The 117,876-nt window shown below is 32.4% G+C and overlaps 8 protein-coding genes and 2 long non-coding RNA genes across 12 annotated transcripts; 6 read left to right on the forward strand and 4 right to left on the reverse strand.

Annotated features, from left to right (window-relative positions):
• Positions 1–16,285: 16,285 nt before the first annotated feature.
• On the reverse strand, positions 16,286–20,127 carry LOC108344705 (biotin carboxyl carrier protein of acetyl-CoA carboxylase, chloroplastic). Its single transcript, XM_017583167.2, has 7 exons — positions 19,681–20,127; positions 18,657–18,689; positions 18,344–18,513; positions 17,923–18,232; positions 17,706–17,777; positions 16,686–16,751; positions 16,286–16,588 (listed from the first exon to the last, which is right to left on the reverse strand). The coding sequence occupies exons 1-7, from the start codon at positions 19,837–19,839 to the stop codon at positions 16,565–16,567; spliced, it is 834 nt and encodes a 277-aa protein (XP_017438656.1). The 5' UTR covers positions 19,840–20,127; the 3' UTR covers positions 16,286–16,564.
• A 16,234-nt stretch (positions 20,128–36,361) lies between these two features.
• On the forward strand, positions 36,362–47,966 carry LOC108345539 (alpha-1,4 glucan phosphorylase L isozyme, chloroplastic/amyloplastic-like). 2 transcript variants are annotated; one of them, XM_017584128.2, is made up of 15 exons: positions 36,362–36,796; positions 38,528–38,766; positions 38,850–38,951; positions 39,330–39,506; positions 39,632–39,907; positions 40,679–40,950; positions 41,072–41,189; positions 41,269–41,703; positions 42,102–42,254; positions 42,884–43,012; positions 43,512–43,748; positions 44,917–44,993; positions 46,288–46,474; positions 46,729–46,929; positions 47,624–47,966. In XM_017584128.2, exons 1-15 carry the CDS (start codon positions 36,556–36,558, stop codon positions 47,738–47,740), a joined length of 2,961 nt encoding a protein of 986 aa, XP_017439617.2. In that variant the 5' UTR covers positions 36,362–36,555; the 3' UTR covers positions 47,741–47,966. The 2 variants fall into 2 exon arrangements, with proteins under 2 accessions (XP_017439617.2, XP_017439618.2); XM_017584129.2 differs by having other exon boundaries at positions 36,398–36,796; positions 38,531–38,766.
• A 738-nt stretch (positions 47,967–48,704) lies between these two features.
• LOC128193488 (uncharacterized) lies at positions 48,705–51,975 on the forward strand. The gene is made up of 3 exons (XR_008244748.1): positions 48,705–48,772; positions 50,424–50,625; positions 51,687–51,975. It is a non-coding gene; the product is annotated as an uncharacterized LOC128193488 (long non-coding RNA).
• Positions 51,976–54,497: 2,522 nt separating this feature from the next.
• On the forward strand, positions 54,498–56,400 carry LOC108345344 (protein PNS1). The gene is made up of 3 exons (XM_017583941.2): positions 54,498–54,700; positions 54,852–55,967; positions 56,104–56,400. The coding sequence occupies exons 1-3, from the start codon at positions 54,638–54,640 to the stop codon at positions 56,236–56,238; spliced, it is 1,314 nt and encodes a 437-aa protein (XP_017439430.1). The 5' UTR covers positions 54,498–54,637; the 3' UTR covers positions 56,239–56,400.
• A 6,878-nt stretch (positions 56,401–63,278) lies between these two features.
• LOC108332627 (uncharacterized) lies at positions 63,279–63,673 on the reverse strand. The gene is made up of 3 exons (XR_008244690.1): positions 63,607–63,673; positions 63,453–63,518; positions 63,279–63,362 (listed from the first exon to the last, which is right to left on the reverse strand). It is a non-coding gene; the product is annotated as an uncharacterized LOC108332627 (long non-coding RNA).
• Positions 63,674–73,811: 10,138 nt separating this feature from the next.
• On the reverse strand, positions 73,812–76,666 carry LOC108345931 (UDP-glucose 6-dehydrogenase 1). 2 transcript variants are annotated; one of them, XM_017584788.2, is made up of 2 exons: positions 76,462–76,666; positions 73,812–75,505 (listed from the first exon to the last, which is right to left on the reverse strand). In XM_017584788.2, exon 2 carries the CDS (start codon positions 75,485–75,487, stop codon positions 74,045–74,047), a length of 1,443 nt encoding a protein of 480 aa, XP_017440277.1. In that variant the 5' UTR covers positions 75,488–75,505; positions 76,462–76,666; the 3' UTR covers positions 73,812–74,044. The 2 variants fall into 2 exon arrangements, with proteins under 2 accessions (XP_017440277.1, XP_017440278.1); XM_017584789.2 differs by lacking the exon at positions 76,462–76,666 and adding an exon at positions 76,304–76,449.
• A 7,011-nt stretch (positions 76,667–83,677) lies between these two features.
• On the forward strand, positions 83,678–86,902 carry LOC108344971 (microtubule-destabilizing protein 60). The gene is made up of 8 exons (XM_017583516.2): positions 83,678–84,674; positions 84,996–85,029; positions 85,128–85,223; positions 85,341–85,460; positions 85,876–85,974; positions 86,201–86,260; positions 86,369–86,463; positions 86,597–86,902. The coding sequence occupies exons 1-8, from the start codon at positions 83,815–83,817 to the stop codon at positions 86,718–86,720; spliced, it is 1,488 nt and encodes a 495-aa protein (XP_017439005.1). The 5' UTR covers positions 83,678–83,814; the 3' UTR covers positions 86,721–86,902.
• A 12,848-nt stretch (positions 86,903–99,750) lies between these two features.
• On the forward strand, positions 99,751–102,943 carry LOC108345018 (microtubule-destabilizing protein 60). The gene is made up of 8 exons (XM_017583573.2): positions 99,751–100,753; positions 101,084–101,126; positions 101,222–101,317; positions 101,414–101,533; positions 101,796–101,894; positions 102,104–102,163; positions 102,277–102,371; positions 102,470–102,943. The coding sequence occupies exons 1-8, from the start codon at positions 99,918–99,920 to the stop codon at positions 102,591–102,593; spliced, it is 1,473 nt and encodes a 490-aa protein (XP_017439062.1). The 5' UTR covers positions 99,751–99,917; the 3' UTR covers positions 102,594–102,943.
• Positions 102,944–103,781: 838 nt separating this feature from the next.
• Positions 103,782–105,816, reverse strand: LOC108345885 (40S ribosomal protein S19-1). The gene is made up of 4 exons (XM_017584723.2): positions 105,655–105,816; positions 104,747–104,837; positions 104,490–104,673; positions 103,782–104,088 (listed from the first exon to the last, which is right to left on the reverse strand). The coding sequence occupies exons 1-4, from the start codon at positions 105,736–105,738 to the stop codon at positions 104,016–104,018; spliced, it is 432 nt and encodes a 143-aa protein (XP_017440212.1). The 5' UTR covers positions 105,739–105,816; the 3' UTR covers positions 103,782–104,015.
• Positions 105,817–111,249: 5,433 nt separating this feature from the next.
• On the forward strand, positions 111,250–115,265 carry LOC108345884 (biotin carboxyl carrier protein of acetyl-CoA carboxylase, chloroplastic). The gene is made up of 7 exons (XM_017584722.2): positions 111,250–111,850; positions 112,634–112,666; positions 112,813–112,982; positions 113,243–113,552; positions 113,694–113,765; positions 114,740–114,805; positions 114,904–115,265. The coding sequence occupies exons 1-7, from the start codon at positions 111,692–111,694 to the stop codon at positions 114,925–114,927; spliced, it is 834 nt and encodes a 277-aa protein (XP_017440211.1). The 5' UTR covers positions 111,250–111,691; the 3' UTR covers positions 114,928–115,265.
• Positions 115,266–117,876: the final 2,611 nt, after the last annotated feature.

Below are 117,876 nucleotides of genomic sequence, written 5' to 3' on the forward strand. Positions count from 1 at the left end.
CAGATTTAAGCCTTATAGATGAAAAAAATATAATATTAAGAATAGTGATCTCATCTACTGAAAAAATTAATTACATATGTTTTACTTTGAAAGCAATCGTAATTAAAGATATTTCCAAATCATATTTTTTAAGATGTATCTACAAACGAATAATTCCAAACGGTCCCTTTGAACTTTGTACTTGTTTTGAAAGGTAAGTATTGAATCTTTTATATATATATATATATATATATATATATATATATATATATATATATATATATATATATATATATATATATATATGTATGTATATATATTGTCTCCATTTCAAATCTATTGTTAAGAAGCAATTGAAAGTATAAATACTAGTTCATTTAGTCTAACTTTCTTATTTAATATGGGAAGCAAAGGTGGTTTGGTTTTGTTTAAGTGATTTTTAAGTAAGTTGGAAGTTTCATATTTTTGGTAAAGATCAAATTTAGTCATTGGAAAAGAATATATGTTAGGAATAATTAATGAGGGTTGAATTTTATAAAACATAAGCAGTTTTGAAATAATAAAAAAATGAAAACATCAATAATTTGAAAGAGAGGTGATATTAGAGAAGATTTATAGAAAACATTGTATTATTGATTAGAAATTGTCCAATTGAAAAATCCCACATGCCAACAGTTTGAGACAACATCAAAATTTCAAAAAAGGTTAAAAAAAATACTGATTAATATTAGTACTAGGAGAAAAAAATTCTCTATTAATTGCTAAGGAATTGAAAAAAAAATGAAGCTGTCAAGGACCCTCCATTTGACTCAACAGTTTAAGCTATAAAATGATTAAGTGTTTGTGGTGGGAAAAAAATGCAGAATATTTTCTATTATCATAAGATGAACCAAAAGTGTGGAATGCACAAAATATGTAATCATTTCCATGCTAATTTTTTAAACAAGTTCAAGTCTATTTTTTTCAATCATTAATATGTGAAAAAATGTTTGAATTAACTTATTCTTAAATTTATTTTATTTTGCAGTGAAATTTTTTTTTCTGCTAAATTACTAAGCATTCAGAAAGAAGAACAGAATATTTCATCTTGTGAACTAGTTTTACTGGGGCCACTGTGCTGATGCAACTCTGCAATGAAACATGTTTTGAGGACCACCTTAGAGAATATGTTCCCTCCATTAGAGTCAAGTAATGTTGTGGGACACAAATGGTGATGAGAGGATTCATTGAAAATCTCAACTTGCTTAAAACTAGAGCAAGCTCTTTAACTCCACTTTTCCTTAAAATAATTAGACCAAGTTTTTTCTAGTATGTGGTGTAAAATTGGCAATTTTTTTAGTTCTTTAAGAAATTTGTTGGTCTTGTGGTTTGTAAACTCAAAGTTTATAAAAAATCTTGTTTGCATAGATTTATTGTTCATCATGGTTTGAATCTCTTTCTTAATTGTACTATTGATGTGATATATCCAATAGACTTATATTATTTATAAGAGTTGATAAGTGAAAAACAATTTAACTATACTCTTCTCTTTTAATACCTTAAAATGTTTTTTTCAACACTAGAGCATTTGCCATAGATCAATTCTCAAAAATATTACACTTAACACTAAACTTAATTAGTAATATAAATAAGTAAAGTAACATTGTGTTTTATACTCTTTAAATCAATTCAGTCTTTATGGTTTATACTTTGTCTAACCCTTTAGTTTCAACAATTCCATCAACAGAAATGAAGCAGAGAACAGAAACTTTTCCTTTTGTTCCAAAATCTACCCATTTACTTAATTTTTCTGTCATCATTTTTGACATAAATGCGTTTGTCAGGCACAAATTTGATTCTTGTTTTTTGAGTTGTCCTCTGAACAGCTGATTGAAACTAATGCATGGTTTTTGTTCACAGTAGCATGTCTTGTTTGGTCTTACTGCAATGATCAAGAGTTTCACAGACCATATAGTCATATCCTCTCATCATACTCTTAGGTAATTGGTCATTACCACTTCTGGTACTAAAACACCAAGATATAGCAGAAATATGTCTTAGTTTCAAACACCATAACAATCAAATATAACATATGCAATTGAAGCAAGCTGATTAAACACTCATTTACTTATTAAGGTCTTTCATAAACAATTCATCTTAAAGATATAACACCAACAAGAGTTCAATTCACATAAAAAAATCACCACCACATTCAATCAAAAACTATGTTGAAAGAATATACAAACAAGAAATCTCTACATTTGACTTTTATTCATTAATAACTGCAAATAAAAAACTTAGGATGACTGTCAATTAACTTTTGCATGGTCGTAGTTACCTTCAATTATTATTACTTCTATGTTAAGCCTTTCATAGATCTCACCTAATGGATATATAACGGTTGATGCTAGAATTTCTTATGTATATTTTATTATATTAAAGAAAGCTTTTGAAGTTGATACCTTTGAGTGTGACCAATGTAAAAAAGAGTATGAATATGAAAACTAGACACAAACGAACATGAAGTAACCTATGGTAATAGAACAATAGGGAGTCCTAGTTGTTCAGCAGTTTCTATGGCAAAAGTGATGGAACAATCAGAAAAAGTTGAAAACTCTAAAGGGAAGATCCACATTATCAGAAAAACTTGACATCGGGAAATATTGTGAGAATGACTACGAATTTGATATCATAATCCAAAACACTAGGTTTGTGAATCTTTGTTACTAATATATTTTTCAACTTAGAATTAGCATTCACACTTGTACTACTTAGGAACCTAGCAGGTAGCTAGGAGACTATGAAGTCCTAATACTTTAAAAATGTAAGTATCATTGTTGTAACTATATCAAAAATGAAAAACTATGGTTTTTTTTTCCTCGATGATAATACCATTAGTATTAGATGATAATTTATCAATGCTCTTTATTGTAAGTTTTTTAATAGAGTTACTATACTTGCTGGATTGGTAAGGAAAGTGCACGACATTGCTGCTGGAATGCACTGCTACACTGGCGCTGCTGCAATTGGCATTTTTTGCCTCTCTGCTTGAAGAATGAATTCAACACCCCAGTTTGGGCACCTCTCTACTATTTTCTTTTATTCCAAAAATACTCTACATCTTTCTATTATTTTCTTTTATTACAAAAATACCCTACACCTCCCCCACTATCCTCAACAATCTTTCTCTTTTCTCTCTCTGCATTAATGGAGCATTCAAATAGCTTAAATTTAAACTTGTGATATATTACAAAATATAAAATTCAGAGGAAACTTCAATATTAGTGTTTCTACCACTTCCATTTTATAAACTTAAAAGTTAGAAACAAATACAAAATAATAAACATAATAATATTAATAGTAAATAATATATTATTATTATTATTATATACTAACTTTATAATGACGAAAGAACTAAATAAATTCCAAATCTTTAACAAAAAAATTTTCTTTTATATTTTAAGTATTTTATAATATTTTTATATTATTTATCTAATAAATTAAATACTTTATTCAAGTTATTTGAGTCAAACATGTCGGTAAGTTAAAACATAATATAATGTTAAAAATTATAGATATTAAATGAAAAAAAAAAACACACACATATATATAAACATTTTTCTAGAAATTTAGAACAAAATTTTACCATTTATTAAGTAATTTGAAGAAAAAAAAATATATTTAACAGTGAAAATAAGATTGAAACAAACTTATTTAAGGAAAAGTGTAAATAAAATTTTGCAATATATCACAAGTTTAAATCTGAGCCATGTGAATGCTTCATTAATGTGAAGAGAGAAAGAGAAATATTGTTGAATATAGTGGGGAGGTGTAGGGTATTTTTGAAATAAAAGAAAATAGTGACGAGGTGTAGAGTATTTTTGGAATAAAATAAAATAGTGGAGAGGTGTAGGAGCACTTGGGGTGGTGGAGGGAGCAACACCCATGAATTGGGCTGGCTGTTACGCTAAATTGGGCTACTGGTGAAATTACCTGGACTAGGGCAGCACTTTAGTGAAACGGTGAGTTTTGAGCACCTGTAGTTTTTTGGGGTCAATGCTCGACACTCATTTGGGAGAAAAGAATTCCCTCGAGCACTTTCATTTGGAAAAAACCCAAAGTTAGGGCAGAGCGAGAGCTGAAGAGAGGAGCACGTCACTAACTTGACAGGCGAGCAAAGGGAGCTGACCAGAGCTAACTGGCACGTGACCGGAAGGGGAAGCTCGAATCAATGAAGAGGTTGATCGGAGGGCTTAAACAAAAGGATGAACAATGGCTGCTGGATCAAGAAGAAGAGTAGTGAGCAAGTTTTCCCCTTTTTCCTCTTTCGTTTTCTTTGTTTTTCTGACCCTATATAAAGGGGCTCTTATCTTGTAAAAACATATTACACTTTTCATATACACTTTCAGTTTACAGTTCTCCATTCTGTAGTTTAGGGTTTTATTCATTTTTTTTAGAGTAGAGATACTGTTCTTGATTCTGGATTTCGCTGATGAGATTCACGGAACCGTGACAATCCGTGAGCTCCTCATTCGGTGATTTCTGGTATAGTGTTTGTAATTTTCCTTTTTCATATTAATAAAATTCGATTTCGTGTTTTCCTTTTATTCTTGTTTGTTGTGTTGAGATTGTTTTGTGATTCTTATATTTGCATTGTTATGTTTTGAGAAAATGATTTGGATTCTGTATCTCTACATTCTATAATTCCTTTTGGAATTAAATGACTCTGTATTGAGCATTCTTTATTGAGATGTCTTCTCGAGTCAGAGATGAGTTCAATGTATAAAGACTCATTCGGTTTTGTGTTTCTATTGTTTTTCTTTTATTATTTCTGTTTGTGTGTTTTGATTTGAGGAAAATTGAGTTGAACTCGGAAATCTACACATTTTAAATTCCTTTTTGGAATTATACGACTCCGAGGTGGGCGTAAAGGCTCGAGATGTCTTCTCGAGACAGATAGGAGTTCAACCAATGAAAAAATATTTTAATTCATGTTGTTTTAGTTGCTGTTAATTAGTGTTAGTTAAGAATAGGTTCAATTGTGTTTCATTTGTTGATTTGGCTAAAAATCATTAAAATTGAATTGAATCTATTTTGTTTTGGGAAATCAATTGATTGTTATTCATTTTAAGTTCTATATTAGAACTTGAGACCCCGAGGTGGGCAATTTATGAACAAGATGTCTTTCTGTATAATAATAAATCAATTGATACGCCATTTCAAGCAAATTTAGTTCAGCTTTGTGACTTTTATCCAACAACTTTGTTCTGATTAGTAGTTTAGGTTGTGTTATGTTCGTAATGATTAGAGTTAGTTCTGATTCATGAGTTTCTCACTTGATTCTTTGCTTTTAATCATTAGTTCTAGGTGTTTCTTATTGACTTTTCTTTACTGTACATTTTACAATTCTATCTGCAACATTTAATTTCTTTACTATACATATTCATTTGACTTTTAGGATTTGTTTAGCTTTTAAATTTCAAATTTGAGTTGCTTGTTTCCCGTTCTGATTTTAGATCATTTTAATTGCATTTAATTTTCATATTACTTTAAGTTTTTGTTGCAGTTTTAGATAGTTATAGTAATTAGGTTTTATTTCTATTTTGAGTAGTTTAGACTGTTATTTCCTTTTCTTTTATTGCATTTCAATTTCTCTATTCTTTTAACTAGATTTTATTTTAGACTAGTTCCAATTCTTTTATTTTGTTTAGTTTTATTCATTTTAATGTCCCCACCTCCGTAGTAGTTAATAAGTAAATAATTAGTAAATAAACACAAGACCTTAACCATACACTTTAATTTTAATTAGCTGATTCCTGAGATTGATATTCTGGTTGCCCTATGCTACATTAGTGGGGACCAGATTTGTTCTGCCTTAGGCGACTAAAAGGCAGTTTAACACATTGTCTACACCAACAATCATATATTCCACCATAAAATGTATATCCACATATGGAATTAAACCATCCCAAGTGCATACATGTCTCAAAATAGAGGCCATCACATGTCAATAGGCCATCACGTCATCTTTGTATTCTCAAAACAGTTAACAACACAACCACCACTAGAGTAATACTAATACTTCCTACACTTCGTGTGAGCGCTTTGTTGACTACGCCTCCACCTCACTTTACAAGCATCAATCGAAGCACCTAAACCGTGTTGCCACCATGCAACACCCTACTACTGCGCAAGCCACACAAAAGCTAGTAGTAGATCGCACATCGTAATTGTCGGAAATCTTCAAGCTCCACCTCATTGAAGAAGATCACCTTTCCACTACAAATAAAACAATAGATGCGAGATTCATAGGAGTAGATCTGAAACCACGGAACACCTCAATTGTGACTCACATATAGACCACATCTCTATCTCGTCGAACTTCCATGAACCAGGCTTAGATTCACTGCTCTCAAAGACCCATCATTTTCCATGGGAAAGTGATTATGCCATGAGGATACTCAATGATCTTACACAAAAGATCAACATCTCCCAAAATGAGAGAGATAGTCTTATTATTGGAATCTGAATCAAACTTTCGTGATGTTTCTTCACCTGGACCAATTTTCTTCACATGCCCAAATTTTCCACATTTCCAACATACCACTTTCTTTTTGTGGTTCTTGTTTCCATGTGTTCCACTTCTAACAGTTGTTATTGAGTTTGTTGACATGCTTTCATCACTTTTCTCATCCTCTTTTCTTTAGAAGATTTAAGTAGCAACTTCATCAAAACTCAGAGTTTCCTTCCCATGGTAGGCTTGATAAGCTCATAGGAAGGCGAAAGAGACTGAATGAGTCTTAGTGCAATATCTTCTTCTTTAATCTTGACTCCAATCACCTTTAACTCAGAGACAATCTCATTAATATTATAAAGATCAAAGGCTTTATGTCAGGACCCTTAATTTCTAGAGAAAGTGGAAGCCAGGTGGAGGGGTGAAAATGTAGAAATTTAGAAAGTGGAAGACAAGTGTGAGTAGTAGAGTGGACCGATCGATTTTTGACGGTAGTATATAAAGGAAAATTTTAAAATCTGGTGTCACTCTCTGCATGCAACTCATTTTTCTAAAATTTTGAAACCTTTTTTTCTCCTCCTTCTCTCTAACTTCTCTCTTAATTATCCTCCTTTTCTCTACAAATTCTCACGTTCTTCTCCATCTGATCATCAATCAGATTTTATCTGAAGCTTTCCGGGTGGCAAGAGTTCTCTTTTCAATGATCAAGTGGTGGTTTGAGCTGGTAGGTCTTTCTTATTCTGAGAAAGTCTAGTTTCTGGCACATGCAAGCCAAGTTTTGTTTGCATGTGTTTATCTTCTTCTTCTTTTAAAATTCTGAACACATTTATGGTCTTGTGGTTGGTCTGTTTTTCCTTAACCAGTGAATCTTAGGTTTTGAGACTTTTGGGTAGTGAGCAAGTTCTTCACTGTGAGCGTTGCGTTCTATTACGAGGTAAGGGAAGCTATTTAATTTAATTGTTTGAGTGATGTTTCTGTGTTTGTGTGAAATTGAATGATTTGATGATTTGGTTATGTTGTATGAAATGTTGTGTTTATGAGTTGGTGATCCTGAATAATTCTGCAGAATTATGCAGAAAAGTTAAGTGTTCGGTCTTGACCACTCGGTCATGGTCAGTCAATAATTTATTACTAGAGTTAGATTTTTTTCTAAGTCTTACCCGTATATGGCCGCTCGATTTTAGGTGAGTGATTGGCATCCTAGTGGTTTATGATTCTGTAATAATGACCAGTCTTATCGGGTTGGGTAGTCTTTTGTTAGTGATTGTTCTTATATTAGTGTTACATCTCATACTTGTATTAGTCTTACATGCATTAGGTTATAATTGGATAGTAGTTCCTGTACATAGTTTGGTCATATTGTTGTAACGCTCGATTTCTTAAAAGTGTTAGATTTTATAAATAGTATTTAGAATCAACCTTAAGTGTTCGGATCAAACTGTTAGAGGTCGTCTTAGGTTATAGCGCTCGGTTTCGTGTTAGTATTTTAATTAGTTTTAGTATTCGGCCATTTCCTCAACCTTACCTAGTATGGACTGTTCGGTCCTATTCTTTAGATAGTGAAATACCGTTCAGTCTTACACTAAGAGTTCAGTTTGATTTATAAGTATTTAGTCTAAGTTTAACTGTTCGGTTTTCTTCTATGAATGAATATTTGATATTTTCACTATGTGATTCTGATTATTTGAGATAATAGTATTGATATAATGTGTATGGGGAATTTTATGGATATTCCAATAAGGTATATGTTTCATGTAATGTGGAAGAGAATTCCAAGAAGGTTTCTTAGTGTAATGGGTATTGATGTGGTAAAGTATGAATACGGACAGTGAAATTCACGGAGTTTATCCTAATATTCTAATGATTACCAATTCTCAAGTAGAGATGGGTAATGCATTGTGTGAGAATGGCAGGAGGTCCTAGCCCATAGGTTCTTGGGTGAGTTATAACAGACTAACCTTGGGTGGCAGCTGATGGTTTTCCAGTTACTACACCATCCAGGTGCAAGAACAGCCTCAAGTTACGTATTCATACGATCCGGATGGTCGAGTCAGATGTAAGGTCTATACATGAGTATTACGATCAGTCTTAACTATATAAACGTTTAATTTATATATGTTTACTTGTGCTTGGTTTTAATCTGATGTAGCAATCGGTTTTGCATTGTTTGAACTTGTAGAAACTGTATGTATGAATAGTAAATTAAATTACATTAGCTTACCCTTATTTTTTGTTTGTCCATGTTTCCGTTCGGTTTTTCTCTTGTGATGATCACCTTTTGGGTGTGAGCAGAAAGAGAGGAGTGTACGTTGGAGCAGGAGTTGGACGGCGAGAATCCTGCTGTTTAGTTTATGACCGTTCGCTCACATTAGTGTTTATAGTTTTGGGTGAACCGTTCGGTCACCGCTATAACCCTGTATTGACTAATCGGTTATGTTCTTAGTTTTGTAATAGTACAGGTAGTGTTTTGTAAAGTTTTAAATTTTACGGTTATTTTGTAATAACTATAAGGTTAACTTTATTTTCCAGCAACTGTTTTATCATATTATTAAATGATGACACCTGTATATAGTTTTATGCTATATTTTTGGGATGTTACATTTTCGTGTTTTGAGATGTCATTTGCTTGATATAAGTGTTCGAGTCTCTCCCAAAGTTTCTTTGTCGTCGACATCTTCTGTTGCAAGAAAATTCTTAGCAAAACACAGGCAGATTGCCCTGGTAGCTCTCAAATCTAGCTCCTCCCAATTCTCTTTTTCCTTGTCAAAAGTTCTTCCTTTTAACACATTGTGTAATCCAGATTATATCTGTATATCTTTACTTAAGTTTGCAATAAGCCAAACTTGATCATTCCATCAAATTTCTCTGTCACATTTGATAGCACTTGCAAATGTCATTGCAACTCTAGTGACCAAGGATGATTCTTCAACAACTAAGAATTATCTTTTTGATATTAGACTAAGCTAAAACCACAAAGCATACTAAGAATATTCTCTCGAAACAAAGGAATTAATCTTTTCTAATGTGAAATATCAAACTAAGCTACAACTATAAAGCATAATAAGAAAAATCCTACCAAACCATAAGCTTTGATACCACTTGTTGAGAGAAACACACATTTTCTCCCAAAAATCACCTAGAGAAATTAAAACACACTAGTACAAAAACAATGCATAACGTCACGCGTTTAATGTCCAACCACTAAATAACCAACCTTAAAAATGAGCAGTGACATTTTTGTAAATAAATGCAATTATTAAACGTCGTTTAAAATTTAAATTCGACGTCAAAAGGTTAGTGAATTCAATAAAATTTTGAGCGGGAGATTGAAAATTCAGTCACTTTATCTTAGCGCGATACCTTCTTCTCTTCTAACGAAGTTTGACGAGCATCACATGTAATCTTTTTTTCATTTGATATAAATGCATGTTAATTAATTATTTTATGTATGATTTTAGTTTGTTTTAACCGATTATTTTCGTGCTCTTGTCCTTCATAGGTGCATTCTGCTTTCTCTCTCACTGTGACGAAATTTTATTCCAACGAACCCACCTTTTGAAGGTTTAGTTTTCGTTTTGAAGAACTTATTTGTTGAACTTGTTTGTTGTTCTTTTTGTTGAACTTGTTTGTTGTTGTTTAGTTGAACTTGTTTGTTGTTAGTTATTATTGTTTGTTGTTGGTTATTATTGTTTGTTGTTAATACTACACTACACAGTCATAGTTCATGCTTTATAAAATACCAAACACTGAAATTTGTTGTTTTTTTGCTTTTCAAGTCTCGTAGAGTTGTAAAAAAGGATCGAAATTAATTAAAAAAAAATTGATTAATGTCGAATAGACAAAATTTGACGTTAAGTTAATGTCGTATATTAACAAAATTTGATGCTAATTTAACGTCAAATTTTTTAAATTCGATGTAAATTTAACGTCTCCTAATACGACGTCGTTCGCGAATTCGGCGTTAAAAGCCCAAAATATTCGACATTGTACGCGATTTTTGTACTAGTAACAACACAAGCATATAACATGGAAAACTCCAAATCCACAAATCCAAACCGTCATTAGCACTGTGTGAAAATTCTTAAACCCTATCCCTTATATTTCAAATACACTCACTCTCGAGAACAAGAATTTAAGCTAAATATCCCAATATCCAACTACAAAAGTATAAGAAAGTCAACCACTAACTCAAAGTGTCTCAAACTTGGGTGTGTCTAAACCCATGAACCTAAGTCCAATATATAACCTTCATCACTCATTCTATTTCATCTCTTAAATGATGCTTGACTTCCAAGATGTATTTTCATCAACCCAATAAAATTTAAATCAGTATTAGATGAAAAAAAAATATCAGAATCATGAATCCGTAAAAGTGTTTGCCTTAGCTTATTTTTCTCAACTTGTTTCAGAAAATTTCTTTTCCAAAAAACAAAATAAGTTTATTTAAATGCATACTCTCTCTTCATTCTTCATTCATATTGTAGCATCCAAAATAAGTTTATTGAGGCCACTGTGATGATAGTGCAACTAAGGAATGAAACATGTTGTGAGGACCACCCTGAGGAATATGTTTCTCCCATGAGAATGAAGGAACACTGTGGGCCACAAAGGCTGATGATGATTCATTAAAAATCTCAACTTGCTTAAAACTAGAGAAAGCTCTTGCAGTCCACTTTCCCTTAAAAAATAACTAGACCAAGTATCAGTATTTCTTTTATCCGTAAGAATCTGTAAGAATTATATACTTGTCAGGGTTGATAACAACTCATATTCTGTGCTCAACTAATCATTAATAGTAAAAATTCATAGTACTTGAATTAATATAGAGTATAAAGTCAAGAAAAAACAAACATAAAGCCTAAATTTATCAGCTTTTAGTTCTCCATTCAAAAAACCAGAAACCAAAAACACAAGTAAATGAAACTGTAACAAGTCATGTCTGCTTCAATTGACTACATAGGTTTATTAGTATCTTAATTTTATTTCTTTAAAAATGTTGTTGGTCAACGGTATTCTTTTTCAGAGATACTCCGAGTGTAACACTTAAAAAAATTAAACTAAAGTATACCACTTTAACACAACTTTAACTTAAAATCATTCCACATGTCATTTTAATATAATTTTTTCACAAAGAAATCATGATAAGATGAGTCGACTTACCCATATTTTTTATTTTTTTTAAAAAAAACTATCATTTTAGTAAATTTTAAAGAAAAATTACACTAATTTTTTAAAAAACCCGAGAAAAAGTTGCCACACGTGGGATACCAAGAGGTGGCAAAGGTAACTAGGTGTACCTTTTTCTTTATTTTTTTAGCGGTTGAAAGAGGACAAAGCACACAAGTCAACCCGCTTTATCTTGGAGACGAACTAAGCTAAAAAATTTCATATTTATGTATTAGTGAAATCAGTTGATGAGTTGGACGAGTTAGACTGCCTCATCAATATGTTGATTAAAAGAAATTTAGCGTTTTATCATGCACTTATAAGAGTTTCATTCTCATTATCCACTTTTTATTAAAATGATTATTATGTCTCGGATAAAAACATTTAATAGATTTTAAAATCTTTTAAGTTTTTATCGAATATCGAAATTCAATAAAAATTTAATTAAATTTCAAATACGATGAAGTCTTAATTAAATTTTAAAATTTAATAAAGTCTCAATTGAATTTTTGAAATTTATCTCGTCTTTTGAATTTCAAAATCTAATTAGATACTTATTAAATTTTAAAATTTGATAAAGATTTTTAAAATTTATTAAAAAATGCTAAGATTATTAAGAAAGATAAAAAAATTTAAAAAAATAAAAGAAATTATTAAAGTTAATTATGAAATTTGTAAAAAAATTGAAGGTGCATAATGAAACTTGGAGATGCAAAATAAAATGTCCAAGAAATTAGGAAAAAAAAAGTACTGCTATATATCCAACAAAAGTCCAACACAGTTAAAAAAGAAAAATAGGAAGAGTATCCCACAAGTTTTCGCTTTCCTTTACAGCTCTGATTCTCTGTCTTTTCTTCTATCTCAATTAAAATCTCTCAATTCACAACTGTAGGGTTTTAGATTTTATTCGGATACGATTTAGTGATTGTGTTTGGTATGCATATTCACTATACCATTTTATATATTTAGAAACATTTTCTTACATACATTTGCTAAAAATGTAACTATAGAAAAATTTTAGATATTACAGTAACATTTTTAATAACAAATGTTACTATAGACAAAAATATATATAACCTACGTTGTAACATTTCTTAAACGAATGTCCTTATTAATAAAATTGAACATATATATATATATATTAAAAAATTTAAATTATTCAATTGGTCCTATTTCGTAACAAAATTGTATATATATCTTTGTATTTTTATTTGTTTTAATTTGTTTTTTAATTTAGAAAAATTGATGCAATCAATCTCGTTAAATTGGTATTAGAAGATGGTGAAGTGAACATGTATAACGGATACATGTATAACGGATACATGATATTTGATTTTGAAATAAGTTCAACAGACGTATCAGTATGTATTTTTCGATGTGTGGATTAATTTTCCTCTTTTGTTGAAGTCCTAAATCATTGGACGATCTTCATGTAGGTTCCTCTTCTTCTTTCACATTCTTGATCTTGATTCTTCATCTTCTTCAACATTCTTTATCTTGGTTCTTTTGTTTTTCAATGTTCTTCATTTTGGCTCTTCTTTTTGTTCGACGTTCTTTATCTTAATTCTTTTTCACCGTTCTAGTTGGAGTAGATTAGGTATATCGTTGTGTCATTCATGTTTATCTTCCACATGTAACGAGTGGCAGATGCAAAACCTTAGTCTCTTATCGTGTTGGTATTGAGGAATTTGGGTGTACCACCCATTTGCTATTGTGGAAAAGAAATCAATTTTGTAAACTACAAAAACTACTAAAAATAAAGGAAAACAATTTTGGGGTTGTCCTACGTACAAGGTAAAATACATGGAAGCTATGTTATTTATGTTATTGCTTTTGAAAAGAAGTCATTGTTGGAAGCTATGTTATTTTTGGTATTACTAAATCGTTAGCGTTGTTGTTGTTTTTTCCAGACTATAAGTGAAGATGTTGGTTGCAATTACCATAGATGATGCACTTAAGTTGAGATTAAGGAAAGGGGTACCATTGTGAAGTGCGAAGGAAGGGATGACACTTTTGTGAAGAGTGAAGAAAAGGATGGTGATAGGAAAATGATATGTAAATTGGAGAAATATGTTAAGATTCTTCAAAAATGGATTAAGGTATTCATAAGGGTGGTTTATATTCTTTTGTATCATGAACATAATTGTGTTTTCAATGTTGATAACAAATCCATGATGTGTTGTAATAATATTATTGATTGTACTTAGTTAACTTAAATTGATATTAGTTAAGATGTAAAATTGTCATTGTGTAATGTTGGTGTGTTGTTTAATGTAACTTAAGATGTAATGTTTAGAATGTAAAATTTTCATTGTGTAATGTTGGTGTGTTGTTTAATGTAATGTTTTTCAATCAATTGAACAATTTCATAAGTTTGAAACAACTTGTGATCTTAGTGGCATTGGTATTGTGTAATGTTGGTGTGTTGTTTAATGTAATAGTTTTCTATTAATTGAAAAATTGCAAAAGTTTGAAAGAGTTTGTGATGTTGGTGGCACAACTCCAAAAATAATGAAAATGCTATAATCAAAAAATAAATATTGATAAATTGAGAAGTAATAATATGGATCAACACTTGATAAGTACACAACAAAAAGGTTCATAGAACTTTTATAAAAGTGCATGAAAAAAGTTGGTATAAGGTTCACATAACTTTTACAAAAGCACATAATAAAACATGCAACTTCAAAACATGTCATGGTTTGGAAATGTGTGTCGTCCTAGCATTAAGCTTAACCCTCATGTGATACTTCATTAAATTATGTTGATGTTGTTGGTAACAAAACTAGTTGGAACAATTAGTAGGTTGGTGTGATTGGTTGCTGGAATGATTTGATAACTTGTGTTGCTTTTGTTGATGGCACAACCGGTAGGGATAATTAAGAATTTTGGTGTGGTTTCTGGGAATGCACAACACCTTCATATTGAGGAGTTTATTAAGTTGCTTTGGGGCAAAAACTTCTATTGTGTCCAATTTCCCTACAAATGCGACATCTTTTGCATAACCCTGCTTTTGTTAGTCGTATTTCATCATTTCTTATCTTCCATTATTCTAATCTTCTTTTCTTCTTAGATCTTCATAGTAATATTCTTTTACCTCGAGAAAACATATCAGGATATGTAGTAATCTCTCATATGTTTTGGATGTTGATAAGATATATAATTGATGTGTATATTTCTTCACATTGAACTTCCTAAACAAACTAGAGATAAAATATTCTCCATCTATATTTAGAAACTTCATTGCAGTCAGATAATGACAACATGTTATATAGAAAGTTGTGAAGAGTTAAGAATATTTTAGGAGTGTCTTATAAGAATTTCTCAATAAACGTTGATTATGTTATAGATATGAAACGAGGTTTGTTTGTAATCATTAGATGGATTCAATCTAACTATTAAGATATCTTGGGTGCTTCAGTTTTTTACACTCCTCGATGTCTATAAATATTTGATTGTATTAGAACTACTTCATTGTGTATCTATTTTAGAATTGTTTGTTCTTAAGTGTGTTGAGGGAGTTCTCTATGCTTTTCTATAAGTAAATGATGTTTTTTCTTTTAAAATAATGATATTAAATTCAAAGGAATTTTTTAGATTCAAGAATGTGAGTGATAAATGTGTCTTATTTTTATAATGGCAATAAATTTAAGTTTCTTTTTATTGAACCTCTTTGAGAGACTAAATAGTTGAGGTGATTGATAATCAAGGAAGATTTGGAGACATTATTAGTCCTAGATTAGTTTTCTCAATAACTTCGTACCTAAAAACTTCTCAATACCTAAAAACTTCCCAATATCTATTTCGTGCTTTGTTGTCAAGGTGATTTAGATGTTTATGTTTCCACTTTAAAATAGGATAGAAGTTTTTCTGATTTAGACTTCCACAATTTTTTTTTTCTTTTATTTTAAATATAATGGCTTTCATTAACTCTAGAGTAAGATTATAGTACAATAACCCTCACACTCGAGTAAGTAGAAGCCACCATTATAATGATAGTTGAAACTTTCTTGATTTACGAGGATGTACAGAAAAAAGAATAACAAACTGTGATTTTCAAAATCGGAGGCACGAGAAAATTGATTTCGAAATTAAAAAATCATGTCTTTCTAAGAACATAACTAAAACAAACTTTTTATTTGTTTGCAATGAGCTTCATAACTCACTCTTAAAAGCTGCACGTGCTTTTAGAGAACCAAAAGATACTCATCAATACTTCTTTTGAAATGTCATTTAAAATATCCACTTTCTTGCAAGATAGGATTAAACATATCAACATTGATAATACTCTCTGATTAATCTCGTCCAAACAAAAGGATTTGGTAAAAATCAAACCTGTCGATAATTCTAAAGTTGACATCTTTTGGTGGATTCTAATGAGAAAAGGTGATTGTGATCAGTGTTCTGTTTGTGGGTTTTGACTGCAAAAAGAAAATTAGTTTTCTTTTTGTAGTTTTAAAGTTCTGATTTTGGTGGGAAGGACGAACCCTGTGTGAACTCAGCCGTTTCTTAATAAAAAAGGGTGTAAGAAGAATGAGCCTTGTTTTGAATATAAAGTATCTGTGTGACCATAGAAAGATCTATAGCAAATTACTTTTAACACAAAAATCCATCCAGCAGGTTTATACAGCATGAAAGAGGGTCCCATAAAAAACAGAAGAAAGAAAACATTAATAATAATACGACAAATGTCAAAACTGCAAAGAACTAAATGTCCAATAATGTTCATTCTGATATGCTGGAGCTTTATGTCCAAAATATCTCAACAGATTAAGAGAAGAGGTGGGGGCTTAAGCAGGCAAGGATTTCTCAAATGAGAAATTATCACTCATAAAATTTCTGAACAGAAAATCGAAGTCATTCAATACCATGCCATCCAACGAGGGAGATTTCACTTCATCTTCGAAGAATGTTCCCTTCTGGTACTCATGGAACTATTATAAAAAGAGGCTGCATGAAACACAAAGTATGAGTTAAAGGAATGAAGCATGTAGATTCTAGACAAACATGCACGTGTACACATACACAAGAGGTAGAGAGAGAATACCGTTTCTAAACTGACTGGCTTGCCATCCTCAATCAATATCTCAGCTATTGTTCCTGACTGATCAGCCTGTCAACAAGTAATGAAGATAACCAATATATTAGAGGATCTGGTTTCAGGCTACTAGAAACTGTTTCTCAAGGAGAATCGTTACATTACAGTGGAAAATTGTGAATCCAATAGGCTCTTAGAGGGTCATGTTTCTTCCATGTTAAGAAGATTTTCATAATAAAACACTCGGAATGACTCTCCTTTTCATTTATTTCCTAAAACCAATTACTCACCATACTTTGCAATGTTCACCACCACCACATAGTTTACTTATACCATAATCCCTTCATACCACTCCTATTGCAATCCATGTACTTAGGGAGTGTATTACTTTAGAATTTTAAACGTTTTAAAAGACTCTCTTTTGATAAAAAGGGATTTAAATTCTCTCCTGATTACTGCAGCAAGAGAGTCTTGTTTAATAAATCCTAATACAGTTAAAATAAAAACCAACTAACCAACTAAACAAACATGCATGCCCATTCTTCTCTCATAGTTCTATTTGACTTGTATTTCAACGATAGATTAAGTAATAAGCGTAATGAGTTGTTAGAATTTATTAAATAGGACCTCTCCTGGTTAAAGTAAAGAGGAGAGTATCTTAATCCATAAAAATGTCCTACTGTATTCAACCAAGACTTTTAAAGAATATAATAATGGTATTGAATTAGGATTTCTCATATGATTAGTGTGTTAACTGTTAATGCAGCTGAAATTAATGCAGCTGAAACAGGTGGCAATACAGTAGCTAGTTTGAGCAGCACTATCAGGCCTGTGCTTATAGATTTGTTAACTGCCAGATTTTTGTAACACAGATTTCTGTATATAGTACTATATATGGAAGGATAATCTTTAGAGTGGAACAAATATACCAAGTTATATGGGAAAACATGAAGTAAACAACATAGTTAAAAGAGAAGAATAAAAAATGTAATAATATACTATACCAAATTGGAAAGGAAATATACACACCTCAATTTCATTCATCAGTTTCATAGCCTCAATAATGCAAACAACCTGACCTTTCTTCACTTTATCGCCCACCTGAAGCAACAGCAAAAATAATTGGTCTCTTCATTGATTAACTAAGTAAACATGGCAACAATTAGCTTCATAAATCATCATTTGCAAAATGACACCTCAACAGAAAATAAAGAGAATGGTACTTAAATTGTGTGTGTCAACAAACCTTGACAAATGACGGTTCACCAGGTGCTGGACTCCTGTAGAAAGTTCCTGCCATTGGACTTTTCAGCGGTGGGTGAGAAGATGAGCTTGCTTTTCCAGGGGCAGGTAAGGCAGGCACTGCTTTTGGAGGTGGGGAGCTAGTAGGAGCAGCTGCAGGTGCTGCTGGCGGCGGTGGTGGGAATGCAGCATAGTGCATCGGAGGTGGTGATGCTGGGGCCGGTGGAGGCTGCAGTGCTTCTTTCTTTCTAATCATGAGCTCACAATCTGATTGCTTAAGTTGAAGTTCCACAATATCTCTTGAATCAACAAGTCTAGCCATGGAAATGGTATTAAATTGAATCTTTGGAAACAAAGCACACCCTAACAAGAGACATGATAAATACAAAAAACAAGCGATTGCATTAAAAAAAGGGAAATCTTACTTTATAAGGTCTGAAACTTGAGAGATGAATGCAGTAATTGAAGCTTCATCTGCAACAGTGCCCCCAGAGTGTTTTCCATTAGGCACATCTTTTTCTTTTGATGACGCAACATTAGGTTCTTTGACAGTTACAGGGGCAGAATTAGAATTAGAATTTTCAACTTTAGCAGCCTACAATATACAAAGCAGGGTGGCTTATGGTAAAATTTTCTGAATCAATCAAGAACACGTTTGAACAGGAGGATAACATTTAATTCATAATAAAACTCGTGTGAACTGAAAAAAAGAAAACAAAGGACTCAGTGTAAACTGACCTTCAGAACAGAAAATTGCTTCCTGTTAGCACACTGCAAGAAACAACGAATAACAATAGAATAATTAATTAATCAATGAGAGGAAACTATTGCTGTAATTAGAAGAAATATCTATAGAATCTTCTTAATTAGAGAAAATAAGTGTATAATCTTCTAGATTATTTTTTAGTACATTGTTTTCTTATTTCTCTTTTTTAGAAGATTAGATTGCTACAAACACAGGTAAGGAGAATGTAATTGTCATTGAATGAAAATAATAAAATCATTCTCTTTTTCAAATACTATGTCTGTGAAGCTTTTGACCAATTTGTTATTTATTCAGTGAATCATACCCTATCTACAAACGGGAAGTGTTTCAATTGACAATTTATAATTTCTATAATTTTAATCATATTATGGCAAATCGGCCAACAAGCCCAATATTTGAATGCTATTTGCCCTTGTGTCTAACAAAGCCTTGTAATGTTTTTGTGTAATTGTATAGTATTGTCTTAACTTTGGCTCAGCACTAAATTCAATATGCAATTGACAAAGGTATCTTATCATCGTTATCGCTAAAATAAATCAATGGAAAAAAACACTAACAGTACTAAAATAATCAGAGAAAAAATATTTTTTGTGTGGATTACACAATGTGTCATCCTTAATTAGTTGGTAAAGGTATCCTTTCTTGATTTACAACCAAAATCAATTGAACAAAACATTAACATATTCAGAGAAGAAATTATATGTTTTTTTTGTGGATTACATAATGTGTCATCCAGAAATCATTGATATAAGTATCATTTCTCCTCTTACAACTAAGATAAAAGAATCAAGCAAAATATTTACACTATTAAAGTAACAAAGAGAATTTTTTTTTCGGATTATTATATAATGTGTCATCCTTAAAACAATAGATGCTCAAAACCTCAATCACAACAAACACAAATTCACAGACAAAATAATTCTCTTCCTCTCTGTCTCTTATAGATAGCTATAGACATAGATATATAGATAGATAGATAGAGATGAACATTCATACCTGAATCCTAGATGATGCAGATTCAGCAGGCAAAGATCTGAATGATAGAAAAGGCTTGAAGCCGAACCCACTTTGAAATGGAACAAGTTGGGATTTGAACCCAGGAGAGGGAGATGAAATAGAAGGGCACTTGGGGCATGGGACCGAGAATGAGGCCATTTCGAAACCACCCCACGAACCAAAAACCAGACTTTCCTTTTTGTATTACCAAAGGAGTGCGTGATCTGCGAAGAAGGTGAGAATGATTATGTGGGTGGATATGAGAATATAAGGTTAGAGGCGTTGAGAACAAAGACGGTGTGGGTGTGAGGAGAAATATGAGAAGACACGAAAAGGGTAAAATGGTGCAATGAGGGTTGATGGAGAATGCATAGGAGAATTCAAACACTTTCGTTTGGATCACATTTTACAAGTTCAGTTTCGATGATTACGATGCAAGTTCTATAACCATCACTTTGTCACATTTTTAACTAACTTGAAAAACCAACTTGATTATTATTAGGGTTAACTAAAATTCAAGAACATTCTAAATTTTGAATATTTATTATTGATTTTTATAAATAGAATTTTATGTATATTAAGTAATCAATTTTTTTATAATTTTAAATTGAGTTTTATTTTATTTTATTTCATCCTTTGATTACGTTAGAAGATGGTTATATATTGTCTAATTAGTTACTTTTACTTATTAAGAAATATAAGAATTTATAATTAATATCAAATGTTGTTAATGTAACATTGTGATTGAATTTAATTGTTTTATTGAAACTAAGTTGAATTATAAAATTATTATTTTATTCGATACGTTAATAAGTTGATTTTAAATTTAATTTAATTTTATACATTAACTTATAGATTCAGATTTGTATTCACATTATAGGATAAATTTATTTTATTTCTGGTTAACGTAAAATCTTTAATATAATTTCTCACATATATATTTGGATTTAATATTAAATGTCAGACCTTGAAAATTTTACCTGTCAGACCTCAAAATTTTGAATCCAAAAATCCTCCGTCAGACTCATTAAAAACACATTTAGAAACCCTCTGCGCGAACGCCAGGTATCAAGAAACGAGGATCCAAAAATCAGATAGTGGAATGCAGGTGTCAGTAGGAGAGCGGACGTTCATTTTTAAACAAAACTGATTTTTCCGAAATCCGTGTCACTCACTGCATGCACCCTTCTCCTTCCAAAAATCTGATCTTTCATTTTCTCCTTCTTCTCTCTAGCAAACTCCCCTTTCTCTCTACTGTAACTCATCTTTCTCTCCTCCGATCACATTTCAGAAACCGTAGAAGTGTTCCCGGCGTCTTAAGCTTCATTTTGAACCGATCACTTCAACGTTCTGATACTGGTAAGTTCCTCTTCCTTAATCGTTCGTTCTTGTCAACATGCAAACCAAGTTCTGGTTTCATGAGTCCTTAGTTTAATGCTGAATCCTGGCTGGTTTGTTATTTGATTTTGATTCGTAGATTAGTTGAACTGTTGGGGGTAGAAGGAAATCTTAGTTCTTTGGCAAACCAACTTCAGTCAGTAGGACGACCGTTTACACTAGAGGTAAGGGAAGCTTATTCAATTTAATTCTTATGTTTTTTACTATACTGCATGAATGTTCGTTGAATTGTATGAAGCATGACTATGTGATGATTGATTATTTGATATGTGAAAATAACTGAGTTGATGTATGAGTATGTGAAATGGGATATAGTTGTAAGTATGAAATTATGAAGTATTATGCTGAGGAATGAAATTGAATATATGTGAATACTGAATAATAAATTCCCTATGCTATTGAACGTTCGTCATTGAACGGTCCTTGACCGTTCGGTGTTTCTTATAAATTCTTTTGAGAGTGAATTCTTTCATTTGGAAAGAGTTCCAGTTGAGGACGAGCGCCTTCTTGTAATAGTACTATGTTTGAGCGTTCGGCCAAACATAGATTCACTTGCGTGTTACGTGAGAAAATGAAAACCTTGTAAACATATATTTTGCATGCTTAGTTATTCTTCAACAATGTCCCCAATGTGTTTATCCCTATGATTATAAATTGTTCCTATTTTAAATTATTGATAAGTCTCAGCTCTCACTCCCATAATGAGTAGCGTTCGGTCTTACACCGAATGCTCATAAACCTTTTTAATTTGGTTATCCTGATGAAACTGCGTTCGTCCAAACTCTGTAGAAATTCTGTTACTGTGTTCGGTTATTGACCGACACTTAGTCTTGATATATATATATATATATATATATATATATATATATATATATATATATATATATATATGAATTATTCTACGTCGATTCTTTAAAGGGTGTGGCATGTATACCTTCGTTGTCTCCAACCTATAGTCTTCCTTACCTACTGTATTCTTCAAGTGTTGATTGTAGCTCACGAGAATCAGTTCATTTAACTGATTCATGTTATAAGTAACGTTCGTTACATATTTTCATAGTTGTGTTCGATTTCTTCTTAAACTCTGAAAGTAACCCTTCAGTATTATCTTATTCTGGAATGAGAGATTTCACGGTCTCGTTCATCTCGTTCGTCCTCGTTCGGAAGAGGGCTGAACGTTCGTTATTTGACGTTCTTGGAAAGTGTGATAAAAACGATATTAAAGTGAGAAATAATGAAAGATGAAAAGTATATAAAAGGAATATAAGGTTGTGGATTTTGAACGAGCGTTCCGGGGAGGAATGACTCATGATTGAATATTGAAAGTGGTAAGGTATGACTGTGGTTATGCTAAGCTGTCGATTCATCCTGATGTTCCGTGAGTACTCGTCCTCGCGTAGAGGGGGTATGTCATGTGTGGGAACGGCAGGAGGTCCTAGTCCTTAGAGTCACTTTGGACAGATAGGGCTAACCTCGGGTGGCAGCTGTTGAGAGTATCCCAGTTACTACATCACCCGGGTGCACGAACGTCGTAGCTACACAGATGTCATACAGTCTGGACGGCCGGTCTAGTAGTAGGCCTTGCTTTAAGTGTATTGTTAATTTCATATGTGTGTTGGTGTATGAATTGTATGTTTGACAATTGAATTAAATTACATAAGCTTACCCTGTGTTTCCTTGTGTTGTCTTGTTGTACGTCCGTCTTGTCGTTGCAATGATCATCTGTGTGGATGTGAGCAGATGGAAGCGCGCTACTTGAAGAGGCGCTGGAAGAAGAAGCTTTGGAGGACGAGAACCTCGTAGATGTGGAAGTGAAGGCCGAACAGTAGGACGTTCGGTTGTAGTTAGTAGTTTAGTATGAAGTGACCGTTCGGTCACTTCCTTTTCCTTTTGTAATTTGACCGATCGGTAATAGGACTTTTGTAAGCCGTTCGGTCATGTTTTCCCTTTTATCTTGTACAGTTTATTTTGGCAAAGCTATGTAAGGTCGTTCGGCCAAAACCGTACTCTTGTTTAGTATAAAACTGAATTGGTTTATCATTAAATGTAATTAATTCTATTATATGGTTTTACTGTATTTTTGGGATGTTATATTAAATATTTATGATACTTCAATAGCAGCTTGATAGTAAGTGTTACAATAAGTTCAACAATAAATTTTACAAAAATAAGTTTTTAAATGATTGTTAAGTGACTATATTGAGTAAGTGAGAGTATGGATATATGTAATTTAAATTTTGTGTCCACGTGTTATGTCTGTGCTGGGCCACGCTATTAACATGTGGACAACAAATTTTTTTTGAAAAATTTAATTAAAAACACAAAAAAAAACTATAAATATGATATGTCTTTAATATCATTAACAAATAGAAAAAACTTAATTAAGTTAATTTTTAAAAAATTAAGATTTGATTAAAACAAAAACATAAATAGGACCTATTTGTAGCTTTTCAACTAAAATTGGAACAAAATGAGTATTATATATATATATATATATATATATATATATATATATATTCTTAATTTCTTTTCTTTTCACATACATACTTTTTTTTTCTCTCTTCTAATAGGTTGAGTTATTTTATATCTATAAAATTCATTCAAATCTCTAAAGTACTTTCCAAAAAAAAAGTAAAAAGTCCTTTATCAGATTTGAACCGATGACTTACGTCTTACCATAGTGTTACTCTATCATTGAGTTAAAAGGACCCTTTTTATTTCAATTCCTAAATAAGGAATTAGCATGACTAGTACATCTATTTGTTACTGTGTATACTTATTCTATCAATTTATATAAATTATATAAATATAATGATATAAATGGGGTGTATTATTATTTCTAGTGAGTCAAATAGTTTTTAGGTATCATATTTGATTTTTTTTTATTTTTAGTAATTTTATTTATTGTTTATTTTTTCTCATGAAAATATTTAGTTCTCTTGACTTTAATTTAATAGTGTGAACCCTTTATTTACTTGGTAATAATTTTTAAAAAAACCTATATTTATTCTATTTGACCATTATTTTTTTTTGTAAAACGTTTTGTTTTGCTCAAACAATTTAGATTATCTATAACATTTCAACTAGTTCCATATCTCAAAAATTTTCTCAAATATCCAATTTTCAATGAATTTTATATCTTATTATACCATTAATTATCATTTGTTTATACATATTTGACATTGAATATGTTCTTTTGATACTGAATATTTGATAATATTATTTTTTTTATAAAAATTAATTAATTGATGTTGAAATTGTAATAAAGTGGATATGGGCAAGGGTACGAGTAACCCATTACTTTTAAGTCAAGATCGTCTAGAGAGACTAAACTATCTAAACTCATGTTTTAAAGTTTAACATACAATACTTAACGAAATATCGCTTATTGAATGAAATGTCTAAAGGATGTATTTACTAAACACAATGTTGAATGAAATAAGCGTTTATTAATACAAACCAACGTTAAATGAAAATAGCATTTATAACGTCTTATGAAAATAGTGTTTTCCAGCATATATCGTCTAACAGGCAATGTTTAACAAACAACGTCTAAAGGAAACGTCTAAGTGTACGCTTTATAACACACTGAAGTTTAAAATCTTATATACAAACAGTGTTGAACAAATAAGCGCTTAAAGAAAATAATCATCTAGGAAAAGCTTACTAAACGATGTAATGAAACTTAAACAGTTTTATAAATAAGCGTTTAACAGTTTACATCGTCTAAATATCATATATCAAACACTTTACTTCCTAAACGATGCTCCTATCAAACAAGTTGACATGTGCCAATAAGTTTTAAACACGCAATATGGCTTAACATTTATCAACGTTTAAAATATTTAATGCATGTACGAAAAAACACATCTTTGCTTGTGTATGCCTTGTTCTTTTTATCTGTGCAGGTCATGAAAGTACAAACCCTTTACTAAAATTCCTGCATGAGAAGAATAAAGATGTTAAGATATAGGAAGAAATTATGGGAATGTTTCCTTAAAGCTCCAAGCTTTGTAGAATTGTACAAGCTACTTTTGTAAAAGCTTTGACAAAGCACAATAACTCTACAACGTAGACCTAAGCTTGACTACCTACCTAAAAAGGCTATGAAGTCTACATAGAAGTCAACTTTTAGTCTAACGAATCTCTCTCGAAGAAGGCTATATATAGATGATTGCATGAAAAGAAGACCAAGAGAATACATGCATATAAACAAGTCTATTGTTACGTTGTCTCACTATATCGTCTAACGCTTTCATCTAAAGAGAAAGTCTTTTCAAGTTTTCAAATTTCATAGGGTTGAATATATCATCTTCTTGAGAGCTATTTGAATTTGTATTTGTACTCAAAAACACCTTGATTGTCTTTATAAATTTAGAAGTGAATCAAAATACTTGTTTGTTTAGCTCAAGTGAGCTAAACGATCTAGTGAGGTTGACCAGTGTAAACCAAGAACGGTTGATAATACTTGTTGTATACTAGGAGTGCTTGATATTCGTTGATACCAAAGTGGTTGATAATACTTGTTGTATACCATGAGTGGTTGATACTCGTTCATACTAGAAGTAGTTGATAATACTTGTTGTATATTAAGAGTGGTTGATAATACTCGATTTAACTAATAGTGGTTGATAATACTCATTTAAACCAAGAGTGGTTGATACTCGTGTAATCTTTATTAAAGATTAATGGAATCCCTAAAGAGGTCTTAAGGGAGAACTAGACCTAGCTTGAATTGGAGCAAACTAGTATAAAAATCATGTGTTATTGTTCTGTTGTATAAATGTTTTCCAAAAAACGTTTTAATCACATAAGCGTCTAATATCTATTGCAGATTGTCTAACCCCTGCAAAAGTTGTTAAATGTTATTTTGCGAAAAAGTTTTAAAACACTTAAACCCTCCTCCCTTTTTAGTGTTTTCTTGTGTTTCAGTTACTCAATATGGATGAACATGAGACAAAAATTTTATATTCATTGGGTATAAGGATAGATATGTGTATGAATTTTTACTTCACGAATGAAGATGAGATAATGAAATTTATCCCTACTTCACACCATAGTCATCCTTAAGTCTGACTCAATCCTACAAAATTTGGTTTCTATAATTTATAAATACTTATATAATATAAATTTGTCTTATTTCTAATCAATATGAAATCTTCAACACAATAAGTTATATGTCACCACCTATCGTAATCAATATATTGTATTCATCGTTACCATTGATATAGATGAAAATCACAATCTTTATTATTATTTTATATTAACCACCTAAAGAGACAAGTAATTAAGACTATATAACAATATAACAATAACACTCAACTCACGTAAACATTAGATAAAATATACTTAATTAAAAAATATAAAATTTTTAAATATTCAATGAAAATAAATTTAATGTAATTTAATAGAAATTTAATTAAAATATTCAAAAAGAAACTTAAAATTTAATTAAGTTCTTTTTCATTTTACATTATTAAAAAATCTATAAATAGATGAAAATTTAATTAGTTAATGTCTCTTTGTCACGTGAATTATTTCTTTATAAGGATGAACCCTAAAAGAACAATAAAAGTAATCAAAATTTTCGATAAAAAAAATCCAATATACATTTTGTTGAATCGCGTGTTATTAGCTACTAAACATGATTATTTTCTCTTTTAAAATAATAATTTGATCATAAAATATCTTAATTATTTAGTAAAAGGGTATAATAACTAAATTAATTTAAATAAAATTAATATATAACTATGACATCTGTATTGAATAAATTAATAGAGTAAGAATGAAATTATGGGTTAGTTATAAATCTATATTCCCAATATTCTACAAAATCATTATTATTATATCTATTGTATTGTATATAAAAATAGATGTAATATTGTTATATAAACATAGCAGCTTCTAAACTTCACAGACTTTTTAAAAATCTAAAGTCTTGCTTTTTAGTAATACCTCCAACTACTCTATGAATAATAATATGGATGATCTTTGTATTTTGAGATTTTTTTAATATTTCAAACAAAATATTTCAAAAGTATATTAGAGTTAAACAGATTGATCAAGTTATGACTAAAGTTACTTAAATCAAGATTATAATGTTCACTAGGGCTGGGCACAAGTAATTAAACTATACTAAATTATAATTAACTATATTTTTAATAAACTACAAAAGAGTGAACTACTTGATATTATATATAAACTGTACTATTTAAGAGTTCAATTTTAAAAAACTGAACTTACGTCAGTTAACTAATAACTAAACTATTAATTAAATTATTTCTAGATTATAAGTGTAAGTCAGTTTTACCAGACTCTTGACTTTTCCCTTACACAGTCTTTACGACAATTTATTTTAAGTTTTGTTATTTATTTTTGTCTTTAAGATAAATTATATATTTTTAGACTATATATACAGATCATATAAAATATTATTATATGCAAATATAATTTTTACATGTAATTTATTAAAATAATTTTATATTTAACAGAATCATTTATCATAAGGCAGATAATTTGTTTATGTTTTCTCATGAAGAATTGAATAAGAATGAGACACAATTTAATTATGCTGTGAATTGTCTAAACTTAAGAATAACTAATTAATACAAAAATTAACTAAATAAAAAATCCTCAGTTAAGGTAAGATGCTAAAATTAAATCAGAAATAAAAACTTATAAGTTTAATATGAGAAAATTAAATCTAAAATTGTAATAATAGAACATCAACAGGACCATCAACAAAAAATCTTTCTAACCGTGGTGAATCGATGATTGAAAGAAAAAAGTGATAGGAAATTTTTTTACCACAAAGCACGGTGAAAGATAAACATAAAAGAAATAGTTTATGTAGTTAACTGCATTGTAACTATAAAAGTTCAGTTTTTTAAAACTGAACCACAACATGGTATAATTTAGTTATGAGTAAAAAATAGTTTAGTTTTTATAGTTTAATATAGTATAGATAATCTATAGTTCAGTGCAATTTGATTAATTATGCCCAGCCCTAATGTTCACCATGTTACTAAATTGCCTTGATTATCTTTCTACTTTGGTTTGTCATACATTTTAGAACCCAAAAGCGGTTCTCAAAGTTGACCAATGGGTAGAAAGTTATAAAGCATTTGCAAAAATTTGGAGTTTAATTTTTTTCTCATACTTTTTGCAAAGAAAATGAGTGTGTTGATATTTTTGCTAACATTGATGTAGATAGAATTGATTTCTTTTTAGTTTGACAATTTTATCTTCTAACATTATGTTTGATTTTTTTATATTTGGAAATCACCTTAAGCCTCCTTGAATTCAGATTTTATTAGTTTTTATCCTTTTATGTATAAGTTGTGACCTAATTCCTTCGTGAATTTAACAATTAATAATTTAATATAGGATTAAATATAACTTTGGTATTCAATTGTAATGCAAAATTGGAATTAGTTAATGTTTAAAACTTTAATTTTATTTTATTCTCTAATTTTAAAAAAATAATAAGGAATTTAGTCTTCTCATTCAACAGTCTTGAATTTTGTCCAATGTAATAAATAATATTTTAGTGGAGTGTATGACCTGTTGACATGTCTCTTGACACGTGTTATTCACGTGACACAAATTAATTTTATAAATTAAATTAAAATTAAACAAAAAACATACATTGTTGGCTTATATTAGTGTATATATATATATATATATATATATATATATATATATATATATATATATATATATAATCTTTTTAAAAAATTGATATTTTAATTGTTTTTTAAATTTGTATTTTTTTATATCTTTAAATTATTTAAAAATGGATGTCATGGAGAACAAGCGATCAAAAAGAAGAAGAAGAAACAAAACTATTTTCAATTTTAATTTTATTATTTTTTTATATTTTTAAGAAAAAAATGGTGTATGTGAAAACTGAAAGCTATGTGTAGTGAACGTGGGGTGCAGCGAGTAATAATAAGCAGGCCTAACAACAAACCAAACCCTTTTTAGGAATGCCTATCATGGTTTAAGGTGATTAAAATAAAACTCATATGAAGAGAATATTTTATGTGAAAGTATAACAGTTTGTATTGTTAATAAATATACATTATTTTATAAATAATATTGTTTTAAGAATTAAAAGTAGGTTTAATCATTCTCATAATCTCTATTTACGTTGAATGTTCACAAATAGGATCTCTTTTCAATTGGGTCCCTAAAAATAAAAAAAATCAGTGTAATTGGGTTTTTGTAGTTAAATTGAGTTAACGAGGTTAACTTTAATATGAGTTGTGACTATAAGGTGAAATCATTAATTGACGTAACAGATACAGGATCATCACATTAAACTGAGTTGTCACCACATTCTGTCACGTCATCATCTTTCACCTTTTTCCAAATCAGATACCCTATCAGTCTATGGCAGCCACCGAACAACGCCACCACTAGACTCCATGTCATTGCCATATAACTACCACCATCGCAAAATCATCTTCTTCCTCGAATCAACCAAAAATCGCGAGCTCTTCCCTGCTTCCATTGCATCCACCACCTCACGTCGCCATGAAAACCCTTAGAGAAACCAGATTCAACACCCAGAAAACCCAAAAACAACAACAACCTTTAATTGCTATCATCACCATCGTGAACCCCAATCTAGAAAACAAAAACTCATATACCAAAAACCCAATCGCGATGCCCTAATCATGAGTCTATCTATCATTACACAAGATCGAACCACTCGCAACAACCATGGTGAACCCTAGAGTCCAAAACTCATACCACCGTGATGCAACCGTGAGCATAAGTACCTCTGCGAGCCTCATCCATTCTCCACCGCGAGCAACTTGCATTTCATCGCGATGCACACCAACCAACAAAGCACACTAGAAAGCGAAACCATGAACCTAAATCACATTCTCTAATTCGCACATCCAAATCACGGACCCCGTGGAAACCCAAATCCCTTTGCGTTCTTCATGAACCTATAAAGAGAAAGTCCAAAAACATAAAAAAGAACCCCAAATTGCAACAACCAGAATCGCAGCGTTGTTGTCAGTGCACACCCTCGTTGTGCAAATTCCTTCGGGCCACAAGCAACCCTCGTGCAACCTTCAACCTGCAAATGAAAAACATGACCAGACCACCACTGAATCATAGTACCACCACCGCAAAGGGCTACCTGAACGTGAATTTGGTTTTCAGAAATCTCGTTCCCAAATTGGTTTTCAAGAACCCTAATTTCGTCACTCCCAAATTCAATTTTCGAAAACATATTTTTTAATTTTTTAATCTTACATATTCCACGTACCATGCTACCTCAATTAGTGAATCCAGCTCACAACGACAACTTAGCTTGTGAATCCAGCTCACAACGACAACTCAGCTTTTTTTTAATCTCGTTAACCCAATTTAACGGCAGAGGCCCAATTGTACTGATTTTTTCTTTTTAGGCACCAAATTGAGAAAAAAAAATAATAAGAAAGAGACCTATGTAAAAAAAACTCACCATAAATAGGGACTATCAGAATAATTAAAACTTAAAAGTAAAATATATTTTTCTAAATTTAACTTTATTAAATGACTAATAAGTAATTAAAATCATAAACGGATAAAACTAAAAAAATAGTATAAAAAATAATTAATAATTTAATATAAATTATTTTTTTATTAATTTATTAAATGACCAATAATTAAAAAGTATAAAAAGATAAAATTAAGAATGAAAAAAAATGGTATAGAACACATGAGTTAATATTTTAAATCTAACTTATTCTTTAATAATAAATATATTGAAAATATATTAGAATTTCTTTTAATGTTGAAAGACTATGGATGACAAAAAGACTAAGTCTGACAGGCTAGCCTAACTATGAAAGTCATGCTAGGACAATATTTTCAACCTGGGAGCCCAAATCAACCCGGATCGGCAAGCCCAATAGCCCGATAGGCCAATTTTGCAACTTAGTTGGGTCAACCGGTCAGCATAACCAAGGTTTGATACAACTCGGTTGAGGTCTTATACCACTCGACCAAAGTCTAACACAACTCAACTTAAGTCTGACACAACTCGGCCTATATTTGATACAACTTGATCGAGGTCAGACACAACTCGATCAGGGTCTAACACAGCTCGACCAAGGTTTGATACAGCTCTACCGAGGTATGACAGATCTTAGCCAAGGTCTGATAGAGCTCAGTCGAGGTTTGTATAACTCGATCAAAAGTGTGATACAGCTGGACCGAGGTTTGATACAACTCGATTAGGTTTAATACATGTTGGTTGATGTCTGATACATTTTGGCTAATATATGAAACAACCCAAACGATAGCCCGTTTCAACCTCTCAATTTTGGAATCAGCCTAGAAACTCGTCATTTGATAAAATATAATTAACTAATTTTTAAAATTTGATAAAATGTATGTTCTTTAGAGCCAATTATTAATCCATTGTTAAAATTGTTAAACGTGTAAATTAGAAAGTTTGTTATCGGTTTTTAATCCATTAAGTTATTTATCTAAGGCTTAATACCTCTTTTTGTCCCTCTTTATAAGGGAAATGTTCAAGTTCGTCCTACCTTTTTTAAAAAGTTCAATATGGTCCCAAGTTGTGAAAAAAGTGTCCAATTTAATCCTTTTTGGTCAGGGCGTTAAATATTTAACGATCCATCTGACAACGTGTGTGCAACGTGGTTGTTTAGGTTTATAACGTGGCTGCATAAGGGGTAAACTTGTGATTTTCATTAAAGTCCACATCAGGTTCATCTTCCACCTCCACCAACCGTGAATTTAGGGTTTCTTCCCTCCACTCCTCTGTCCACCACGACACTCAGAGTCATGTGCCGCCGTCTCCTTCTTCCTCCCCCTCTCCCTCTCCTCCCCACAAAACCCACCAGCTTTCCAAGCACGCCTCTCCCTCCCACTCCGATTCTGCCGGCTCCCACCTCCATTTCCACTCCAACTTCGATGATCTCTCTCCAAAATCTTATTTCCCTGGTTATTCCATAGCAAGATCAGATTAAATGATAAAGATTAGTGTTTCGTGTTTAATGGAATGGAGATAAAGCATTTTCTTTCATGGAATTGATTAAACTTGGGATTGTAGTTGGTAAATGAATCTTATCTGATATGTTAACTCTGTTTTGTTTCTGTTCTTTTTTCGATTTTGTTTCACCAGTCTTTATCCCCGTTAAAGACCTTGCCAACTACAACGATCTCTCCATTGAGGCGTGCCTCTAAGAACGTAGAACCTGATGATGTATCAATTTGTTGCCCGCAACGTATGCAGAACTGCGAGCGAGAAGTAGCACAAATGTTGAAAGAAACTGAGAAATCAGATATTGAACTCAAATCAGAGGCAAGAAGAAAATCATGTACTGTTTGTGGGTCTTGACAGAATTGGCAAGAAGAAAATCCTCACTACAAATGGTTTGCCAGAGGACCTCAGGTACCTCTCCAAGGATGTGAGAGAAGAAACCCTAAATTCAGGATTGGCGGAGGTGGAAGAAGAAGATGATGTGTCAAGCAATTTTTTTTTTAAATTCAAAATTGACACGTCACCATGCCACGTAAGAGAAAAAATGAACAGCTCATCAAGTTTAGTCCAGAGGAGCAGTTTCATTGTTAAATATTTAACGCCGTGACAAAAAATGATTAAATTGGACACTTTTTTCACAACTTGGGACCACATTGAACTTTTTAAAAAAGTAGGACGAATTTGAACATTTCCCTTATAAAGAGGGACAAAAAGAAGTATTAAGCCTTTATCTAATCGATTAAAATTGTTTGTATTGTCAAATATGTTGAAAATGTAAATCAAGAAGTTAAGCTCTCTGTTTTAATCGATTAAAACTAACAATATTGTATCTTTGCTATATATATATATATGTTTGGTTTCTTCTCCAGACATGAAAAAACATTACAATAGCATTCAATTGTTAAAGAACAACATCTTTTGAGTGTTTTTGAAAAGCAAGAACAACATCTTTTTGAGTATTTGGAAAGCAAAACATCAATAGAGGAAAATCAAGTCTAAAAGCTTTGCAAGAATGAGCGAAAAGAGCTAAGAAGCATTTTTTTTCCAGTTTTCTTTGTAGTACCTCACTATAGGTGTGTCAATTCTTTTATTTTTCTGTAATATCTAAGAAGTGTCCTTGTGTAGGCTATCTTTTAAAATAATATAATGTAAAAAAATCAAAATAAAATATATGTTTCGAAGTTTAATTTTATTAAAGAACAAATAATTATAAATCATAAAAGATAATGTTAAAAATGAATTTTTTTTATACAAAATTTATACTTCAAATATAAATATAAGTTATTTTTTAATAATTTATTAATTTGAAGTTATAAAAAGATAAAATTAAAAATAAAAAGATAGTATAAGCAAATTGGTATAAAAATAAAATAAACAGATAAAAAAGTAAACTAAATTTTATACATATATAATAACAAAAAATATAAGAATTAAAAAATAAAATAACTTTCATATGAAAATAAAATAAATATATATATAAAATAAAAAATATTAAATGACTGAAAAATTAGTTTTCAAAAAAGTTGTCAACAAAATAAAATAAATAATAAAATATTTTTCTTACTATATTTTTTTATATTATAATAGATTTATTTTCAAATAACGTAGAAAATTAGTCCCAAAATTTTCAGAAGATTATTTTTACGTCATTAACTTAAAGTCAAAATAGAATTTAAAATTAAAATGTATATTTATTTTTAAAAAATTATGACATTAATTCCGTTAACATTAATCATATGAGTAATATATATATATATATATATATATATATATATATATATATATATATATATATATATATATATATATATATATATATATAATATGTATGGAGGGCTTATATCCTTACAAATGGACGTACCAAATTGAAGTTCCATTAACTTTCTTTGACGGAGAGGCCCCATGCACGTGATGGGTGATATTATTTACAAACGGACGATCCAAGTGCCTCCAAAAATTTCAGAAAATAATAATAATAAATAATAGTGTCTACCTATCTTGTTGGTTGAAGAAAAATATCTATGCATTATCATAGTTCCTTTGAAATCCTAAAAGTTCCACCATGAAATGACTTCAAGGGTCTAACTATGAACATGCTTTTAATTCATATTAAGTATATAGGACAAGAATAATAACACTAGGAAAATTAAAAAACAATAATCTAAAAGTTGTAGCTGAATTTAAATATTAATTTATTATTATTAATTTAAGGAGTGAGATAGTAAGATATAAGTTTCATTTGGACAATTTATTTTAAAAAAACTCTCATATAAATAAACGTTTGAAATAAATTTAAAATTATTGAAAGAGTTACGTTGTTAAACACAAATAACATAATTATATTTATAATATAAATAAACATTTTACTGTCTGATATCAATAGAATTCTTGGTGGATTCTATTAAAAATATTTATTTAAGTATGGACTTCCAATATATGATAAACTAACGTGTTTATCTAACCTTAAATCTAATGTGTTTATTTAAATATTACAAAAAATTAGTTATTCTAAATATGATATACCAATTTTGTAAAAATTGTATGCAAATATTTTAAATTATATTAAATTTACACATACAGATACACAGACACAGATACACAGACAGACACACACAGGCATACAGACACACAGAGAGAAATAAACAACAAGTAATTATAGAAATAAAGCCAAACCCATACAAAAAAATAAATCTAATTTATTAGTAACTCCAATGTAACATTTATTTTGCAAAAGCTCCATCATTTATTCTTCTATAGTTGATGTTGAGATTAATTGGGCAAGTTATTGATACGGTAAATTTAACATTTCTACATAAATGATATCGAAATTAAGTCTTATGGGCTAATATAGAAAAAATATAATCAAATTATATCTTTATAAAAAGCCAAGAAAATAAGACTTAATGAAACTATGGGTTAATGTTTTAACAAATGCTGTAAAGTATTAAAAAGTTTGTTCATGAATGTTGCAAGTAAAAAAATTTAACTAATAAAACAACTTAAAAGTAGTTAAAAGTTACTCTGTTTTTAGATAAAGTAACGGGCTATGTTTGACAAAAAAACTTGTTCGAAAATTAACTAAAATTTGAAAAACCAGTTGACTGAAGATAATTAGGACAGCTGAAAATTATTAAACTAATTTATTAAATGATAAATATTTGGCAAAATTATATATCGAAATAATAAAAAATTTAAAATAACAAAAATGATATTATTTTTATATAATTATTTCATTTTTGTTTATGTAACTTTTTTTAATTCTTTTTTATCTCTTCATTTTTTAATGAATTATTTAAAATCAAATTTTAATTTCATTTTTTCATGTTATATATTCATTATGAATTTTATGTCATACCTTAAATTATTTCAAGTTAAGTTTAAAATTAAGAAAAAATAAAGCATATTTAAGAAAATTTAGTATTTTTGTTATATTAATCATTGTATCGGTTAAAAATAAATAATTAAATATAAAAGTATTCACAAAATAAAATGAATATATCATTATCAATTTCTTGAAGGATAACTATTAAAGAAAATGACAAAAATATAAGAAAGAAAACAGTATGATAATTAAAAAAATCGTAAAATATAAAAAGAAAAAGAAAATAAATCAAATAAATAAATAAATAGAATTTATTATTTAGAAAGAGTAACATAAAATTTATATGAATATATTTTATATCTTGGTGAAAATTAGGTAAAAATTGTAACAGTTTTTAATTTGATAATTCTTAACTGATATGATAAAATTATATAGGAGAAAAAAGTAATTTAAAGAAACACGTGACTGATAAGTATAAACCTATTATAAATTTCAGTGCCTCTCTTTACTTGTTCATTTTGCTCTCTCAAAAAAGCTAGGATGACAATGATAGTGAAATTATATAATTTTTGTAGTTTTACATTTAAATATTAAATGATATTTTCTATTGAAGATCAAATTAATTGTAATAGTAAATTGTGGCTGATTTAGAGTAAAATTATATTTTAAAACTAAAATTTAACATCACATAATTACCATTGAGACCAATTAACCTTTTTTACCCTTATTTTATACATAAAATATTTGTTAAGGTTGATTATTTTAATATTTAATGTTAATAAAACTGGAATATGAAATTTCGGTGAGGGACAAAGAAGGAAGGTTAAGGTGGAAAGGAAAGTAACTACGTGGAAATCCGATAGAGCGCCAACAAAGCAGTTGCAGAGGATATTCGGTGAGGTTAACGACAGAGAATAAAATAGTGTGAAGGAGTGAGAAGCTCGTGATTCGATTACTTATCGGTCATATCGTATCTCGACACGCCGTACATACAGGAACACCTCCATTTCCCTTATAGTCACACAACACCCTCACTCTCAAACTCACACTACCAAGCTCGTGAGCAAGAAAAGAAACAAACAAACCTCTCTCTCTCTGCGATTATTGATCTCCGGAGAAGAGAGACTGCGATTTGCGATTCGCAATGGCTTCCACCACAATGCGGTTCTCCGCTACTTCCACCGGTGCTGAGGCGCTTCCCCGTCGTAACTCCCTCGCCGGATTATTAACCGTCTCTGCAAGATCCTCCGCCAAATCGAGGCTTAGGTTTATTGGAAGGAGCGCCAACTTGAGCTTCATCCGGAGGCGGAGCTCTTTCTCTGTGAAGTGCGTCTCCGGAAGCGAGGCCAGGAAGACACTACACGATCCCGTGTCTCAGCAACAAGGTCTGAAGTCTTTTATTCTCTCTCTCTCTCTCTCTCTCTCTCTCTCTCTCTATATATATATATATATATATATATATATATAATATCTGTCTGTCTGATTGTTTTGGTTGTTGATTACTTTATTTGCTTTCAGTTCATTGGTTTTGCTTGGAATCGAGTTGAAAATTAGCAACGTTTAACACATTGAGGCTAATGTTAGCTCTGTGAACTTCTTGAAAGTTTAAATGAGCGTGTGGATTTGGTTGCGGTAGAGTGAGAGTTGCAGTTTAGTATTAAATTGGAGTGTTAACTGATGATAGGAAAAGTAATTTGTGATCATCCTCTAGAACGAAAGACCTTTGTGCAGCATGTCCTCTCTCTCACTATATATTTTAAACGTTTGGTATTGCAATGAGAACTACGCATCTGAATTATCAAATAGATGTTTAAGATGGTAAACCGATGGAATCTCAATAGTATACTTCAAATATATAGTTAAGATTGAAATTAATTAAAATAATCTTGACTGCTCATGTATAAGGTATAAAGTTAAGTTTTCGCTTTCCATGTTTTCACTTTGTGTTTTGTTAATAAATTTTTCTGGTAATATATATATATATATATATATATATATATATATATATATTTTGGTAAAATGTAGCTCTTGTGAAAATACTATGAAAAAAGTGGAAGAAAATAGTATTGCGAGTGTTAAGATAACGCCACTTATTTTTTTGTAATAAAGGTGAAGTGTTAAAATATTTACAACTAGTATTTCTTAAAATATTCCCAAAAATATCGGTTGTTAAAATACACTTTCTAGAAAATAAGTGGAAGTGGCTGTGTAAACTGAGAAAACTGTATTGATTTTTTAAGAGTGAGAAGAGTAAATTGTGACCATACAATCTTACAGATATAGTCAGGACTAAAAGCTATTAAAAATTCTCGTGACCACTTTAAAAAGTTTCTTCACTTTTACGTTTTAATTTTTATCATTTATGTAATATCTAAAAATGGTCAAGACTGTTCATCCTCAAATAGAAACTGCCATCTTATTTGATGTGTGTGATATAATGTGCATGCTCCTGAGGTACCTTGTTTGCATGAGTTGATATCTCAATTTTCTACAATGGATGCATTAAATTCGTTTTAATTTAACAACTGAAAAAGTGGTTTTTGGGTTTAATTTATTTCTTGTGATATGTTTTTTACGCCCCCACTCCCTTATTTGTAGGTATAATGGTTGAAAATAATCTTATTAAGCTGGCTATTATGACTGCTTTGAGTCGTTGTTCAGGAGTTTATAGATTGGGATCATTTTTTTTTTGTTGATACGGAAATACATTGTCTATTTTGGAGATGCATACCAGGGTTCCCTCACTATCCTATTGTTTTTGATGAAATGGATGAAAACAAAAGAGGAAAGAAAATTTTCAAATTTGAAATCAAGGCAAAGCTTGCATAGCTAATTCTGTTTCTAGAATTTTCTTTTGACCAAAATCTAGAAATTTTGAATTAAAGAAAAACTAATTATTTTCTTTCTGTCCATCCAAACATGTAGTTACTAAACAGTATCCAAAGCTCATTAAGATTTTGTTATATTCTCTTTTGGGGTAGGATAAGGATGGGCTCTTTGACAAACTATTCCCAGGTCTTGACTTTTTGATAAGTTACCAGCAGTTTTCTTTTGCCCAACAGCTTCATTATGACCTGATTAGTCTTATGTGTTTGATTATTTATTGTTTCTTTTAGAAGCCACTACATCTCTCAGCTCCTTGACGCCAGATGCTTCATCTATTGCCTCGAGTATTAAATACCATGCAGAGTTCACTCCATTGTTTTCTCCACATAATTTTGATCTACCACAGGCCTTTTCTGCAACTGCACAAAGTGTTCGCGATGCTCTTATTATAAACTGGAATGCCACCTATGATTACTACGAGAGGCTGAATGTTAAGCAGGCATATTACCTTTCGATGGAATTTTTGCAGGTTGGTGCTACCATAATTACTTGAATAATTTGGAACATTTCTGGCGTGTATTGTTTGTTTCCATTTGTTATTCTATCTTGCAGGGTAGAGCATTACTAAATGCAATAGGCAATCTAGAGTTAACTGGTGCTTATGCTGAGGCTTTGAGCAAGCTTGGGTATACATTAGAAAATGTGGCATACCAGGTGTGAAATTCCCTACTGTACCTCTTCTTTCCCATTTTTATTCTAAAATGTCGAGTTTTTTAGTGCTCTCTTAAAGTTACTTGTTTATATAACCAGAACTTCTTAAGTCAACATGAAATAACCTCTTTAGGTAAAGAAACTGATGCACTTTTTAAAACAAATGTTGTTCCAATAGCATATTTGCAATGGAGAAAGTCAATTGATATGGGTCTTATTCTTAATAAGTTCCTTTATCTACATTTTCCCCCGTGAAAATGAAAACTGACAAATCTTTTTATTTTACTGAGAAACTACAGCAAAAGGAGTAATTTAATCAAAATTAATATTTGATTGCAACTTACTATAGATGAGTAATTCATTTCGTTTGGCTATTGATAGGAGCCAGATGCTGCACTTGGAAATGGTGGTCTTGGGCGACTTGCTTCATGTTTCTTGGACTCTTTGGCAACCTTGAACTATCCAGCTTGGGGTTATGGATTGAGATATAAGTATGGTTTATTTAAACAACGAATAACCAAAGAGGGGCAGGAGGAAGTTGCCGAAGATTGGCTTGAGGTATGTTTCATTATTTGTTGACAAGTGATAAATGGCACGTACATAAAAATTAAAAGTATAATGTTTGTACTATGTTTTTCAGTTCTGTTAATATTTCTTTCTTTGTTTGTGACATAATCTAACAGATGGGCAGTCCCTGGGAGATTGTTAGAAATGATGTTTCATATCCTATAAAGTTCTATGGCAAGGTTGTATCTGGGTCAGATGGTAAAAATCATTGGATTGGAGGAGAAGATATAAAAGCTGTTGCACATGATGTTCCCATACCAGGATATAAAACTAAGACTACAATCAACTTGAGACTTTGGTCTACAAAAGCTGCATCAGAAGATTTTGATTTATATGCTTTTAATGCTGGAAGACACACTGAAGCATCTGAGGCTCTAGCAAATGCTGAAAAGGTTTAGATGATATAGCTAGTGTCAAGTCCTTTATAAGCAGCAAGAGATATATGAATCTATTGAAATGTATTTGGAAAAACCCAAGGTCTTCATTGACTAGAGGCAGAGTTCGCAAAAAGTATTTAAGAGAGGGACAACCCTCACCTCACGATCCAGTTAAAACTTAAGTCTCACATTGGCTGGAGACTGAAGGAATAGTTCTCACCTCACAACTCATTTGTGAAGTTGAGTTTTAATTCACATTCTAAAAAAGGAACCAATTAAATAGCGGTGTTAGAATCAGTATTGCAGAAAATAAGCATTATAAAAATCATTCCTGTACTCTCCATCCATTTGATTGTAATGTGTTTTTTTCATATTTTTTCTATGGAGTGTCTTTTATAGTGACCTATATGGGAGAATATAATTGAATATCAATTCTCTTTAGCTTTGTTTAGATTTATTCTGTTATCTGACAGTTGTCCTAAGGGTCATAGATGTCAGCTCATGCAGCTATACCTTCTGCTGTATAAGTACTACTTGTGCAGAAGTTTAGAATCCTTTTTTGTAACCATTCTAATATTCAGTAGTACAATCTTACAGTTTCTCTCTTTTTCTGTATATTTATTAACCTATGAGTTTGGACTCTTAGTCCTGTGTAAATGTTGTAGAAAATTCGAGTTACTTTTTGATAATATTTAGGCTTTCCAGTTAATTTCAATTTTGTTACAGTCTGAGTGCAAGTCAATAAAAGGACATTATATATGTTTTTTTGTTTGTTTTCAAATGCAGATATGTTATATACTCTACCCTGGGGATGAATCAATAGAGGGCAAGATCCTTCGTCTCAAGCAACAATATACTTTGTGTTCTGCTTCTCTTCAAGATATAATTGCTTGTTTTGAGAGAAGATCAGGAGCAAATGTGAATTGGGAAGAGTTCCCTGAAAAGGTTGCAGTGCAGATGAATGATACACATCCAACCTTGTGCATCCCAGAGCTGATGAGAATCTTAATAGATGTAAAGGGTTTAAGTTGGAAAGATGCTTGGAATATTACACAAAGGTATTATACATTTTTTTTTAGTTTTTGTGGGATGGATAGGTGTCTGGTAATCTTTTATCATCTGTTAATGCATGATCTGAGTTGGTTGACTGAATATCTACTATCTGCCACTGTGATCCAGGACCGTAGCATATACAAACCATACTGTTCTTCCTGAGGCATTAGAGAAATGGAGCTTGGATCTTATGCAGAAACTGCTTCCACGCCATATTGAGATAATAGAAATGATTGATGAGGAGGTAATAGTGAAATACATGCATAAACGTTTTTTTTTTCAGGGTACAGGCATTAGTTGTTGATGACATTCCTGCTTTGCAGCTGATTCGGACCATATTGGCAGAATATGGCACTGCAGATTCAGACTTGCTGGAGAATAAATTGAAGGAAATGAGAATACTAGAAAATGTTGAATTGCCTGAAGAATTTGCAGATGTACTGGTTAAGTCCAAAGAGACCACTGATATTCCTAGTGAGGAGCTGCAAAGTTCTGAACAAGTAGAAGAAGAAGAAAAGAAAGATGATGAAGAAAATAAAGATGATGATAATGATGAAGTGGAAGGAGCCATTGCTAAAAAGAAGGGAACAGATGAAAGTTCCATTGAGGATGAGAAAGAAGAGTTGCCTGTGCCGATACCAGAACCACCAAAAGTTCGTATGGCAAATCTGTGTGTTGTGGGTGGTCATGCAGTGAATGGGGTTGCAGAGATTCATAGTGAAATTGTAAAAGATGAAGTTTTCAATGCGTTTTATAAGGTAAAGTTTTCCTTGGTCTGTCAGTATGACGAACTCCATAGCTGAGTTATGTTTCTAAATCCGTATCTGCAATTTGTTAGCTTTTTCGTATTTGAAATCACCAAATAGCTCTTAACAGTCAACTCTTATCATCTATGACCAGTGGGAGGAAACAACTTAGTCTTGCCCAATGGGCATAATAGCACTATAAAAAAATATGGATATTTCCACATTTGTTCTGTTTCAAAGTGATTGCTCCATGCATACTGCTATTAAAAGCTGAAATAAACTTCTAACACTTCTAAAAATATGTATTTAATAACTGGACCTTTAATAGAACTTCATCTTTTTATGTTTTCTTAGATTATGATAAGATCTAAGAATGTGTATATAATTGACCTCTACCATATTCTTTGTAGTTGTGGCCTGAGAAATTCCAAAACAAAACAAATGGTGTGACACCAAGGAGATGGATCAAGTTTTGCAATCCGCTTCTGAGTAAAATAATAACCGAGTGGATAGGTACAGAGGATTGGGTCCTAAATACAGAGAAATTGGCCGACCTACGGAAGGTTGTTACCATTATTTGCCTTAATAATCTTATCCTAGTCTTGAATTTTTCCTTCATGGCTTTGCTTTTTCCTTTTTTTTTTAATGTTTATTTCCTTTTTATGAACGTCAAGTTTTGGCTGCACTTCTTATACTACCACAGCCTAATGCTTCTTGGAAACAAATGGTGTCAAATTTTGAAATTTTATAATTAGTTATAAAGTTATCCCCAAAGAACCATCTATAAACAAGGATTGATTGCTTCTACCTGAGCTATAAAATGTAATTTTCTTGCATTTGCTGATCTCCTTCAATTTCTTTTTTCAATGGAATAAACCATGTCTTGTAATGCACCATTCAGGATGAATTATCTGGTTTGTTGAGTTTTTAAATCTGAATTCCTATGGATTACAGGATTAGCTTTATTCTAATTAACTAAATTGTAAGTTTGGTATGCTCCTGCTTCTTGATCTTAAAGGAATCAATATGGTATTTTGTTTGCAGTTTTATGGATATTTTCTGAAATTGGTTAATTAGCATTAAGCGTTAAGTTGTGTTTCAAATGTATGTCAAAAGCATCACTTGATTCTTTAAACGTAGTTTCCAAGTTCCTGTCATTAAAGCTGATCGTACTGGTATCATTCATTACTAGTTTGTAGAGAATGAGGATCTACAACTGCAGTGGAGGGAAGCAAAGAGGAGTAACAAAGTTAAAGTTGCGGCATTTATCAGAGAAAAAACAGGGTATTTTGTCAGTCCTGATGCAATGTTTGACATCCAGGTAGATGATACCTTTTGATTGGTTATTTTCTTCTTCTTTTACTCCAGTTTTGATTGGGCTCTAAGTTTTAACTATAGAATGGAAAGTGTAAAATGTTGTAACTGTCTCTAGTTGGTCATTGGTCATTGGTCGTATTGTGATTACTGTAATTTAGTTATCAATCAAGGCAGATTATTAGAAAAATAATTATTCTGTTTTGCCTATATAGTGTACAAAGTACCATAAGTAATGTACATGAACCCTTACTTAAAATGCTCAAGTTTGCCTTGTTTGATTTATGGTCTAGGTTAACACAGGCCGAAATTTGGCCAGGCTGTAGGTCATTGATAGGCTGCATGTCCTATTCTCATTTCCCTCCCTGATAATGTTACTTTTAACATCAATTTTTGTTCTGCTGACAATTTAGTTACTTGTGAATTCAATTTCTACCCATTCCACCAGTTTTTTCCCTATATAGTTTTGCTAAACTGTTCAATGCTGGCTTATTACTTTGGTTTAGGTAAAGAGAATCCATGAATATAAGCGACAACTACTGAACATACTTGGAATTGTTTACCGATACAAGAAGATGAAAGAAATGAGTCCTGTTGAAAGGAAAGCAAATTTTGTTCCTAGAGTTTGTATATTTGGGGGGAAAGCATTTGCTACGTATGTGCAAGCCAAGAGAATTGTGAAGTTTATTACAGATGTTGGGGAAACCGTTAATCATGATCCTGAAATAGGAGATCTACTGAAGGTACCCATGAGCACAACTATTTCTTTTTCACTTGTTGTTTTATGTTTTGTCCTACAGTTCTTAGGCATATTCTTGAAAATAAAGATGTGAAGCATTATTCCTTTAACAGTACTTGGGCTTCAGGATCTTTTTTAGGTTCTATATTTGACTTTTATTAGCAATAAGCTAAGTTTATAATTTGAAATCAGTGAGCATTTTGTATCGAAAGATTTAATAGTATAATTTGGCATGAACATCCTTTAGAAATATAATTGTGCAATGCCTTACGGTAAAACATTCTACTATGCAAATATAAAAGAAAAAACCAACCTAACCTTGAAGGAAAAGGCAGAAAACACACTTTTCTTGACTATTAAATCATCAAATTTCCACCCTTGGATGCATTTCTCTTAGTGGATAATAACGGTTGGAAGTTTCATATCGAAAGGCCAATTCACAATAAGTAAGATTATTTATAATCCCCTTTATACAGTGGTGGAATTAGAGTTTCTATCACTCCCCCATTCTAATTATTTAGTCTCCATTTTCACAATTTAATCAGTTATAGATACTAAATTGTGACTATTTGGTCCTTTAATAGACTAAATTGTGAAACTGGCCAGTTATTTTTAATGGGATAGGGTCCATGGTCATCTCGCTGTTGCTGTGTACGGATATCCATATTATACTAACTTGTTTTGAATTTTGGGCTATCCAAAAATAAGAATTTTCATCTTATCAGTTTTCTAATGTGCTAAATATAAAGAAGAAATTGCTCTGTTTGTTTCATTTAATTTATAGAGATCATTTAATTTTCTCAGAGGGGAGTCATTTGAAACGAATGGTTTACCAAATTTCTTTAAAGCCTCATACTTTGTTAGTTAGTTATTATTTCCTTTCTTACTAGACAAAACTTCTAGAATTCTTTGATACTTTGTTAATTTCCTACATGTTTTCAGTATCAGAGTTTTGCAAACGGATGTTTATAGATATTGTTAATTTGTGTGTTTTATTTTTTTATTGAGATTAGTTTGTCTCTGATTACAATGTCAGTTTATTTCCTTTCTCACTAGACAAAACTTCTAGAATTCAAGCATACTTTGTTAACTTCCTACAAGTTTTCAGTATCAGATTTTTGAAAAATGGTTAAAGATATTGTTAATTTGTGTGTTTCTATGTTTTTAATCAGGTTATTTTTGTCCCTGATTACAATGTCAGTGTTGCTGAGATGCTTATTCCGGCAAGTGAATTGTCGCAACATATCAGGTAGTTATATTTCACATAAATGGTGATCTAAATGTCAACAGTTTAAACTTTGATATGAATAGCCTTGATTAGAAAATTGAGTCAATTACATCAAATCATCTAATATTCATATGTAAAACTACATATTTCTCATTAAAAAAATTTTGCTATTTATTTTTGTGCATGGAAAATTTAACATATACTTGAAAATTTGTGAAAGGTGTTTCTGTTGAGTCCTGACATATATTACATATGCAACCTAGATTTGTAGGAAATATCAAGAAAACTCTGATATCGATAGTTGATGCAAGATCCCTAATTAGGAAAGTTTATGTGAGAACACAGAAGAATAGAAATAAGGATGCGGATACAAATACAATTTTTAACTACCTAACTAGGATGTACATCATTTTCTCCTGGGTCATGTTGATATGGAGAATTGATCTCAATAAAATTTTGTATCTTTTCTGTAATCTTTTTTGGAATCCTATATCTTTTCCCAATTGCTATTTGATTCTATCAATAATGTCTATCTTGAAATATATGGCATCTTCACAATGTGAAAGCAAGATGCTGTAGAATCTCAATGTACAAAGCTTCATCCCTTGAATTACTGGTGTTTTATGGGAACGTGTCGGAGAAGTACTGGCAATTTCCTGACAGCTTTCCTATATAGATTGAGATTAGCTTCTAAAATCTCAGGCAACAAAACTAAGATTAGAGAATAATACAAAATTAAGAACCTAAACTTGTTTTAAGTTAGTGTTCTGAATAAAATTGAACCTATAAGGCTAGATTGAGTTTACAGGTTTGTATGACGAGGACGACTTGGAAAATCTTCTTGACAATCAAGAACTGATTTATTGACCTTGAAAAGTCCTTTTCCAGTATGTAAAGAAGAGGACATAGTTGTACATTAAATTGTGAATGGAAATCTGTATTTGGGACTAGGGAAACCATTTTAATTTTGGTAAAATGTTTATCCAATATGTTACAATCATTCATGAACTTGCCGCTAACAGCTTAAACATTCCGGCTGATTGGTTCTTGAAATGTAATGTAAGTCTTCATAGCCAAATGATCAACTGTATGATTGTCACCTCTCCAACTCCTCTTCATAACCAAGGTGTCATTGATCTATGCGTTATTGCTTGCAATGCAACTTTGCAAATTAATACTATGTTTGGAAATCCATTCAGTCATACTGAGCACCAATGACATGTGAGAGCGAGCTTGGCATTCAATGCGCATTGTGAAATAGGATACAGGTCAAACAGATATACACTAATCTGTGTTCCTTGTTTCTCTCGTGTAGTACTGCTGGAATGGAAGCAAGTGGAACCAGCAACATGAAATTTGCAATGAATGGCTGCATATTGATTGGAACTTTAGACGGGGCCAACGTTGAAATTAGGGAAGAGGTTGGTGCAGATAACTTCTTCCTCTTTGGTGCCGAGGCTCCTGAAATTGCTGGGCTGAGGAAAGAAAGAGCAGAGGGAAAGGTTTGTCTTAAGACCCTTGTTGTACATTTTAATTACTATGGAACATAGTTAATACCATGCTGTTTGGATCATACCCACATACAACAAGTATTCCACTGTATGTTAGTTTCAAATGCTAATAATTTGCTTAAAGAAATTCATACTAAGGTTACAGGAATTTTGAACAAAGATAGTTGTATGAGGAAATGTCGGTCTTGGGTTTCTTAAAAACTTAGATGATTGAATGTTAACCTGCTATGTTTTATTCAATTCAGTTCGTCGCGGATCCACGATTTGAAGAGGTCAAAGAATTTGTCAGAAGTGGTGTTTTTGGATCTTACAACTATGACGAATTGATTGGGTCCTTAGAGGGAAATGAAGGTTTTGGTCGAGCAGATTATTTCCTTGTGGGCAAGGACTTCCCCAGCTACATAGAATGCCAAGAGAAGGTTGATGAAGCATACAGAGACCAAAAAGTGAGTTTGAGTAGACTTTCTTCGTATTTGCTATTAAATGTTCGTTTCACCTGCTTGCCTATTGGATGTATGCACCAAGTCCTTGTTCATTGTTAGGGCATGTTTGACGAGAAAGCTAGCACAGCACACTCTTTTGAATCAACCAATTTTTGTGTTCAACTTTATATTTAATGAGTTTAGTCATGAATATGCAGTTCAGACAAATTTTAACCACTAGCACAGTTTGTTAGAAGGTGTTGGTATTTTCACTTATTTACATGTTCTATTATGCCATTTGAGAAATACAGAGAAATACAACACAGTTCTTGTCTGATTTATAATGAACAAACTCTTCTACCAATGTAGTAAGAACAGGTAACAGCAATGTACACACAAACCCAAGGTCTTTCAAGAGGACCTTTCTCTCCTAATTTCCTTTTTCAAAACAACCAAAAAACTCCCTACAATAACCTAAACATAGACTCTATATAATAGTCTGTCATACAAACACAACAGCAGGAGGTTATAACTACCTCCTTCCTTTATTTCTCCTAGTATAAACCTTGCCTCTAAACCTATCATCATGAAATGTATTTATCAATTGTATTCAGTTGGTATAGCTCTGTCGTCCATTGTTGCTCTGTTCCTTCATACATTGTGCTTGTTGCTCTCATATTATTTTTAATATTAACTTTTGTAAATGATGTGGATGCAGAAATGGACAAGAATGTCAATATTGAACACAGCAGGCTCATACAAGTTTAGCAGTGACCGTACGATTCATGAATATGCTCGAGAGATATGGAACATTCAACCAGCCCAATTGCCGTAGAAAGGTGCAGACGCACTTGGTGCCACGTAGTTATGATGATCCCTGATCAGCTTAATTCCTCGTACCAGATAATAAATAAATAAATATAATTTTGCAAACAAAGGCACTTCAAGTGCGCTTTTGATCAAAATAAGCTTGCAGTTGTTTAATATATCTGTTATGGATACTACTAGTCGTTGTAAAGCTTTACCATACCTTTGTCTTATAATAAATATTTATTTACTTATCTCCAAATTCTCTCCCTTATCTATGATTGTTTGAGCTTAATATTTATGTAAATATTATACTATTAAAAGTACCCAGCTGTATAAACTGTATGTTTATTCCTCTTCTGCCTTTGTCATCCTATCTCCTACCAGTTTAGGAGATTAGACCAAACAATCAATTCCAATTGAGGTGTTTCGAGAGACCTCACCCTCCACTGCTTATTCCATCCAACTAGGAAAAACAACATAATCCCACACAAATCAATTCCAATTGAGGTGTTTCAGAGACCTCTCCCTCCACTGCTTATTCCATCCAACTAGGAAAAACAACATAATCCCACACCTAAACAAACAGACTATTTTTAATGTCTGTTGCAGTTATACACAGAACTGTCCCAATAGACTTATAGACTTATTTTTCTTCTTCTGCTATATAAAATGCCAAACCTATCATTACCCTCCCCTTGAAGTTTCAACTTATCCTCAAAGTGAAATTGAAATGCCAAACCTATCATTACCCTTGAGGGAATTGAGGAAACTCCTTGCTGATGGCAATTGCTATTTCCCAGCTATTTTTGATGGCTGGAAGCTGTTGCCAATTGATTAAAACTTCCATTACGCCCTGATCATTTGTCCTTGTTTCCAGCAACGCTTCTAGAGAGACATCTAAAAACAGTTCTTCGGTGAGTATAGAAGGTAAGGCCTGGACAACAGTAGTGGGCTGGCCTGCACGTTTAAGGAGAGACACATGAAAAATCGGATGGATTCTTCTATGAGGAGGCAGATTCAATTTGTGTGCTATCGATCCCATTCATGCCACGATTTGGTAAGGTCCATAGAACTTAGGTCTGAGCTTCTCATTGTGCCTTCTTGCCAAGGATTTCAATCTATATGGCTGTAACTTTAGATATACCCAATCCCTTATCTGATACTCCACATCTCTCCTGTGTTTGTTAGCTTGCACCCTATTCTGATTCTGGGCTTTACACAAATTCAGTTTCAATTCCTGTAATATTACATCACATTCCTGTTAGAGTGGATTAATACTTTCCACTTTACATGGAATAGTATCACCCTTCAAAAGTAATGGAGGATCACGACCATATAACGCTTTAAAAGGATACATTTTTGTAGAAGCTGGTATTAAATTAAAATTCGGCCCATGACAACCATTGTGGCCATTTTCCGAGGATAAGTGCCTATCATACAACGTAGACAGGTCTCCAAACAGTGGTCCTGAACCAAAGCCTGGTGCCCGCTTGCCGAAATAATTCTCTCCAGAAATTACTCATGAACAGCTTGTCACGATCTGAAACTATGGTGGAAGAAAATCCATGTAGTTTCACAATGATGAATAATTGGGCTACATCTTTTGCATTAAAAGGGTGAGCCATAGAAAAGAAGTGGGCATATTTGGTGAGTCTATCTACTATAAACCAAAATAATATATTTTCCTTGTACTTTGGGTGACCTACCAATGAAATCGATGGGTATATTAGACCAAACCTGAGTAGGGATTGACAATGGTTGTAAAAGACTAGCAAGGGCTAATGTTTCTGATTTGTTGCGTTGAGATACCTCACATTGCATGACAAACTCCTTTATATCTTCCCTCATGCCCTCCCAATATACAACTCAAGCCACCTTTTTAAAACTCCGAAAATAACCATTGGGACCTCCTAGGGGAGATTCATGCAGCTCCTTGATAATGGAAGAAATACGAGAATACTTGAGCAACACCAATTTACCTTGGCAAAATAATCTTTCCTTCCTCACCTCATAACCCTCATGAGCTTTAGCATTCACCATTAAGTCTTGCCTTAAAGAAATCAGCTTAATATATTGTTGAATTTCTTTTTCCATGTCTCCCACTCATTCATTTGAAACGCAGACTGCCATAAAATCTCTTCTGGATAATGCGCCAGCCACTTGATTTTCTTTGTCAGGATTGAAACGAACCTCAAAATCATACCCAATCAAATTTGGAGGTCCATTTAAACTGTTCTTCTGTTGACATGCGCGGTTTAGTGATAAATTTAAGGCTCCTTTGGTATGTAATAATATCAAAATGATTGCCCATCAGGTAATGCTTCCATTTAGAATGCCTGGACTATAGCCATTAACTCCCTCTCATACACTAGTTTTCTTTGGGCTCTCTCTGACAAGGCTTTGCTCCAAAAAGCAAGGGGTCTACCCTCTTGTAGCAACACAACCCCAATCCCTTACTAGATGCATCAGTTTCCAGAGTAAAAGATTTAGTTAAATCTGAACTGCTAACACAGGTAATTGAGAAACAGCCCCCTTAAGGGTTTCAAATGCCTGTTGTGCCTCTCCAGACCACAAAAAAACCCTCCTTAGTTAGCAACTGTGTAATTGAGAAACTCAAATGCTTCATTTTCAAAACATTTGAGTCCTTTGGATTTAAGATTGCTTTATTTTAATTTTATTTGAGTTTAATATGTTGTATTTAATTGAAGTGTGTATTGTATGACCGTAAGACCGACGAAAGAGGAGCTGTCAACATCGAATGTTTAAACTCCCAAATTCGAACAAGACAAGGCCTTGCATGTCTAAAATTCGAACAAGACAAGGACAAAGGCCATCCGGCTGGGTAGAGGACAAACTAGCGGTTTCAGCAGCAAGATACTTATTAAGAGACACTAAGAATCAAGGTTAAGGGTAAGTATCAATTAGTGTAATGAGCTGAGATTGGATCGTGATTAGGATTTCACTAATCTTAGATTTATCTCAAAAACTATAAATAAAAGTCAAAACTAAGAGATAGATAATCCTGTTTATTGTGAATTTGAGATTTAGCTCTGACTTCGTCCGGATTAATTACTAACTTAAGCAACGAAGTGTTTTTGACAAGTATTCCCGGTCAGGAGTTTTGACGAAAGAGAACTTGAACTAAGGACGAATATTATTATCCAACTAAAGAGAAAGTGTGAAGAAGTGTCTCTGGAATTACTCGATCCTAACACCCGAAACAAATTGTATTATTTGTCTATCAATCTTTGAATGAATCGACGAGGAATGTTTATGTAATGTTTTGTATTCTTCTAGTGTTTTCTAAAATATGGGTCTTGTACAAATTTTTTTCTTATTACATGCAATGAGAGCAATTTATTTAATACAGGACCCAGATACCTTAACCACATGCAAAATTTTTTTTCTTAGTTCGTGTAAATTTTTTTTATGATCCTTGCAACGTTCAAATCTTTTTCTTTGTCTCTGTCATTGGTCTCTGCTACAAAATGCTTATCTGACACCATTTGGTATTGTTACACAAGCATTTCGTAACGCCTGATGGATATCCTAGTGTTTTTAGAGCAAAAGGACCAAAATGGAAGATCTGGATATTATAAAGATCTTAAACAAGTTTACAAATTAAAAGAAAAAACTTGTATATTTGCAGGAATGAAAAAGGAGTTTAAACCTAAATATGTTAATGTTTAGTTTATTCTTGGTCTTGTTGGTATCAAAATAATACTAAATTACTTTTAACTAAACATATGTAAAGTACATTATTGTGTTAAATTTAAGTCATTGGTTGGAGTTTAAGCAAAGCTTGATATTAGCTCATGCAAGTCAAGTTTGGCTTAACTCGGCTGAACTGGATTCATTTCAATTGTGACAATTTAAATTGTTTGAGATTTTGGGTCACTTATGATATTGATTGGGTCTAATTGGAGTTTCAGAGGTGTAGTGATTGATATTGGGTTTTGATGCAATGACAGATTACACCACAAGAATTCACAGATATCTGGGTCCTGTATTAAGGAGAACAAGAAGTCGCTAAGGAGAACAAGAATGGCAAGCAATTATCACTGCACCAGAAGTCGCTAAGGAGAACAGGCATCAGATTGTGGAGACTGAGCACTTGATGAAAACTATGTTAGAGCAAAAGAATGGGCTTGCTCGCCGGATCTTCTCTAAGGTTGTGGTCTGATCAATGTTGTGTTAAGTGTGTTTATATATTAATTAACCGTTGTGTGTAGTTTCATGGTCTCTTTTAGATTATTTACTTTTTACCTATTTAATTAAAGTATTCTAATTAAACTTCTGTTCAATAAATTTAGTTTGAAAATATTGTATCTTAGGTTGAAATTTATTACTGTACAAATAAATTAATGTAAAAATAAATTGTTGGCTTATATATTATGTGTTCACAATTTGATGTTGTGATCACTGAAGACATTAAGCTACCTGTTCTTTGATTTATTTCTTGCTTAATTACTTGATTGATTTTTTGCAATATAAGTTTGTGTTCTATAATCAGTGATTACTTATATACTAAGAATGCAGTTAACACTTTTCAATGGATGACGGTCTTTCTGGAAAACTTAATACTTTTTTGGAACTTTGGCGGTGACAGATTCCTGAATTGATACAAAATTCCTTTATTATACGCTAAAAATCTTGAATGTTTTGAATACTAAATACTAAATATTAAATAATTAAATATTATCAAGTAATAAATATTACTTAATAAATAATAATAAATTTAGAATGCATGGTAGCTTTTACAATTCTATTATTTTATACATGTTTTTGAAACTGTGTTGAACTGAAATTGCAACGGATAGTTATAACAATTATTTGTAATGGGTTAGGATTCCTAAAAATATTTTGAATAGTAAAATAGTAAATATTAAATAAGTAAAAATTATGAATTATTAACTAATAAATATTAAGAAAGATTAATAAATATTAGATTCATTGCGGATCATGATTATAAAATAGGTTATATATTAACTATGAAGATAACACGTTCTTTTCTGACTTACTTATGACAACTTTGTATAAATTAAATATATTATATTATATTATATATATATATATATATATATATATATATATATATATATGATTATAAAATAGGTTTGTGAATAGGTTATTTGGTGTTAAAAATAACACCTTTCTCTATATTGAATAACCAGGTTATTCAATATAGGAAGTGCTTGTAATTTATACCAAATTTTAATTAAAATATTTTTATATATTATAAATTCTAAATTTTAAGTTTAAAAATATTAAAATAATTTTTTAAAATTAGAAAAACAAAAAATCCAATAATCTTTACTCAAGTCTCTCATCTTTATTTCTCATTTCTCTTAATCATTTTTCTTTTATCTCTCTTACTTCAACTTTTTTTGTATACCCCAACTTGTTGGTTGTCGTTTTTCAACTAATAACAGCTCAACCATTGATTAGACAACCAACCCAACGCCTAACAGTAGCTAACAACCACGACAATATATAGTCGCGACTTGCTAGCAGCTTGCTCACTACACCCCAACAACGACCCATCATCATGATTAATGAGCACCTCACCAACCTCACGACGACGACCAATGAACCAATCCTATCATTGATAGTAAGCACAAAAGGTGTTTGTGAAAAGAATGATAATATTTTAAGGACTAAAAATTAACAACTTTTTAACAATAAACTCCACATAAAATTTTTATTGGTTCATTTTAAATATTTTTCTAAAAATATTTTAAATGCATTAATGAAAAGATGTCAATTAGACAATTGTCAAAATGTTGTCATGAAAAGTTATTAAAAAAAAGTTTTCCTGCTCATAATGCTTCTGAGACTTACACATCATATTATCACACTAGCAATAATATTTATTATTTTATTACAAACCTAAGTTATTACTGGTGAATCTCCTCTCCTCTTTTATCTCGGTCAATAAATTCAAATTAATACGTTAAAAAATTTCATTGTCAATGAACTTGGATTAATATCTCAAAAGAACACCAACTTAAGTCTTGAAAATTTCATATTGCATTTCGCAATTGAACCAAGCCAGTAAAAATAATAATTAATAAGCAAAAGGCGATTCAAGATTCTCAAATTTTCCATGAATTTATTGTTTCCCTCAATAAGTAGAAATAAATGTTATTTTGCATGCAAAAGTTGCTCAATATCTACAAAACAACTACGTCTCTGGAACAAATCAACCAGTGGATAAGAACTACCTTAAAGATATTCATGCTTATCTCACTTTTCAAGCTTCAATTTTTTTTTTCCGAAAATGCTTTATGATGCGAACAAATAGATTAAAGAAATTCTCTATCAATTTCTCTTAAAAAAAATACAATTAATCTTGTTATAAATTAAAACGTACGAAATAAAAACAAAAAATTAGAAAAAAATAGTTTTCTATTTTTAAGAATTATATTTGAGAAACTTATAAAATAATACCTATTATAATACTAACGAAAACACGTACATAAATAGGTTTTTGTTGCTCGCATTTTTATTATATTATTTTATTTTATTAAGTTAATAGTTAATAATTATAATTGGTTATTATTAATTTGCAAACGCATATTAATTTTAAATTTAATATATATATTTATTGTGTTGTTTTATTTAAATTTCATACAGTGTCTAAGAAATTTAAATTTAAGATAAAGGGAAACTGAATTTATTAATCAGAGACGAAACAAATAGAATCTGAGAAAGCAAAAGAAAATGTCAATTAAAAAAGATGTAAAAAGCAACTCTTGTTTGAAAGAAACACTAATAAATAAACTATCTGGTTGCAAGAGTTTTTTTCATTGAGAGTAATATCTGAAGAAATTTTCATCATTGGCAGCAAGAAACCGAAGGAAAATACGAAGAAAACCCTGCATGAAATGCAAAGTGCACTTAATAATAACACAAAAACACCATGACAATTTTGAAGCTTGACGTGATCACGGTCGCAGATGAAGAGAAAATTCAAGCTGTCAAGGTTTAGTTTTTCTTTCCCATATTCAATTCTGTTTCGATCTTTTGTCACCCTTTGTCAAATTTTTCTCCTTCATCAAGCTTACTTTCTTCCCAGACACATTCTCGTGTTTTCTTGACTGATTATCAACTCTGCATTTTTTTTTCTTGAGCAGTTTACAAACACAACACCGGCAAGGAAGGTCTTCAAGATTCTTTTTTACCTTCACTTGTTTCTAATTGCAGTTTTGGTTACTTCCCTCGCCATCTATGGCATGTTCTATGCCTCTCGCAGCAACTATTTCCACCCAAAAGAGTGGTACCCTCCACTCTTCATATCAATATTATGTGGTGGAGCTATTGGTTTCACATGGCAATGGATCACTGCTAGGAATCCTGCAAAAGCTATTAGAGAAGCATTTTGGCTGAGTCCCCTTCTTACATGTGCAATGGGGATTCTGTTTGTGTACATGGGATATGCAGCAAGTCTTGCAGCTGGTGTAGTTGCTTTGGTTTCTGCAGTAATTCAATCTCTGTATGGTATTTGGGTTAGTCCAAGATTCGAATACGCCAGCAGAGTGTTGTCAGTTTCAATAGCTGATCCTCCTACCCAAAGCATGAGGTTGGCATTTTCATCAATCCTCATTGGTATTCTTTATTGCAGTTTTATGGTGTGTGGAATTGGTGGAGCTAGAGCAATTGAAAGAACCGAACTAGGTGTCCTTTTCATCTTGGTGATTCTGCTGAGCCTGGGATGGACCTTGCAGTTTCTCAAGAACGTGTTACAAGTCACCATTTCAAGAGTGAAGTATATGCACTTAGCTGGTGGAGTAATCATGGACACCAAAGTGGCATTGAATGACACAGTAAAGTACCTAACTGGAAGTGTTTCCATTGGCTCCATCCTTGTACCCTTTATCTCACTCTTTAGGGGTTTTGCAAGGTCAACAAGTCTGATTGGAGGAGACAGTGGTGAATTCATGTTTTCATGTGTTAGTTGTTATATGGGGATTGCATCTCTTCTTGTGAGCAATGGGAATAGATGGGGTCTGGTGCATGTTGGAGTTTATAACAAGGGGTTTGTGCAGGCATCTTCTGACACTTGGGACATTTTCAATAGGGTTGGTTTGGAAGAACTGATAGATTTGGATCTCACTGCCTCCTTTTGTTTCCTCAGTGGAGTGGCAGGTGGAGCAATCTGTAGCCTAGTCAGTGGAATTTGGAGCATAGTAATACACAAGAACTATGCTACAGAAATATCCATTTATGCTTTCTTGATCGGTTACTTCATGGTAAGATCCAAGAACTTTCTGTTTCTCACAAGTGTAATACTCTCTTCTTTCTCAATCACTTTTACACATTCAGATTGATGAGTATAATAATATTATAGTCTTGCATCTTATCTTTGGCATGGCCTCTCTTATGCAGTTTAGGTTAGCAATGTCATGGCCACAAGCATGTGTCTCAGCTTACTATGTTGCCTACGCAGAGAATCCACAGAGCACTAAATTTGACTCCACCATCCCTGTACGCTTGGAGCAGCTTTATAGATCGCATCCGTAGATAACATTGAGCTAATAATGTTCAGATTTGATGAAATGCTGAACGAACAGTATAAACACATCAGGGTATATCAGTACATTAATCCAAGATGAATTTGCTGATCCCATATTACAACACTGGAAATGCTTTTCACAATGTACATAAAGGTTTAATTTTGATGTAGTCAATAGTGTAATTTTCCTATATGGCATTTTCTTTCATTCACATAACATAAGTTCATACAATTCTTTCCTGAATGAAATCAATAAACTATGATACTCTTTTCCAGGAAGCATATAAGTAATAATCATCTTCATTCCAAAGATAAATGAAGTCAACCTAATCAAGAATAAGTTGAGGAAGTTTAAGCAGATACTAGCCATTGTATTAATGAAAAGTTTCATTTTAGATGTTCACAAGGACACAATACAATGTTAGAAAAATTCAGCAGATATATGTACATCTAAGAGTAAGATTCTGAAAAAAAAAATAAAAAGTATTTACCAAGGCAAGAAACAAAGATGTTTACCATCATGCCCTGACTTCCTATATGAAGTCAACATTAGAAAAATTCTTGACCCAGTTGCAAATTAAATTCATAAATGTGAATATGTTGTTTCTGAATTAGGTTAAAAGTTAAAAAATAAAGATTATGGAGGAAATAAATTTGACCTAATGATAATGATAAAAGTTGGAAAGGAAGATGGAAGAGGTTGTAAGACTTCTTCCACTAATTTTAATAGTGTCATCTTTTCAAATTTTAAATAAATTATTATTCTTATTTTTATATCATGATATGTGTACTGAATAAATTACTTTTCTTATCTAATGATTTTATGCAAAAGTTATTTATATTTAATTAGAAAAATTCTTGACCCAGTTGCAAATTAAGTTCATAATATGTTGTTTCTTAATTATTTTAAAAGTTGCAGAACTATTTATAATTGCATTCTATGTTTCCATAAATTATAATGGGAGTAAACTCTATACATTGCTATTTAGTTAAGAGTAAGTTGCTCATATTATCCTAATTATTTTTTAACTCATTTTTTCTGGGAAAATATTAAAGCCAATCATCACCATTTTCCTGAAGTTAGGTTTAATTATTAAAAATATGAAAATCTTTAAGTAAATCCTTTACAGTACTTTTGGAGAAAGAGAACATAAATTAATCGAGCTTCTACAATATAAAAGTTGTGCTAGAAAATTATTCTTATAAAAAAGAGTAGTAATAGGGTGACACGCCTACGTGTCACTTACACTCATTTGACACGGTCCACGTAAGCTTTTTTCAAAAAAAAACTGCAAACTGATGGAGGGTAAAAGTGGAAAAACACCTACTAGGGTTTGTTTTTTCAGAATCGAAATCCCCATTTGAGTTTTCTTAAGAAACTCGATTTCCACCACTGTCATATGGTTCTCAGCTTCATCTTTCAGACACCTTAGTCGTTTGTTGTGAACGTTATTGAGGCGCTTCATTGGTTTATTGTGGAGGCGTGTGCTTGGTGTATCGATTTGTGTCGCGCGTTTCGTCTTCGGATTTTACGGTACAGGTTTTTGATTTTTTATTTTCTGTCTTAGGCTGTGTAGTTTTTGTCGCAATGTAATTTTTTGCTACATCGGTTTATTGATGTGGGGTTGTGGGGGACCAATCTCTGATTTTTGGGTTGATGGGAGGTGGGGTTGGTTTGTTGGTGATGTGTTCTATGTTGGAGGTGGGGTTGGGGTTGCTTTGCTGGTAACGTGTTTTATGTAGGAGCTTTATGTGTGGTGCGACAGGAAGCAGAGTAGTAAAAAGGTTGAGACTTTTGAGTTTCATTTTGACCCTAGGGTGTAGGCGTGATACGGGGTCCATTTGGTTTAAAATTGGGGAGGTGGTTTTTTACACTTTTGAGTTTGTTTTTGTCGCTATGCCGTTGACTGAGGTGGGTTTTTAAGACCCTTTATGCATGCATGAGTTGAGTAATGAACTGCAGTAAGTGGTTATGTTGTTAATCCTATGTGGTTATTTGTAAATCTGGTTTTGTACTGCCGTAGAAGTTTTTTATATTCAATGAGACAATGAGAGCCTTAGAAACAATGAGACCCTTCACAACCTGCTAAGCCAGTGAGCTTGCAGGACAACCTTTTCTTCCACTCCCAAACGAAATCAGATTGCAATATTCTCCCTGCAGTAGCTGGTTATCTTGTTAGTCGGATGTGGTTATTTGTAAATCGGTTTTTGTACATCTGTAGCAGTTTTTATATACAATATCAATGTCCACATTTTAAAGTGCAATAAGTGGTGTTATGGTTAGTTATGCATGCATTAGTTAGATACATTGTATTTTTTGGTACAGTAAGTGGTCAATGTTCAAATTTTAATATCACGATTCCACTTTATGCATGCATTAGTTTGATAAATTGTATTTAACCAATTTATTAATTTGAACATGTGACTGTCAAGTGAGATACATAGTATTATACAATCAATTTTATTTTGTTTTGTTAAATTTGCAGGATATAGTGATATGGACAAAGAAGTCAGTGAAATGGTAAGTATGATGTATATTTATTAATTTACTATTAAATATGCACATTGTTGTATTGAATTAAGTAACATATGGTTTGATTTATACTTGCAGGCCTCACTTAGAGTTAGGCATCGAGTCCAGACACAACATATAGTTCAAGTGAACGGTTGCCTATCATCCTTTCAAAAGGAACGTTTAAAGTCAACACCTTTCAAGTGGTTGGTGGATATGGTTGATGATATGGTTATTTCTAGCCCTATTCTTATAGAGTTAATCAGTAGGTGGGACGTGGTTCATAAGGCGTTTAGGATTAGGGAGAATTTAGTGCCTTTTAGAGTTGATGAAGTTTGTTTTTTTTTAGGTTTACCTAATGTTGATGAGAGTGTTAATTTAGAGAATGATGTCGGTGGCATTGTCAATGACTTGTTTAAGGATGAGGACATCACAATTTTAAGTATAATGGAAAAGATGAAGCATAAGACATTTAAATCCAAAAGAAGTGTTGACATGTTTTGCAGGTTGTATATTTTGTTAGGTTTTGGAGCATTTTATTTTCCTAGGAATAGTAATGTGATAAACAGTGTCCCTTTTAGTAAACTAGATAACATTAATGATCTAAATATATACAATTGGGGTGATGCTGTACATGGTTTGATAGTAAGTAGTTTGAATCGGGCATGCAATAAATACAATAGCAGATCTTACCACGAAGTTATACACATGGCTGGGTGTGCAACAGTTTTGCAGGTATGTTTATACATTCATTTATTTAACTGTTACAAAATAAATAATGATATTTTTTGAAAGAGATATAACTATTGTAATGAACTTTACAGTTGTGGGTTGTTGAACACATCAATTTGTATCATCTTGATGGACGATGTATTTATCCCCGATTTCTTCATTGGGTTGTTATTAAAGATAAAAGGAAAAAAATCAAATTAACTTTTCAACAAACATAGGTAATTCCATACTTTTTTATATAATGCTTACATTTGTTGTGTTATTTTGATTAATATGATTTATTAGCGTTGTTAAAATTTCTATTTTGTTTTGAAGATATTGTGGGAATGCAACTTGTCTGAAGAGCAATTACAAAATGATGAAATGAGGAATCACAAACTTATGGTGGGAAAAGTAATCCTGAGTCAAATGATGAGAACGTAGAGTTTGCTAGACTTGTGGAAGAGCAGAGAGTATTGAGGAGAAGAGTTGACAACCATGCAGAACGGCTTGATGAGTTACAAATGAAAATAAGACGTCTTGAAGAACAAGTACAGAATGAAATGCCATCTTTTAATGATGGTATGGAGGGACCATCCACAGCTGACAAAATGAATGATTTAGCTATTGTCAATTTTGTGGATGTGGGAATAGAGGGAGCTTCCAGACAGGACAACATTGATTTTAGAAGTGCTTACACCACCTGCACTTCATCACTTTGTAATGATGCTGATGTGTAAGTTATACATAACTCAATGGAACCAAAAATTCAAAAAATTATGTATAAATGTTTTTATGATTGAAATTTATGAGGAATTTGTTTTGTATATAGAGCGCTTGTGGAGGTGTCTAACAACATCTTAACCAGAGGAGACTTGCAATGCTTTCGACCTCGTGCAAAAATTGATAACATCGTAAGTTCAAATACCCGAAAGTTGTTGTGTAGAAGTACTATGTGAGGAGTATATAGAACGGTTAAGATTGAAAAATGCTACATTATTTTATTATAATGAAATATAAATGTGAAAAGGATATTCAGTGATTGGTTATGAACTTTTGGTGTAGGTTATGCTGTTTGCGACTGCGATGCTTGTGTTAAATCAATTGCATAAATCAGGAATGATCAATCGATGTTGTTTCAATCCATTTTTTGCGGTACATTAATTATTCATTGATGTTTGACCTTGGTGAAGTACGTATGTTTGAACTAATGTTACTGATGCAATTTTTGTAGACAACGATCATTGAAAGAATGAAGATTCCTAAAAAAAAGAGATAATTATTGGAAGCAATAGATTATCATAATTTCTTCCAACCTCAGAGTTGTTCATTAAATCATTTGTTAATTTCTGAATTTGTAAGTACTTCAACCTATACCTTTATCATAACATGTGTTGTTCACTATATTGTTGTTTGTGGTTGTGGTTCTGTAGTTGTTTGTGCCTACTGTGAGTGATGACCATTGGTGGTGCTATTGTGTCAATTGCCAATCAAGGGAATTTTTCATTTTAGATTCTCTTGGTCATAAGAGGCGGACCAGATATGGTATTGACAAGGCAATGGTAAGAGAAGTTGTTTTGTAGACTTGTTATTTTGATGGAAGTATTATTTTAGAGTAAAAGGTGTACAATATTAATGAATGTGTTGAATACAAATTTACAAGGTCGGTTGTTTGCAAGAGTTATTCAATATGATAGATAATGAAGCAAATTGTAAGGAGCGACAATTGAAGGTCATTAAAGAAGATTTGCCAATTCAACCAAATACGTTAGTGACCTTATCCATAACCAATGTATTAGGTTGTCTCATATGTGATCCTTCTAATATTAGTTTAATGTGTAGGTATGATTGTGGTTTGTTGGTGATGAAATATATGGAGTTATGGGACAACCAACCTAAATTTGATGGCAAAAAAATGCCCGATTACACAACGGTTGGTCTTCTTTAAGTATATGTTTGTATTGTTTTATATGGTTTTTGAAAACAGGTTATTAATTATAATATTTCACTACTGTAATATCAATGCAGGAGCAATTACAACTTATTCGACAACAAACGGTTTGTGATTGGGTATTACATGAAGGAAATATGCATAGAAGTACAGTAATGAAGAACTGTGGAATGCTATAGCAAATGAAGAAGTCATGAAGTAGGATATAACTTGTAATGATGTTGGTGGAATATGATAGAATATGAAACAATTTTTGTTATCGTTTTTTAAGTTGTTTACTATGTATAATGAAGGATCACAAATTGCATTACTTATGCACTAGTATCACCAATGTCCAATGTAGTTCCAGGAGGTGTTAAATGACCAATGTCCATTTTGTGTACATAAGCTATTAACTAAATTAGCAGAAGATGCAGTGAACAAAAGTTATTGAGCAAATAACCATATAAAACTTAACAGATAACCAGTTACTGTACGAAAAATATTTGACATTGAAATTGAAGTTGAACACTTGTATTGTTGTACATAACCTATTCAGTAAATAACCGAATAAAGTTGTCCATATATCCAGTTACTGCATCAAAGAATTAAAACTTTGATATTGAATTTAACCAGTAATATTGTTGTACAAAATAAAATTCAGAAATAACCACATAGGTCTAACAACATAACCAGTTATTGTAACCAAATCAGCGCCTATGCATGACGTGACCGAGCGCTCTGTACACGTGACGAGCGTCCAGCTGACCGAGCGTCCAGCGTTTCAGCACATCACCGTGTCGCCCAGGACGCTCGTCACATAGCGAGCGCACTCACATTTCATAGGAAGCTGACGGTCGTCGCCCCCTGCACGCACAAGAGGACGGTCGTCGCCCCCTGCACGCACAAGAGGACGCTCGTCCACAGAATATCAAATTGATGCTCGATCTGCTCGTGCAGACGCTGGACCAGATGGACGCTCATCCAGAAGGACGGTCGTCCAGAACGACGATCGTCCAGAAGTGGACGCTCGTCCAGACGCTCATCCAGAAGGACGGTCGTCCAGACGCTGGACCAGATGGACGCTCGTCCAGACGCTCATCCAGAAGGACAGTCGTCCAGAAGTGGACGCTCGTCCAGACGCTCATCCAGAAGGACGCTGGTCCAGACGCTCGTGCAGACGCTCGTGCAGACGCTGGACCAGATGGACGCTCGTCCAGACGCTCATCCAGAAGGACGGTCGTCCAGAAGGACGGTCGTCCAGAAGGACGGTCGTCCAGAAGGACGGTCGTCCAGAAGTGGACGCTCATCCAGACGCTCATCCAGAAGGACGCTGGTCCAGACGCTCGTCTAGAAGTGGACGCTCGTCCAGAAAATTGGACGTTGGTCCAGCGAGACAGCCGTGACTCAATAATTGGACCCTTGTCTTTAAAAACCAGATCTCCAGTCCAGAACCAGAGAGTTTTGACGGGGAGGAAACCAGAGGACGCTGCAGCCGTGGTGGTGTAGAAAACCAATTCAATAAATAACCACTTGTATTGTTGTAGAAAACCAATTCAATAAATAACCGAATAAAGTTGTCCATAAAGTTAAACACTTTTAATTTTCACCAAATGAACTTCATATAAAACTTACAACATAACGAACATTACATAACCACTTAATGCAACAACAAATTGTTCAACATAAGTTAAGTAGTTCACAAATTTTTCTAAATAACACATCCATGTAACCACGCACAATATTCCACTACAAACAACAACGATAAATCTGAAATACAGGCAAGGAAATTATGAAAGTTTTAAAGTTGTTGCATTTATATTGTTCTTCTTTCATCCAGTGCCTTCAGGTTTGTGAAGAGGTGGAATCAATTTCGATAGAATGTCAGCAATAGAGCGTGTTGGAGGCTTGTTGGTATCAATTGGTATTGATAGACGTACTAGGTCATCAGTTGGGCCCCCAATATCACTTCCAAAAACCTGCACAATCCGAGAGTATCATTTAAAGTCATAGAAAAGTTTACAACATATATAACAGTACAATAGAAAATTGTTCACAAAAATGTTTACCTTGACAATATTCCTCAGAGTTATGTTAAGATAGTATGTTTCACGTATTGGTGAAAAAATTGAAACCTGTAGAAATATTATTGGTGGAATCCATATTTTGATGTGGGAATATAAGGTCAATAGCTAAGTGTTTATGAAAATGAAATATACTTACATCTTGTAGGATTATCACACTTCCAACTTTTAAGTGTACACCTATTTCAGGATGATCAATGGCCTTGTGGTGAACACTTGCTTTTACAGTCCCTGTTGGATCCTGTTAAGAAAGAGGTTCATTTATCACAATAATATTTGAAGATGGTCATCAAAGTAAATATACATCAACCTACCCGAATTGTTATTTTCATGTCACCCAATCCGTTATGTTCACAAGCTTTAACAATACATCGCAACAAAGATAACTTAGAAGTTCCTCTCAATGAATCAAGGGTTGAGATATGCTCAACCTCATGTTTAATCAACAATCCTGCAAATGAAATTACTATTTCGATAATCTTCCTAAAATAGCAAATTACAAAAAATCTATCAACATCAATTCCCAATTAGGGTATTTACCGTGGATGTCAATGAATTTTTCAGCCCATAACCAAGCATTGGAAGTGAAGTCACGATCAAAACTAGCTTTAGCTATGTCACTCAAAAATTCTTGTGTTGGAATGTTTTCATTCACTTGTCGGTTAAGCATAGTTGCCTCAATGACACCAGCAGGGCCCGGGATGACAGTGTCATTAGAATTGCAACGGCGAATAAAACTATCAAGATTACTTTCATCAATATCAAGTTCTTCCCATGGCTCCATTGCTCTCGGTTGCTGTTGACACAAATAAAATTGAACAAAAAAATCAAGTTCACCAAACTAAAACGATGTATTCCCTAAATCCTATGACGTGTGCATGAGAAAAACACAATTTCAGAGGATGTATGCAGCAAAAGTAACCCTAACAATGGGGGGAAATTTCAAAATCGGGGAGACAATAACGAAGGTCGGTGTTGTTCTTCTAAAAATTATAAAATGAAGAGGATGTGGCCATAACCAAATATAATCCATAACCAAAGAATTAGTTGGGGGTGACAGAAATGAAACCTTAAAATTGGGCATACCAGGAAGCGCAGATATTGTGCGTCCGTTCCAGTGAAATGTTTCGTATTCCTACCCAACCAGAGGTTTTAATAAGAGAATTCTGCAATTACGTAAATGCCCTTATGAAACATTAAATGTGATTGCTTGTGGTAGAAGTCATGCAATCACTGTCTATTTAATGCCTCTGCCAAAACTTAATGACCCACACACTTTTTTCATTTTATGATTGAAATAAAAGGTAGAGACAATGTTGTTTCCAACACAATGAAGTTCAAACCCAACCGTAAACCCTAATATTGGTAGGAGAGGAGATGACCGAATGGAGAGAGCTCATACTCATTTATTGAAGTGCATTAATCTCAACAACCATTGCAGTTTTATTGAATAGGTAAGTTATTACAACTTTTCATTCAAAGTAAGAAACATTTACAGTTGGCCAGAAGGTTGTTCACTGCCTTTATTGTTGGGAAATTATATTTGTCATTTTCTTTGTGTTTGTGATATTGTTCTTAGTGTCATCTTTGAATTTATACCCCTTTGAATGCATAGACATGGTACAATGGTGTGTAATGTTCGGTGTGACAGAAATCATTGCATAGTGTACGTTTCAAAAGATTTAACGTTACAGTAAATGGTTGTTTCCTCATTGGTACGTGGTTATTTGTTAAACTGGTTATGGACATATAGAAAAGTACTAACTTAAATTAATGAAGACGATATTAAGTAGTCCAATAATGAACAATAAAAGGTTTACTGAATTAATGTGCTTAAACAAAGTCCATGGACATTATACATGCATATTTGGATGATAATCACATTGATGATCAACATTTAATGTGCAGTAAATGGTTATTTTGTCATTTCTATCTGGTTATTTCCTCTACTGGTTATGTACAATTATAAAATTTCATTTTCTTCAATATGAAGAACCATACTAATTAGTGCAGTGAGTAGTAATCAATTTTTTATTAATTAAATGTAGGAAAATCAGGTACATGGATCATACAAATACATCTTTGGATGATATTCAAATTGATGAACAACACGAACAAACACAAGAAGAATTAAATGAGAACAATGTTCAACCTCTCTCAATCGCTCCAACAATTGGAATGGTTTTTGAAACTGTAAATGAAGTGAAGTTATTTTATAGACAATATGCAATATCAAAGGGTTTTGGAATTCGTACAAGGAGTTCAAGGAAGAACAACAAGAACGAATTATGTTACTTCATGATGGTGTGTTCTAGGGCTGGAAAATATGTCTCCGCCATTCAAAATGAAATGACTGGACGTCCAACATGTGCTAATGACTGTTCAGCTCGAATGATTGTATCAAAAAGAGATTCTAAAACATTATATGCTTTTGAATTTCTTCATAAACATTATGAACACTTACATCAATTGTGTCAAACAATCTCCTAGTATGACAATCAACTTCATCTTTAAACAACTTAAACATCTCTCCATTAACCCTAACCCCTAAACCTAAACAAAGGTCTAACTTGGTGAATGGAATAAAGACAGACCTAACTTCAAACCCGCCCCTCCTCTCTGACCATCTACTACACAATTCTAAAAGTAGTGTCCTACTCATTTTGGCATCCACATCAATGGACAATAGCCATGCAAAAGGAGTTGTTTGTATCAATGTCTTTTGCACATCTGTTAATAATGTGTTCACATGTGCCAAGTATTTTGTCCTGCATGAATGTCGTACATAAACCTATACATCAAAGTATACAATTGAATAAGTCAGACAAAGCATTTCACCAAATTAATTTTAAAAACATAATAAATCATCATGTGTATTCAAACTTGTTTCTCCATAATGACTCTTCCAACTATCTCTATGGTTTGTACTGAATGTCCATCAAATAAACAAGTTAGACTTCAAGCCATAAAAGCTAGAAAATTAAAAATCTTGTCTGTCATTCATCAAATATCGTTTCAACCAACCAATTTATTAACGTAATTATATCAAACATTCTACAAAAACACAAGATAAAAAATAAAATAGTGGTAATAATGATTGTGTGGATAGTAGGAAAGCATTAAATACTCTCTGGAAGGGAATACATACATTTGTCATAGGGTAATACATGCAATCTTCAAGTTCACGAACATTTGTCAAATCTAACTCCTGCATCAATTGTCATACGGTAATACATGCAAAACAATTAATTTCGTAAGAGCTGATTCCACAAGGACACTAGAAACAGAAAAAATGGAGAAAGAATAATCTATATTTAAATTCATAAATTAGATGAAACTATTCTCTACATAAAATCCAAGGAGTTAAAAATAACAGTGGCCAAACACCATATACAAACCACAAACAACATAATCACGCAATATATCTAGGGGCAAAGAGGGCACAATGCACAATGCTAATACAACTGACCAAGAAAGGGCAACCTAGTAGTGATAGAAATAAAATATATGTCATGGATTCCAAAGCAAATTTATCACTGAGTAAAAAACATTGGATGCTGGTAAATAACATATACAATACAAAAATTAAAAATAAAATGGTGCCTTTTTCTAACGCAAAAAAATATTGGATGTTAGGACACCTTAAACTGATGTTCAACTCTCATGACAATATTTCCCTTTTTCTAACGCAAAAAAATATCATCAAACAGAAAAGAATGAAGGAACATAGAGGGAGCGAATGCAGCATGGACAGGGAGTTTTCGGACTATAAGAAAATGGGGAATCATTTGAATCAGTTCATGGGAAGTAGCTCCAGCAGTGGCGCGAAGAGAGTTAGAAACGTTTGCGTTGCATTTCGTGCTGCTGCTGAGCAGTTAAACCGTGCTGGGTAGGTGCCATTTTGCAACTTTTTCACTCTCTAGCTCTCCATCGCCACTACCCTTTTTCCATTTCTTCTAATCATCTCACACTTTATCCATTTATTGCAATATTCCCTTTTGCAAATAAGCAAAGCAAGCCCAAAAACACTAAGGACAGTAAATAATCCTACAGGTTTGCCCAATCCAGAATTTTATCTCTCACGACATTTCCCCCTTTAGTCTAGGGTTTCCGAAAATAAACCAAAAATATAAAGAAAGATTGACAAATTATGAGAAAAGAAGAAAGGAAGAACAAACTCATACTTTATATTCTTCAAACGGTACAAAGGGGAGAAATTAGAAAGGGGACAAACCTTCCGCGCTCCACATCGATGACGTCCGGTACGAACTTTTCCTTCGGCTTCACCTTCGCTGGTACAAACTTTTCCGATCACGTCCAGCCTCCGGTGGCAGCAATGGAGTTCTCCTTTTTTTTTCTCCCTCGATCTCTCTCGTTCTCTCGTTATCTCTCGTTCTCTCTCAATCCTAACCCTAGCTCCAACTTTCGAAATTTCAAATCCCACACACGACACTAACGCAGCAAGTGAAACGCAACGTTTCATTTACTTTTTTATGAGCCAACTCAGCACCAGCCCATAAACTGAAATGACCAAGCTATCCTTCATGATGTTGACAATTCTCGGGTCCCACCGCGTGTCAAATGAATGTAATTTGCTTTAACCGTGTCAAAGAATCATTTTTGTATAAAAAAATCTCTTGTATAACTGATATTTCTTATTTGTGCAGATCTGCTTGAAGACGTTAGATCCTATACGAAACAGAATATGTTACGTGCAAGTCATTTACTTTTTTTTTTCTCACTTGATCTAATGAAATTTAATATGCTTATTTATTTATAGTTATTCAATATAATATAATAATATATATATATATATATATATATATATATATATATAGTTGATTTGAGTTTTTCAAAACAAAAACAACTCTTATACAAAATATATAAGAAAACTATGAAACTACTCATTTCCGTCTCGTATCATCATATATCTCATTATCTATTCATATTGTGGAGTGATTATAGAACAACAAAACACAAAAGATAAATTAGTGAAAAAAAATATTTTCCTAAATTATTTTAAGTATGTCATATATATGAACTAAACATATATAAAATACAATATTTCATTCATATATTCATACAAACAATTGACACTAGACCATTCGGATATATGTCTTTGACATTGGACTTCAGTATAAGTGTGCACTTGTAGTAGTATTTATACTTTGCAGAGTCATAAAAGTAAAAGGGTTATCAACTTACTACTTACAAAGTTAGTCTCATTCGTACCTAGGACAAAATAGTTCAGTGGCTATGACCTCTTACGACTCTGACCACATAACTCGTTCTACTCCATTTGAGTGTGAATAGTTATTAGAGTCAAGATACCTTCTTAACGACCTTCCATATGTCAATGCATACACTAACAAAACCACAATCAATCCTCCTTGAATTAGTACTAACCATTCTGAGATAAATACTTACAAAATCACCCATTAAACATACCATAAGAGAACATGTCAAAATTGAATCAAGCTCTGTAATTTCCTCATCGAGGATATCTACTCGCTCAGTGAGTAGTGCCTGAAAGACCACTCGCTCAATGACCCGATAGCTCGCCTAGCGAAATAAACACTAGAATCCACAGTCATTACCAAGTTAGTGAGCTCTTTGACTTTGGCTTCATCCAACGAGTATATTCTCGTCAAGCAACCACTAAGTCAGTTGCTCTTTGACTTTGACTTCGTCCAACGAGTATATTCTTGGTTAACGACAACCAAGTCAATAACTTTCTAACTTTGACTTTGCTCAGCGAGTATATTCTCGCCCAACAAATATGCATAATTCTCCATAACATAATTATGCAGATTTATGCCATTCTAGCTCTGCCAAATAGTTCAACAACTATTATAGGTACCAAACATACCAAATTTCAAATTATACTACCTTCAATGATTCAAATAATGTCATATGTAATACTAATTAGACAACATTCCCAAATTTCATCATACAATTTAAGTAAACCAAATTACCACCCTAATTTCAATTTCACACATAAATTCTAATCACACAACTCAATCATACGAGCAAAATATCATATAAGCATACAATTAGCAATTACAAGGTATCAATCACATAAAAATGATGAAATTAGCTTCTCGTACTTGAAAGATGAATCAAATAGTTCAAGGATCCTATAACACCCTCAAACTCACAAAAAGCTCTATTTTCTTCTATGAACCACATAAACATGATCATGATATACCATTATAATGACTAATCAACAAATACTAACAAAGAAAACTCAAAAACTCTACATGCGAGCCAAAAAGGGTCACATGTAGAGAAAGAACAGATAGACCAAGAAAAGTAATAGAAAATCAATTACTCTAGTAAAGAAACTAATAAGACAAAAAAGAAGAGTTCACTACAAGGATCACTTGAGCAATATCCGATCTTTAAACAAATGAACAAAATGTGAGAAAATCTACAGAGAAAGGATAGAACCCTAGGAGAAAGGTTTCTAGAGAGAAGATATATTTGTAAGTAGCGAGACTCGTTTATAAAATTTCTATTTATATTTTAAACTTTTAATATTAAAATAATTGAATCTCATTTTTTTTAAATACACTACCAATTCTAAAATATGATTTTCTAGACTCTTACAGTTTTATAATTAAAAAATAGTTAAAGTTTCAAAAAATGGTTAAATAAAAAAAATTTAAAGAAACAATCACTTAAAAAGTAAAATTGATAAAATAATTATTTTAATTTAAAAAATTATGTTTATTTAAAGGATAAAATTGAAAAACAAATTAGAAAATAAAAGAGGTTTATAAGTGAAATATGAGCATAGTTAGAATATTTAAGAGAACCCTTATTGTCTCCATGGAGTTATTGTCTCCATGGAATCATCAATTATGTATAATAATAATGACTACAACTATTGCCACCTCTTGCTGACTAGACCCGTCAATTTGGTTTTCATTACATGATTTGGCCTTAATTCACATGGATTGGGACAAAAAAAAACTCACAAAACCAAAAAATCTCTAATAGAAAAAATCATCGAGCCAAAATATCTATAAAACCCCATGAGCTAGAGTCAACCCATGAATATATTTTTGAAAAATATTCATTTTTAATACAAAAAAACATATTAAACTATTACATAAATAAAATTACAATATATTAAATTATTATCATATTATAAAATTATAACATATTAAACATCATAGTACAGTTTATAAATAGATTTAAAATTTTATTTATTTTTATTTTTATTAATTAAATATAGTATTATTGTTTAAGTAGGTAGTTAAATATAATTTATTACCAATATACAGAAAATGTCTCAAAGTTCATGTGAACAGAATACACATACTAAATTTTTCAATCAAATACATTTTCAAAATTCAATCAATAATTCACCATACAAATCTAACTCAGAATTCGTCTATCAAACAAAATCAAGTAAAATTAGCTTTCCTTACCTTACACTACTAAATGATACATGCAAAACAGATTCCATGCATGATCATGGACCGAAGCAAAAAGGTAAAAATAAGTATAAACTTACCTACTCTAAAATAGAAATTGATTGGTTAAATTTGTAGACCTTGTCGTCGTGATCGTCTGAACACCTGATTGTCAAACAAATTACTTAAGAGCAAGAACACTTAGAAAGAAGGTAGAGAACTCTAGAAAAATAGTTTATAAAAAGATGATACGTTTTAAAATAATAAAACTCATTTATAACAAAATTATTTATAAATAACTTATATTTAATATTAAAATAACCAAATTTCACTATTTTTAAATTACTACTGTGACACCCGGGCACGGAGACGAGGGCGGGGAGTGACGCCGGTGCAAGAAGCATGGTGCAGGGGGCACAGACAAGGAGCGGCTCCTGGCAGCTTCGGGTGGAAGGGGTACATGGACGAATCGAACATACACCGGAATGAGAGGGATTTGGAGACTGTGTAGGTATGGGACTATACAGTTGAAGGATAGCTTAAAGGAATTGATTTGACTACTCATATCACCAAAATGCATTTACTTTTCGGTAGCCTGACCCATAAGAACTCCATGGTTAAGCGTGCTTAGCTTGGAGTAATTCTGGGATGGGTGACCTTCTGGGAAGTTTTCCCGGAAAGTGTGCGAGTGAGGACAAAGCACACTGGAAAGCCTGGTGGTGATCTATGGGGGCAGTCGATGGTCCCTGCGAGTTGCCGGGACGTTACAGATGGTATCAAAGCCTAGCCTCTCCCAGTACGGTGTGGTTCGAGGACGAACCAGAGCAAAAGCTGGTGGGCATGTGACACCCGGGCACGGAGACTCCTGGCAGCTTCGAGTGGAAGGGGTACATGGACGAATCAAACATACACCGGAATGAGAGGGATCTGGTTGAAGGATAGCTTAAAGGAATTGATTTGACTACTCATATCACCAAAATGCATTTACTTTTCGGTAGCCTGACCCATAAGAACTCCATGGTTAAGCGTTGGAAAGCCTGGTGGTGATCTATGGGGGCAGTCGATGGTCCCTGCGAGTTGCCGGGACGTTACAGATGGTATCAAAGCCTAGCCTCTCCCAGTACGGTGTGGTTCGAGGTGTGGTTCGAGGACGAACCAGAGCAAAAGCTGGTGGGCATGTGACACCCGGGCACGGAGACTCCTGGCAGCTTCGGGTGGAAGGGGTACATGGACGAATCGAACATACACCGGAATGAGAGGGATCTGGTTGAAGGATAGCTTAAAGGAATTGATTTGACTACTCATATCACCAAAATGCATTTACTTTTCGGTAGCCTGACCCATAAGAACTCCATGGTTAAGCGTGCTTAGCTTGGAGTAATTCTGGGATGGGTGACCTTCCCAGACCTTCTGGGAAGTTTTACAGTTCTTTGTAACTTTATTTTTAATTTTTGTTGCTTACTTTTCACAATAGTCTTAAGTGATAATTCCATCATAATCAACTTATGTTTGAGAAAAGAAACCCTTAGAAGAAATTTTCAAAATAGTCATTCTACATTATTTGATAGTTGTTCAAATCCATGGCTTTTTGTTTCCCTATTATGATTTGGCAGTTCACAATTTTTAAAAAATTGAAAATGGTACTGTTTTGTCAGTAACGTTCTTTACGAGTTCGGAGGAACTGGACCTCTAGTAATTCCGTCTGGAAGAAGTCGGCTTGAAAAGTTGATAAAATAAAATATATTAAATTAATAAAATAAAATAATATAATATAATCAAAGTGAAGCTTGAGTTTTCATACCTGAATATTGTTAATTTTATCAAAAAACATTAGGACATGATTAGATGACAATAAAAAATTTATTTCAATTAAACTAATAGGATTCTTTACTTCAAAGCTTGTTATCTATTTTTCAAGTGTGGCTAATGGTAATGGTGAGATTTTCTTTTGGTTAAATATATTTTAAATTTTTATGTAAAATTAAAATTTATTTTTTCCAAAATTTGATACAGTTTAATCTTTAGATTAAACTTAAAAGTAAATAAATATAATTCTTCTAACTCATTTATATTAAACTTTCTTACTGTAAAATGAATGAAATTTTAAATTAATATTTACGATGTTTATATGACATTCTTCTAACTTAAATAATATTAACCTGTAACACCATTTAATCACTAAAAAAATTTAACTTTGTTAGATCCATAGAATTATAACTATTTATTTTTAAAATTTGAAAACTAAAATATATTGAAATTTAGAATAAAAATAATTCTAATTTCATGTTCAAATTTACGTATTTATTATTATTTTTTCTTTTACAGGGCGTTTGGGTGAAAACCTATTATTATAATAACATTCGTTTGTAAATTTTTGTAACATCAAATATTTTTCAGAAACTCATATTACAACTCTAATTAGACAACATAATTATTCTTAAATATATTTAATTAAAAATTGTTAGAAATTGAAATATTTGAAAGTTTGGTATATATTGAAAATGAAAAGGTTCATAACATACAAGAAAAAAATCCATAAACATTAAATTTCAAGGTTAAGCAGTGTCGTGATATTTTATATAGATAATTCATACATCAAAAGTGATAAGTATTTCCAATCTATATATCTCAAAAAGAAGATCCAACTAAAATTTGTAATTTATGATTTTTTTCAATAGCTTTTTGTTTTTCTTCACCTTCATATATAAGTACTCACTTTCTTATATAAAAACTTATTTTTCATTAAGTGAAATTAATTATCCTAAAGTTACCTTTTAACACACACACAGAGATAGATATATATATATAATGAATTATTGAAATAGTATAACTTTTTGCTGCTGTGTGAAAATACAGCCTAAAAGCAACTTTCTGACATAGAAAAATGACCAAAACATTCACGAAACTGATAGTAACACCATACTAATACAATAAAAGAAAAATCATTGTAAAAATTCATAACAGTCAAACAGTAATGAATTGCAGTAGAGAGAAACACAGAACATATGGCCTCCTACTTTCCCATAATTTATACTCATTTATGGAAACTAATATATGGGAAAGTGAAAAATGGCAAAGAAAAATTGTTCGCAAAAAGGTGTATCAATAAGAAAATGAACCAAACTGAATGTGTGAATCCTTGAGATGTGTATTATTTTATGCCACAGCAGGCATGTCCTTGAGCCATGGATCCAGTGGTTTCCCAATAGAGTAGACAATGAAACCAATCTCACGTAGCTTCTCCACATCCACAACGTTCCTTCCATCAAAAACAAAAGCTGGTTTTCTCATGTTGTCGTACACTTTCTGATAATCAAGAGTCTTGAACTCATCCCACTCAGTCAGAATGCAAACACCATCTGCATCCTTTGTTGCCTCATATGCATCCCAAACCACACTCACTTTCTTCTCAGTTGTAGGACTAGTTGGCTGCAAGTGAATGGGGTGGTCCCAATCAAACTTGTTCATCCAAAGATCCCTCTGAATTTGGTCCTCAGTCACCTGCGGATCATATATGCTTAGGCGTGCCTTGTCACCAAGTAGTCCCTTGCACACATCAATTGCTGGTGTCTCCCTTGTGTCCCCAGTGTCTTTCTTGAATGCAAACCCCAGAATGGCAATCTTCTTGGTTGCAACTGTGTTGAACATTGAGGAAACCACACGGTTCACGAATCGGCTCTTCTGATAGTCATTGATCTTGATCACTTGCTTCCAGTACTCAGCCACCTCTGGCAGGCCATTGCACTCACAGATGTACACAAGGTTCAAGATATCTTTCTGGAAGCATGACCCACCAAAACCAACACTGGCATTCAGGAACTTGGGGCCAATTCTTGTGTCAGTGCCAACTGCATATGTGACTTGTGTGACATTTGCCCCAGTGGCCTCACAAAGTGCTGACATAGCATTCGCAGATGAAATTCTCTGCGCCAAGAAGGCATTAGCAGCAAGCTTGGACAGTTCAGCAGACCACAGGTTTGTGGTGAGGATTCTTTCCTCAGGAACCCAATGAGCATAAACACTTTTCAATGTCTGAATGGCCTTTTCACCTTCTGGGGTCTCCCTTCCTCCGATCAGGACCCTGTCTGGGTTGAAAAGATCTTTGATTGCAGTTCCCTCGGCAAGGAATTCTGGGTTTGACAGGATTTGGAACTTGATGCCCTTCCCATTGTGAGTCAAAATTTTCTCTATAGCCTCTGCAGTTTTCACAGGGACAGTGGATTTCTCTACCACAATTTTGTCACTCTTGGAGACATCGGCAATCATGCGAGCTGCACTCTCCCAGTATGTCAAATCTGCAGCCTTGCCTGCTCCAAGACCACGAGTTTTTGTCGGGGTGTTTACGGAGACAAACACTATGTCAGCCTCGTAGACATGTTTCTCAACATCGGTGCTAAAGAAAAGGTTCTTGCCACGACATTGCTTCACCACATCATCAAGGCCTGGCTCGTAGATAGGAAGGTGGTCACTGTTCCATGCTGCAATGCGGGACTTAGAGATATCAACAACAGCAACTTCAATGGTGGGGCACTTCAGTGCAATGACTGCCATTGTAGGACCTCCCACATATCCAGCACCAATGCAGCAAATCTTCACCATTTTTCTTCTCTAAGCAACCTAATCTTCAATGTGTCAGTATATACAAGCCAACGGACAAAACATAAATGTATTCAACAGATGCTTTTAGTGTTGTTTTTCAATTAGAATTAAAGTTTCATCTCAGTAATTTACTTAATAAAACTTTCTATTTAAAGGTCAACATAGATTACCAAAGTGAAACTCCAACTCTGATAGAAAACACCACTAATAACACTATAGAAATAACTGCATCGAAGTTTTGTTGATGAATTTGACATCAGTATATACCAATCATTTGCGGATGTATTAACACAATAGATAAATAATTTGCAATTATATCCACATTACAGGACAACGTGACAAGACACAATAGCTTGTCTTCAGAAGTTAATTCATGTTAGTGAAAAATATAACAGCATACATCAAATTTCTGTCTGAATCAAGGGCCAACAATGGCATGAAGAATATAGGAATCAACTCATTTTCTTCTGATCATACAGCAAAAAACTCAGAGAAGACACTAAAAATATCCTGATCTAACAGATTCATCCAGGAGAAGATGATTTGATGACAAACTTCCACACGACTATGGGTTGACCACTCAGAGACACATCTTAAGAAAGTACTATCAGCAGATCTTGCACTAGGTATAGAAAAATAAATGTTTGATATTTCTATTAATTCCTCAACCACTGATTACAGTAGATCCAAGGCCAAAGAGGTTCAAGACAAATTCCACGACAGCATTGAATCAAGCATAAAATTGAACAACTTAACATACAAGAAGAGAAAATGGCGAAAGATCTACACACTCACACAAATCAGAATCAAACTCACCAACCAGCAAGAACTAACCACACCCCATCACAATTGTTAACACCAAATATACACCCACAATGATTCAGCTCAAAACATGCTACAAGAGTAGAGAAAGATCTAAACTTTGAGAAAACCCTGAACTTAAATCAGGAAATGAGGTGTCAAGTAAACTTCACCTGCAGAGATGAATGAACCTCCTGAGAAGCTTATGTGGAAGAAGTGCCTACAGAGATTATATATACTGTAAACAAATCTTGGTTGGGTAGCTGTTATTACCAAAAGGGACAAGCTTTCTCTGTGAGAGTGACGTGTTTGGTGCAGAGAAGCTTTCTATGGTATTCTGGTGGGGTATCCTTCTAGAGTAAAAGCAAGGGCAATGTTGGGATATATGAGCGAATTCACAGAAGTGCTGATGAACATCTTGGCACGATTCAACCTTTTTCGTGTGTCTCAGTTTCTGCGTCAACTTCAACGACCTTGTCCATGTCACAATCACCTTCTTCATCCTATGAATATAAAATGTTAAGTCTTTCATAACTTAGTATTTAGCTGAGTTTTCTTAAGTATGTTATTAGTGCAAAATGTTATTACTAATCAAGAAAATCTGTCAAGTTATTGTCATATTTAATGAAGAAATTTTCAACCACTGTTTTATAAGAATATTCAAAACTCAGACTTTGTTTATAATTTTTAGTTTAATGTAATTCCTATTTATTGACAGTCAGTTTTTGGTTGAGTTTATGTGAATTATTAGTGAAATAAAAACTGAATACAACCAGGTAAATAGTAATCTACTGTTAGTTACTTAGAAAATACTTTTAGTATTAATTTTAAGATGATTATAAAAAAGCTTTATATTTTGTATTCCATTTTCTTTTTGTGCTAAATGATACACTTTTCTATTTAGACCAGTTCAGCTCTATTCATGGTTTTTGTGTTCTTTTTATTTTTATTTTTTTCATTTGCATCTTTCAGTGTAAACTTACATTTGTAATTTTTTATTTTTCTTCGAAAAAATAGTTTTTTTTTATCCATAGAAATTAAACAATCAACACTCAACCTGAACTAAACTCTTTAGGTACTTAGTTTTTTAAGGCAAAGAACAGTTAATTAGTTAATATAGGAATTGAAAAATACAATGTTGACCACATTCTACTGGATGCAGTAGAATTATTTACACATTGAAGTTGTTGCTTGTAATAGAATATATATATATATATATATATATATATATAATTGTCAATTTCTCTTTCTATTCTTCTAATTCCAAATTTAAATGACTATCATATTACTTTTTAAATTTGCAGCTACTATTTGACTGGTGTGTATCAAAAGCACAATAATCACAATAAAGCAAAATAAAAAATTGTAAATATTACTACACCTGTTTACATTTCAAATTTTAACATGCTAAAATTACATTGTTTAAAATAAAACTAAGATTCAATATTGTTTACTTAATTTAAAAGTGCTTTTTTCTCCATCTTTTTCAACATGAAGTTGAATTTTGTTTTTCATGTTTATGTTAACATGTTATATACAATCCAATTTCCGAGCTTTTAATTTGAAAATTTAAAGGTGTATTTTGAATGAACTCTTACTTCATTCCAAAAACTTCACTTTCTTTAAAAAGAAAATTATTATCAAAGTCAAATTCAAAATATAATCATTATCGATGAGGATTATAAGAGCAGAACTATCATGTGTACTTAGCTAGATCTAGGTTAAAATATATGGTGTGATTTTTCACACTATGCAAACTTCAAAATGAAGGATGCACTTTGCTTCAAAAGTTAGAAAATGTGAAGTGCATTTAAAGCTAGAAAGAGGAAACAACCAACCACTCAAAATGTATATATAAAATTGCTGAAAAAAGAAAAAATTAATTATGATATATATGATTTGTTTTATGCCTTAAGAAACTGTGTAAAACCTAACAAAAAAAAAAGAAAAAGCTAATTAAGAGTTTTCTCACCATGCAAAAATCTAACATCAACTATATACTGACTACATTTTACTAAGGATATTTTATTAATATATACTATCATTTCATTATAATATATACATTACTTATTGTAAGGATAAGATGAGATATAATTAAACATATTTAAACATGTTTTTACCTAAAAACTCATTGAGTATTATAGATAGAAAAAAATGTTAAAATACATATGATTTATTACTATAGAAATAAGTTTAACTTATGATAAAAGAAATTAATACTAAATTATAAAAAAAAACTATTACAAGTGTATCTAGTCTACCAAATTATATACATAATCACAGTATTTCTACAAATATAATCAATATTAATAATTAGTAGTTAAACAATACGATGAGATTAAAATTGTGAGAAAAAGAATGTGTTGTTAATACTTCTTTTATATTACTAAAGGAAATCATCGGGATACATTTAAGTTCAATTTTTTTACTATATTTATTAAAATCTATAACATAACAATGTATTAAAAAAAAGTATAATAATATAACTTTTTCTCTACATTTTTCAAGATAATCTTATTTTTAATATGTTTATAAGAAAAACAAAAAAACAACTTTTCTACCATTTAGTTTAATTTTTTTTACCCAATTTATTTTTTAAATTTAAATTTAACTATGTAACATCTCATTTTAATAGTATTAACTCTATTATAGGAATCATTATATATCCAATAAAAAAGAAACAATTAACTTAAAAAAGACATATAAGATGTTATTACAGTTATTCAAACATAACTAACACCAAAATATATATACAATATCTTATACTATTATGAATTTTATTACACTTGAAACTAAAATATAATACTAGAGTTTTACAAAAACTGATATAGATATCTATACATATACACATAAACCAGAAATCCTACTTTATGCTCCCTGTTATCACCATTTTGTACATGTTTTATAGACATATCATCTGCTAACACCATTGAGGTGATAATAGAAAACAAGAAAGCAAACAAACATACCACAAACACAAAGGGTAAGCTAATTTACCAAAGAAACATACATACAATTGCATTATGAATATTAACACTTAAACACAAGTATATAAAACAATCCTAAAGCATACAATCATCAACTTTAAACTTAACCATTCAGATACATGTATTGAGGTCAAACTCTAGCGGGTTATGCAGTTATGGTGACCTTTACTGCTGTGTAGAGTCATTGCCAATGAATTTCATCTTAACACATAAAAGATTAGTTCGTTAACGCCTTAGGCAAAGGTAAAGTTCCTAAACTAAGACCTCTTGCTCCTTTCACCACATGCATCATCCTTCTTTACTTGAGATTGAATAGTTATTAAAGCGTAAGGATTACCTCCAATACGAAATCCTTACATCAATACATGCAAAACTTAAAACCATACAAGAATTTATCTTTGAAATTCTTTTCACATCATACTTGATACATACATACATAGATATAGTCATAATATAACTCATAAGGCATTGCAAGTTTCACTCTAAACATACATAACATCCATAGAAACTAATTTAGATCAACAAATATAAAAAAAAATCACATAATAGTACATTGACGCTCAAATTGATGCTCAGCACACAAGATCTCACAAAAGAGAGCTCTCAGCACCAAAAGATAGAAAATAGCTCTAGACCTACAGTGATAACTAGCACTCAACGATGCTATGTCACCGTTCAGTGTCAGACCATTCACATTTTGGTCATTCAATGGTGAAAACTAGCATTGAGCACCATACCAAGAACCTGCAACTTCTTAAACTGTGACCTAATCAACAATGATTCCATCAACTAAAATCCATAATATAAGTCAATCACAAACCATCAAATATGCACGCACAATTCTAATCACATTAAAACTTGAAAATAATGGTATTTAATTTCTTTTACCTTTTAAAAGCTCAAACTGTTCTATGGAACCTAGAATGACTCTCTTAGCTTAAGGGACTCTATCTACTCCCTACAAACCATAAAATCATGATAAGATATATTATTAGCACTACTGATCAACATAGAATCATATAGAAGACTCGAATGACACATGTGATAGAACAATACTTACATTCATGAGAAAACACACAAACTAGAGAAAAAGATAAACTGACTTACTCTTTTGCAAAAACTGATCGGATAAACTTGAAGACATTTCCTCAATGATCACTTAGACACTCCTTAATCTTCAAATAGATGAACAAGCTTAAAGAAATGATAAAGAGTCCTTAAAGAAAAAATTTTAAAGAGATAATATTCTTCTAGATAATGAAATTCATTAATTAAAATTCTATTTATATATTTAAACTTTTAATATTAAAATAAGCAAGTCTCATTATTTAGAACATCCTATAAGTTCTAATAAGCTCTCACAGACTACACATAATGGTTACAAACATTATGAATTGTTAACTATTAATCATAGATACTAATTTCTTTCTTTTACATATTTCATTTATGATAAGCTTAAATTTCCATCTTCTTTCTCTTTCTCATGTCATTTCATTGTTATTCTTCAATTTCTTTTTCATCCATCTGTTATCATTTTTCTATTCTCAATTTGGTTCCTTTACTATTAAATTTTATTAGCTTGACTCAATATAATAAAAAGAAGCAAGTTTTCATCATAAAATTTCCCAGTTTAATATTTTTTATTTTACTATTCAAATTTAAATTTTTGCAAAATTAATTTATATATATATATATATATATATATATATATATATATATATATATATATATATACCAGCATAAACTACATCTTTGAATCTTATATTACCCATATGTCTTTAAAAAAATGGAATATTGACCTTTAGATTGAATAAATTCAATAATATTGTTACATAGTTTACTCAAATATTTGTGATGTAGCTGTGGTATTTCCCTCTAGTGTTGCTCCTACCATAACATTTGTTGGTGTATTTTTTATTGGATTCTTTCCTATTTCGCTATATGACACATATTCACCTCTATCTTAGAATAATATTCATTCTAATCAATTAAAGATCATAACACACAATCCTTTTGTGATTGTTATTATTAGAACAATTTTCTTTTACAAACACTCTCACAAACTTGAATTAGGAAAGGACTCATGCCTTTTGAATTAAATGTGGTTAGAAATTAACTTGTGTTAAACTAATTTGGAACTAAAAAAATAACAATTCATTGTAACTTTTAAGTAAACTAATGTTTGAGTGAATTTTGTTTTTAAGTAGTTCTGAAGAAAGAAAGTCTAAAATAATTCTTAATGGAATTGGAAGATGGCTGCTAATTAAAATCTAAACATAACTTAAATGCTAAATAGATTATGGGTCATCTTACCACAAAAATTAATAATTAAAAGGGTTGACATTTTTTGGATGTAATGGTGAAGGATTGTAAATTCCATTTAAAAATCAATCATATGAAAGAAATAGTTACTCACATAATTCAACCTTTTTCAACTTTGGATCTAATCGCATTCAAGAAATAAATGAGTGACTTTTTTTAGTTGTGGCATGTTTCAATAAGAGGAAATACTAGGATTTCTACATTAATCCAAGACTATATTTCACATGAACAACTTTAAACTACTAAATTACTTTCCATTATCAAAGTTTAAACTAAACCAAATCAATAAAAAAATTTATTATATAATAATTTTTTATTAGATAATTAAAAAGTCTAAATTATCACTCAACTTGAATAGTTGTATAATCTTTGAGTTTCAAATATAATTGGCATTCCCAATTTTGAATTAAAATCAATTTAAGTTTTAACTTTTTACGCAGAAACTAGGGATGTAGATTAGTGTCTTACCAACTCCGCACATATAGGATAACATTTTTAAAATTAACATTAATTTTATATTTCAGTTTTTAAAATTATTGTTGTTAAGATGAATAATTTTTTCCGGCTTATTTTTTTCTCTTTCATTGGGATGACTTATTTCTAGATAAAATTAACGAGATTTTTAATTTTTCTCACCAAATTTTTAATTTTCTTAACTAATTATGAAAACGAGTAATATTTTTTAAGAATAAGCTAAAATTCAACATGAACTACATCTTTGACTCATTTGTTGTTCTTTATCTTCATTATACTCATTTTTTATTTATTTGAATTTGCTTTCATTTTTTATTAAAAAAATATTTAAGCTCAATGACTCAATTAAATAAACTTTCTTTTTCTACCAAGTTTGTTAGTTCATAATTTCACCCTGAATATTTTAAAATTAATTTTAGTTAATTCAGAATTTCAACTCTTCAAAATCGTAGCAAACAAATATATGTATATATTTTTGTTAAAATGTTAATTAATTTTCTGAAAGTCCAGGTAATTTTTTAAACCTGCATTTACTCAATTCATATTGCATTCCTTTTTATTTTTTTTACCTGGAAATTTAAAATTAGTTTTAATTTAGTCAAATTTTCTACTCTACAGAATCAAATTAAATATACCTGCACGTATTTAATTAAAATGTTAATAACCTAAATTATGTTTTAAAAAAACCTAGTAAATATATTCAATCTATATTATTATATTAGACTCCATTTATATCAATTACTTGACATTGTTTTTACTATAAAGGGTTTATCATTAATTTTACATTTATTCGATTTGTATACTATAAAGGTTTCTTACAATTATTTATCTTTTTTTTAAAGCCGGTGTAAATTCATTTATGTCAATATTAATTATATTCCTTATTTCTTCCTTTCGGTCTCTCTTTATTAAAATCAAAGATATGAAAATAAAGAATATCTGACCAAATAAATCATATTTAAGAGTGACTCATAAAAATTACTTTAAAAAGATATTTATTTTATTCTTAAAAGAAAAAACACAACATAGGAAGAACATTATCACATGAAGAGAAAACATCCTTCAACATAAAACTCACAACAGTAATAACTCATTTCCTGAAAAAAAAAAAAAAAAAACCATTTATGTAAATTTTTACACTATTATGTAAAATACATATATGTGTTGGTGATTTCTTTTTCTTTTTTATATGTGATTTCATCTCAGATTTTATTTTTCTATTTAGTCCTCATTTTTAGTTAATTTTCAAATGACTCTTCAATTATACTTATATTTATTTTATTTTATTTTGATCCAATTAAACTCTAAACCTAATATTTAGTTTAAGGTATTATTTAGAGATAATTTGGATAATTAAAACGAAAATAAAAATATATGCCCAAAATAATAAAAAAATGTTAAAATTATGGAATTTTTTAAAATATAAAATCTTAAATTAATAAAAAAAAAAGACCAAAATCTCGTGTTGAGTAGCAAAAATAAATGTTAATAATCTTCAACCTATCAAAAAGAAGAAAAAATAAATGAAGTCTGAGCAATGAACTGAAGGTAATAACAAATACAACGGTCAAAACCCTTAACGGAAACAAAAATGTCAAATCACATACCAAAACTAGCCGTTACAATGAAAATCCTTCCTTCCTTTCTGTATTTTCTGCACTAACAATTTTCACTCTGTTTCAGTTTCTGTCACCATTTTTCTTCTTCTTTACTCTCTATTCTCAAACCCAATTTTGATTCCAAATGGAACTACCCACCAACACCACCCACCAATCAAAAACAGTCACCACACCTTCAAAGAAACCCTCAAGAAACTCAGAGAATGCGAACCCTAATGTTTCTCACCTTCGAAGCCCTCCTTCAAAGTCCCCTGCTTTGAGATCCTCCAAATCAAACACCACCAACCCAATTGTACAATCGCCGCAGAACAGGATCCGGCAGAGGAAGTTCGTGGTGGCCAAGAAGAAGGATCAAAAAGGTCTTCGAAACGACAGTGTGCTGTGCAAGTGCAAACATAAAGGTGGCGCGAAGTGCGTTTGCGTGGCGTATCAGACCCTTAGGGCTTCTCAAGAAGAGTTTTTCCTCAAAGAGAATAAGTTTTGTGATGATGTTGATGAAGATGTTGAAGAAGAAGCAAAAACAGAGTGTGAGAGTGTGAATGCAATTGAAATTGAGGGAAGGAAAAGTGAAGCAGTAGAAGATAAAGAAAAAGAAGATGAGGGATTCAATAAACGAAGGAGGGAGAGGAATAGGTTATTGGAAGAAGCGGGGAAGAGTAAGAGTGTTGCTAAAGATGGATTTGGGAAGGTTATGCATTTAGTTAAGGCCTTTGAGAAGCTTCTCACTGAACCCAAAGGTTCGGAGGAAAACAATCACAAGGAGGATGATCATCATGAAAGGAAAGATAATAAGGGCAAAATGATGAATTGGACTTTGCCTCTGTTGCAATTTGAAGAACATCATAAGACAGTTGCAGTGGCCGATGCTTCTGTTTCTGATTCTTCTTCGTTTCATTGTACTTCTGATTTGGTTTTGACGTCCGAGAACCTTGGCTTGGATCAAGGGATTTCAGTTTCTTCCTCATGGGATAATAGCGTTGCAAGGTTTGACTTTTGGCTCTACTTGATTAGATTAAGGGTAAAACTTAGATGTAGTTTCGAGGTGTCTTCTGGTGCATGGATTTGTGGTTAGCTTAGGGACAAAAGTTATCCTGTCAAAATTAGAGTTGCACTTTGTTAATCATCATCATTATAAAAATTTGCTTTAATTCTGATTGTAGAACTGCAATAAACACATTTAAGGAACTGTACCTAAGTTTTTGTCCTTAGATTAAGGTTTCAAATAACTTTTCTTCATTTGTGTCATTTGCTATTGTGATGTTTTTTGTTGATTTGTGCATTATTGTGCATTTGGTGGTGTTGCAGTGTGTCTACTGGGGATAGAAGGAGCCGGAGAAATGTAAGACTTCAGAAGCTGTTTTTATTATATGATTAAGTGAAGAATGTTAAATTGCTCACTAATTCAATTTTTGAATTTTAATGATTCGATTTTTGTAGAGTTTGGATTCATGTGGCACTTTTGGAGGGAGTAAGTGGAAGAGGAAGGAAAAGCAAAAAGTTACTAAGCAAAAACCATTTAAGCTAAGAACAGAGGTAACATTTTTGTGTTGATTGATTTGATTTATTATAATGTTTTTTTCTTTTTTGTTTTCAACTCTTTAATAACTCTGGAGTTTGGAGAGTAACATTTGTGATGCAATGATACTGTAGCAAAGGGGTAAGGTGAAAGAAGAAGAATTGATTAAGAAAGAACAAAAGATGATGGCTGAAGAAGAAAAAATGAGGATACCAATTGCACAAGGTCTTCCTTGGACAACAGATGAACCTGAGGTGAGGTGATCTTTTCATTGAAATCCTTTGTTTGGGTGGTTGTGATTCTTATTACAGTGATATTCATGTGTACTTGCTAATTGTAATGAATTAATGAGCTCAGTATCACTCTTATGATGTCACTTGCGTACAGAGCTTGTCATGTTTACTTGTTAATTGGTAGTGGAATATATAGGTTTTAATGTCATTCTTCTGGTGTCACTGTGCTAGTCATGCTTTCTTGGTAGTTGTGATGAATTAATTGGCTTGAAGTGTCACTATTTTGGTCACTTGTTACCGTGCTATATTTACTTGCCAGTTGTAATTCATTACTTAGCTTAATGTCATATTTACCTTCGATTCCTCTTATTACAATGCTTGTCATATTAATGGATTTCTGAGCTTAACGCCACTCTGTTGGTGCCATTTTTCGCAGTGCTTGTTAAAACCTATAGTTAAAGAGAGAACAAGGCCTATTGACCTAAAGCTCCATAGTGATATTCGGGCAATTGATCGTGCTGAATTTGACCAACAGGTGCCTCTTTCATCCATTTTTTTTTCTTTTACTTTATTGTTATTACTAGGTAGTTTCTTTAGGTATGTGCATTATAAAGTGTAATTTTCTGTGGTTGTAGAAGCCACTACTTCATGCATGATTTTAACTGCCAAGTTCAGTTTGAGCCACTCAACTCTTTCGTTTGAGAAAAAAATGGATGATTGTTGAAAACGCAACCAAAAATGAATCATTTGTTTGATTGTAGGTGGTAGAAAAATTTAACTTCATAGAACAACTGAAGCTGGAAAGGGAAAGACAACAGAAGGTAACACTGTCTATCATCTTTCTAAAACATGTTTTCATGATAAAAGACATGCACCAAGTTACCATGTTTTCTTCCATCATCTAAAATACTTCATTCCCATGTGTATAGATGTCAGAAGAAGAAGAAATAAAGAGGTTGAGGAAGGAACTGGTTCCAAAGGCTCAACCAATGCCTTATTTTGATAGACCTTTTGTTCCAAGGAGGTATGACAGTTAGAACATGTTTTCTGTCACTTCATTTTTTTTTTTCACTATGATTCTTTATGCTGGTAGAACATGTTTTCTGTAAAATGTGTCATTTCATTTTTTTCTCATTATGATTCTTTATGCATGAAAGGTCAATGAAGCATCCAACAATACCTAGAGAACCCAAGATTCACATACCCCAACATCAACCTAAGAAGATGAAATGCTTGTTGTCATGGAATGACATGAATCCCTGCTCCTCCTATCTCAACTAAGCTTCCAATGGCCATTTTCTCATATGAAGTGAAATAATGCTTTCATTTTCCATAATTCGTTCACTCCACAATATTCAATTTTGTACATTGGCAACTCAATATATAGTTGCAAATTCTTTTGTGCATAGTCATGATCTTTCTCTGAATTGTGCAATGAAATGAAATGTCACTATTTTTTTTTTAATTTGTTATTCATTCAATTATTGAGAACAAGAAATTCTAAAGATGGTTATTTTTCCACAAAATGCAATTTTGTATATAGTTGCAAATTCTTTTTGCTTATCGTGAAAGAAGGAATTTACTGTACAATGTTGCTTAAGATCAAGGCACTAAAAATTACTCTTTTTTTTTTCTTTTAGTTTTTTTGAACTTTATCCACGAAGTCATATGTAGCGGTTCAAAATTACTACCATTAGAAATTACAAAATATCAAGGATATTAGGTACAGTCCCCCTTTACCTTTTACATCACAACATGCTTTTATATTTTAGCATTTCCACGTAATCTCAACATTGTCCTTCTTCAATAAAAACCAAGGTAAGCCAAATAAAACTTATAAGTTTTAAATAAAAAAGAATATTCATATAATTTGATTTTCAATAATATAGTCTAGAATACAATATATCCAAAATTTATTCGATACAACATATAAAATCATTCAAAAGACTCAACCTTTGAAGCATCGATATATTGGTTAACGCTATAAGATTTTGCACCTGTCTACTCCTCTCAAGAGTTATAGTATAGACAACTTTCTCAATCCATTGAGTCAGGGAAAATTCAATATTTCTACTGAATGTGATTAACATCATCACTCTTGATAACAACTTTCTTCGATTCTCACCACTATAAATTCTTGTCTATTTAACTCAAATTACTAGTAGAATAAAAATAATCTCACCTTTGCACTTAACACCAATACACCCTGTACTACCTTGATTCATAATAAATTCATCTAAAATATCCATGTTCAAGAACAACCAGTAAAACTTCATGAAATACCACAAATATACACAGCAACACATAAAAGAGGAGTGGTGCCAAGTGATTTGGAGAAGGCGTCCAACACTTCTAAAATAAGGGCTCATTGTCAAGTGGGCGTCCATCGGTGCTCCACCCTTGCCCAGTGATGGGACCCTTGGTAGGACTCTTGGAGTTTAGTGGAACATGAGTGCCCAATTTAAGTAAAGAGCACCTAAAGCTAGGGACCTCTGGAACTCATTGTAAAAGTAGTACCAATGATGACCCTTTGCGCCCAACGACCAAATCACCGAAAGCTCTTTAACTTTGGCTCTCGAAGCCAACACCCAATGCCATCTCAAATATTCATTGTCTATGATTTTCATCAGCAATGCACAATTGACTTCAATTGGTAAATTTCTCACATCCTAAAGTTTCCAACTTTAGTTGGAAATAAAGTTTAGGCATAATACTTATTTTAGTCTTTATATTCGTCACTTTTGTTCAAAGTGATTATCGAGTTTATTCGGCCTTTAAAAATGGTCATTTTTTTTTTTGTAAAATTTATTCAATTTGGTTATTTTCGCTAACGACATCTAAATCGCTAACGACATAGAGTCTATGTAAAAAAATCGGAATGGGCTATCACGCAATAGTGTTCACAGTGGCTGACTCACATCATCATCTCACCATGCCATCACTATCTTCCCCAAATAAAAAACCATAATTTCTATATGTTGTGGTTGATTTTGATTTCTATAGGTTTTTGTGATTTAATGGAAAGTGATTTAGGAGTTTCGCTCCTTGTAGATGGTTTCGCGTCATTAATGGAGGTAATAAGTTCAGTGATGCGATTTGGGATTTTACAGGTTTTCATGGAGGAGGCACGATTTCGCGAATTAGGTTTTTGTGATTTGTATTGATGACGGTGCACGAGAAAGATGATGAAGGTTGTGCAACCTATTGCGATGGGGGATCTTTGTTTCGATTTGGGGGTTGAATGTGATTTGCGCAAGTTAAGGTTTGGTTCAAAAAGGTTCGTGATTGTTGCACCGAACTAGGATTGATGTTCGAAGGAGATTTGGGAATTGTGGGTTTTATGCAGGTTCAGTGATTCTGTGATTTTTGGGGTTAACTTTGCAGGTTCGTGAAGGTGGAGTTCTCTAGTTTGCGATGAAGAAGATCAAGATGGTGAGATGTTTATGGTAGTTCTCATGGTGCATAACGATTTGGGCTCGCGGTTTGGGACTGATTCGTTGTAGTGGAGAGTTTCTTATGTAGATTGGGTTTCCTAATTGATTCGTGGTGACATGTGCGGTTGCTAACGGCGAAACTCAGAGTGGTCTAGCGACATGGAGAAGATGGTGGCCTGAGTGTGACGCACAGCACGATGATGGAAGGAAAATTAGGATTTTTAATTTGGAAAGATGATGATGACGTGACGAGATACATGACAGTTTATTCCATTTTTCTTAAATGGACTCGTGGTTAGCAATTTAAATGTCGTTAGTGAAAATGACTAAATTGAATAAATTTAAAAAAAAAACTACTTTATCGAAAAAACTCGGATGATCACTTAAAAAAAAATGAGAAATATAAAAACCAAATCTCTAAAAATAAAACCTGAATCCAATCCTACAAAGCCTCTATTCTCACAACCCTTTTCACCATATCAGATTTTTCAACCACGCAAACACAATTCAATTCATCAAAACTTACAAGCACAGAGTTATCCACCAAATTTGCACACTATCATCTCAATTTCACTGCAAACCAAGCATATATATATATATATATATATATATATATATATATATATATATATATATATATATATATATATATATATATATATATATCAATCAAACAAATTTTGGAGATCTTCAACATAAAATTACCTCTATCGGTTGCTCTGCTCAACTGTCCCTACTTCCTATACCTTCTAAAATGCACCTAAAACAAGAGGAAAGTCTGAGAGATATGGAGGATTTTAAAAAATAATGGTTTTTACTTACAATTCTACTTATATCTCTTTAAAAAAAACTTTCGTTAATAGTTTACATTTCATAGATTTTCACAATAATGTCCTTTACGGCTTTTAAAAATATATCAATAAAATTTTTAATTTGATATTTATTTAATAACTTTTATACAACGCTAACTTCCCCACTAATAATGTATAGTTCATCTTAAAAACTCAAACTTTTCATTTTCTTTTTCTTCTTCCACTCTGCTAATTAGTTAATTAAAAAAAAATTAATTTAACAAATAATAAAATAATGATATACGTTATAAAACTTTATAATACGATATTATAAAACTTTATAATAAGATTATCCTGTTAAATCACTCATAACTAATGAACAATCACTATTAACTTGGTAACTTTTATACATAACTAACAAATATCTAAAACATAACTTTGAAAGTAATACCCACCAAAGGTATTTCAGTGATTTTTTCATTCATTTTAAGACAAAATGTTAAATGGTCCAAACGTAAATGGTAATTAATTATATTCAATGCCAACCAATAATTTACAATTGGATTTGACAATTTGTTAAATGTTTCTAATTTACTTTTGCATAATTTTCAAAATAATTTTTTTAATTTAACAAATAATAAAATAATCCTAATCAATATGATTAACATGTTAAATTCACTCATAATTAATTAACCATCAATATTAACTTGTAACTTTTTGTGATGGACTCAAAGAAATAGAAAACAGAGCGAAAAAGATGGCAGGAAGAGCATATGAGAAAGAAAAAAAAAACGCAGCCATGTAAGCTGAAATTAACATCGTTCCTACCAACTTAACGGATGAGACTTTATTTATACAATTTTTACAACTTTAGGACTCAATAGATTCAATTTTAAAATCGGATACTAAACAAAAATTCACCTCTTAACATGGGGACGGACTAAGCATTTAAGCCTTTATTAAATAAAATAACCAATATTTTAGTAGAAGATTTAAAAATTAAGTTAGTGTAATTCATATTTCAAGTTTTCAAGGTAAAATCTATCTTTTATATATATATATATATATATATATATATATATATATATATATATATATATTTTAAAATTTAATTTTGCAAAAAGTAAAATTTAAATGATAAAATAAAAATATTAAAGTGGGAAATTTTATGATGAAAAAGCACCCTTTGTTAGTGTACCATATAAACCTCCCGGTCAACACATTTTTTGCATGATCAATCGGTCAACCCTCATCAGAATGAGTATTTCCTAGGATCTTGGAGGCAACGTTGACCGATTAGGGCCCATCCCCGTAGATGATCATGTTGGAACAATCGGTACCGTTATAGAGTCGCGCAGCGGAATAGAATATTCGTAAAGCGTGTTACGATCACAAATCAAGTTTCGATGGTCCGTTTTAGAAAAACAATTTTCTTAGAGAAAATTTATCAAACAGTTGATGTGCATAAAATAATAAAGAGAGTAGGGAGTAGAAAAATTGATACACTGGATTTTTATCCTGGTTCGATTCAAAAGAATCTACGTCCAGTTGTTAATCACTATAAAAAGTGATTAACGTTTTCACTAAAATCAGTTTCACCAATTACAATAAGAGTGAATAAAAAACAGAGAGATAAAACCTTCCTTCGACGAACGAACCGGAAGATGACCACCTTGCCAACTCGAAGAGAACCGCTCCGACTATCGACACACGAAACGCGAGCTTCTCCTATTCACGAGACCAGGCAAAGCACTTGAACTAGCTTTTTAGAACTTCCTCAGACAAACTGTATTCTCAAAAAGCTCAGAGTTATATTACTAAGAGTTTTGGAACTAACTTATATAGCCAACTATTCTGAATTCGCAGAGATGAATTATAACTGCCACAGATAATCGATTATTGTTAGTGATAATCGATTATTTGAGTCCGTTACAGGGTTTTTCAAAAAGTGATAATCGATTATCCTGAGGAATAATCGATTATTCCAGAGACTTTGGCAGTTCTCATCAGAACCAGTGATAATCGATTTATTTGGAGTAATAATCGATTATTCCAGACCAACAAGGTTTTCAGAAAAGCTCAGGATAATCGATTATAGCTTCTAATAATCGATTAAATGCGTAGCAGTTCTAGAAATACGAATTTTTCTAAGTATTACATGTTTAAGGCTTTTCCTAATACATTTATAATCTACAAAGTGCTTTTAAAACAAACTATAACAATATATCTTCTTGCAGCAGCATCAAAATCATTTATCTTTAAATTTACCAATGCTCCTCATTGGTAACAGATCATTCGGTCACAAACATATTAGAATCATTGGCACAAACTCAATATGATCAACAAAATAAAGCATACTTATGGGCTATTGGGCCACTATTGGGCCAACAAGCCCACTCTGAAACCTATATATACAGAGGAGAGTTACTCCCTCCACCACCACACACGACTCCCTACACCTCCCAATTCCTATTTTACCCTTCAATATATGCGTTCACGGATGTCAGCGTTCTTGCACGAATATCAACGTCAGGACAAATGGATGCAGAAGTCTGTTTAATAGAGGGTGCACCGGGAAAATCAAAGTACATGAAGATACACCACCAATTCCATCCATTCATGAAATCCCTCATCAGAGCTTCATATGCATCCTCCGCAGCCAACATCAAAATGAAAACTTTATAAAAGAATTGTGCATACCTTGCCAGTCTCAGCTTCATTAGGAACCTTTAGCAATCAGCACTAACCTCCGACAACCACTGACAAGGGAAAAGGGTCTCCTCCTCAAATTCATGAAATCCTCCTCAATCTCCTTCTTCATCAGCATCAGAGAAAACTTCAGTGGTCGCTCCTCTTTCTCCGACGACCCTCTTAATTTCAGAGATTTTTCGGCGCCGGGGACACTCTTCGACAACGAAAACAACGTCCCGACCCCGGCCTTCCTCTCATCAATCCTGACCGTCACGGGAGCGATTGGGTTTTGGGTTTGCTTTGGTTTCTTCTTGCAGGTCTCGCGAGTCGTAGCGACGACATTAGGTTTTTAGGGTTCTGTTCTGGGTTTGATTTGGGGTTTTTGGGCTGGTTTTTCTGAGTTCAAGGTTGAAGATGAAGACGCGAGGGAGGAGATGATGGAGAAGAAGACGCTCGTGCAGCGGAGCGATTTAGGTTGGTGAAGGTTTCGCAATGGAGGTTTCTAGTGAAGAATATGATCTTGCTGCTATAGATGGTGCGACGGCGACGCAAAGTGGTTCTCGTGGTGCGGCCTGGTGCGAGTACCTCATGGAGAAGCTCTGGTGCGTTAATGGCGGAGGCGGCTCGCTGAGGACTGACGGTGAGGATGGTGGCGACACTAGGGTTTGCTGGCGTCAATGTGTGATGTGATGCATTCTTGTATATATGTCATCTATAAAAGAAAAAGAAAATAAAAGAGAAAAATAGAAAAAGAAAAAGAAAAAGAAAATATTTGAATAAGGTGACTACAAGTTGGTGTTTGGTTGTTCTAGTTTTCAGATAAAAGAGAGTATAATGATAGAACTGTAAAAATGTTGTGATTGCTCTCTTTGCGCATTCATACTACCTAGAAACGTGAATTTCCTTTCTTGCCTTGTCCTAACATCAAATAAAGCCCTTATTGTGTTTGTATGCTTTGATAATTCTTGGCTTATGAAAAGCAAAGTCAAATTGTGTGCTATCAGAGGTAGATGAGAGAAAGAAAGGAAACACTTTCTCTAGTGAGGATTGGTTCCTTTGGTTGATCAATGAAAACATCTTTGCCACGGTTGTTAATCTCTCATAAAGCATGTACATTTATTCTTGTAATATTTGCATTGTGAGCACCAAAACTAAGGATTTACAATGTTACACATATTCTCTTTGGATTGATGATGAAAGAAGAACATTCATGAATGTTATTCGATTTAATTGTGTGAACTTGCTTTCTAGTTATTTGACCATTGTTGAGTAGATGTTTTTCTTGGCCAAGTTACCTTTTGCTTGAGGACAAGCAAGGTTTTAAGTGTGGGGGAGTGATAACGGTTGATTTTACGTGTTTTTGTGTATATATTTTGTGAATAAATCAACTCCTTCATAGCTTTTACCTTGTTTTATCCTCAAGTTTAGTATGTTTTCTAGTTTTCTTGTGTTTTATTTAGTATATGCTTGTTTTTACCTCTAATATATTTATTTGAGTGTGTGAAATAAATGAATAGGAAGCAATTCTAGTGGAGGAAAATAAGCAAGAACTCAAGAGAACATGTTTTGGGACAATAAAAGATCTATTTGAAGCAAATACCCATGTTGGACGCCTTTGGAGCAAGCAGATCTGCAGAAAAAGTGAAAAAGATGTAGTGCAGAAAAATCAGGTCGGGCCCCCCTGCTTCAGGGGGCCTGAGCACCACCTGCACAGAAGCTGATTTCTGGTGTGCTCGAGCCGGGCGCCCCAGGAAGAGGGCTAGGCGCCAGTCTTCGTGCAACTCTCGCGCTGGGCGCCCCAGGAAGAGGGCTAAGCGCAAACTGTGCTGATGTGTCAAAATGGGTTATTTAAACATGGGTCCGGTGATTTTTTGAGCATTCTTCTCCTCCTACACTTCATTCTTCACTTAGAGAGATTAGGAGAGGCCCTTGGAGGATGTTTGGCGTGTTGGGAAGCTCTCCCACTCCTCCTTAGGTCTTCAAGCTTCATCAATGGTGATTTTGCCCCTTTTGAGTTGAGGAAGAAGATGGGTCAAAAATTGGAGATAGAGATGCGAAGGGGAGGCGCAAATGGAGCATGGAGCAGCTGCCAAAAACCTTGGGAAAGGTTGTGCATCCTCTCTTTGGTTCCAATTTCTTCCCTATCTCTTCAATTTTGTAGAACCCTATGTTCTCCACCATGGAGGGCTTTTCCTATTTGTTGAGATTAGTTGTAAAACATGGAATTCTTATGTATTTTGTGATGTTAATGCTATATGCTTTTCCAATTCATATTAGTATTCGATTTCTATGCTTAATGCTTGCTTTGGATTGATCACTCATGCATGAATTTTGGTTCTTAATGTATTGAGAAATATGAATTGAACCTAGAACTGAAATTGAACACCTATTGGATGGAATTGAGATGTTTGTGAATGCATGAGAATGAAATGGATGAATTCTAGTCTTAACAAATTGTAAATACTCTATGTTAAATTCCTTGCACACCAACCATTTGATGAAAATACCAAAAAGAGTTTCTTGTGTTTTTTGTACACTTTGATGTCTAATTGAGTTATGGAAGGAAGAGTTGTCATGTGTTGCATAAGTCCCTTGGGAGAGAACGATATTTATCACTTGCTACGTTGCGACCGGTGCACTTGCCGTTGGTTTTGCAGCTAACAAGTTTTTGGCGCCGTTGCCAGGGACTTGTGTTCCAACACAAGATAATTTGGGCATTTATGGCTCTTTTAGACTTTGTTATTTGTTTTGTCTTTGAATGTTGCTTAGTCTGTAGTTGGCTTTAGCTTTTAAGACTTTCCATTGGTTTAGTTTGAACTTAATGCCTGTCTCGGGGTACGCCTTTGAGCTTGATGCAGTTATTGAAAGTTCTTAGGGATGAGATTTCATTAGCGGAACTAACTAAATCAAACCAGATGTGCAAATCACCAAGGATGGGGTTGTGTGTTTGGATTCACTGTTTTGGAACTTAAGGCAAGTTTGATGGACTTCTTACACCAAGGGATTTGGTGAGGGTTTGTCATACTTAGTGATAACAGTTGAAAAACTGTTATTTTCATGCTTAAAATTGATACTAAAAGCAACCTTTATACTTAGAAACTAGCTTGAAATCATGTTTTTATTCATATTTTCATAAATAAGAGAGCTGGACAGGTTTATGCTTGATTTCAGTGTTTTTGTGCAGGTTTTAAGGTGAATTTGGTGAAAGAAGTGAAGAAGGAGAGAAAGGGAATCAGAAAAGACATTAAAAAGTGCAAAAGAAGGAGCCGCAACTACCGCTCAGCGGCAGTTTACCGCTGAGCGGCACTCAAGAGTTCACGGGGGATCCGCTGAGGGGCAAAATGGCCGCTGAGGGGAAGAACCGAGCTCGCGCACTTACCGCTGAGCGGTACTTTACCGCTCAGCGGCACACTTATGGGCTTGGGCCTAATTTTTCTGTAATTTACGAATAGTATATAAGCTTTAGGGTTTCCTAGGGTTTGTATCTTTGGCTGTGACGAAGCAAATACTCTCTCTTCCACCCCTTTGAAGGAGGATCTTGGATGCTCAGGCTACCTCTTCACCTTTTTAGGGTTTTATCTTTCCTTATTTCATTATTGTTCATCTAGTTTCACCATGAATATGGTGAACTAAACCTTGTATTGTTGTTGGGGAATCAATGTAGTCTTATGAAACTCTCATATATGGAATTTGTTTTTACATCTTACATTTAAGACCTATGCTTTCTTTCATCATTAGTTAGGGTTTTCCTTCTTTGCTCAATGCTTGCTTTGTTTAACTCATTCACTGCATGATTATTGATTTTGTCGATACGGAAACGTACGGGGAAGTCTAGATCTGGGGAATTTCTCCCAATAGTATATTGGTTGCCTTAAGCTCCTGCGCTGAATAAACTAATTATTAGGGATGCTAGGAATCGTATGAACTCGTAATTAGGGAGAAGCCTTCTTGAAAGGTAATTTAGAGAGTGGCATTAACAATGATGAATTGAATGTTGAATTCCTAAAATATATGAGAGTGGATAAGATGAAATTGATGAACCCCAACAACATACTCATCCATATATTCCATTGAAAGTATTTGTATTTTGTTTTAGCCATTGATCATTCTCATGCATACATGTTTATTTTCGTCTTTTGCATATTAAAATCCAATTATTTCGTTCTTAAGTCTTAGCTAATCAACAAATCACATAACTAAACTAGGCCGTGAGTCCTTTGGGAGAACGATATTTGGTCTTACCAAGTTTATTACTTGAAACGATTCGGTCATACTTGCCGATTGTAAAACAAGTTTGTGACATCACATTTTGGTGTTCATAAATTTATCCATCACTTAGGTAGGCACAACAAGAGGGATCTGAGTGTTCTAACTTTAGAAAACAGGAAAAGTGAAATTCTTTGCCAATTGTATGTTTGTTTTGTCTGTGTTTCTTATATGTAGTTTGCCTACAAATGTTTTTACTTTCCACTGGTTTGGTTTGTGCTTAAAGCTTGTTTTGGGGTACGCCTTAGAGCATGATCTAGTTGTTGGAAGGTCCTAGGGATGGGATTTTAGCAACCGAACTAGCTAAATCAACCTAGATATTACTATTCACCCGAGTGACAAACGACGTGATTTTGTATTTAGACCCCACCGTGGGGCCCGAGAGCGAGCAAGAAAACCCAATGGTCACTACAAGGAACATAGGCGAGCAATAGGACTCGATGGAGTTTATCAGAGAGACGTAGGCGCAAATGCAAGCACAAATGCGGGAGATGAAATGAAGACACGGCGCTGAAATGGCCGCACTCAGGGCAAAGCACGTTGTTGCTAGGTTGGAGCAATCCGCCCAACTCTCAGTGTCTCTTATTCCAACCCCGTCGAAGGAGAACGGTCAGAGAATGAGTCAAACTGGCTAAAAAATTAGCAAGGCCGACCAAGATGTTGGTAAGGCGAGGTAGGAAGTGAATAGTGAAACGACTAAAGTAACCACCTCGATCAGAACAGTGCAAGCATAGGGTCTATTACCCTTCACCACTGTTGTCATGGAACACAAGTCAACACCTCCAGCATTTCAAAAGTACGATGGGTCAATCGATCTAGGTGAACACCTCTGTTCCTTTGTGAATACCATGGTCTTCTATTCATCGAGCAACCCTGTATGGTGTCGAGCGTTCTCTTTATTGCTAAATGGGGGAAGTGCTAGCGTGGTACAATAACCTGCCTCAGAACACGGTTGACTGCTTTGCTACCGTTCAGTCCCTTTTTCTCAAGCAATATGTTTCCAACCGCATCTAGGGTTTAACAAACCTTGCACTGATTAGTACTAAATAAGGAAAATAGGAGTCTTTGAAAACTTTCATGGAAAGGTATAATAAGACAGCATAGGAAGTGAGAGACGACGGTTAGGAGTTCATCCTCAACAATCTCTCATCGGCTTTGAAGGGAGGATCGTTCACAGATAGCTTGTGTGCTCGGCCACCGAAGACAATGGACGAGTTGCAAAAGAGGGAAACTAAGTTTATGCGCATAGAGGATATGCACGCGTTTCACAAGAAACAATAGGAGGAAGCGATCGCTGGTGGAGATAGGAAGGAGGTAAAGAAATCAATCGGGGAGGCAAGAAAGCGGGAGGATCCCGACCTAGAGACCTCCCACGCGCACCTAAGTTTAACTAGTACACATATAAACCGCCTAGTGAATGCATCCCTTACATGATCGGCCGGTCAACCCTTATCAAAATGAGTGTTTCCTAGGACCTTTGAGGCAATGTTGACCGATCGGGCCCCGTCCTCACAGATGACCATTCAATCACAAACATATTAGAATCATCCACAGAAACTCAATATGATTAACAAAATAAAGCATATGTATGGGCTACTGGGTCACAATTGGGTCAATCCTAACCAAAAGCTCACTTTGAAACTTATAAATACAAAAGTATGGTAAAAAGTTAAGTGATTGTATTTATTGGACATTTAAGACTTGACTGTGATAATTGATCGGTATAATTAACTAATTTGAACGTCAGAGTGCCTTTGACAAATACCTACCCGTTCGGCTTAGACTTGGAAGAAGCCAAAAACTAAGAGATTCGATAAGAAGAACCTTTGACTAGACAGAGAGGGATAACATAAAGTGTGAAGGAGTGACTTTTGAACCAATATCTAAAACAGTTAGCTTTATTATTAATGTAGAGTCAAGCTAATAAAATTTAATAATAAAGGAAGTAAATTCAGAATAACAGAATGACAATAAAGGGATGAAAAAAGTCGAAGAATATCAACAATGAAATGGGATGAGAAAGACAAAGAGGATGAAAATTTAAATTAATCATAAATGAAATTTGTAAAAGGAAGAAATCAATAGTTATGAGAGTTAATATCTTTGTATCCTTTTTGTGAATTACGATAACCAAGAAACACACTTAGTTGTATAAATCTGAAACTTATTTTGATTGTATGGTTTGAAACAAAAATAATAGACATAACCAAAAGGTTTCAAGTTTCTATAATCAAGTTTTTTTTTGTAAATAAGGAAATATGATATTTTATTTAGATTTATTGATAATGGTAGCCTATTGATTAGGTAAACACCAAAAGGCTTTGTCATAGGTAATGTAAGAACATTTTAGCTTCTACTTACAAAGTTAGGCTAAGTTGACTTAATTTGATTTAACTCAATCAACACTAATTTTTAGATTTTAAAAATAAAGATAAATCTAAAATTGTACTATATGAAATATACCGATCGGAATTAATTGTCATTATGGACAATTAACAGGTATTAATAGGTCAGATTGCCTTACGGTATTATTGGATTTGATTGCCTAAAAATAGATTGCACTAATGGTTAATCAATGGACTTAGTTGTCACAAGTCCTATAAATATACAATACAATTGATGTCCAGGTACAATCATCTTTTACTATCCCAATAAAATATAGATCTCTTTATAAAACATATCTGACTTGAGCGTCGGAGTGTCTTCTGCAGGTCAACAATCCATTGGAGTAGATCGCATTCTTAGAGAGGATTGAAGATCAAAAGAGAACAGAGCAGGAAGAACAACCGACCCTCGGACCAATTCAACCGAAACAAAAACCCTACAACTTAATCATAAAAAAATTTCATTTTAGTTTCTAAACTCTAATGTTGATTTAAAATAACAATGTTTAAAATTGAAGGCAAAAAAATAAAATTTGAAGTAGAAAACTAAAATTATTCTAATTTTTGGATAATAAAAACATTATCAAATAAAAAATCACCAAATTATTCTAATTAAATTTCAATATTTTAGAAACAAACAAAAGAATTTGTGTATAAATAGTTTATGTATCAATAAAAAAAACCCATCACAATATAACGGTCCAAACCCTAAGTGGAAACAGAAATTCTGATTTTATGTGTAAAAAACCTCACTCACACCAAAACTAGCCGTTAGAACAAAGAGCGTCTTCCTCTTTTTCTTACGCTCTGTACACAAAAAATTTCATTCATTTTCTCTTCGTCATTTCCAATCCAATTCAATCAAATTCATTTTCTTCTCTCTCTGATTCTCAAAATCCTTTTCGATTGCAAATGGAACTAGCAAGCAACAACAGTAATCAATCAACCACCACCACTCCTTCAAAGAAAAAAAACTCAGAAAACACAGAGAATTTGAACCCTAATGTGCCTAATCGAAGCCTTTCTTCAAAATCCCCTGCTTTGAGACCTTCCAAGCCAAACAACACCAACCCAGTTGTGCAATCGCCGCAGAACAGGATCAGGCAGAGGAAGTTCGTGGTGGCCAAGAGGAATAATCGAAAGGGTTCTAGAAACGATGCCGTTTCATGCAAATGCAAGCACAACGGTGGCGCCAAGTGTGTTTGCGTGGCGTACCAGACCCTGAGGGCTTCCCAGGAAGAGTTTTTCCTCAAAGAGAGGAAGGACTTCGGTGAGGAAGAAGAAGAAAAGGAAAAAGATGAAAAGGGTTATGATTGTGTAACGGAGGGAACAAAAAGTGAGACTGTGGAAAATGACGAAAAAGAAGACGGAGGTTCCACTGTGAAACGAAGGAGGGAGAGGGACAGGTTGTTGGAAGAGGCAAGGAACAGTGTCCCTGAAAATGGGTTTGGAAAGGTTATGCATTTGGTTAAGGCCTTTGAGAAGCTTCTCACTATACCAAAAAATTCAAAGGAAAAAGATTATGTGGGGGATCAGGATCAAGATCAGGATCTTGAAGAGAAAAGGGATAAGAACAAGGTGATGAAATGGGCATTGCCAGGTTTGCAATTTGAACAACAACATGAGGCACTTGAAGCTACTTCTGGTTCCGCATTTTGTTATAATTCTGATTTGGTTTTGACGTCTGAAAACCTTGGTTTGGATAAGGGGATATCAGTTTCTTCTTCTTGGGACAGTAGCCGTTCAAGGTTTGACTTTAGGTTCTATTTGATTAGATCAAGGGGAAAACTTAGAAGCAATTTTTTAACTGTTTTTGGTATTGTTCCTCCAAACACAATTTGTGTTATTAACTTTGGTAATAGTTACAATATAAGTTTATATCTAAGATCAGCATAGGTCTCTCAAGGTTAAACTTCAATTTTGATTAGAAAACAGTACCAAAAGTTCCTCTGGAACGGTATCTAAGTATTGTGCTTAGATGACTGTCGTCTCTATTCACTTTCTTGGTTTGTGTATCATTTGTTATTATGTTGGTTTTGCTTATTTGTGTTTTTTTTTTGTCTTTGTTGGTGCTACAGTGTGTCGAGTAGGACTTCTGGGGGTAGAAGGAGCCGGAGAAATGTAAGACTTTAGTTGCTTTTTCTCATTATATGATTGAGTAATGGTTAATGAGTTCACAAATGGGATTTTGAATCTTAACTGTTGGTTTTCCTCAGAGCTCAGAGTCATCTGGAACTTTTGGAGGGAAGAGGTGGAAGAGGAAAGAGAGGCTAAGAGTCACTAGGCAACAACCATTTAAGTTAAGGACAGAGGTAATTACGATTATTGGTTGAGTTTTTAAGTCTTTTGCTTTTAGTTTTTCAATGACTTTGAGCTGCAGAGTAACATTTGTAATGTAATGACTGTAGCAAAGGGGAAAGTTGAAAGAGGAAGAATTTATGAAAAAAATACAAGAGATGACGGCTGAAGAAGAAAGAATGAGAGTACCAATTGCTCAAGGTCTTCCATGGACGACAGATGAACCTGAGGTGAGACCATTTGTTCACCCAAGTCCTTAGTTTGGAGTCATAAGACATATTTGTCCCGAAGATTACTTGTTTACCATTTGCACGGCTTAATTTCTTTTGGTGTCACTTGTTAGAGAACTTGTCATTTTTAATTATGAACTTATAATTGATTACTTAGCTTAATGTCTTTCAGTGTCACTTTTTATAGTTCTTTTCATGCTTAGTTGCTAAATATTATGGATTACTTAGTTTGATATAACTCTTTTGGTGCCACTTGTTACAGTGCCTGTTGAAACCTGCAGTTAAAGAAAGTACAAAGCCTATTGATCCAAAGCTTCATACTGATATTCGGGCAATTGATCGTGCTGAATTTGACCAACAGGTGCCTCTGTCATTCATTTCTTCCTCTGTTTCTACTTGATTACTTTAGTTGGTGCAATGTTTTGTGGGTGTACTTATACTACTAAACTATGTCTTCATATTTTAACTGCTAAATTCAGTTCAGCCACTGATATATCTTTCATTCGATGAAAAGTACATGATTGTAGACACAACCAATATGTATCATTTGATGGATTTGTAATTGTATAGGTTGCAGAGAAAATGAACTTCATTGAACAACTCAAGTTGGAAAGGGAAAGACAACAGAAGGTACTCTATCTAACTAGCGTGTTTCTATCACTAATCAGTGAGACATGCACTGAGTTACCATGTTTTCTTTTATCCAAAATGCTGATTTCTCTTGTACTTCACACTTTCTATAGTTGGCAGAAGAGGAAGAGATCAAAAGATTGAGGAAGGAACTCATTCCAAAGGCTCAACCAATGCCTTACTTTGATAGACCTTTTGTCCCAAGGAGGTAATGGTTGCAAAAACTTAGAATATGTTTTTGCAAACTCTGTCTCATTTGTTCTTTTCTTCTGATTATTAGTATTCGTATTCTTTCTGTATGAAAAGGTCGATGAAGCATCCAACAGTACCAAGAGAACCCAAGCTTCATCTACCCCAAGTTCAACACAAGAAGATGAAGTGCTTGTTGTCATGGAATGACATGAATACCTACTCCTCGTATCTCAACTAAGCATCCAATGGCCACTTGCTGATATGATGAAGGGAATGAATGCTCATTTTTCCATGATTCTCTCTCCACAGTATTAATTTTTTGTACATGGCCATCAATACATATATGGTTGCAAATTCTTTTTTGCCAAGTATATCAACGTGACCCCATGGACAATCACAGTTTGAGATCTTCATTGAAATGCAAATTAATTCCCTTTGTACTACATATATTTACATTTTTCTTGCTGTTGTGAATTTGCTGTTAGGTCAATTATATGAAATTGGAAATGGAGCATCCCTGATTTTATCATTACAAAAATGCATGTTAATTGTATTATATTATGATATTATAAAATGTGTTCCAAACAAGTCCAAATTAATCATATTAAGTTTGTTATATCATTTGTAGTTTGTTTTTCACTCTTTTAAAGTTAGATAATGTATTTTTAAGTGAGTCAAATGTTGAAGAAAAGCAATAGAAATAACAATTATTTATATTTTCCTCATTAATGTTTACTGTTAATTTTTAAATTACATCGGTCAACACATATGCTCGCAATGTTTAGATTATATTTTAATAGAAAATTATATTTTCCTTACTAAATGTTACTTTTTAATTGCTAAATTACATTGGCCAACCTGCTCGTCAATATGTAGATTTTATATTTTAATATACACACACGTACAAGTACTAATATAAACTTCATCAATTGAAACAAACTAAATAGAAATAACATTATGTTAACGGATAAAAATCATTAACACTGAAATATTAATATTACTTGAACCATGACTGACATGAAAAACGGGGAATTTATATAATTACGAAGATTTCTAATTAAATTCATATATATAATATGTGTAACTACACAACAAACATCCCAAGAAAAAATAATATCGGCCAACATCATTAATCAATCGCCCAATATTTATTATAAGCTCCTAATGGAGACGAACTAAAAATATATGCAACACATATAGACATCCTCTATTTACCATACAATAAAAACTTAGTGACTAAGGTTAGACATTAATTTTTTAACATTCATATACTGTGTAATTTATCTTGGTTAGGTTATTTAAAAAGAACAAATATATAGTGCTTTGGTTTGATTTTCAAAGCGTTCGTCTTTTTTCTTATTCTTTGGCTTCTTTTTCACATGTTTTCTTATAATAGGGAAATAATGCAATAGAGAAAGAACAAGGCTGTTGAACAGGGAGGTTCAATATAATGATGGGATTGGAGAAGATAACACATTGAGAACTTGAATCAAAACCTTAAAGATCAAAACTCCAACTCCAAACTAGAAAAAGCTTCAACATTTAACAAAACAAATTATAAAATTCTCAGCAAACAATACTTAATTTTTCTTTGATGCCAATTCTACTAATAAGCAAACATCCATCCTAGGGTATGCATTATCGGTTCTCAATAACAAGTTCAAGCAGCAACCACAATTCGCCCAGCAACTTGGTCAAGATCCCTTCGACCACTAGAAGTGATTTTCCTACCTCTGCAATGAAAACATAAAGCACAAAAAAACTTTGAATACCAAAACAGAATTAAGCTACAAAAGACAAATAAATGCTGAAAGAACCAACGACAAGAAAGGATGTCGCAAACTTCTTCTCAATGTTATCATGGCAGATGGCTGAATACGGCATAAGGCAAACTAGCATCATATAGACACACCATTGCATTTACGACACCATCAAAACCATATAAAAACACCTTTAAACTTACGGCACCACCATAGTGGGCCTGTATATTCACAAATTGTGTATGGTGAATGAAATCCACCATGCAAGTCTGCCATAGGTCAATCATTGAATGACAACATACTTAAATTAAAAAACTTGGTATTTTCTCCATTAGAACTTGTGGCATGTAATTAAGAATTGAAACATGAATTACCCTTTAGTATCAATCTCAACAATGTTCATGATCTCCAACTGTTGCAGAATGTGTCTGGCAATAGCACCACTGCTCTTGCAGAAATGTGGTGGGCGGCTTCCATTCCTCTTGCTTCCACCATAGATTCTCTGGAAAGCACCAACACCGAGACCACCTCTCAAATAAATCTTTCTTGCCATTGAGGCTGCAATCAAGGTTGAATTCCATTAGTCATGACCAAAGTGAATATTATATAAGTTGTGTTACCATAAACTCACCAGCTCTCACGTAATACCAGTCTGGATCATATGGAGCCAGTTCCTTAAATTTGGCTGTTTTTACAATATCAGTCCACTCAGGAAGCTCCATCTGTTGAATGAACTAAACTTTCAGAAACTAGAACGAAAAAGCCTTCAAGGCTCAAATGTCAACCACCTAGTTACTACTTAAATAAACACTAAGAATCAGCACATACAACATTGATAGACATTTGCAGACGCACCACAGATAAACGATTCAACTTCAAATTAAGATGTCAACGAAATAAATTGTAACTATCATTCAAGACCATGGAAAAAAAACTAAAGCAAACAAATATCTTCCATACCCCATTATAACATAAACACTTCTCACTCATATATCACATCCAGATATAAAATAAATCTACCAACCTTTCCACCCACAAGACAACATACAATCAGGGTTATAAAACCCTCCACTTTCCTACCCATCAAACAACATACAATAACTAATACTCAAGGTTTAAAGCAAGACACATGACCGCCGTTGCACCTGTAAAATAAAATTTTTGAGATGTTCACTGCAACAATTAAGGCCACGTTTGTCCGCAATAACAAACATTGTGACAAACCACAGTCTCCACCACAAATTATATCCAAAAAGGTACACAGGTTAAGTACATTAGTTCACCAGTACAGCAATGGATCCCCTTAGTACAAGGCAGAACATTTAATTTAAACTTTTACCTTAGAATAAACATAATGCAGGTAAAAAGATATTACTATCATCTTTATTATTTCGAACCAGACACAACAAAAAGACAACATTAAAGAAACATCAAACTACAAAAACAACCCAGCCGAGTAAGAGAATTGGATGGCGAGGAAAAAGTGGAAATTCGAAAGACCCAGAAAGGGAAACGATGAAAGACGTGGAAATTTTGAACCTTGCCAGAACGCTTGAGGTGGGATGCGTAAGCCTTCACAAAATCATGTGGCGAAACATCCTTAACAGTCCTCGCTGTTGCCATTGATGAATCACTGGAAAAATAAAAATTAGCTATCTCAGAACTCAATCTCACTCTGGTAGGCTGAAAGGGGGCATAATAAGTTGTTCACAGTTCTTATAAATCGATCTCAAATTAGGGTTTTCGCTTCTTCTCGGGTCATGACCGACCCGATTCTATTGGGCTTAGATCTTTTTTATTTTAACCTGGTTTTTGCAGAAGTTGAGTCCGTTAGTCTGTTAAATTTTATTTTTACTTTTATGTGGATATTTTTACAGATAAAACTTCTGAATATAAAATCTTATTTCAAAGTACAATATATTCGAATATAAATAAATAAATAAATATTTTTTCTTATTTTACAAATAAATTACTCCAACAATCTTTTAGATTTTAAAAAACAATTATACGATAATAATATGATTATCACTAGTTTTACTTGTGATTATATAAAACTTCTTCTGTTTTTTTTTTTTATTTCTACACTTGTATTTTCAATTATTTAGAAAAATACTAGACCGAAATTATTTTTATATTACGTACATATGTTAATATTTACGAGGCAGATTATTATAAGTATTAAAATTAGGAAATATGTTAATATTTACGAGGCAGATTATTATAAGTATTAAAATTAGGAAATGACTGTTTACTCTCTCTCTCTCTCTTATATAATAACAATTTTAGTACACTTCTCTAAATATACTTTAATTAATTTGTTTTTAGTAAATTAACTATAAAATATAGGAAGAAATTAAGTTACTAAAATAAATATTTATTCATTTGTTAATATTGACTTTACATTTTGCATAAGAGAGTATTTTTATTTATAAATATTGGATGTTACTATCGTTATTTATATTTTTGATATAAAGTTTCATAACTAGGTTTGATAAAGTGAGTAAACTACACATGTTTCAAAAACATGTGAATAATGTAAAAATGATATGAGTGAACTATACGTGTTTAAGGGAATAATGTGAAAACGATAAAGAAAATACTTGGATTTTTTAGAGACAAATTTAATTTTATATGTTTGATTACAAAATATATAAATTAATTAATTAATTTAATTATGGATGAGTTGTAAAGTTCACTGTTTATTTATGAACAAAAGGTAAAAGAGAAAGAATGAATAACTATTGAACATGTCAAATTTACATTCACATGTTAGAAATATGAGAAAGAAACGCATATTAAAACAGGAGATAACAACTATGTGACAGGGTGAAGAAGAGCCAAAATATTTGTAAATAGAGTTGTTATTATATGTTATTAGTGTCAAAAGCAAGAACACTCCTAGTTCAAATGCCCACATCTAGAAAAAGAACCAACTATGTTGAGTCTCATGATAAAGAATGTTGTTAATAGTTATGTTAGAAGTTCATGGCACTAAAGATAAGGGGATATGGTTCCCTTATTCTTCAAATCATATGACTAGAGATAAACTATGGTTTGTTGAATTAGATGAAAGTTACAAACATATTGTTAGACCGGAAACTATAAAGACCTAGAAAATGATGTTTTAGAAATGGTAGTGGTTTAAAAATAGTGACACTTGATTATAACGAAACTATTTATAATAAAACAAAATGTCACTCTAATATCAAATGTAAAGACCTAAAAAATGGTGCTTTAGAAATGATAGTAGTTTAAAAATAGTGAGACTCAATTATTTTAATATTAAACGGTTTTATTATAAATAGTTTCGTTATAAACACGAGTTTCATTATTTCAAAACACAATATCTCTCTAGAAACCATTTTTTTAGAGTTCTCCGACTTCTCTCTACCTTTTTCTCTACTCATTTGATTGAAGAACTTAGACCGTAGGAGTGATCCTAACGACAAACTCTTCCGTAGAGCTGTCAAAATGGGTCACAACCTACGGATCAACCCGGCCCACCACGGGTTCAACCCGCATGAGCCGGGTTTAAATGAGTCGGGTTACAAAAATTGTAATTAAGTGAGTTAGTGAGCCAACCCGTTTACCCACCTACCCGTGGTGGGTCGGGCCGGGTTCAAATTTTTCTGGCTCACTAATAAATGAGCACGGTTGGGTTGGCTCACTAAGTGACCAACCCGTGGTGGGCGGGGCCGGCTCGGGCTGGGTGGTCCGTTTTGATAGCTCTACTCTTCCATTTAGACTGATCAATTTCTCCGTCTAAGTAAGTTAAGTTTCGGTCCCTTTTCTTCGATTCTTTCTTTATCTATTGTATGTGGGCTTGGTCAGCTTGCATGCATCTTTTTAGTCTTCAGTTTGAGTCTTTGATGATTAGTGGTTCTAACAGTGTACCATCATCGTCTTTTCGTTGTCTATAGATGCATATAGAGTTCTTTGAGTTGTGGGTGTAGTATAGGATTCTTTAAAGTAGTTTGGTCTTCTAAAAAGGTAACCAAAGCTAATAATGCTTTAATTTTGTATGAGAAGCATGGACTTGTGTTTGATAGGTAGTGGAATTTATGTTAGGTTGAATAATTGAAATGTTTGTTGTGTGATATTGTATATTGATGAGTGCATTATTTCCTATTTATGAATATTTTGGTGTATGTTTGTGATTTAATAATGGTGTGAACTTTGGATGTTGTTCCATAGGTGCAAATCTTATGTAGAGTTGAAAGTAGGAAACATAGAGTGTTATTGAACTAGCTTTTAGTCTCAATTGAGGTTTTAATAGGTGAATTTCTAGAGGAGGGGCTTTGGAGAGATAATTAATGTTTGATGTATGTTTTTAGATCATTTTAAACTTATATAGGATTTTAAATTTACCATAAATCTGATGTTGAGTTGGTAATATGCTAATAGGTTGAGTTTAGGTTGTTTTTGCTTCATTTTTAGGGGTTTGGACTAGTGAGATTCTAAAGTAACATGTTTTTGCTAAAGTAGAGGGTCTATGGTCTTTTGTTGGGTCACTTGTAACTTGTTTAAACCCGTAAGTGGTCAAGTTTTGTGATATAAAGGGTAGAATTGAGTTTACACCCTTGTGAGTAGTTAAATTGGTTTATTGCGCCTAATTCTGGTCTAATGAGAAAATATGATGTTTAATGGTTATTTGGAGGCCATTTAGGATTTAGTTGACTACTTAGAATCTTAAGAACATAGTTTAAAGCAAAATAAATGAAATATATGAGTTTTAGTTGTAAGTTGAATGGTTGAACCTTGGTTCTTGACCAAATCATCAAATTGGTAACTAATTTAAGTTATAAACTTGTTTTCAAATCATTCCCAGTGTCTAGGATGTCATTTTGATCATTTGGATAGGTATGGGGTCAACCAAGGTTAGTTTAAAGGTTTTTACTCTTCTGGTGTGACACTCAGTGGCAGTCAGCGAAGCCTGAGCACTAGAAAGCTGAGAGCTTTGGTGCTCAACTACACCAAAATGGCGCTCAAGCACTAAGTTTGAGAGAAGGTTGGCACTCAGCAGTAAGAGTATGTCACTCAGTGTTTTAATGTTTTAGCTTGTTTTATAATTCTAGTCAATTATATGGGTTTTCCAATATTATTTTGGCATGTAAAAGTTATAAAAATGGTTTAGTTACTTTGCAATGTACGTGTATTCATTCAAGAATAAGACATTGTATGAAATTTACAAATGAACTAGTATAAAAATTTAAAAGTAAACCTTTCTTCTTCTTAACATATTTATATTGCATGTTATTTATTTGTAACTAATTTGAAAATGAAAGATTTATTAAAAAACATACTTTGAAAAGCTTTGTACATAATTTGTTTCTCTTGTTAAAGTCGCAAATGACATTTTTTTCAACACATTTCTTAACAAACTTGTTGTACAATATGTCTATTTAACTTTAAATTTTATATGTTCAACGAAGATTTATAAATAACATTTGACAATCTCAAAACACAATTCAACCTCCATTCTTATTGTTTTTATCTATTTTCATACTAAATTTTAATGATTTTTTCAAATCTTTTCTCTTTCCAATAATCAAAATCTTTTCAAATTTGAGTACATCATTCCTCAACTTGCTTGATCATTCTTGTTCAAACAACATTTTCCATCACATATTACTAAGGAAAGAAAGGTTAGAATAAGTCTACTGGTGATGAAAAAAAGTTAATATGATTAATTTCTTCATGAGAATTCTGTTTGTATTGATAAGGCTCTAACAATAACAAATTGTAATAAATATTTTTATCAACTTAGTGACAATGTTAAGGAAGTAACAACCTCTTTTTCTTTAAAAAGAAAAACCATATAAACAATATTACGAGAATTTCTATTGAGTCAAATATCATATTAAATTAAACAATATAAATTCTACATGTTAAATTCATATTCTTCGCACGTATAACGAAGGACTTAAGTATTTATCTATGCTCAGATAATTATATAACACAAAAATTATTATCATATAAGATTGATATCTTATACGTTTAAATAATTAGTTATTTTATTAGAAGAAATAAAACTCAGCCACATAATCTATTATTTCTAATATATATTTGAGTTAAAAAAAAGTTATATTAGTTCCTATTGTTAATATATTACTTATTAAAATAAAATCACAACAACTTATCTAATAATCACAAAAATGAACTTCAACTTACTTTTAATACTCATATTTACTTATCATTTATTACTATCTTATTGGGTAACTAATTTTTATATAATAATAATTCTTTATAAAGAAATGAAATACATATGATCATTATTAAGTAAATTTCTCATTCCATATTAATTCTCATAACTAGTATTAAAAAACAACCATAACTATTAGCGTTTTTAGATCTTGTAAAATATTTACACTATTTTCTTACTCCCTAATCAATACTATTGTCTTGAAATACTTAACTATGTATCTACAAAAATTTAGAAAGATGATACAATTATTTTAGTAAAATTAATCTTTTTGTTGCCTTGGAATAATGTATTACTATTTATATATATATATATATATATAATCTTAAACAACAAAATAAATAAAATGGAGTGAGAATTAAAAGTTCATGATTAAATTAAAATGAAGAGTTAAGCATTATCAAATCCTATGTTAATAATATCATGCATATCTCGTCCATATGTTCATCTAAAAATTGGTCAATAAACAATATTGTTTGGTTTGATAGAACGATAAAACTGCTGATTAAAAAAAATTAGAACCATAAAACTTGTCTCTAATTAAACTAATAAATCAGTCAAAATCCGGTTCAGCGTGAATTAATTTTTTTTTAAAGTGTTACTTTGAATTTTTTTTCTTAAAAATAACAAAATATTTATATTTTCTCTCAATTATTTTCAAATAATATTATTAAGCATTATTGAACCTTAATGCCATAACATTAAAAATTTATAAAAAAATATTATTTTTTATTTTAGTTGTATCAAGTTACGATATTTCTCTAATATTATTTACTAAAATACCATATTTGTTTATTACATCATTATTTGTGCGTCATGCACAAAATATTTGCTGGTGCAAGTTTTAGATAAGTATATCTTTGTTATGGTGGTAAAGTCAAGACCTACAAAATCGGCCATAATAATAGCCAAAGCAGTGGCCATTGATCCGTGCACATGGAAATTGTGACAAGCGTTGATCTTGTAGACGAAAACACCAACGTTGTTCCAACCAACTGCATCAAACATGTAAAAGCAGTGACTACGAGGAGACACTACATAGTTCATTGTTTGTTCCTCCAAGTTGGGTAAAACTGTGACACTTCGATGGTTACTGCACCTGCATCGTAATCATCGAACCTACATTTCTAAAATCTGAACCAAACCCAAGTGTTTCAAATCTCCTTCGTATTCTCCATCCACCCTCATTACACGTTTCTACCCTTTTCGTGTCTTCTCAGATTCATCACACACACACCCTCTTCGGTCTCAACGGCTCTTGCCTTATATTTTCACCGACCCACATAGCCATTCTCACCATTCTTAGCAGATCACGCACTCCTTTGGGAAGACAAGAAGGAAAGTCTGGTTTTTGGTTCGTGGGGTGGTTTCAAAATGGCCTCATTCTCTGTCCCATGCCCCAAGTGCCCTTCTACTTCTTTTTCCTCTCTGGGGTTGAAATCCCAACAGGTTCCCTTTCAAAGTGGGTTCAGCTTCAAGCCTTTTCTATCATTCAGTTCTTTGTCTGCTGAATCTGCATCATCTAGAATTCAGGTAGGAATTTTCACATCTATCTAGATATATCCATAAAAGAACAGAGAGAGGGAGATAATTCTTTTGTCTGTGAATTTATGTTTATTGAGCATGTAATGTTTTAAGGATGACACGTTATGCAATCGAGAAAAGAAAAATAGTATTTTTTTCTGTGATTTCGTTAATGTTTTGTTCAATTGATTTTAGTTGTAAATGGAGAAATGATACCTTTATCAATGATTTAAGGATGACAAATTATGTAATCACAAGAAAAATATTTATTCTCTGTTGATAGCGATGTAACGGTACCTTCACCAATGATTTTCCTTAAGTTTTCTGAATGTTCATGAAAGACTGAGCATATTGGATCTAGTATCGAGCATAAATGGTCTAAGTTAAGACAATAATCAGACAAATGTAACAACACTTTGTTAGACACAATTTTGCTGTGGGTGATCAATGTTTTGAGATAGTCTTTTCAGCAATATACGGTCTTTTATATGTTGAAGCATGGTAAATATTAATAGTTTGTGATGCCTATTAATTTTTTTATTATTCTCACAATACTCCTCTCATACTTGATTTTCCTACGTGGGAACTACAACCAAAGTTTTTCAGCATGTTCTCACTTGTAGAAACATTTTCATTTTTACTGATGGCTCTAAATGAAGCACAACTGCAACTAAAATGCATTCAAGTTGTTGTGCTTGTTATGTTGGCTGATCTGCCATTTGTTTTCAATGTTATTAAAATCGAAGAAATTATAACTTGTCAATTCATATTATTATTTGTTGTCTCTTGCAGTGTTCTAACAGGAAGCAATATTCTGTTCTGAAGGTCAGTTTACACTTAGCCTTTTGTTTTCTGTTTTATTAGTTCACATTGAGTTTTATTTTCAATGAAACTTCATCGCCCTGTTCAAATGTGTCCTTGATTAGATTTAGAAAATTTTACCATAAGCCACCCTGCTTTGTATATTGTAGGCTGCTAAAGTTGAAAATTCTAATTCTAATTCTGCCCCGGTAGCGGTCAAGGGACCTGATGTTGCTTCACCAAAAGAAAAAGAAGTGCCTAATGGAAAACACTCTGGTGGCACTATTGCAGATGAAGCTTCAGTTACTGCATTCATGTCTCAAGTTGCAGACCTTGTAAAGTAAGATTAAGTAGATTCATTTTGAATTTGGATAACACTGATGGACACTGATTTTGATGTTTAAAAATATATTAAAAAGAATTTTAATATACCAAGATCAGTGTATTTTTAATGCTCACCAGAGGATAGCACCAAAATACCTAGCCTAGAATCTGAACTCCATTTTGCATGCAATCTCCTATTCTTTTGTATTTATCATGTCTAATGCAAGTGTATGCCTTATTTTCCCCTATTTCATTTAATACCATTTCCATGGCTAGACTCGTTGATTCAAGAGATATTGTGGAACTGCAACTTAAGCAATCAGACTATGAACTCATGATAAGAAAAAAGGAAGCACTGCAGCCTCCACCAGTTGCAGCACCAGTATCACCACCTCTTATGTATGCTGCATTTCCACCGCCACCAGCAGCACCAGCTGCTGCTCCTACTACCTCTTCCCACCAGAAAGCACTGCCTGCATTGCCTTCCCCTGCAAAAGCAAGCTCATCTTCTCACCCACCACTGAAAAGTCCGATGGCAGGAACTTTCTACAGGAGTCCAGCACCTGGTGAACCTCCATTTGTCAAGGTTTGTAGACATACACATTTTAAAAACCACTCTTTTTTCTGTTGAGGTGTCAATTTGCAAAGGAAAATTCATGAAACTGAGTATTACTTTGTTTGCTAAGTTAATCAATGAAGAGATTAACTATTTCTGCTGTTGCTTCAGGTGGGTGATAAAGTGAAGAAAGGGCAGGTTATTTGCATTATTGAGGCTATGAAACTGATGAATGAAATTGAGGTATGTGTATTTGTTTTCCTGTTTGTTTTAGTATATCATTACATTGTTTCTCTTTCACTGTGTTGTTTACTTTATGTTTTCCCATAGTACTGTACAGAAATCTTTGATACAAAAATCTGGCAGTTAACAAATCTACAAGCACAGACCTGGTTGAGCTTCTCAAATATGCTTCTGTTTCTAGTCACAATTAACTCACTAATCATTTGAAAAATCCTAATTATCCTTACTTAATGCCACAAAATTTATTTACATCATTTAAAAGGTTTTATTTAATATCATCATACTTTTTTATGATTTTAGATACTCTTCTCTTTTCTTTAAACTGGAGAGGTCCTATTTAATAAATTCCAACCATTAGTTACTTTTATTAGTCAAATCTATCATCGAATCAAAAACCAACTAAAACTATGAAAAAAGAATGGAAAACATGCATGTCTGGTTTACTAGCTTTTTTATTTTATTTTAATCGTATTAAGATTTACTGAAGACTGTTCTTAACAGTAAACAGAACAGAATTTAAATCTCTTATAAAAAGAGTCTTTTAAAACCTTTAAAATCCTAATGGAATACACCCTGCATACATTACACTAGGAGTGGTATGAAGGAATTTGGTTTGCATTAATTTTGATATTTTAAAATATATTAAACTCTTTTCATATATTAAAATCAGTATATTTTGAAAGCACACCAGAGGAACAATAACAACAGGCTAACAGAAAATCTGGATTCGGTATGAAGGGATTAGGATATAAGTAAACTATGTGGCAGTGGAGAAAGTAGTTAAGTAATACAATGGAAAAGAGTCATTCCAGAGTGTTTTGTTATGAACATGTTCTCAACATGGAGGAAACATGACCTTCTAAGGGCCTATCGAATTCACATTTTGCAAATATAACGATTCTCCTTCAGAAAGTTTCTATTAGCCAGAAACGAAATCCTCTAATTTATTGGTTATTTTCATTACATGGTGGCAGGCTGATCAGTCAGGAACAATAGCTGAGATATTGATTGAGGATAGCAAACCAGTCAGTTTAGAAACGGTATTCTCTCTCTACATTTGTGTGTGTGCACACATGCGTGTTTGTCTAGAAACTACATGCTTCATTGCTCTGACTGATATACTTTGTTTTCCATGCAGCCCCTTTTTGTAATAGTTCCATGAGCACTTGAACCTTGCTTCAAAGATGATGTGAATTCTCCACTGTTGGATATCATGGTATTGGATGAATTAGATTTTCTGTTCAGAAGTTTCTTGAGTGACAATGTTTCTCTATTGAGAAATCTTTACTACCTTCTTTATACCCCACCCATTTTTAAGATATTTTAGGCATAAAAGCTCCATCATATCAGTATGAATATTGGATATTCCATTTTTAGTAGTATTTATGTTTTCTTTTTTCTGCTTTCTGATGACCCTCTTGTTGTATGAACCTGCTGGTTGGATGTTGGGTTATTCAAGTAATTTGTTATACATTTTCTGTTGGCCACAAATATGATTTATGTTCAAAGTGTTTTTAGAGTATCTGCAAGGATCTTATAAGCTTTTCTTATGAAATTTTATTTTTTTCTCTAATTGGATTCCACCATACCATATCATTTTAAGAGACCATTTTGCAAGTTTTGCTTTAACAGAAAGATTTTATATGACATACATTTTATAGTTTTTGTGTATCAATTGAATAATATAATTAAACATTTATTATTCTTAACACTTAGGTCTTTATAATATTCATGTTTTAAAAATAAGATTTTCACTATGCCATGTCTTTCTTTTAAAAAAGACATTCTGTGTACAATTTCACCTCCAAAAGCAAGTTTGAACAGTGATACAGAAGCATTTTTTATTTTTAAACATGTAAGTAATATTTATAATTTCTTTGTATCTCTTTTCTATCATATTATATTATATTATATCATTTACAATACAATACTCATTTTATTTTCTCAACCACTAGTGTCATTTGAGTATCATTTAGTATGAGGTGTTTATCTGTTATTTCTCAGCAAGTTTATATTGTTCAGGAATACATTTTCAAAAATATATACGAGTTGCATTCGGCATTTGGTAATATGAAAAGTTCACACTTTACTTTTAATGGAGGAAGAAAATTATGAAGTCTTCGCCTCAAAAACAACTTTCTTTCTCTAATGAAAATAAGAACTTCTGAATTAAAATTCTTTGCCGCCTTTGTGTTCAGAACATTTCATTAATAGAAATGTAGATATTCTTCAAGCTTCAATATTTGTAATATGACAATCTTCTATAGATTTTGGACCATGCTTATAACTTTTTGAGAATAATCAATTTATTTCAAAACCGCCTCATTTCTAGGGGCAGCTTTATCTCCAAATTTATTTTCATAAAAGGTTAAATATATATTGATTGAATGTGACATGTTCATTTTTAAGAATAGAAGGATAGATTTGAGGGAGAAGAAATGAATGAAAATGGAAGATTGTGGTGTTGTTTATTTTGGGAGATGAAAAAGAAGAAAGTGAATAGATTTAAAAGAAAAGTTTGTAAAAAATTTGATGGATGTGATAGATAAAAAGAAGGATTTTAATAGATAAAACTAAAAGATTATACATTTATCCTTATAGTTTAAAGTAATATAAAATATAAATTTTATGAGTTAAAATTAATTTAAAAAAAGATGTTGATGATTAGTACGGGTAAACTAATACACACAAACGACGTTAAAAAAATAGATCTTAAGAGGGAGAATCAGTTTCTTCCAAACTAGAAATGATCCCAAGGTTTCATAATCAATTCCACTCGTGTCAGAATCAATTCCCTGACATGCAAAATCAATTCACTCACGAGAATCGATTCCCTTACTATCACAAACCACCCATAATCGATTCCCTCACATACAGAACCGATTCATACTAGGGAGCTTCTCCCTTCACCTTCATGTCTTCTCGCTACACCTCCAAAAAGACATGTTTATTAGTGATGGCAACAAATTAGGCATGGATAATGCCTACCCGCTACTTGATCCACAACAAAAAAAGTTCACCTGCTACCCACCCATTATATATTCTTTTAATTTAACAATCGACACTAGAGTTAGTTAATCGAGTATTAGTCGATTAAAAAGATTATGTATGATCAATATATCTCAAACTTTTGCTAGAGGAGCCTCTATAAACAAACAACCTCTGTTTGCGGGAGGAAATTACCCATTTTGAAAAATTAGAATGAGAATTTTTTTGGAATCAATGGACAAAGGTGTATGAGATGCTATTGTTAATGGACCTTTTCAACTTACAAGGATTGAAAATGGAAAAAACTATGCCTAAGAAATTTTCACAATGGAATATAATGTCCTCAGCCTTAATCCTTGATGAATTCTATAGAGTTTTTACGTGTGAATCAACCAAGGAAAGGCTCCTAAAGGGTGTGTGCAGACTCATATTTAGGTTTGTGTTTTTACTATATTTGTGAGAGTGGGAATACTTTGAGTGTATCTTGTATGTTGTGATTCTTAACTTTTAAAATCAGTGAATTTTCTTCCAACTAAAGTTGTTAGATGATGACTGTATGTAGACTAGTATAGAGTCAAATCAATATAAATCTTGTGTTATATTATTGCTTTATTTTTGTTTATTGCATTAAAATTTTTTTGAAGTTTAATTTTTTTTTTAAAACAACCTCAAACACCTAGAAATTTTTAAAAAACATTAAAAAGTGTTTTCAAACCAATTCACGTTGAGATATATATTTTTCAATTTAACATAAATAAATATTTGGTAAAATACTGAGTCAATAAGTCGGTATTAGTTTAGTGAAAAATTAGTTTATGACAATCCCTTCAACTAGATTCACTTTTAAAAAGTCATAATTTGATTGAAAAAAATCTCCATGTAGTCAAAACATATTTTCCACTTTCATATTTTCTTGTCACACTCTATGATACATTTATTAATTCACCTTGTTATTACTTAATAAAAGATCTTACTTTTTCAAACCACCTTCTAGATCATATGTTTTATCAATTATGAAATAGTCTATCCAAAAAATACACTTCAGATTTATTGTTTTCAAAAACTTTTTATTATTTTTCATAGTATTTTACAAATTAGTTAATTCAAAATAACTTGTATAAAA

Source organism: Vigna angularis, chromosome 8 (genome assembly GCF_016808095.1).
Source record: "Vigna angularis cultivar LongXiaoDou No.4 chromosome 8, ASM1680809v1, whole genome shotgun sequence".
Classification (NCBI taxonomy): Eukaryota; Viridiplantae; Streptophyta; class Magnoliopsida; order Fabales; family Fabaceae; genus Vigna; species Vigna angularis.

Bases quoted from the DNA above. Each gene is read 5' to 3' on its own strand.
- LOC108344705 (XM_017583167.2), bottom strand. From the start codon at position 19,839: ATGGCCTCATTCTCGGTCCCATGCCCCAAGTGCCCTTCTATTTCATCT. The intron at 18,233-18,343 runs GTAAGATTTCCC...TTCCATGGCTAG, and splicing joins CAAGTTTCAGACCTTATAAA to ACTTGTTGATTCAAGAGATA. The intron at 16,589-16,685 runs GTATTCTCTCTC...TGTTTCATGCAG, and splicing joins AGCCAGTCAGTTTAGAAACG to CCTCTTTTTATAATAGTTCC.
- LOC108345539 (XM_017584128.2), top strand. From the start codon at position 36,556: ATGGCTTCCACCACAATGCGGTTCTCCGCTACTTCCACCGGTGCTGAG. The intron at 38,952-39,329 runs GTGTGAAATTCC...GGCTATTGATAG, and splicing joins TAGAAAATGTGGCATACCAG to GAGCCAGATGCTGCACTTGG. The intron at 41,190-41,268 runs GTAATAGTGAAA...CCTGCTTTGCAG, and splicing joins TAGAAATGATTGATGAGGAG to CTGATTCGGACCATATTGGC.
- LOC108345344 (XM_017583941.2), top strand. From the start codon at position 54,638: ATGACAATTTTGAAGCTTGACGTGATCACGGTCGCAGATGAAGAGAAA. The intron at 54,701-54,851 runs GTTTAGTTTTTC...TTTCTTGAGCAG, and splicing joins AGAAAATTCAAGCTGTCAAG to TTTACAAACACAACACCGGC. The intron at 55,968-56,103 runs GTAAGATCCAAG...TCTCTTATGCAG, and splicing joins TCTTGATCGGTTACTTCATG to TTTAGGTTAGCAATGTCATG.
- LOC108345931 (XM_017584788.2), bottom strand. From the start codon at position 75,487: ATGGTGAAGATTTGCTGCATTGGTGCTGGATATGTGGGAGGTCCTACA.
- LOC108344971 (XM_017583516.2), top strand. From the start codon at position 83,815: ATGGAACTACCCACCAACACCACCCACCAATCAAAAACAGTCACCACA. The intron at 85,975-86,200 runs GTGCCTCTTTCA...GTTTGATTGTAG, and splicing joins GTGCTGAATTTGACCAACAG to GTGGTAGAAAAATTTAACTT. The intron at 86,464-86,596 runs GTATGACAGTTA...TATGCATGAAAG, and splicing joins AGACCTTTTGTTCCAAGGAG to GTCAATGAAGCATCCAACAA.
- LOC108345018 (XM_017583573.2), top strand. From the start codon at position 99,918: ATGGAACTAGCAAGCAACAACAGTAATCAATCAACCACCACCACTCCT. The intron at 101,127-101,221 runs GTAAGACTTTAG...GGTTTTCCTCAG, and splicing joins GTAGAAGGAGCCGGAGAAAT to AGCTCAGAGTCATCTGGAAC. The intron at 102,372-102,469 runs GTAATGGTTGCA...CTGTATGAAAAG, and splicing joins AGACCTTTTGTCCCAAGGAG to GTCGATGAAGCATCCAACAG.
- LOC108345885 (XM_017584723.2), bottom strand. From the start codon at position 105,738: ATGGCAACAGCGAGGACTGTTAAGGATGTTTCGCCACATGATTTTGTG. The intron at 104,674-104,746 runs GTGAGTTTATGG...CCTTGATTGCAG, and splicing joins CTGGTATTACGTGAGAGCTG to CCTCAATGGCAAGAAAGATT. The intron at 104,089-104,489 runs GTAATTCATGTT...TTTTCATTGCAG, and splicing joins GTTGAGATTGATACTAAAGG to AGGTAGGAAAATCACTTCTA.
- LOC108345884 (XM_017584722.2), top strand. From the start codon at position 111,692: ATGGCCTCATTCTCTGTCCCATGCCCCAAGTGCCCTTCTACTTCTTTT. The intron at 112,667-112,812 runs GTCAGTTTACAC...TGTATATTGTAG, and splicing joins AGCAATATTCTGTTCTGAAG to GCTGCTAAAGTTGAAAATTC. The intron at 114,806-114,903 runs GTATTCTCTCTC...TTTTCCATGCAG, and splicing joins AACCAGTCAGTTTAGAAACG to CCCCTTTTTGTAATAGTTCC.